This window comes from Hippocampus bargibanti, linkage group LG05 (assembly GCF_051943395.1).
Source record: "Hippocampus bargibanti isolate YZ-2025 linkage group LG05, ASM5194339v1, whole genome shotgun sequence".
Lineage (NCBI taxonomy): Eukaryota > Metazoa > Chordata > Actinopteri > Syngnathiformes > Syngnathidae > Hippocampus > Hippocampus bargibanti.
Window position 1 is genome coordinate 1,387,526 of NC_142738.1, and position 142,723 is coordinate 1,530,248.

A 142,723-nucleotide genomic window follows, 5' to 3' on the forward strand; every position below is an offset into this window, starting at 1 on the left:
GCCAATCAGAAGCCTGTTTCGTGACGAGACGCTTTGAAAGTTGTACGCCCAACATAAAAGTTGTACACCCCGGGCCTCCGGGCAGACGTTATTTCAAACACTGGTAAACATATTCCTGTCACTCAAAAGTTGTTTTCATGCAGGAAGTCTTGAGAAAGCCCGCATAAAAATGACATCATTGCATGTGATTATTTTTTTATTTTTTTTGGTAAAGTACCACTGCGTCTTAACCAAATCGGACTGTTTTTTTTTTTTTAAGGGATGAGAGCCGCCACCGGTGATCCTTTAACAGCGGTTAAGTAGCAGAGCGTGGCGGTGCCAAAGCATCGCTTTGCTGCTGTGTAAGGATGAAAAAAATATTCAAGTTTCCCAAGAGGAAGACCTCATCAAATGATGCATCTGACAGCGCTTCCATCGTCACCACTATCAGTGACATAAGAGAAAATGAGATGGGCAAGTTTCACAAGGCTGCCTGGCAGGGTGACTTGGTCAGGCTGGAGCAACTTGTCAAAATCGTTGATATCGATCAAGTTGACAAGCAAAACAGGTCAGTGCTGTTACCGGTTGTCGCTCCAGATGTGTATGTGTTAAAGGACAACCGACGTCTCCGGACAAGTTGTGTCCATCATTTGTAAAATAGCTTCAAATGACTTGTACTGAGCGTATTTCCACCGCATATAGCTAGATTTTACCTTTTAAGACTCGCGCTGAATATCCCGGAAGTCTTGTTTTTGAGTTGGTGACGAGTCCGTATGTGACGTCACTGAAGAAACGCCCCTGACCGAAAAAAAGGACACATTGTAGCAGTCCTTCCATCACGTCAATATATTTTGCTGTACTAGTTTGGTCTGAAAACGTCATGTTGCACCAAAAAGAGCCAGGAGAGGGCGACCAAGCTCCTTGTAAGGAATTTATCAGCCTGTGGAAACGGTTGGACGCCATTTTCTGCCTCTTTTTGGGTGATACATTTTCCCCCCAATGTTGCCTCAAAATGGCACAGAATAAATTCTTTAATCGATTGCAAACATGAAGCCATTGTTTTGATTCTCCAGCAATGCAAGACGTATTGGCGTGACGTCACGAACTGGGGGCGGGACTTTCTGAAAATGCCCAATTTGCAGCTCAATTTTTTGTAAGTGATATCACATAGCTATATTTTACCTTTTAAGACTCGCGCTGAATATTCCGGAAGTCTTGTTTTTGAGTTGCTGACGAGTCCGTATGTGACGTCACTAAAGGACCGCCCCTGACCGTAAAAAAAAGAGGCATTGTAGCGGTCCTTCCATCACGACTGCTGTATCGTAATCTCCCTGTCGTGTTATAGAACAGCGCTTCACCTTGCTTGTTCTCGTGGAAATGTCGATGTGGTGAAATTCCTCTTGGAGAAAAGAGCCCGGGTCAATTTGTGTGACAATCAAAACAAATCTGCTTTATTTAAGGTAAGCTTGGACATCTACACACTTGGAAACCATGTCGTTTTTTTTTTTTTTTTTTTTTTTTTTGTCCTCCTGATCTATCGTCTGTTCTTTTTAAATCAGGCAGTACAAGAACAGCATGAACTTTGCGCCCACCTTCTCCTGGAAAACAACGCCGACCCCAACCTGGTGGACACAGACGGTAACGCGCCTTTACATCTGGCCTCTTGCATCCCGTTGTTGTCCACCGTCATCTTGCTGGTGAAGAACGGCGCTGATATCAACATCACAAATCGGGTGATTAGCTACGACTTGTCAACTCGCCGAACGGACGCGTACTTTGCGGTATTTGTGAGACCAATTTTCATCAGTGGCCCAACATATAAAATGTAAATTGCACATTACAATCAAACTCAGTTTTTGCTTTGTACAACAAATTAATGAATAACTAGTTTTCAAATTTGAAGTCCAAAAATAATGACTGTTGTGTAGTGATACCTTGGCTTACGAACTTAATTGGTTCCCAGACAGAATGTGTAAGGCGAAAAGTGTGTATCCCAAAAATTAATTTCCCATAGGAAACAATTAAAATGAGAATAATCCGTTCCCAGGTCCCCATAAAACATAATTTTCTACTAAATAAGCCTTAAAACTACACAAAATAGACCTTATTTTATGTATAATAAATGTGCTACGGTATTATAATTAAAGAAATAAACTGTACTGCATAATAAAGTCGTTTTATTTACCTTTGTGATGGTCATTGATGGCTTGTTGGAATGGAGTGGCCGCTTTCCTCAGCATGAAACACTTGATGAGGAACGTAACCTTCTTCCTTCACCATCTTGAGAGATGATCCCTACAGGTGCTTTCTCCGCGATAATTTTATCAGCAGTGAGGGGGGTGGGGTTTACAGACAGAGTGAAGCCGTCTTTAATGCTGAGGAAACCGACACTCCATTCTATCAAGCCATCAACGACCATCACAAACGTAAATAAAATGACTTGATTATACAGTAGTTTATTTCTTTAATTATAATCCCATAGCACATTTATTATGCATAAAATAAGATATATTTTGTGTTGTTTTAAGGCTTAGAAAATATGTTTTATGGGGTCCTGTGAACGAATTATTCTCATTTTAATGGTTTACGATGGGAAATTCATTTTTGGGATACACACTTTTCGCCTTACACACTCTGTTTGGGAACCAATTAAGTTCGTAAGCCAAGGTATCACTGTATATGGATCCTGGTAACTCAACGAAGGCTTGCAATTTTTTTTAATTGCGGTGCTTCAGATGAATACACGAAAGTTTGGTGTGCGGTGAAAAGTTCCTTTCGAAAGCTTTTTCTCCCTCCACTTGACTTTCATTCGCCCCCGTTGGTTGTTTCACGTAACAGGAATTCTGTTGGTATTTTCAGGAAGGCGTTTCACCCCTGACGGTGGCAGTCCAAGAGGACAATGTGAAAGAGGCAGAGTTTCTGTTGAAGAAAGGTGCCAATGTTAATATTTTGGACAGACATCGGAGGTTGGATAACAAAAACAGCGACACCTTTTTCTTTTGTTACATTTACAAGCGCCTCTCTTGTTAAGCCGCTTTGCTTGTTGTTGTCTTCCAACCCTCACAGGTCACCGTTAATGATGGCTGCGGCCAACGGATTTTTTGACATGGTGCGACTGCTCTTAAAGTTTCGAGCCTGTGTTGAATTGAAGGATAGTAAAGGATATTCGGCGAAGGACTATGCCGACATGGAATACCAAGATACGTAGGTTGAGCTTTTCTTGATTGTCTTCTGTGTTGAATTCGCCTTTTATTAGTCTTGCAGTAGAGAAATTTACATTTCACAGCAGCAAAGTGATGAAAGGAAAGAAAGAAGTAGAAAAACAATGTAGAGGACCTGCTGTAAAGGCAGCCGCTTGCCATTTTGAAGTCAAATCAACAAAAAAAGACTTAATAACAAATAATATGACACAACACTAAATTCGGCGAGCCCTTCTGATGTGCATGCCTTGACCACCAGGGGGCAGGACAATACAGCTTTGACCATTCCTCTCAATAACTCAAGTTGAATGCAGGGTAGTCATTTTTGTAATAGGATCACGAGTATACGCCTAGAATTGTCATTTTTGTCTCCCATTTTTGTCAGAGGATCAAGAATATACGCAAATAAGAATTGTCATTGTATGGAGAAATGTATACAGTGGACGCTGGATACTCTCAAGGCAATCCATTCTGGAATGAATGAGTATCTTTCCAACTCTTTCACTGCCAGAAAATGTGCAAAAATATGTCCACTCCAGTGCCAGGGTTTTTGTCATTATCATGCAAATTCAATTTTCAATTCAATGGAGCGTAAGAAACCTTAGACTCTCTTCTTTATTCCAAAAAAAAGTAAATTCGTAAGGTATATGGGTCTGGACTTATATGAGCTTGAAATGGAAAAGAAAAAACACATTGCCAGAGGCCACGGCCTGCGCTTTATCGACACCCAAGCATGAAAAAACAAAACCCGAACAAATTCGGGAATGGCGCTCTACGTCATATTTCCAATTCGCGAATACATTCATGAATGGCAGTGAATGAGTGAAGCAGTTTCCGCACCCGATTTTTTTAAGCAGTTCTAGATGATAGAGATGATCAATGTATCCTTATCACCAATGGATCAGGGACATCATGGTGAAATGTGCACGGCTGCTATCCGGCTAAATGTTGAAAATGAAAGCAAACATGAAGCTGTAGCATTCATTGACGAAAAGACATTGTTGCACATCTCCTGTCCCACGTAAATCCGCTTCAATTCCAAACCGCGACAGTTCCACATTCACATTGGCGCTCTGCGTAGACGCTCCTTTACAGGCCATTACAGGCGCAAAAAAAGCACCATCGCCCCAAAGCTGTCCAATGACGGCACCAACATTCCTCCCAAATCAAAAACAGTGCTGGCATATTCGTGCTGCCGAAGACGCGCAACACCTTCACAAATGGTCATGCTGACGTTTCCATTCCTCTTGATCGTCCTCTAGTTGTAGCGTCCTTCTCACGGAGCATACGAGGAAACACGCCACCATGACGCAGGTGCCACCAAGTCCAAGTCAAAAAAGGTCAAAATCCCTGGACCGCACCTCCAGCAGAGACGGTAAGACACTACTTTTGTCCCTCAAGGTCTGATGGGACTCCGACGAGGCGAAATGTAACCATTTTGAAATATATTTTTTTTTCGCTTCACTTTTGCAGCTGTCAATGTTGACCGGTTGAGTTCCGTCGGTACGCACAAAGAGGATCCAAAACGCAGAGAGGTAGGCCCTATTTTTAACAAATACAGTGATACCTCAGCTTGCAAACTTAATTGGTTGGTTTAAGGCGAAAAGTCAGTTTATTTCTTTCATTACAATACAATAGCAAATTTATTATACATAACATAAGGTCTATTTTGTGTACTTTTAAGACTTATTTAGTAGAAAATTATGTTTTAGGGGGACCTGTGAACGGATTATTCTCATTTGAATGGTTTCCTATGGGAAATTAATATTTGGAAGACACACTTTGCACCTTACACACACCAATTAAGTTCGTAAGCTGAGGTATCACTGTACTTCCGGGTTAAGTGAACACTGGCATGTGTGGCTGCCGTTGCTCACGGCTTACAAACTTAATTGGTTCCCAGAAAGTGTGTGTAAGGCGAAGATTGTTGTATGTGAAAGGTTCGTGAGCTGAAGCGTTCGTAAGCTGAGGTATCACTGTACCCATATGAATTTATAATAATAATAAAAAAATACATTTGATTTCTAAGCGCCTTTCAAAACTCTCAAGGTCACTTTACAGTGACAGGATTATTTTTTTCTGTGGGTGAGCAGCGGCACCCACACGCGCCAGCGTTCACTCAACCCGTAATAACTCAAATAGATAGAAAGCTAGCCAGCTAGCTAATAGTTAGCCAGACAGATAGCTAGCTCAGTAGATAGCTAATATGATTTTGTTTTATTGTATTGTATTGTATTGTATTGTATTGTATTGTATTTCTCCGTGAACCTCAGCATACATTTGTTTTCAATGCATTGGGTTCATCAAGACAGAAGACTTCCGGGTTGAGTGAACGCAGGCGTGAATGGCTACCGCTGCTCACCCTCACAAAAAAATCCAGTGACTGTAAAGTTTCCTTGAGTTTTGATAGGCGCTTAGAAATTTAATGTATTATTATTATTATTATTATTATTATTATTATTATTATTATTATAGACAGCTAGCTAGCTAATAGATAGACAACCAGATAGCCAGCTAGCTAGATAGATAATAGACAGAAAATAGATAGCTATCTAGGTAGACAGCTAGATAGCCAGATAGATAGCTAGAAAGCTAGCATACACATGATGTAATGAGAACCATTCAACTACATGTAACATCCAACTTACGACCGGCTGGACTTACGACCACCCCTACTTACGACCACGACCTCCAGACCCTTTACCCATTCTCATTTCAATGATGTTTTTTGTTTGTTTGTTTTTTTAACCAGAGTGACACCAGCCAACTTATCAAACTGTTGACCCAATTGGAAAAAGGAAAAAATGCAAAATTGGGTAAGTAAAGTAATCCGACTCCACAGTAATCTTGGCGATCATAAGACCATACAAGGTTGTCCTGAACATCTCTGCTTTTTTGATAGACGTGGAAGAAACTGGTTCAGGTGAGGTTCACTCATCTTGAATAAAAAAAATACCATGAGGGGGTTGGTGATATGACACCTTACCTTTTATTGCCATCAGACTGGGATAAAGCCAGCAACGCCAGTAAAAGAACTCTGACGGAAGGCTCCGTGATCTCCGAGGAACTCACAGAATATTCCACGTCCTCCATGGAGGTGAGGGAGATGGAGATGCAGCTAAGAACGTCGTCGCGCAGGAATATCTCCGAGACCGTACACACCCGCCCAAGATCCAAATCGCTTTCCAGGAAGATTCTTCCGGAGAGTGACAGTAAGTTTCAGTCTTAATTTAACTTTTTTACACTTGATTTATTATTATTATTATTTTACAATTGGAATTGAAAAGAATGACGTGGAGCGCCATTTCCAAATTTGTTTGAGTTTTGTTTTTTCTTGCGGGGGCGGGGGGTGCCGATAAAGCGCTGGTCAGACCTCTGGCAATGTTTTTCCCTCCCACGAGGGGGCAGCATTTGACTTCTTGTCCATGTTAATCCGTATGTATAAATTGTATTGAATTTTGTATATCCGCCCCCATTGCAAGCTCAGATAACTCCAAACCCATGTAACTTAGGAATTAACTCCTTTTTTTCATGAATTTATTCGGGAATTGAAAATGTGACATAGAGCGCCATTTCCGGATTTGTTCGGGTTTAGTTTTTTCATGCTTGGGTGCCGATAAAGAGCTGGCCAGACATCTGGCAATGTTTTTCCCTAGCATTTCCTTTTTCCATATTAGCGTTTTGTTCCATTTCCAGCTGTTATTAAAGGGCTATACAAACCAAAAACGTATGTGTTATATTATATTTTGGACAGCCGCCCCCATTTCAAGCTCAGATAACTCCAAACCCATATAACTTAGGAATTAACTCTTTTTTTTCTAATGAAAGAGAGAGTCTAAGCTCTGACGCTGAATTGAATGTTCATGTACTCCTAAAACTCAATATTCTGTGGGTCCTGCAATTTGAGTGAAAATGACAAAAACCCTGGCATTTTTGCACATTGTTTGGCAGTGAATGAGTTGAAAAGATACTCATTCATTCCAGAATCGATTGTCTTGAGAGTATCCAGCGTCCATTGTATAAATTTCTCCATACAGTGATAATTCTTGCATGCGTATATTCTATATCCTCTGACAAAAACGGGAAACATAAATGACAAAAAAAAGAGGCAGAAAATGGCGACCTCCAGTGGCCACCTCCGCTTCCACAGGCTGATAAATTCGTTATATAGAGCTTGGATGCCCTCTTCTGGCGGCTTTTGGGTGCAACACGGTTCTCAGACCACATGTACAGCAAAACGCATTGACGTGATTGAAGGACTGCTACAAAGTGTCTTTTTTCGATCAGGGGGCGGTCCTTTCATAACGTCACATACAGACTCATAACCAACTCAAAAACAAGACTTCCTGAATATTCAGAGTGAGTCTTATAACGTAAAATATAGCTATATGCGGTGGAATCTTATTAAAATACACCCAGGAGAAGTCATTTGAAGCCATTTTACAAATTATGGACACTTGTCCGGAGACGTCGGTTGTCCTTTAAGAAAAAACACAGACATTACTCATTTTATTTCAGGAAGGGGTGGTATAGTAGCCATTTTTTTTGGCTTTCCTATTAATTTCAATGCAGAAAAAATATTTCATATACATTTCGACTTTTTAGCGTCAACTGCACGAGTACAAACATTTTCGTTATGTTTTTTTTCTTCCTAATTTGCTCATATCCGCTGTTTCAGAATCCGATAATGACCAAGATGTGATATTTGTATCATGCTACAACCCCAAATCGCAAGATCGCCATCCTAAAAAATTGCCCGGGCCAGGTAAAAAAAAAAAAAAAAAAGACTCACGGTGAATATGTCAACAGGTTTACTTTCCAACTCCAATCTCGTTTCTTTTTGTAAGCCCTTTTTTTTCTCATCTCAGGTTCTCCCGTTACCTCAAGAACGTCAAATGACGTCAGAAGTTATTTGCAATCTGATAACGCAGCAAGCAAAACCCCAACAGGGCGAAATACGGAGGTAATCCTTATCATATTTTCAGTTTAAAAAAAAATGTATTCCTCGATTTTGGTGTCATGGGGCGAAGGGGGGTAGGGGGGGGGCGGCAATGACATCATTAAGATGATGTCACCGCTTTATATCAGTTCTCTAAAGTTGTTAGTGTCCCCTATCACTTAAAGCACATCACATCCTCTTACGTAGAAGTCTTGAAGGTTATGGCATATGCAAACCGGGAGGGTGTGTGGAGAAAAAAAAAAACAAACAAACCTGTAAATGTTACGCTGACTGTCTGTCATAAATCATACAAATGGGATTTATTATATGCGGAACCCGCCCATCTGTGTCAGAAGCCACTACATCCGCGTTCAACCTTGTGTGATTGATCAAGTTGTAATGTATTGAAAAGTCTGCTCTATTTATGCGCAGGAAAGGAGGGGGGGGGCGGCGGATATCGTATCATGTCGACTCCTAATCGTTGAGGGATTTTTTTTTTTTTTTTTTGGAGATCGACACCACCATTCAATGTTAATCTTAATTTCCGACCAAAGCAAGCAGTCGTGCTTCAATCTTCTATTGAAACAAAAAGATATTTAGCAATATCTTTTTGAGGGGAGCGCCACAAGAAGACCATGTTCTCATTTGGGTAATGGCCAATTTTCTTTCCAAACCTGGTTATAAACGCCAAATGTTGAGTAGCTTGACATATTGGTAGCCATGGTAACTGTTAAAGGTTAAGTAAACTGGTAATTACGACAGTGACCCCCCCATGGCTGAACTTGACAAACTCCTCTTGCGCTGGTCTTTTCAGGTGTCCAAAGAACCTGCTCCGTTTGTTTCAATGAAAAATCAGAGTATTAGCGACGTGGGTCGAAGAGGATCGGAAGGCCATGCAAGCGAGAAAACGGAGAGTTCGATGAGCCGCAAAGGCAGTTCATTGAGAGGCAAAGACATGCCAAGTCAAGCTGACGTCTCTTTGCATTCAAAGAAGCAACCAGCAAGGTATGCACAATTTTCCTTATTCACCGCCGTGTTTTCCGGCACCCCACGGGGACAACCGTTCGTTCACTTGCAACCATCTGACATATAGTTGCCATTTTCACATTTCACACACACACACAAAAATGGCCGACACACTAACAATGTAGTACACTGCTACCTTGACTTATGACTTTATCATTTATTTTTTTTCCATGCTCGTAACTCATTTTCAATCTTCCATGTAATCAGTTTTCGCCATTGAAAGGATTCCAAAGAGACCTTTTAATCCTTCGCAGCTCTCCAAAACACGCAATGATTTTATTTTGAAAAAAAAACAACTGTCAGGAAATGGTTTGAAATTTTGTTAACCAAGTGGAATTAACTCATTTGTTGATCTGTGCTTTGGGGGCCACCTGGTGCCCGCGCCCCAGCACATAGGTGACTCCTGACGTGGTTGGTGAGTAAATTGATCTGCTTGTTCAACTTTGAACCAAGATAGCAATTAGCAACATTGATTAGCGATGTTTCATCGTCGTTTTCTCTGCTTAAAGTAACCTCGATGTAGTGAACTAAAGAATGCATGACACCAATATTTTGTATTTATCACAACCTGGAAGTAAAACGTGTTGATGAGAAAATGTATATTATTTTGAATTAGTCGCTTAAAGTACAACTCATCAAATGACTGGAATTTTTTAATGATAGACACAAAAAAAATGAATTTTGTGTTTAAGCCAGTGGGACACAGCCGACCAGCTACAGTCAAACGTTGGTTTTTGAACGTCTCGATTCTCGACCAATTCGGTTTTCGACCAAAAATTTGTGTCGCATCAAAAAAATACATAGAAAATGATGAGGGGGAGGTTAAAAGTGAAATGATTTTAAAGGACAACCGACGCCACTTTTTTGTTTCCTAACTGACATCAGAAAAACGTTTTATTGAATGTAAAATACCCAAAACACGCAGGATGATATTTTTAGTCAAATGCAAAACACCAATCAAAATGACGTAAAGTAATAATAATAATAATAATAATCATACAATTCATTTATAAGCGCCTTTCAAAACTCTCAAGGTCACTTTACAGTCACAGGATACGTTTTTCTGCGGGTTGCATACTGTTAAAAAAATACAATTCTATGTACTTTATATACTTTATTGTTATGACGTGCTAGCCAACTGTGTCTCAATGGTCTAAAACCAGGAAATTGTGTTATGCGGTAGAGTTCAATGCATTATCGCTTATTGTAAGAAACACCAAGCTATGTGGTGTCATAGCCGCTGATCCTGCGAAACGATTCCATCGTAACCACGTCGCTAACCAAAAAAAGGCAAATCTAAAACTCAAGATTAAGTAAGGCTGTTCCGGTGTGGAGCATTTCCACATGATTACTTGACAGTACCTTCATTGATTTTTTGTTTTTGTGGAGGCTGAATTGTGCAAAAAAAAATCGAGCAGGTAACGTTACAAAAGATAAAACATGATATAGTACTAAGTCAAGGTACCACTGTACATACGACCAGTAACTGCTCCTAATAATTAGTCCTTTAGGTCTTGTCCTCATTTGGGTCACAGGTGAACTGGAGCGTAGTCTGTCTGACCGCAGGTGAGAGGTCACGCTGCACGCTGGATTGGGTCATCAAGTCACAAGGCGTATATCGACCAAAAATATCCATTCAATTACATATTCACAATTTGGAGCATGGTGTGTTCCCCTGCTATTTGCAGTTTAAGCCTAAATCATTGACTCCCCACCTTCAAAATACTTTCTGATAGATGGCCCCAAAACGGCGGCTTAGCACTAAATAGATGGACCAATATGGCGGAATAGCACTAAATAGATGGCCTGAAACGGTGGTATAGCACGAAATAGATGGCCCAAAAATCGCAGTATAGCACTAAATAGATGGCCCAGAAATGGCAGCATAGCACTAAATTGATGGCCCAAAACCGGTGGCATAGCACTAGATAGATGGCCCAAAAATGGCGACATAGCACTAAATAGATGGCCCCAAAACAGCGGCCTCGCACTAAATAGATGGCCCAAAAATGGGGGTATCACACTAAATAAATGGCCCAAAAACGGCGGTATAGCACTAGATAGATGGCCCAAAAATGGCGGCAAATGATGTGCAGAATCCACGCTGACGACAGCCCGTTCCAACTGAGGCAGACGTGCTAACGACTTGTGAAGGTTACTCGCTTGCGGAACTGGGCTCCAGCACACACGTGACCCAAATGTGGCCAAGCGCTCTCAAAGATGAATGGAAGAATCATAAAATACGAGTCAAATTAATCTGCCATTGGAGCAATAAAAAAAAGTTTCCCTGCCTGTCGTGGCTTTTAGTAATTGAAAGAACAGGGCAGCACGGCGATAGCGGTTGGCACGTCTGTCTTACGGTTCTGGGCTAGAATTTCTGTCCTTCCTTGTGTGTGGGAGGTCTCTGGATTCTGCCGATTCCTTCCCACATCGCAGAAACATACATTTGAAGACTGTAATGTGTTTATAGGTGTGGATGGTGTTTTGTCGATTTGTGCCCTTCAAATGACGGGGGCCCAATCGAGATCTCACCCAATGTCAGCTTGGATAGTCTCCAGGTCACCCACAACCCAAATGAGGACACGGGGTATAGAAAATGGATGGATGTGTTCTCATCAGATGATCAAATATATATATATATTTGTTTTCCAGATCCGGACAAAAAAAAATAAATATGCGCTCACAGAATTAATTTGCAGTTTTCTTCTTGGAGTAGGGCTTCAAGGATGCGTTAGAACGGATTTTGCAGTTTGACTTTTGATCGTGACGTTGACCTTGTGTTTTTGTAGCAAACCGTTGAGGTTATCGCCACTGCCAAGGCGGTTCTCCATTGCGGACAGACCCGAAGAGCAGACGGCGGAAAAGATCTCACAACTGGAAGTAGTTAGCAAGGCTCACCCCACCAGAGTCGTTCCGAGCAGCCGCGATCTCGTGAACGATGACACTTTAAGCGATGGGTCGGATGACGACGGAAGGTAGATATGCTGCACCCCCTCTGTGTTTATCACCTATATATATATCTATATCTATATGTACAGATAGATATTAAATGTATAAAGATGGATTCAACATATATAGAATATACTATATATACACACATTCTATATATATACTACACATAATATATTAATATATATTATAAAATACGTCTATTAAAATATATGTAATATATTATATATAAATATGTTTTTTATTATTGTATATTTATTAATATATCATATAAATTGCAGACATTGTGTTCAATTTTTGTATTTAAATGTATACTTTTGCATTATTTATTTTGCAATTAAAAAACATTAAAACAAACAAACAAAATAAATATGAAATATATTAAGTATATATTAATAATTAGATGTTAGTATTATTTATATATATTTAATATAAAACACATCTATTAAATATATATATATATATATTTTATTATTGTATATATATTAATATATGTATGTATTTTATATTAAATATATATAAATAATTAAATAATATTAACATCTAATTTATATATATAATATAAAATACATCTATTAATATAGATTTAATATAATATATTTATTTTTCTTATGGCATATTTATTCATATGTATGGATTTTGATGTAGATGTATTTTTTAAGTATATATAGATATATTAAATAATAACATCTATTTATTAATATATATTTAGGATATTATATATTTATTTTTTATTCTTGTATTATTGTATTATATCTTGTATTATTGTATTATATAGTGTATTATTATTATATATGTATATGTCTGCGATGTTTGTTTTCCTGTTCCTCATTGAGTAGCATTTTATAACATCAAAGTTGAGGTATTTTGAGTTTTGTTCGACTTTTGAGTCTTCTTATGAATCAACTGCTTTAATTGAACTCGCGAATTTGTTGACTTTTTGGGACGCTCAACTTTCACAGTGCAAGGGGCCGGAGGTCGTATTTATACTTGATGCCCCCTGAGGTCAAACCGACATCTGACAATAACTTTTCATTTCTTGACAACAGGTTGCAACCCAAACCGAAGGTGAAAAAGCAGATACCAAACCAAAGCAACCGGGTGTGTTTTTGCCGCCGTGAGTTTGAAAAAGTGACATTTCCTGCAGGTAAGTGCAAATTGATGCTAATGTTTTTTTTTTTTTTTTTTTTTTTTTTTGTATATTCAGCGCATCGACGACATGGAAATCTCTGAGGAGCTTGATGAGATTACGTCCTCATCAGATGGGACCCTAGAAGAAGGTGATCATGCCTCAGAACCTGAACTGGACATAATCCCAAAACAATGTTTTCAACTTTTTGAAGAGTATTCACAGTTGTCTTATTTTGACCAGATAACCAATTTCGGGTCAAGCTGGAGGACATTGTAGGCCAACAAAACAAGCATTCCATTCTGAAGCCAAAAGATCACCACGGCTGCGCAGTCAAAGTGACCAAATTAAAAGAAGAGAAGGCGCAATTAAAGACCAGAATGGAGGAGGTTAAAGATGACCATTGTGTCATGGAGCACAAACGCATGCAGATGGAAAGTGAACTTGCAAACCTCAGGTAAAAAAATAATTATATACATATACAGTGAGACCTCAGATTACAAACGCTTTAGCTAACAAACTTTTCGCTTTATGAATGTTAAATTCGCGAGAATATAATCTTGCCATACAAATTATTTTTCGCAAAACACACGGAGCGCCACAATGAGTGAGGTGTCGTTCGCGAACGAGCCGCTTCTTGGAGCTCCTAAAATGGCAGCCAGTCTTCAGTTAAAGCCGCACGTGATTGGGCAAGATCTGTAGTAGAGGAGGAAGGGGACACACGCAGCAATAAAGGGGGGGAGGGGTTACAGAAAAACACACACACGAGAGGGAGACGACAGAGCTTGAACCAAAAAAAAACAAAAGTGAAATGGTGAGAAAATGGATAGAAAACAGTGAAATTTGGACTCGTTTCAACTTTAGTGATAGTTCAAAGGAGAAGTGTAGACTGCAAGGTTAAAATATCCCATCAATCAGGCTCCACAAATAACCCGCTCAAGCCATCTATACAATTTAAAAAAAGCAAAAAAGCTATCCATTCCATCAAGCCATCAACAACCATCACAAATGTAAATAAAAAGACTTTATTACACTGTACAGTTTATTTTTTAAGTACAATACCATAGCACATTTATTATACATAAAATAAGGTATATTGTGTGTAGTTTTAAGGATTATTTAGTTGAAAATTATGTTTTATGGGCACCTGGGAACGGATTATTCTCATTTTAATGGTTTCCTATGGGAAATTAATTTTTGGGATACACACTTTTTGCCTTACACAGTCTCTGGGAACCAATTAAGTTCGTTAAGTTTTTTTTTTTTACATGCTCGCGATCTTTGAGCTGAACAGACCTTCCCCCCTTTCAAACAGATCTTCGTCGAAACAACAGCAGGAAGATTGCCTCAACACCATCAGGATGGCCCAACTCAACAATACCAAGGTAAAGAATGATTTGAAATTCAGACATCTTGATTGTCCGAAACGCCGTTTATCGGATTTGGAAACGATTTGACCTTTTTAACATTTGGTGCGCAACCCCCCCAGCTTGAAGAGGATCTCCGGCAGGCCCACGTACAGTTGTCTCAGGAACGTTGCACCAATGCGCAGTTGCAGCAAAAACTGAAGAGTCAAGACTGCAAGCAACAGACCATGGAAGAGGACTACAAGAGAACCAAACATAATGCGGTATTTTACGACCACCCATACTTACGAAAACAACCACCAGAAGACCCTTAAAAAATATAATAATAATAATAATAATTAATTCTATGCCTGGCACCGTAACGCTCAAGCAGCCGGCAACGTATTCTACAATTCTGGCCAGCCAGCATGTCACGCACTCGCACACAAATCTACTGCGTTACTACACAGTTTGGTATAAAATAGTCTTCAATAAATAGAAAACGTTGCTTAAAAACAACAGATTGACATCGTATACTATCTTGTCGTGTCAACGTCACGTCGGCCATTTTGAATGGATTTCGACTTACAACCGTTTGACTTACGACCGTTTTGTCGGAACGGAATGCTGTCATAACTTGGATATTACCTGCAAATGTCCCGTGGAAAATATATCAACCAATTTCATCTTTCAGGAGAGTCTGAGGTCGGAACTGGAGGTGGCCCAGGCGCACAGCAGCAACAAGCAAAGGGACCTCATTGAAGAAAACGAAGCCCTCAAGGAGCAAGTGGAAGAACTTCGCCAAGATCTCCGACTTAACAGCGACAACCAGGCTCAAAGCGTTTTGGAGTTTAACAACATCATTACGGGATTAAAATGTGAAGTGACCCTAGCCAACGCCCAACTGGACGGTCAGCGTCAAATTAACAGCGTACTGGAAGCCGATAATCAGGGCCTCGGTTCCCGCCTGGCCGAGACGGAGAAACTTTGTATGGAAAAGGAGAAAAGTCTCCTTCAAGAGAAGGAAGAACAGCAACGGATCAAAGACAAAGTTGCAAGTTAGTAGAACTCGCTTGCTTACCGGTGTATTTTTTTTCCCCCCTCACCTATCGTGACCTTTGACTTGACCTTTTCAAACCCGCAGTTGAGATTGCCAATCAACGAGAAGCCTTCAGTAAAGTCTCCCAGAAGCTTTCCAAAGCAAAGTCGCACAGCAACTGCATGGAGAACGAAGTCCATCGAGTGGGTATTCTCCTGACGGAGAAAAACGCCCAGATCGCCAGCCTGCAACGAGAAATCGACCAGATCAACGGTCACGTCAAAGAACTGGAATCGCTTCTGCAGAAAGAGAAGGAACTCGTCAACTGGACCGTGGCGCAACAAGAACATACGCAGGAGCACCTCAGCCAATCCCAAAGTAAAACCAAAATGCTTCTGCAAAAACTGGAGGAGTCCCAGAATCAGTGCGTGGCCAAAGAAATCGCCGTGTCAGACGCCCAAAAGTGTTTCACGGAAATTTTGACCAAGCTTCGCTCGGACTGTGAAGATCGAGTCCAACTCGTCCAGGATAGGAATCAGGATCTTTCCACCAAGGCCGCCGAACTTCGAGAACATATCCACCATTTGCAGGAGGAGAAAAATGAAAAAGAGGTACGTACGCTCAAATCATTTCAGACTTTTGCCCATGGCTGTTGAACTCAATGGTGTCTGAGTCGAGGCCCGGGGGCCAAATCTGGCCCGCCACATCATTTTATTCGGCCCGCCAATGCAAATCAACCGTGCTCATCTATCAGTCAAGCAAGCTAGCTAGCTAGCTAATCCTCTTTCTATTCAGCTAGTTGGCCAATTCCCTGACATCACATTTGTCAAAACCAAGGCCCTGGGGCCAAATCTGGCCTGCCACATCATCTTATTTGGCCTGCGAAAGCAAATCAAGTATGTTTATCTATCGAGTGAGCTAGCTAGCTAGCTCTTTCTATTCAACTAGTTGGCTAATCCCTTACAGTGTCAAAACCAAGGCCCAGCGTCCAAATCCGACCCGCCACATCATTTATTCAGCCCGCCAAAGCAAATCAACCGGGATCATCTATTGAGCAAGCTAGCTAGCAAGAAAGCTAGCTATCTCTCTTTCCATTCGCCTACCTGGCTAATCCCTTTACATACACACGTGTCAAAACAAAGGCCCAGGGGCCAAATCCGGCCCGCCACATCATTCTAGACGGCCCGCGAAAGCAAATCAAGCATGCTCATCTGTCGAGTGAGCTAGCTAACACGAATGCTAGCCACCATTGATTGATTGATTGATTGATTGATTGATTGATTTTGCCGATCCAGGCTAGCCTGAAGCAGTTGCAAGCCGATTTAGCGGAATCATCGATGAAGCTCTCCAAGTGCGAAGCCTCTCTCGAACTCCACGAGCGATATCACATCGAATCAGAGGACGAGAAAGCTCGACTCCACAAAGATGTGGAACGGGTTAAAAGAAAGGTACCAAAAATTAACACTCCTCTCATGTTTTTGTGTTTTTTTTTTTCCCTCGTCGTATTTTTTTATCATTTTTTCCCTCGTCATGTTTTTGTGTTGTGTTTTTCCCCCTCGTCGTATTTTTTTATCATTTTTTCCCTTGTCATGTTTTTTTTGTTTCCCCCGTCATGTTTGTATTTTTTTCCCTCGTCGTGTTTTTTTGTTATTTTTTTTTCCTCGTTGTGTTTTTTGTTATTCTTTTCCTCGTTGTATTTTTTTGTTTTTTTATCGTCATTTTTTGTATATTTTTTTCCCAGCATTTTTGTTTGCGTATTTTCTTCCCCCCATCATGTTTTTGTCTTGTTTTTTTTTCCTCTTGTTGTGTTTTTTTGTTATTTTTTTTACTCATGTTTTGTTTTGTTTTTTTTTTCCCGTCATGTTTTTGGATTTTTTTTTTCCGTCACTTTTGTTTGTGTATTCTTTCCCCTGTCATGTTTTTGTATTGTTTCTTCCCTTGTCATGTTTTTTTGTTGTTTTTTTTTCCCTCGTCATGTTTTTTTGTTTCCCCCCGTCATGTTTTTATATTTTTCCCCCCCATCATATTTTTGTGTTTTTTTTCCCCTCATCGTATTTTGCTATTTTTTCCTCATGTTTTTTTTTTTTTTTTTTCCCCTCATGTTTTTGTATTTTTTTTCCATCATTTTAGTTTGTCTATTTCCCCCACCCCGTCATTTCTGTGTTGTTCTTTTTTCCCGTTATTTTTGTTTGTGTATTTTTTCGTGTCATGTTTTACTGTTGTATTTTTTTCCCTCATAGTGTTTCTTTTTTTTCCCTGACATGTTTTTGTATTTCTTTTTCTCCCGTCATGTTTTTTTCCCCCCCATCATGTTTTTGTGTATTTTTTTCCTCCTGTCATGTTTTTGTTTTTTTTTTTCCCGGGCACCACACAAGTACACCCATTAAAAAAAAAAAAAAAAAAAACATTTTTCTGACCTGTCTTGCAGTTGGAAGAAAGGGAATCCCACTACAATCACGCTGAGAAACAAGTGTCCAGTTTCCGGAGTCGTCTGGATGAACGAGAGCAACAACTCAGCGTTGCCGCTCAGAAACACAAGGAGGCCATGTCTGATCTTTCCTCTGCCAAAATCTCCATCAAACAGCTGGAGGAGGTTGTCCACAGGTACTGGAAAGCAGTTGAACATTTTTGTTTGTCGAGTTGCTAGCAAAATACACCCCAAACACACATTTTAAAGCTTTCGATTCAGTTTCCATTCTAAAAAATAGAGAACCGCCCGGCCAATGTTTTGGAAAATTCTAAACATTTAAAGGACAACCGACAAGTTGTGTCCATAATTTGTAAAATGACTTCTACTGAGCGTATGTTACAAAGATTTCACCGCATATAGCTATATTTTACCTTTTAAGACTCACGATGAATATTCCGGAAGTCTTGTTTTTGAGTTGGTGATGAGTCCTCATGTTACGTCACTGAAGGAACGCCCTGACCGAAAAAAGGACACATTGTCGCAGTCCTTCCATCACGTCAATGCATTTTGCTGTACTTGTTTTGTCTGAAAACTTCGTGTTGCACCAAAAAGAGGCAGAAGAGGGCGACAAAGCTCCATGTAAGGAATTAATCAGCCCGTGGAAACGTGCTGATTAATTCCTTACACGGAGCTTTGTCGCCCTCTTCTGCCTCTTTTTGTTGCTACATTTCCTCGACCCCAGATACCTCAAATGGCACGGTATCTTCTTCTTTTCTTTACGGCTTTTCCCTTCAAGGGGTTGCCACAGCAAATCAGTGTCCTCCATCTTTAGAAGTTTGATCCGCATGTTTGTTTTGGCCAAGCTTTTACGTTGGATGCCCTTCCTGGCAACCCTCTGTATTTATCCGGGCTTGGGACCAGCACAAGAAGACGTATGTCCCTTTGTGACTACAGAACGAGCAACTCGCTCAGTAAAAGGCTGAAATAAAAAAAATATATTTTTTGATACACAAAATTCAAAAACTAAAAAAAAATAAAAAATTCCATTTTTGGCAAAATGAAGAAAAAAATCTGGGGTGCAGGGTCATCTTAAAAAAAACAGGCTTTTAGTTGCGCCTTTAAAAAAATAAGCTACTGCATCTCACCAGCATGTTTTTATTTGTTTATCTCCGTGAAGGCAACGGGCGCTACTGAAAGGTGCCAAGAGGAAATTGCGTGATCACCAAACAAGCGAAATCGAGCGAGACAAGGTTAGTCTCCCGTTCGGCCAATCGGCGAAAGCCGCGGCTCATCGATTTTCCTTTGCGAGCAGGCCAACGAGCTGCAGGCCGAGCTGAGGAGGCAAATCTCCTTCCGCAACCTTCTGGAGAAGAACAAGAAGCAGTTGGAGGACGAAGTGCACAGCCTGAGACGGCGAGTGGAGACCAATATGGTGGAGCACCGTCACGTAGAACAGTACCGGCGGGAAATCGAGGAGAAGGCCCGACAGGAAATCCAGAAAAAAATCCACGAGGTCAACCTCTTCTTGCAGGTTGGTGAAGAAACACTTTAAATGAGGCTTGCTGAATGTTGAGCGCATATGGCAACGCAGCCACAACGCTACACATGGTCCTTTGACAGCGATAAAAAAAATAGTTCTTGTACGATGCTGAGAGGAGCGGTTGCTCTCTGTGCTCCGGAAAATAAACATCCTACTTGTTCAATCTTTTTACTTGATGTTACTTCTGGGTTGAGGGAATGCTAGGGCGTGTGGCTGCCGCTGCTCACCCGCAGAAAAAAATATCCTGTGACTGTAAAGTGTCCATGAGTGTCCTTGTTTTGAAAGCGGCTTATAAATGAAATGTAATTATTATTATTATTATTATTATTATTATTATTATTATTATTATTATTATTATTATTATTATTATTATTATATGAGGCACATGGTCAGGTTTTGAAAAGATCTTTTCTTTTAGGCCCGCCTTAAAGTGCAGAAAACACAGTAATTTATTATTATTATTATTATTATTATTAGTAGTAGTAGTATTATTACATTTCATTTGTAAGCGCCTTTCAAAACTCAAGGTCACTTTACAGTCACTGGATCAGTTTCTCTGCGGGTGAGCAGCGGCAGCCACACGAGCCAGCGTTCACTCAACCCGGAATAACTCAAATAAATAAAAAGCTAGCTAGCTAATGGATAGCTAACAGATAGCTATCTAGGCCTTCACTCAACCCGGAAGTAACTCAGATAGAAAGCTTGCTAGCTAATGAACAGCTAATAGATAGCTAAGTAACTCGATAGAAAGCCAGCTAGCTAATCCATAGCTAACAGATAGCTAGCTAGGCCTTCACTCACTCCGGAAGTAACTCAGATAGACAGCTGCTAGCTAGCTAATAGATAGCTAAGTAACTCGGATAGAAAGCTAGTTAGCTAATCGATAGCTAACATAGCTAACTAGGCCTTCGCTCACCCCGGAAGTAACTCAGATAGAAAGCTAGCTAGCTAATAGATAGCTAAGTGACTCAAAAACACACCAAAAAATGGCCGAATGATGCCAAAAAGGAGGCCACGGCATGGTCATGTTGATGGATTGCCCTTTTTGCTCTCCCTTCCCAGTCGCAGGCGGCGACGCAGGAGGCCCAAGACCAGATCAAATCCACCACGGAAGTCAGCCTGCGCTCCAAAATCCAAGAACTGGAAGGCGAGCTGAAACGAGCGCGAAACATCCAGCACGACACCATCGCCCAGCGGGACGCCCTCCACAAAGAACTCAAGCGCTACCGCCAGATGCACCGAGAGGAGCAGTGGCTGCGCAAGTCCCTCAGCAACGACCTCAAAAGGTTACACGCCCGCTCGCCCGCCCGCTCGCTCGCCCGCTCGCCCCATTCCGTTGCAGGAAAAACACCCGCGCTCCTTTAGCGGCAGGCTCACAAAACATTGCTCTCTCTTTTTTGCTCGCTCCTCCTCTCTCTCTCAGTGTCAGTATCTCTCTCTTCTCTCTATCTCCTCCCTCTTTCTTTCTCTCTCCATCTTTCTCTTCCCCATTCTCTCTTTCTCTCTCGCTCTCTCTTTCTCTAACCCCTCTCCCTGTCTCTTTCTTTCTCTTCTCTCCTCTCTCTCTCACTCTCTTTCCATCTTTCTCTCGCCCATCTCTCTTTCTCTCTCTCTCAATTTCTTTCTCTCTTTTTCTCTCACTTTCTCTCTGTTCTTTCTCTCTCACCCCTTCTCTTTCTCTCTCTCTTTTTCTCTCTGTCTTTCTTTCTCTTTCAGTCGTTCCTCTCTCTCTTTCTATCTCTGTCGTCCATCTCTATTTCTCTTTCTCTTTCTCTCTCTCTCTCTCTTCCGCCATCTCTAACCCCTCTCTCTCTTTTTCTCTCTCTTTCAGTCTCCTCTCGCTTTTCCTCTCTCTCTCGGGTCGCCCATCTCTCATTTTCTCTCTCTCTCTCTCTCTCTCTCACTTTCTCTTTCTTTCCCTGTCTCTCTCTCTCACTGTCAGTTTCCTCTCTCTCTCCATCTCTCACTCTCTCTCTCTCTCTCTCTCTCTCTCTCTCTCTCTCTCTCTCTCTCTCTCTCTCTCTATATATATATATATATATATATATATATATATATATATATATATATATATATATATATATACGCACACACACACACACTTTATAGCAGAGGTTGCAAGTTCAAATCCCGCTCCGGCCTCCCTGTGTGGCGTTTGCATGTTCTCCCCTGGTGCCGCGTGGGTTTTCCGCGGGTACTCCAATGTCCTCCCACAGTCCCAAAAACATCCGCGGCAAGCTAATTGAACATTCCAAATTGTCACTAGGATGGTTGTTTGTCTCTGTGTGGCCCTGCGATTGACTGGCAACCGGTTCAGGGTGCCCTCCTCGCCTACTGCCCAAAGATGGCTGCCGCGATGTTAAGTGGAGTCAAATGTTTTTTTTTTTTTTTGGGTGTTTTGCAGGAGTAACAGTCGGCTGACAGAAGCCAATTCCAAATTGCTGAGCGAGCGCTGCAAATCACTGGTGTCTTCATCAGTCCCGGCGGGCGTCGCCCCTGCCGTGGCTTCGACCTCCGGCACGATGGCGGCACCGTATAGGATGCGCAACTCCAGAATCCTCAGCCCCGTGGCAGAAGGAACCAGCGGCAATGTGGAGGATTACCTCTCCAAGGTTCGTAAAGATGCTCATCGCCATTTTTTTCCCATGTTTTTTTTATTATTATTTTGTATTACAGTGATACCTTGGCTTACGTACTTAATTGGTTCAAAGTGTGTATCGTAAAAATTAATTTCCCATAGGAAACCATCAAAATGAGAATAATCCATTCCCAAGTCCCCATAAAACATCATTTTCTACTTTCTAAGCCTTAAAACTACACCAAATATACCTTATTTTTGGAATAATAAATGTGCTAGGGTATTATAATTAAATAAATAAACTGTACTATATAATAAAGTCGTTTTATTTACCTTTGTGATGGTCGTTGATGGCTTGATGGAATGGATAGCTTTTGGTATTAAGTGTTTCAAGGAGCTCTGGGTTATACATCTTGGAAGTTGTGATATTGCAACGGCAACAGATGCAAGCAGACACACTAGAAACATCATTAATAGCCGGCTTGTCTTTTCATTTCAAATTGAATTGATGGCTAGTGCGGGTTATTTGTGGAGCTTGATTGATGGGAATTTTAACCTTGCAGTCTACACTCTGCCTTTGAACTATCAAAGTTGAAACGAGTCCAAATGTCACTGTTTTGTATCCATTTTCTCACTCTCTCTCTGTCGTCTGCCTGTCTCTTTAATGTTTAAACCACCTCCCCTCACTGCTCGTTCTTGACCAATCACGTAGCTATAACCGAAGACTGGGGGCGGGGAATAGAGGCCAAAAAAATGTCAGCAGCCATTTTCTTTTTGGGAGAATGGCTTCACTCTCTTTCTGTCTGTAACCCCGCCCCCTCACTGCTGCGTTTTTGACCAATGACGTGGCTTTAACCGAAGACTGGGGGCGGGCAATAGAGGACCAAATACAAGTCGGCTGCCATTTTCCTGTTAGGAGAACGGGCTCGTTCGCGAACGACACATCGCTCATTATGGCAGCTCCGTGTGTATCCCGAAAAATAGTTTGTATGCCAAGGTAAAAATTTTATAAACCGAAAAATTCATAAGCCAATGGGTTCGTAAATCGAGGTGTCACTGTACTTTTCTTTATACTGTTATTTAATGACTCATGCATGGTGTTTCTTTTGAAACTATCAGCTGTGCCAAGTTTTGGAAAAGGTTAAGTCTTCTTCACATGTGTATGTATTCTTCCTGTTCTGCCTATTACACCAACACAGACATTAATTGGTCTTATTGGCCTTTTGTCCACATTTTTTTTTAATATGGAGACACATTCATATATTTTTTTCCACACAATTTACGCAAACACATCAAGTGTCCGACAGCCGTCTGTCAAAATAATGCCAATGACAAAGAATTAGCATGCGTTTTAGAGCAACGTGTTGAAATCGCTCCATTGAAAATTTTAAGATGCCTTTTTAAAATGACCGTATTTTTTGGAATATAATCAATCAATGACATATTTAAAAACATTGTTCCTACATAAGATACATTATTTTAGGCCCGCCTTAAAGTGCAGAAAACACTGTAATTTTTATTATTATTATTATTATTATTATTATTATTATTATTATTATTATTATTTGATTCGCCTTTATTAGTCTTGCAGTGGAGAAATATACAATTATTGAAACAAGGCTCCTTCTGCTCACAGTAATAGTTTATTGTCAAACTAAATTATTATTATTATTATTATTATTATTATTATTATTATTATTATTATTATTATTATTATTGGATTAGTCTTTATTAGTCTTGCAGTGGAGAAATATACAATTATTATTGAAACAAGGCTCCTTCTGCTCACAGTAATAGTTTATTGTCAAACTTGGATTCGCCTTTATTAGTCTTGCAGTGAAGAAATATACAATTATTATTATTGAAACAAGGCTCCTTCTGCTCACAGTAATAGTTTATTGTCAAACTAAATTATTATTATTATTATTATTATTATTTTTATTGGATTGGATTGGATTGGATTTGCCTTTATTAGTCTCACAGTGGAGAAATATACAATTATTATTGAAACAAGGCTCCTTCTGCTCACCGTAATAGTTTATTGTCAAACTAAATTATTATTATTATTTTTATTATTATTATTATTATTATTATTATTATTATTATTATTATTGGATTCGCCTTTATTAGTCTTGCAGTGAAGAAATATACAATTATTATTATTTAAACAAGGCTCCTTCTGCTCACCGTAATAGTTTATTGTCAAACTAAAAACAGACCACTGTCGTGTATTTTAAACGACCACATAGTTTTGTCTTAAAAATATTATTTTACCTTAAAATGTGTTATCGAACAAATCAAAAAACACATCAAAACTGCTCTTAACAGCAGATTTTAAGCTTAATTTTGACAGATGTTTGCTGTATCTCTGTTATACTGCCCCCGTGTGGCAGGCAAAGGTACATCAGGAGGAGTAGCCCGCTCACATTGAATGATGATGCACAAAATAAATTCCACGTAATTGTTTTTAACTGCATATTAATACAAAGTGCGATATTAAAGAGAGGCATTTCAAAATAAAATACAATTTAGAAACGACTCAGTCAATCACTTTTTCAATGATCAAACACAACGACAAAACACATTTCTTTTCAGAATGAAGTTTTCTGGTGAACAACAAATGATTTTGTCTCTGTTGTTTTTTTTTTTGTATGTTATTTAAGAAATCAAAGCAGAGTAAACCCCCCAGTGCCCTTCACTTCGATTCCCTGTATGTACCTTAGCTTCCATTTCACTGACAGAATATCACGCGGAAACCCATTAGGAAATGGACTTGATTGTTTGATTTGATTTGTTTTTCTTCTCCCCTTTCAGCGCTGAGCACCGAGATCGTAAGCAGCAGGCTGAAGGAAATCGATGATTCTGAGTCAAGGTGAGGACGCGCCCCCGCCATTGTTTTCCCCTGCACTTTAAAGGACAACCGACACCATTTGTTTGTTTCCTAACTCAGATCACAAAAACGTTTTATAGCACCTAAAATAGCCAAAACACGCAGGCTGATATTTTTAGTCAATAAAAATGAGTTAAAGTGTCCTAAAGTGACTTCAAAATGACGGTGAAATGGTGAGTTTCAAGAGGTCCCGCCCCCTTGTTTGTGATGTCACTATTGGTCACACACTGCCTTGCTCCAGAATCAAAACAATGGCTTCAGAGAGTTCAGATTCGGAGAAGATGCTTTCTTGTTACTCATCCAGTTATGAATATGATTCAAATAGTTCTGAAGAGGAATTCATAAATGTTTGCAATCCATTCAAGAAGTCCTTCTGGACTCCAATGTAGCGCCCATAAAATGCACAAGATGGCGCACAAGCTCCGTTGGAAATGGGCTGATTTGTCCGCTGGGAATTTGTGTACACTTACACCTTCTTAATGCGTGTGACCGCAATTGGCTGTGACACACAACGATTCACCATTGCGTTATTCATGTAGTTTTTCCTTCTAATTTCGCCATCAACAGTGTTTTCAGACAAAAAAAAAGTACCCAAAATGCATTGTGTGTCACTTTGTCGGTCACGGGCGTTCCCTCCGTGACATCACTTAGGGCAGTGGTCCCCAACCGTTTTTGCACCACGGACCGGTTTTAATGTCAGACAATATTTTCACGAACCGGCGGATAAATACAACAAAATAAGATGTTTGTTTTTTACTCATTTTGCTAGCTTACAGTGGGCTAATTTTAGCGGGATGTATCACGTGACATGCGTCAACAGTAAGTCATAGACGGATGTTATCTGGTTATTTTTCATTTTATGTAAATTATTTATTTTTGTGCGCGGCACCAAATGACCCGCGGACCGGTACCGCACCTTGTCCAGAGGTGTCGGTTGTCCTTTAAAGGACAACCGACGTCCCCCGACAAGTTGTGTCCATCATTTGTAAAATGGCTTCAAATGACTTCTACTGAGCGTATTTTACAAAGATTCCACCGCAGATAGCTATATTTTACCTTTTAAGACTTGCGCTGATTATTCCGGAAGTCTTGTTTTTGAATTGGTGACGAGTCTGTACGTGACGTCACTGAAAGAACGCCCCTGACCGAAAAAAGACATTGTAGCAGTCCTTCCATCACATCAATGTATTTTGCTGTACTTGTTTGTTCTGAAAACCGTGTGTTGCACCAAAAATCCGCCAGAAGAGGGCATCCAAGCTCCATATAAGGAATTTATCAGCCTGTGGAAACGTGCTGATTAATCCCTGACAGGAGGTTGGACGCCATTTTCTGCCTCTTTTTGGGTGATACATTTCCCCCCAATGTTGCCTCAAAATGGCAAGGAATAAATTCTTTAATCGATTGCAAACATGTATGCTTTCTTCTTCAGAACTATTTGAATCATATTCATAACTGGATGTGTAACAAGAAAGCATCTTATCCGAATCTGACGCCATTGTTTTGATTCTCCAGCAATGCAAGACGTCTTGGCGTGACGTCACGAACTGGGGGCGGGACTTACTGAAAATGTCCAATTCGCAGCTCAATTTTTTTTGCAGATTTTGGACACTTTACGTCATTTTTATTGGTGTTTTACATTTGACGAAAAATATCATACTGCGTGTTTTGGGTATTTTGGATGCTATAAAACGTTTTTCTGATGTCAGTTAAAAAACGTAACGTTGTTGTCCTTTAAAGCATTTGTGTCATGCGACTGACCTTCCCCCCTGCCTTTCCCAAAGCAGCATAAGCGATTCTTGATGTGCACATGGCCCGCATGCCCACCAGGATGGAGCCCCGGACCCTGTTACCAGAACCGACCAGCAGTGCTTCACCGGTCGGTCCTGAAGAAGAAGAAGAAGAAGAACAACGCCAGGAATGTCCCCGAGAAAAGACGTGATGGACAACGTCCGAAGCATCAGACTGAGAAAGCTGCACTTGAACTGATAGTGAGTGCTAGCTTAGCCGTTGCTTTTTTTTTTTTTTTTTTTTTGCATGAATAAATGCAAACAAGGGAGCATGGCCTTTTTTAGCCCAATATGGCTCTTATGATTTTGGTGCTACGATTACAAAAGACGGACAGCACCGACCTCATCTGTCATGTTTCCACCAAGATTACTATTTCCCCTTTCACGGAGAAAAAAAAGTACGCACATAATGCACATTGCACTTAAGCACTCGCAACATTAGCCACTTAACCCTTTGATTGCGATACGCTACTTGAACCGTTGCAAACAAAAACTAATTGAAATGACACGCGATCAAGTGACGCCGCCAAGCACAATCATAATTCGCACTTTTTTTTTTTTTTTTTAATGACCTCACTCTGCGACGTCCACCTAATTAAAACTCAACCTTTGTAATCTGGTCAGATTGCAAATGTAACTAAAGTGGCTAATTGGTGCGTCTACCGCATACTGTATCTTGTTTTGTAAAGTGATATTTTTTATAAGCAACGTACAGTCGAGATTTTTTTATATATAATCCTGTTTTGGGATTTTTTTTATCTGTTATTGCTGTTTTTTTTATTTGATGTATGTATCATTAATTATTTGATATGTGCCATCATAAGGGGAGATGTTTGTCTTGGTTTTAGTGTCATCATTTATTTTTTTAGGGAACAAGGGGATTGTTGATTTACTCTCATGTTGCTGCATTTATTTTGCCATTTACCACTTACATGTTTTGTCCTTTGTATATTTGTGCTTATATTATTTGATGTACATATCCTGTATTTTTAAATCATGGTGTAAATAGAGATATTTTGTAAATCCTGTCAATAAATGTGTGCAACACCCCAAACTGGAAGCAATTTGGTAGCCGTCGCTGCTAAATCGCCATTGTGTATAAGCAATACATGAGCACACACTGTTGACATTTTTGGAATTAAATAAGATATTTGATTCCTCTCAGGTTATATGTTTTGGTTTTATCTGCTAAAGAGATGTTGTTTTTGTTGTTTGTTTTTGATCAGGGTCATTTATAGATGATAATAATAATACATTACATTTTACGTGCCTTTCAAAGCTCTCAAAGACACTTTACAGTCACAGAATCATAGGTACTATAATAAATCAAATACAATCACAAAATAGAATACAATAAATAAAATACAATTATAAAAAAAAACGAGAAAGAGATACACAGTAAATGCCATTTTAAATAGGTGGCTTTTCAGATGGGATTTGAAGGCGGGAACAGAATCCATGTTACCAATCAGTGGAGCAGCTGCAGGGAGTAGTCCTCTGCTCCCCCCAACCTGAGAGAAGGGACCTATCATAGCAGAATCCGGCACCGCCATGTCTGGACAGTAGGGATATATATATATATATATATAGGGCCTAAACTACCAGTAAGACTTTATTTTGCTGACGAAGTTTCTTGGATAAGAAGCGAAACGTCCGGCACCTTCAAATAAGTACAGATGACGGCCGAAGAAACTTTTTCATCAATATCATAACATTATAAAAATGTGATTTATTTCTGAATAATTAGCCATTCAGTAAAAAAAATCAATTTGGGATAAAAGTGTGACTGACATCATATATTAGTAGCTTTTCATTTCATGAAATTAAATCCACAACAATATAAAAAAACAATCTGAGGGGTCTCAGCATTTAGCTTTCAGTTCCTTTTTTAAATATTCCGATGAACAAAAAAAAATGTTTCTCGTTGCTGTTTAGGGGAAATAGTTGTCAATAAAGTTGCTAAATCTAGCAAATAAAAAAAAAGGTGCTCCGTTGCCGGAAATGCTCGAAATTGGTGAAGTTCGCAGTATTGTACTTTGGTGTTTGTTGATGTAGACTTCAAAATAAAGTCTTAGACGACGACTTAAGGTTTCATTAGCGTTTACTTTGAAATAAAGAATCAGGGCGGTTTCCTTTTTTGTGAATCAATATGAAAGACTCCCCGCCCCGTGTGACGTTTTCCGGACTCAGCTTATTGAAAGTGGATTTGTTCATCGTAACGCATTCTTCGCCCTTTCTTGCAAAAACAAAACTTTGCTAATTTATGGCTTTTGCAATCGAAACTCTTATATCAATGGAGTCCGAGTGGCGCACTAACCGCCCGGTACCACTGACACTCTACATTTAGTCGGTAAGTTACTTCTTTTTTCTCTCCACATAATATTCCGGTTACATGACGAATATAACGTGAATGCTGTCGTGTGGGAAGCAACTCCAACCTGGCCTTAACAAATATTTAGTGGGCATTCCAGGTCACTGAGAAGTTAAAATCCTTAGCAGACAAGGTCAAACACAGCTTGCTACCATTAGCCAACGAGGCTAACCAAAGACACGAGACGACGATTCACAGTTCTTAAAAAAAAAAAAAAAAAAAAACAATGTCGCTGTGATTTATTTCAACTCGAGAAGAAAATCAACACGATCGGCAAAAGTCGTCTTTTCCCTTTTCCAATTCGTGTGAGACGTTTCACGTAATAAATGTAGTGAAGTGACAAACAGTCTATAATAATTCATCCCACATGTTCTAATACCATATTAAAGTGCATTTAAATAGCTTTCTAATGACTGCTAGATTATTGTTCTATGACAAATAATAAGGAAATAATGGAATTTTTAATGTTCGAAATATGAGGGGGTTTTCTGCCTGTAATTACACAGTTAAAGGAAAATCTGTGACCGAGTTCTTTATTACAGTTTAAACTATCATAACTTTCTTAATTTTTTTTGTCAGATCTTAACGAGTAAGGTAGCATTTGAAAGCTTTTGAAATTCTAAACATGAACAGAAAACACTAGAAAATATTAAAAATATAAATGAGCAAATATCACGATCGAATGCAGGCAGATTTTCGTCAGAAATGAAAAATGGCTGTCACTGAATACTAGGAAAGAAAATTGCGAGCTCTAGAAATGTATATGCTAAAGCATCTTTTTTATTGAAACCTGGCAGTTATGGAGAGAAATATATATTCTACCACTTCTATGAGTTATAAAAATACAACTTACTCACCTTTATAAGCTGTAAAAAAAGAGTGTAAAACCTGTTTTTTTTTGCATTTTAGACACTTTAAGTTTAAGTTTGCAGATTTTGGACACTTTAAGTCATTTTTATTGGTGTTTTGTATTTGACTAAAAATGTCAGCCTGCCTGTTTTGGGTATTTGAGATGCTATAAAACGTTTTTCTGATGTCAGTTAGGAAACAAAAAAGTGATGTCGGTTGTCCTTTAAGCGTTTCCCCAACGGCGACGAAGGAACGATAAAACCACGTCGATGGAAGTCCAACATCAAGTGTCTTTTTAGGAAGTTTAACACTAAACGCACATAATTGCATTAAATGTTTTGGTTCGATGTGAAAAGTCAAAACTGCTATGAGATAATTACAGTGATACCTTGGCTAATGCACTTAATTAGTTCGCAGAAAGTGTATGTAAGGTGAAAGGTGTGTATTCCAAACATTCATTTCCCATAGGAAATCATTTAAACGAGAATAATCCGTACCCAGGTACCCATAAAACATAATTTTCAACAAAAAAAAGCCTTAAAACTACACAAAATGTACCTTATTTTTGTATAATAAATGCTCTATTGTATTGTAATTAAAGAAATAAACTGTACTGTAGAATAAAGTTGTTTTATTTACCTTTGTGATGGTTGCTTGATGGACTGGATAGCTTTTTGCATAAAGTGTGTCAAGGAGCTCTGGGTTGTACATCTCGGAAGTTGTGATATTGCAGTCTACACTCTACGTTTGAACTATCAATAAAGTTGAAACGACTCAAAATTTCACTGCGTTTTCTATCCATTTTCTCAGCTTTCACTTTTGATTTTTTTCACTTTTATTTATTTTTTGTTTCAAGCTGTGTCGTCTGCCTTTCCTGTGTCTCTAACTCCTCCCCTGCCGCGTGTGTCCCCTCCCTCCTCTACCACCGATCTTGACCAATCACGTGCGGCTTTAACCAAAGACTGGGGGCGGGGAATAGCGGAAAAATAAGTCTCGCGAACGACACTTCACTCATTGTGGCGCTCCGTGTGTTTCCCGAAGAATAGTTCGTATGCCGAGATTATATTCTCGCGAATTTAACGTTCGTACGGCGAAAGGTTTGTTAGCTAAAGCGTTCGTAAACCGAAGTATCACTGAACTGGATTATTGACCACACAGATGTGTCGAGCAATTAAATTAAAATTTTAAAGTTTAAATTAAATTTAAATACATTAAATACATTTAAATGAGAGTAAAAATACATAGATTAATAAATAAAAATCATAAATAATAATAAATGAATAAAATAAATTAAATTAATTTAAAAATACATTTAAACATTTAATTAAATACAATTAAATTTAACAAAATTAAAAAGATATTAAAAATAAAAACAATCATAAAAAATACATCAAATTAAAAAATACATTACAAAATCTACCTATCTACCTACCTGCCTACCTACCTAGCTGGCTACTTAGCCTGCTACCTAGCTGGCTTCCTAGCTGGCTACCTAGTTACCCAGCTGGCTACCGAGCTCGCGAGCTATCTATTTGCTAACTCGCTAGCTATCAATTTGCTCTCTCGCTAGCTATCTATTTGCTATCTGTTTGCTATCTATTTGCTATCTTTTGGCTATCCATTTGCTCTCTTTTGGCTATCTATTAACTGGCTAGCTAGTTGAGCCAAAGATAGTGACTGTGGGCACCAGGTAGCAAGCACCTCCATCTACAACATTAGTAGCCTGTTCTAAAAAAAAGTCACAAATGTTAGTCAACAATCTTAACTATCTATTAGCTAGCTAGCTATTCGCTATCTATTAGCTAGCTAGATTTCTATCTATTTGAGTTACTTCCGGGTGACGCGTATGGCTGCTGCTGCTCACCCACAGAAAAACTTAATCCTGTGACTGTAAAGTGACCTTGAGAGTTTTGAAAGGCGCTTAGAAATGAAACATATTATTATTATTATTATTATTATTATTATGTGGAATTTCCTGAATCCCGATGTGTCTTTGCAGTGTCTCAATTGATATAGACATAATAATAATTATAATAATACATTTCATTTCTAAGCGCCTTTTAAAACTCTCATGGTCACTTTACAATCACAGGATAAGTTTTTCTGTGGGTGAGCAGCGACAGCCACATGCGCCAGCGTTCACTCAACCTGGAAGTAACTCGGATAGAAAGCTAGCTAATAGATAGCTAACAGCTAGCTAACTATGCCTTCACTCAACCCGAAGTAACTCAGATAGAAAACTAGCTAGCTAATACACAGCTAATGGATAGCTATGTAACTCGGATAGAAAACTAGCTCGCTTTTAGATATTTATCATTTTATTTAGAAAGCTTTTTTTCATTTATTGTATGTGCGCCTTACCACAACGAACGAACACGCTGTCCTCGTGGTGTCTCGACATTCATTGAAAAATATTTTCCCTTCAGGGTGCATCACAGTCGCTAGGGTGCGGCTAACCGGCGTATTTAAAAGCAGTCCGACCCGCCCGAGTGGATCCTTTTTGAGAGGCAACGGCGAAGCCATGAAGTTCGAGGCGAGGAGGTACGCCACGGAGCCGGCCAACAACGGCGCGGGCGAGCCCGCCTGCCCCGATCCGACTTCGGCGCTTAAAGCCAAAGTCACCAAGCAGAGTTCCAGGGAGAGCCTGCAGCGCAAAAACACAGAGTGCGAAGTGTACGACGACGGAACCAATACCTTTTTCTGGTGAGTGTTTGCAGCAAATTAATTGTTGACAGAACGACACTTTGATGGCTTATTTTTTATCAAATTCACCAAACAAAAGACCTCATTCACATCGAAATAAGCATAATCTCGAATAACGTACATTGATACCTCGGTTTACGAACTTTTCGGTATACAAATATTAAATTTATGAAAATTTTACCTTGGCATACAAACTATTTTTTGGGATACACACGGAGCTGCCACAATGAGTGATTGGATTGGATTGGATTTGCCTTTATTAGTCTCGCAGTGGAGAAATTTACATTTCACAGCAGCAAAGTGATGAAAGGAATGAAAGTAGAAAAACAAAATACATGAGCTGCTGGAAAGGCAGCCACTCTCGCGGCGCCGTCTTGAAGTTAAAATAACAAAAAAAAACTAAATAACAAATAACATAGAGACAATATGACAAAACAAAGACACAGAGAGACATTCATTCTTCAGTACTTGCTGTACCCTCTTTGTGATGATATGAAGCAGTTCTAGATGAAAGAGGAGAGGGTCAAAGCATCCTTTTCAGCAATGGATCAGGGACATCATGGTGGAATGTGCACGTCGCTACAAGCTAAATGTTGAAAGCAAACACGCATGCTGTAGCATCCATTGACAAAAAGAGATTGTCTCACATCTCTCTCTCACATAAAATCTGCTTCAATTCCAAGCCGCGACAGTTCCACATACGCATCGGCGCTCCTTTCTTCTTATCGCGGGTTCCTCAAGTCATGCATCCACCCAGCCGCAGACTGTCCAACAGCACCGACCTTTCCGCTAAACAAAGCGGGGCTGTGAAGATGCTGCCCATTACAGGCGCAAAAAAAGCACAATGGCCCCTTTGGTGTCCAGCGATGGCAGTCGAATGGCTCCGACATTCCTCCCATTCAAAAACAGTACTGGCATATTCATGCTGCCGAAAGTAGTTTGAAGGCTTAGAAAATTAGAACGTAGAAAATTACATTTTATGGGGACCTGGGAACGGATTATTCTCATTTTAATGGTTTCTTATGAGAAATTCTTTTTTGGGATATACACTTTTCGCCTTACACACTCTTTCTGGGAAGCAATGAAGTTCGTAAGCCAAGGTATCACTGTATTATTATTATTATTCCTACTCCAGTCAGAGTTTGTTAAGCAGAAGCGCCTGTCACCAATGTCATGAATCAACGTGTTCACTTCCTTGCAAGTTATTTTAACACCCCACACACACACACACACACACACACACACACACACACACGGCCCGTCTTTCTACCGTAACACTCCCCGCTTTGACTTTTGACAGGCGGGCCCACACCGTCACGGTTCTGTTCATCCTGACGTGCGCCCTGGTGTACGTCACGCTCCTCGAGGAGACGCCGCAAGACACGGCCTTCAATACCAAGAGGTTAGTGGGTACTTCTCCTCTTATCCGAGCGGAAACGTAGCTTTTGATTCACTCTCGGGGACGAATGGCGACCGTTCTTTGCAAGATTTTATTTTCCCCCCGTGTCGATGACGACTGGCTGGCCAGATAAAGACGTTTCTTCTTCCTGGAAGTGGACGTAAACAAGCGCCCGCAGAGCCTTAGCGTTACTAAACTTTGATACGTAATCCCGTTCCCGGTGAACCTACGCAGCCTGTGGATTCCTATCCCGTCACGGCATGCTTTAACCAGTGGCTGCTAATCTCACACACGATGTCCAAGCACAACCGACACCTCCGGACAAGTTGTGTCCATAATTTGTAAAACGTCTTCAAATGACTTTTACTGACAAAGATTCCACCGCATATAGCTATATTTTACCTTTTAAGACTCGTGCAGAATATTCCGGAAGTCTTGTTTTTGAGTTGGTGACGAGTCCTCACCCTACGTCACTGAAGGAACACACCTGACCGAAAAAAGGACACATTGTAGCAGTCCTTCCATCACGTCAATGTATTTTGTGGTACTTGTTTGGTCTGAAAACTTTGTTTTGCACCAAAAATAGGCAGAATAGGGCGACAAAGCTCCATGTAAGGAATTAATCAGATGATTAATTCCATACACGGCTTTGTTGCCATTTTCTGCCTTTTTTTGTGTGTGACATTTCCCACCCCTGATGCCTCAAAATGACATGGAATAAATTCTTGAATCGATTGCAAACATGTATGCTTTCCTCTTCAGAACTATTTGAATCGTATTCATAACTGGATGAGTAACAAGAAAGCATCTTCTCCGAATCTCTTAAGCCATTGTTTTGATTCTGGAGCAGGGCAGTTTGTGAAGGAGTATCCTGGCGAATCTACCCAATTCCGAGCTCATTTTGTGGCAGTTTTGGGACATTTTAACTCATTTTTCTTGGTGTTTTGCATTTGACTAAAAATATCAGCCTGCATGTTTTGGCTATTTTAGATGCTATAAAACGTTTTTCTGATTTCATTGAAACAAACAATTGGTGTCGGTTGTCCTTTCAATTGCCGTTTTAGAATATTTTTCTTTTGAAAATTGCCATTTTAGAATTAAAAAATAAAAATTAAAATCGCCATTAAAAAAATAAAAAATCAGTGTTTTAGATTTTTTTTTAACTGCCAATTTAGTTTTTTTATTTATTTATTGAAATCGCTATTTTAGAAAATATTTAAAAATTCGAGAATGGCGCTCCACGACACACTTTTCAATTCCTGAATACATTCGGGAATGGTAGCAAATGAGTTAAAAAGGCGTCTGTCAATCGATTATTAATTTGCCTCTTAGTTCAAACGTCATTTTCTCATTTTATTATATTTGTCTCCAGGGGGATTGTGGCCAGCATCCTGGTTTTCCTTTGTTTTGGGGTCACACAAGCAAAAGACGGACCCTTCACTCGACCCCATCCAGGTAAGGACAAAGCGCTGCTCGTATTGTTCGGACCTGACAAAAAAATAATAATAGTTTGAGGCTAAAATATCCCATTTCTGATGTTTGCTAATATCTTTACACATTTGATTTCTAAGCGCCTTTCAAAACTCTCAGCGTTCACTCAACCCCAAAAGTAAGTCAAATGGATAGAAAGCTAGCTAGCTAATGGATAGCAAATAAATAGTAAATAGCTAACCAGATAGCCAACAGCTAGCCAGTTTACAGCCAGTCAGCTAGACAACTCATAGCAAACTAGTTAGCTAATAGATAGCAAATAAATAGTTAATAGATAGCCAGAGAGCTAACAGCTAGCCATCTAGACAGTTTACAGCCAGTCAGCTAGACAGCTAGCTAATTTATAGCAAATAAATAGCGAATCGATAGCCAGATAGCCAACAGCTTCCATCTTCCAGCCAGCTAGACAGCTAATAGCTTGACCTTGAGAGTTTTGAAAGGCGCTTATAAATGAAATGCATTATTATTATTATTATTATTATTACAATGGGGAAATTTTCAAAAATAAATAAAGTAGTAGAACGGAAAGGGATTTAAAAACGGTTAGGAGCTGCTATAGAGGCAGCCGCACAGGGTGCGCTTTTCCCGTCCTCATCTGGTCTTGTTCATTCCTTTTTTTTTATTTTGTCAAAGCCACTGACAGAATTTCTCAATACGCCTTTCACAACGCGTGCCGCTTTTCGACGTGTATCGGCATGTACGAGGACGCTTGAATGTAGCCAAACGCGTTTCCTTTTTTCGAGCGCCGACATTCTTATCGCCGACAACTCCTGCCGCTCCAGCGAGAAATGAAGGAAGGAAGGAAGGATGATAAGTAGCGATGGCGCACAGGGCCCAAAGACGGAAGGTTAATCTTCTTGGCTTTCCATTTCCCGCCTGCTTCTTTTCTACGGATGAAAAAAAGACGGGTCAACCTCGTTTGTTTTTCAAGGAAAATAAAGAAAAAAGAATAGCCAGATGTTTTTTTTTTTTTTTTTTTTGAAGAGAACCAAACCTGTATCTCCCGTTGGATCAGTGCGATGAACACAATTGTTTGCATTTGCCCCAAACGCCTACAATAACTGGGTCAACAGTTAAAGGACAACCGACACCATTTTTTTTGTTTTCTAACCGGCATCGGAAATATGTTTTATAGCATCTAAAATACCCAAAACGCCCACAGACTGATATTTTTAAGTCAAAAGCAAAACACCAATAAAAATGACTTCAAGGACAAGCGACGTCTCCGGACAAGTTGTGTCCATAATTTGTAAAATGGCTTCAAATGACTTGTACTGAGCGTATTTTAATAAGATTCCACCGCATATAGCTATATTTTACCTTTTAAGACTCACGCTGAATATTCCGGAAGTCTTGTTTTTGTGTTGGTGACGAGTCCGTACGTGACGTCACTAAAGGAATGCCCCTAAATGCGCTCAGTAGAAGTCATTTGAAGTGATTTGACAAATTATGGACGCAACTTGTCCGGAGGTGTCGGTTGTCTTTTAAAAAAAAACAAGATAAAAAGCGTTGGTTCTTTTTTTTATTCCACCATGTTTGTTTGCAGCTCATAAATAAGGTTATTAAAATATTTTAGCCCCCCCCCCCTAACATCTCCTTCATCGCCGGTTCCAACTGCTGATTTTTTGGGTGTCTCTCTACAGCTTATTGGCGCTTCTGGCTCTGTGTGACTGTCGTCTATGAGCTCTTCCTCATTTTCATCCTCTTTCAGGTGAGCATGAAAAAAAAAACAAATATTTGGGTCGAGCCTGAAGTGGTTTCAAGTCATCCCTCTCACTTCTTTTGTGTGTTTGTGTGTGTAGGTAAACTACAGTTCGCTAATATTCCACCGCGATTGTTACTTTGTTACTGAAGCGAGCACACTCTGTACTCGCAGTCGTATATTTTTTCGTGAAGTACGTCATGGTTTTTGGTGGGATTTACCAAGCTATGCAGTTTATGATGACGTATTACACGTTTCCCTCCATGTGATGATGTCGGTTGTTTAGAATTCCAAAAGCATTCGAATGTTTCCTTACTCGTTAAGGTCTGCCAAAGATTAAGAAAGTTATTATAGTTTAAACTGTAATAAAGAACTCAATCACAGATTTTGATTGTTTTAACTATGTAATTACAGGCAGAAAATCCCCTCGTATTTCGAAAATGAAAAATTCCATTATTTACTCATTATTTGTCATAGAACAAGAATCTATACATCATTTGAAAGCTATTTAAATGCACTTTAACATGGTATTAAAACATAGAACACAGAGGAGAAATCTGCATTTCACAGTAGTAAAGTTATGAAAGGAAAGAAGTAGAAAAATGGAATACAAGAGCCGCTGTAAAGGCAGCCATTATCGCGGCGCCATCTTGAAGTCAAAACAACAACAAAAAACTAACAAAACAAAATCAAGTGAGATATAAATAGAAATGCATCACATTTGCTCCCATTTTTCTTGATCTGATTTAAAAAAAACGTTTGTCTATGTACGCCAAACGCTTACCAAATTTTTAGACAATTAATCGCAGTTTTTGGAAATTAACACATCCGTGTATGCAATTTCACATGTTTTCACATTAAACCGCTAGAGGGTGCTATTGGCCTGTATAAACACCTTCCACTTTCGCGGTAACTGGCCGAACTATGACGGCGACGACGTAGAAGAAGAAGAAGAATCGCCATAGAAAACGAATCGTCGCGTGTTCTCCCCCCGAATATGTTAAAAAAATGACACCGGGGATTATTTATTTTAAATCGAATCGATGATTGAGGCGTAAGGCGGATGATTTGGTGAATTTGTTAGTATGTTCTTCATGCTATTTTTATTTTAATTTGGCAAAGATTTGCACATTGAATGAATGAGTGTCTTAACTTGTATGCCTTACAATAGGCATGTGACAAAAAAAAATCAATAATAATTCATCACACATTTTCTAATACCATATTAAATTGCATTTAAATAGCTTTCAAATAATGTATAGATTCTTGTTCTATGACAATAAGGAAATAATGAAATGTTTAATGTTCGAAATATGAGGGGGTTTTCTGCCTGTAATTACACAGTTAAAACAATGAAAATCTGTGACTGAACATGGTCACTATTGTAGTTATTTAAGTTATTAATTGGAATGATTTAGCGATCGTTTAGTTGAATTTATACGACATCATCTGTATTCTTCAGTATTTGATGTCTAAAGCGAAATATAAGCGACAGATTAGCAAATATCAACGATCGAATTCAGGCAGCTTTTCGTCAGAATTCAAAAATGGCTGTCACTGAATAGTACTAGGAAAGAAAATTGCGAGCTCGAGAAATATATATGCTAATGCTTCTTTTTGCTTGAAACTTGGCCGTTATGGAGAAAAATATATATTCTACCACCTCTATGAGTGAGAGAAATACAACTTACTCACCTTTATAAACTGTAGTGTTAGCAAAAAAGAGCGTAAACTTCAATCCATTTTTTGGAGAGAAACATGTAATCCCACCAAAAACCATTCCCTACTTCACAAAAATGCAATGATATACGACTGCGAGAACAGAGAATATCACTCACTGTAGCGTACCTACATATAAATTAAGAATCACAATTTTGTCGGAAGACTCCCGATTTTGACCACAATACTCACTTTATCAAGCAAACTATTGACACAATACAGACAGTTCATTTGTAAGGTGAAATAAAATAAAATGTAAAAAAAACTACACATTGATACTAATTGAAGGTATAAATTAACAATGAAAGCATTTGTTTGTGTTTTATTTACTTGTAATTTCCACTTTAGTAACGCTCACATTATTTTAACAAGCACCACAGAGTTGCGAGTACGAAAATGTTCCTAATTTTGATTTCTGAAACATAACATGTATGGAAGAGTCGGGAAAGAGCTTTTATTGCGTAGTCTTGTCGACCAGTTGAATGCATTGTGATTTGTTTTAAAAAATGGCCATAAAAATCTTACATTTGTTTTTTTCTTCAGCTCAAATTATTTGATGTCCAACAATGCAAAAATGTCGTTTTTATCTAGACGGTGCATGACGGGCGACAGTTCATGAAATACATCGACCCCAAACTGGGCGTGCCCCTTCCCGAGCGAGACTATGGAGGAAACTGCCTCATCTACGATGCAGGCAACACCGCTGACCCTTGGCACAATCTCTGGGTAATAAAACTCTATTGTTTAATGGTTGCGTCATTTCTATTGTTGTTATATTCCATTATTCTACTCGTGGCAAACGTATATATTTATTTACTGCACCTAAAGGTATTCCATGTTCTCAAAAGCCAACGGTGCGGCTCCTATTGTGCGTAGTATTTTAAATGCTCTGTCTTGTAACGGCTGCAGCGTGTATGAAAGCTCGATTTAATTAAAGTTTTATTAGAATGGTTTTATCCCGTGACTGTAAAGTGTCCTTGAGAGTTTTAAAAGTCACTTAGAAATAAATTATTATTATTATTATTATGCTATGATTGTATTATTTTATTTCATTATTGTAGTATTGTTTTAGAGTAGAGTTTTGAAAGTCGCTTAAAAATAAATTATTATTATTATTTATTTGTAATTATTATTCTTATTTATTTTATTTTATTGTATTTTTATTATTATTATTATGTTTATTATTACTTTATTACTGTACTTTATTGTATTACTTTATTATATGATTTTTTTTATTTTATTATTTATTTGTAATTATTATTCTTATTTATTTTAGTTTTATTATTAGTATATTTATTATATTATTAATATTATTTGATTTTATGATTGTATTATTTTATTTTATTATTGTATTATTGTATCACTTTATGAATTATTATATGATTTTATTATTTTATTAATTTGTGATTGTGTGATTGTAGTATTTTATTATTTTATTTTGTTGTAGTATTGTTTTAGAGTGGCGTTTTGAAAGTCGCTCAGAAATAAAATGTTATTATTTGTAATTATTATTATTTTTATTATTATTATTGATTATATTATTAGTTTATTTTATGATCAGAAGTGAACATTTGTGAGCAGCAGTACGGCTTCATGCCAAAAAAAGAGTACGACAGATGCAGTGTTTGCTTTAAGAATGTGATTGTATTATTTTATTTTATTATTGTATTACTTGATTACTTTATTTTATGATTTTGTGATTGTAGTATTTTATTATTGTATTATTTTACATTAAGCTTCATTACACAGAGTGTAATGCATTTTGGATATTATTTATGCCCCCTCCCCATTTTACCTTTCCTCCCAACAGGACAAGATGGACGGCTTTGTCCCAGCTCACTTCCTGGGCTGGTATATCAAGGTAAACCTGAACCTCAGCGAGTCCAGATTGCACTGTTAACCCCTCCCCCTACGAGTGGAATCCTGCCAACTACTTTTTCCACCCCTCCCCCTCTCCCCCCTCAGACGCTGATGATTCGCGACTGGTGGATGTGCATGATCATCAGCGTCATGTTTGAGTTCCTGGAGTACAGCCTGGAGCACCAGCTGCCCAACTTTTCCGAATGCTGGTGGGATCACGTATGTGCATTGGCGGGGGGGGGGCATATTCAAATGCTAAATATGTAAATATGATCCATTTTTCTATCCCCCAAGTGGATCATGGACGTGTTGCTGTGCAACGGTTTGGGCATCTACTGCGGCATGAAGACGCTGGCCTGGTTGTCCATGAAGCCCTATCAGTGGCAGGGCCTGTGGAACATTCCCACTTACAAGTAAGATGGTGGTCGGGGCTCTTTTCCTTGAAGCCAGACTATTTTTGGGGGCGCTTTTCAGGGGCAAGATCAAGCGAATCGCCTTCCAGTTCACGCCGTACAGTTGGGTGAAATTCGAGTGGAAGCCAGCTTCCAACCTTCGCCGCTGGCTCGCCGTGTTGGGCATCATATTCATGGTAAGCGGCCATTTTGAGTGGACAGGAACAAAATGGCGCGTCAAGCGAGAATTGGACATTTTGTCATTTATGTTTCGTGTCATTGGATAAGGTTGCTGGAGTCAACTCTTCACTGCCAGAATGAATTCCCAAAATTTGAAATGTTTTCAAAAAGTGACCATTTTCAATTTAAAAACAAAATCTAAATGGCTGATTTTCAAAATAAATTATTTTCTAAAATGGCGATTTTTAGATAAAAGAAGTGCCTTTTTAACTCATTCGCTGCCATTCCCGATGAAAAATATATATAAAATGGGAATTTTCAATTTAAAAAAAAATCTTAAAATGGCGATTTTCAATTTAAAAATAAAATCTAAAAGGCTGATTTTCAAAATAAATTCTTTTCTAAAATGGCAATTTTTTTTTTCAGATTAAAAAATCTAAAAAGTCGTTTTTTTTTTTTTTTGTTTTTTTTTTTTTTTTTTTTTTAGATTAAAAAATCTAAAATGGCGATTATTATTATTATTTTTTTTTTTCAGATTAAAACATCTAAAATGGCGATTATTTTTATTTTTCTTCAGATTAAAAAATCTAAAATGTGTTTTTTTTGTTTTTTGTTTTTTTTTCAGATTAAAAAATCTAAAATGGGGATTTTTTATTTTATTTTATTTTTTTTTCAGATTAAAAAATCTAAAATGTCGTTTTTTTTTGTTGTTTTTTTTTAGATTAAAAAAATCTAAAATGGCGATTATTTTTTTTTTTTTTCAGATTAAAAAATCTAAAATGGCGATTATTATTTTTTTTCAGATTAAAAAATCTAAAATGGCAATTTTTTTTTTTTTTTATTTTTTTTTTTAAGATTAAAAAATCTAAAATGGTGATTTTCATTGTTCTTTAAATGCTGATTTTTAATGTTTTAAAAAATCCAAAATGGCGATTTTCAATAAAAAAAATCTGAAATGGTGATTCTCAAAATAAATTATCTAAATTATCTTCTAAAATGGTGATTTTCATATTAAAAAAAATGTAAAATGGCAATTTTCCCCCCACAAAATTGTAAAATGACGATTTTTAATTTTAAAACCAATCTAGCAGGCTGATTTTATAAATTGTTTTTCTGTCGTCAGTTAGGAAACCCAAAAAAATGATGTCGGTTGTCCTTTAAATGATGTGGCGGTCCAGATCTGGCCCCCGGGCCTTAACATGGACACCGCGGTGTGTTTTGTAGTTCCTGCTGGCCGAGTTGAACACCTTCTACTTGAAATTTGTGCTGTGGATGCCGCCGGAACATTACCTGGTGCTGCTGCGATTGGTGTTTTTCGTCAACGTCGGGGGCGTGGCCATGAGGGAGATCTACGACTTCATGGACCACCCGTGAGTCGCCGTCGCTCGTCGCCGCCGTTGGACTCCGCCCCCTTGGTGACTATCCCCCCGCCCCTTTTTTCTTTCTCACCGTCAGGAAGTTCCACAAGAAGCTGGGCCAGCAGGCGTGGCTCGTGGCGGCCATCACCGTCACGGAGTTCCTGATCGTGCTCAAGTACGACCCCAACACCATCATGCTGCCCATCCCCTTCTTCATCACGCAATGTTGGATCCTCGGCCTCCTCGTCATCCTCGTCTGGACGCTGTGGCGCTTCTTCATTCGGTAACTCTCACACCATTTCAACAAGTGACATTAGCTGGCTAGCTAGCTAGTTGAGCCAAAGATAGTGACTGTGGGCTCCAGGTAGCAAGTACCTCCAACTACAACATTAGTAGCCTGTTCGAAAAAACAAAAGTCCATGTCAACAATCATAGCTATCTATTAGCGAGCTAGCTTTTTATTTATTTGAGTTACTTCCGGGGTGAGTGAAGGCCTAGCTAGCTATCTGTTATCTATCTATTAGCTAGCTAGCTAGCTTTTTATTTATTTTTAATTACTTCTGGGTTGAGTGAAGGCCTAGCTAGCTATCTTCCACATTGTGTGAAGGCCTAGCTAGCTATCTGTTAGCCAACTATTAGCTATCTAGCTTTCTATCCGAGTTACTTAGCTATCTATTAGCTGTCTATTAGCTAGCTAGCTGTCTATCTGAGTTACTTCCGGGTTGAGTGAAGGCCTAGCTAGCTATCTGTTAGCTATCTATTAGCTAGCTAGCTAGCTTTCTATCCAAGTTAGCTAGCTATCTATTAGCTGTCTATTAGCTAGCGAGCTGTCTATCTCAGTTACTTTCGGGTTGAGTGAAGGCCTAGCTAGCTATCTGTTAGCTATCTATTAGCTAGCTAGGTTTTTATTTATTTAAGTTATACCGGGTTGAATGAAGGCCCAACTAGCTATCTATTAGCTAGCTAGCTTTCTATCCAAGTTACTTAGCTATCTATTAGCTTTCTCTTAGCTAGCTAGCTTTCTATCTGAGTTACTTCCGGGTTGAGTGAAGGCCTAGCAAGCTATCTGTTAGCTATCTATTAGCTAGCTAGCTTTTTATTTGTTAGAGTAATTCCGGGTGGAGTGGAGGCCCAGCTAGCTATCTGTTAGCTATCTATTAGCTAGCTAGCTTTCTACCTGTGTTACTTAGCTATCTATTAGCTGTCTATTAGCTAGCGAGCTATCTATCTCAGTTACTTCCGGGTTGAGTGAAGGCCTAGCTAGCTATCTGTTAGTTATCTATTAGCTTATCCTGTGACTGTCAAGTGACCTTGAGAGTTTTGAAAGGCGCTTAGAAATGAAATGTATTATGATTAAATGAAAAAAAGTTGGCATTTTTGTGTTGTTTTTTTTTTTTTCCCTCCACGCAGTGACATCACACTCCGCTACAAGGAGACGCGGCGGCGTAAGCAGGAGGACTGCGGCGAGCGTCCCCTTGGCAACGGCGCCCCTTGGGGCCGCAGCAAACTCAACGGCGGCTCCGACGTCCTCCGCCACAGGAAGTCGTGAGGTCGCCGAAAACGGACGCAAAGACAAGACGCCGACTCCGCCCAGGAGAAGCGCGCCGGCCATTTTGATTGTGAGTCAGGAGTCACACGTGGAGCGTTTTGTTATTTCTACGCAACATTTTGGGATGTCGACGGGGGAGGAAAGACACCAAACAGAAGACAAGTCGGCATTTGCTACTCATGCATCACTTTGAACCGCAGTGCTCCAAATGCTTACTTAGAAAGCATGGAGACGGCGCAGCATTTATTTTATTTATTTTGTTTATTTTTATTGTAGATTATTTTTAATGTTATTTTTTTCATTGTCTTTTGTTTAGATTTTTTTTTATTTGTTTTGTTGTTTATTTTTATTTTTTACATTTTCTTTTGTTGTGTTTTCTTTAATATTTTTATTCTATTTGTTCGTTTATTTAATGATGTATTTTATTTTGTTCTCTTGTTTTATTTTATGATTTAAAATTTGTTTTCTTTTTCTTTGTAATTTAATTTTCTTTGGATTTCTGTTTTTTTTTTGTTTGTTTTATTTTATTTCATCTATTGTTTTGTTTTCTTTTTTCTCGTTTTATTTAATTTGTCTTTTTAATTTTCTTTTGTTTTCCTTTAATATTGTTTTTTATTTTATTTGTTAATTTATTTGATTTTGTTCTTGTTTTATTTCATTATTTAAAATTTGTTTTCTTTTTTTCCTTGTTTTATTTTATTTTTGTTTTTTTGGTAATTTAATTTTCTTTGGATTTCTGTTTTTTTTTATTTTGTTTTATTGTTTGTTTTATTTTATTTTTTATTTTATTTTGTTTATTATTGTTTTTTTTTGTTTTTAGTTTTCTTTTTTCTTGTTTTATTTTAGTTGTTTTCTTAATTTTCTTTTCTTTTTTTTGTCATTTAATTTTCTTTGGATTTTGTTTTTCTTATTTTATTGTTTGTTTTATTTTTTTTATTTTCTTTTGTTGTTTTTTTTCTTTTGTTTAGTTTCCTTTTCTCTTATTTTATTTTAGTTGTTTTCTTAATTTTCTTTTCTTTTGTTTGTTTTTTGTCATTCAATTTTCTTTGGATTTCTTTTTTTTTTATTTTAATTTTATTGTTTGTTTTATTGTCTTTTTTTATTTTCTTTTGTTTCTTAGTTTTTTTTATTTTGTTTAGTTTCCTTTTCTCTTGTTTTATTTAAATTGTTTTCTTCATTTTATTTTGTTTTATTTTCTTGTTTTTTTAATTTGTTTTTTATTTTATTTATTTTACATTATTTATTTTATTGTTTAATTTCTTTTGTTTTATTTTGTTTGATTATTATTTTTTTACATGTATTTTTTTATTCTATTTTCTTGTCTTTTTTTGCCTGCGTCGTAAGTAAAATATAATATTTCCAAACGATGTTTGAGTCAAGGCACATTTTGTGTCGTGGGACCTGTTGCGACTTTTGCGAGTCGTGTCAAAGGTCGTCACCCACTGAACACTTTGAAAAGGTCAAATTTGCTTCATCGAAGGTCACTTGTATTTTTATTTTCACTTTTTTTTTTTAAGGGTTAAAGTACCGCTGGCTCATTTCTCTCACGTTTTTTTCACCAATGTAAAACGAGCCACTGACAACTAGTATGGGCTCATTCTCATTGGATGATGATGATGATTATTATTATTTAAAGCTCCGCTGCATTACAATGTTTCTAATAAGTTTTATGCATCATCTTTCATTGAAGATTCATATATTTGACAGTTATTTTTGGGTATTTGGACTGATATAATTGGTCCTGCATCATCATCATCTGAGCCTGAAGGACCGAAATGAAGTTCCTCATATCACACTAGCTCACGGTTGTTCTTCTTGGTGGCTCATTTTACATTTGGAGAATTTCACGGCACACCACCAAAGAAAAAGAAAAATAGTCCCAATGATCGTTTGGTGAAAAAAGAATCAATACTTGACACTCGCTGATGCTAGACAGGTAACGTTCAACTTACGACCGCCCGTACTTACGACCACGACCTAGCAGCTAGCAGGCCACAGCAATCGACCATGTGATGGCACCGGGGGGAGGGGGGTGTTTGCAAGTCATTCAGCCTCTGAGTCTCTTCAACATTTTGAATGGAGTTCGCCTTACGACCGTTTGGACTTACAACCTAGCAGGCCATCTCAATCAACCATGTGATGGCACCGGGGGGAGGAGGGTGTTTGCAAGTCATTTAGCCTCTGAGTCTCTTTTCAACATTTTGAATGGAGTTCGACTTACGACCATTTCAACTTAAGCCCGTTTTGACTTACAATCATTTGGTGGGAACGGAACTCGGTCGTAAGTTGGCTGTTACCTATGTATTTTTTTATTTTATCTGACGTTATCAATCCAGTTGACGCCTCTTAAGTCCTTCAATCGCATTTCAGGGTCGACATTCAAAAGTCGTCAAAAATAAAAAGGAAGTAGAGGAGGCTGTAAAAAACTGCTGATGGCCATGTAAGGCTAGTTTGCATTGTATATTTTAGGCTCAAATATAGACGTTGAATACTCGGTTGTTAGGTTAGGAAGTCAAAAACAAAGACAATCGCGCTCTGCCCTTGTGGAAGCTTGCTTTAAACATACAACCGGGGGAAAAAAAGACTGAAAAATGTCGTGGTTGTTGTTTTTTTTTTTCTCCCCCGATGTTGGCTTGTTTCAGTTTTGGAAAGTCCTTGCTAAGCTAATGGAAGTGTAAATGCTTCATGATTATATTTGGTGGGGGGTCTTTTGGAACCATTGTGCTGAGGTATTGCTTGTTGGGTTAGCGAGCATATTGGGCGGTGACGTCGTTTTGGCTTCACAAGTGCTCAACTTGGATCACAAACGTGTCCTGTTACTTGAATTCATTTTTCATGTCTGCTTCGTTCAAAAATCCAAAAAAAAAGAAGCTCAGAGAGCTTTCATTGCTGAAGCCATAAAACAAATTATTTCAAGCAGCGACTCGTTGCACCTTATTTAACTGCATTTTATTTTGATTTTTCTTGAGCGTTTACATTCCATATCAATGAGTCTTATGCTGTTTATTTTCAGTCATGACAAAATTTGCAATACTCTTTTACTATTAAAAAAAAACATCGAAATGCTGTCTGGAGGGTTGTCATTTAACGACCATGTATAGTAAGGCGTTTTTGACCTGAAAAAAAAAGAACCATGTATAGTAAGGCATTTTTAGCCGAAAAAAAAACGACCATGTATAGTAAGGCGTTTTTCGCCGAAAAAAAACGACCATGTATAGTAAGGCGTTTTTAGCCGAAAAGAAAAACGACCATGTATAGTAAGGCATTTTTAGCCGAAAAAAACGACCATGTATAGTAAGGCGTTTTTAGCCGAAAAGAAAAACGACCATGTATAGTAAGGCATTTTTAGCCGAAAAAACACGCCCATGTATAGTAAGGCGTTTTCAGCCGAAAAAAAAACACCATGTATAGTATGGCGTTTTTAGCCGAAAAAACGACCATGTATAGTAAGGCGTTTTCAGCCGAAAAAAAACGACCATGTATAGTAAGGCGTTTTTGAGCCTAAAAAAACGACCATGTTTAGTAAGACGTTTTTAGCCAAAAAAACGACCATGTATAGTAAGGCGTTTTTAGCCGAAAAGAAAAACGACCATGTATAGAAAGGCGTTTTTAGCCGAAAAGAAAAACGATCATGTATAGAAAGGAGTTTTTAGCCGAAAAGAAAAACAAACATGTATAGTAAGGCGTTTTTAGCCATAAAAAAGACCATGTATAGTAAGGCGTTTTTGAGCCGAAAAAAAAGACCATGTATAGTAAGGCGTTTTTAGCCGAAAAAAAACGACCATGTATAGTAAGGCGTTTTTAGCCGAAAAAAAACGACCATGTATAGTAAGGCGTTTTTAGCCGAAAAGAAAAACGACCATGTATAGTAAGACGTTTTTGAGCCGAAAAAAACGACCATGTATATATAGTAAGGCGTTTTTGAGCCGAAAAAAACGCCTTACTATACATGGTCGTTTTTTTCGGCTCAAAAACGCCTTACTATACATGGTCGTTTTTTTCGACGAAAAACGCCTTACTATACATGGTCGTTTTTTTCGGCTCAAAAACGCCTTACTATACATGGTCGTTTTTTTCGACGAAAAACGCCTTACTAAACATGGTCGTTTTTTTCGGCTCAAAAACGCCTTACTATACATGGTCGTTTTTTTCGGCTCAAAAACGCCTTACTAAACATGGTCGTTTTTTTCGGCTCAAAAACACCTTACTATACATGGTCGTTTTTTTCGACGAAAAACGCCTTACTAAACATGGTCGTTTTTTTCGGCTCAAAAACGCCTTACTATACATGGTCGTTTTTTTCGGCGAAAAACGCCTTACTATACATGGTGGTTTTTTTCGGCTCAAAAACGCCTTACTATACATGGTCGTTTTTTTTCGGCTAAAAACGCCTTACTATACATGGTCGTTTTTTTCGGCTCAAAAACGCCTTACTAAACATGGTCGTTTTTTTCGGCTCAAAAACACCTTACTAAACATGGTCGTTTTTTTCGGCGAAAAATGCCTTACTATACATGGTCGTTTTTTCGGGCTTAAAACGCCTTACTATACATGGTCGTTTTTTTCGACGAAAAACGCCTTACTAAACATGGTCGTTTTTTTCGGCTCAAAAACGCCTTACTATACATGGTCGTTTTTTTCGGCGAAAAATGCCTTACTATACATGGTCGTTTTTTTCGGCTCAAAAACGCCTTACTATACATGGTCGTTTTTTTGGGCTTAAAAACACCTTACTATACATGGTCGTTTTTTTCGGCTCAAAAACACCTTACTATACATGGTCGTTTTTTTCGGCTCAAAAACGCCTTACTATACATGGTCGTTTTTTTCGACGAAAAACGCCTTACTAAACATGGTCGTTTTTTTCGGCTCAAAAACACCTTACTATACATGGTCGTTTTTTTTCGGCTCAAAAACGCCTTACTATACATGGTCGTTTTTTTCGACGAAAAACGCCTTACTAAACATGGTCGTTTTTTTCGGCGAAAAATGCCTTACTATACATGGTGGTTTTTTTCGGGCTTAAAACGCCTTACTATACATGGTCGTTTTTTTCGGCTCAAAAACGCCTTACTATACATGGTCGTTTTTTTTGGCTAAAAACGCCTTACTAAACATGGTCGGTTTTTTCGGCTCAAAAACGCCTTACTATACATGGTGGTTTTTTTCGGCGAAAAACGCCTTACTATACATGGTGGTTTTTTTCGGCGAAAAACGCCTTACTATACATGGTGGTTTTTTCGGCTCAAAAACGCCTTACTATACATGGTCGTTTTTTTCGGCTCAAAAACGCCTTACTATACATGGTCGTTTTTTTCGACGAAAAACGCCTTACTAAACATGGTCGTTTTTTTCGGCTCAAAAACACCTTACTAAACATGGTCGTTTTTTTCGGCTCAAAAACACCTTACTATACATGGTCGTTTTTTTCGGCTCAAAAACGCCTTACTATACATGGTCGTTTTTTTCGACGAAAAACGCCTTACTAAACATGGTCGTTTTTTTCGGCGAAAAATGCCTTACTATACATGGTGGTTTTTTTCGGGCTTAAAACGCCTTACTATACATGGTCGTTTTTTTCGGCTCAAAAACACCTTACTATACATGGTCGTTTTTTTCGGCTCAAAAACGCCTTACTATACATGGTCGTTTTTTTCGACGAAAAACGCCTTACTAAACATGGTCGTTTTTTTCGGCTCAAAAACACCTTACTAAACATGGTCGTTTTTTTCGGGCTTAAAACGCCTTACTATACATGGTCGTTTTTTTCGACGAAAAACGCCTTACTAAACATGGTCGTTTTTTTCGGCTCAAAAACACCTTACTATACATGGTCGTTTTTTTCGGCTCAAAAACACCTTACTATACATGGTCGTTTTTTCGGGCTTAAAACGGCTTACTATACATGGTCGTTTTTTTCGGCTCAAAAACGCCTTACTATACATGGTCGTTTTTTTCGGCTCAAAAACGCCTTACTATACATGGTCGTTTTTTTCGGCGAAAAATGCCTTACTATACATGGTGGTTTTTTTCGGGCTTAAAACGCCTTACTATACATGGTCGTTTTTTTCGGCTCAAAAACACCTTACTATACATGGTCGTTTTTTTTTCGACGAAAAACGCCTTACTAAACATGGTGGTTTTTTTCGACGAAAAACGCCTTACTAAACATGGTCGTTTTTTTCGGCTCAAAAACACCTTACTAAACATGGTCGTTTTTTTCGGGCTTATAACGCCTTACTATACATGGTCGTTTTTTTCGACGAAAAACGCCTTACTAAACATGGTCGTTTTTTTCGGCTCAAAAACACCTTACTATACATGGTCGTTTTTTTCGGCTCAAAAACACCTTACTATACATGGTCGTTTTTTCGGGCTTAAAACGCCTTACTATACATGGTCGTTTTTTTCGGCTCAAAAACGCCTTACTATACATGGTCGTTTTTTTCGGCTCAAAAATGCCTTACTATACATGGTCGTTTTTTTCGGCTCAAAAACGCCTTACTATACATGGTCGTTTTTTTCGGCTCAAAAACGCCTTACTATACATGGTCGTTTTTTTCGACGAAAAACGCCTTACTATACATGGTCGTTTTTTTCGGCTCAAAAACGCCTTACTATACATGGTCGTTTTTTTCGACGAAAAACGCCTTACTAAACATGGTCGTTTTTTTCGGCGAAAAATGCCTTACTATACATGGTGGTTTTTTTCGGGCTTAAAACGCCTTACTATACATGGTCGTTTTTTCAGCTCAAAAACGCCTTACTATACATGGTCGTTTTTTTTTCGACGAAAAACGCCTTACTAAACATGGTCGTTTTTTTCGGCTCAAAAACGCCTTACTATACATGGTCGTTTTTTTTCGGCTCAAAAACACCTTACTATACATGGTCGTTTTTTCGGGCTTAAAACGCCTTACTATACATGGTCGTTTTTTTCGGCTCAAAAACACCTTACTATACATGGTCGTTTTTTTCGGCGAAAAACACCTTACTAAACATGGTCGTTATTTTCGGCGAAAAACGCCTTACTGTACATGGTCGTTTTTTTCGGCTCAAAAACGCCTTACTATACATGGTCGTTTTTTTCGGCGAAAAACGCCTTACTATACATGGTCGTTTTTTTTGGCTAAAAACGCCTTACTAAACATGGTGGTTTTTTTCGGCGAAAAACGCCTTACTATACATGGTGGTTTTTTTCGGCGAAAAACGCCTTACTATACATGGTGGTTTTTTCGGCTCAAAAACGCCTTACTATACATGGTCGTTTTTTTCGGCTCAAAAACGCCTTACTATACATGGTCGTTTTTTTCGGCTCAAAAACGCCTTACTATACATGGTCGTTTTTTTCGACGAAAAACGCCTTACTATACATGGTCGTTTTTTTCGGCTCAAAAACGCCTTACTATACATGGTCGTTTTTTTCGGCGAAAAATGCCTTACTATACATGGTGGTTTTTTTCGGGCTTAAAACGCCTTACTATACATGGTCGTTTTTTTCGACGAAAAACGCCTTACTAAACATGGTCGTTTTTTTCGGCTCAAAAACGCCTTACTATACATGGTGGTTTTTTTCGGCGAAAAACGCCTTACTATACATGGTGGTTTTTTTCGGCGAAAAACGCCTTACTATACATGGTGGTTTTTTCGGCTCAAAAACGCCTTACTATACATGGTCGTTTTTTTCGGCTCAAAAACGCCTTACTATACATGGTCGTTTTTTTCGGCTCAAAAACGCCTTACTATACATGGTCGTTTTTTTCGACGAAAAACGCCTTACTATACATGGTCGTTTTTTTCGGCTCAAAAACGCCTTACTATACATGGTCGTTTTTTTCGACGAAAAACGCCTTACTAAACATGGTCGTTTTTTTCGGCTCAAAAACGCCTTACTATACATGGTCGTTTTTTTCGGCTCAAAAACGCCTTACTATACATGGTCGTTTTTTTCGACGAAAAACGCCTTACTATACATGGTCGTTTTTTTCGGCTCAAAAACGCCTTACTATACATGGTCGTTTTTTTCGACGAAAAACGCCTTACTAAACATGGTCGTTTTTTTCGGCTCAAAAACGCCTTACTATACATGGTCGTTTTTTCGGGATTAAAACGCCTTACTATACATGGTCGTTTTTTTCGGCTCAAAAACACCTTACTATACATGGTCGTTTTTTTCGGCGAAAAACACCTTACTAAACATGGTCGTTATTTTCGGCGAAAAACGCCTTACTATACATGGTCGTTTTTTTCGGCTCAAAAACGCCTTACTATACATGGTCGTTTTTTTCGACGAAAAACGCCTTACTATACATGGTCGTTTTTTTCGGCTCAAAAACGCCTTACTATACATGGTCGTTTTTTTCGACGAAAAACGGCTTACTAAACATGGTCGTTTTTTTTCGGCGAAAAATGCCTTACTATACATGGTGGTTTTTTTCGGGCTTAAAACGCCTTACTATACATGGTCGCTTTTTCAGCTCAAAAACGCCTTACTATACATGGTCGTTTTTTTTCGACGAAAAACGCCTTACTAAACATGGTCGTTTTTTTCGGCTCAAAAACGCCTTACTATACATGGTGGTTTTTTTCGGCTCAAAAACACCTTACTATACATGGTCGTTTTTTCGGGCTTAAAACGCCTTACTATACATGGTCGTTTTTTTCGGCTCAAAAACACCTTACTATACATGGTCGTTTTTTTCGGCGAAAAACGCCTTACTATACATGGTCGTTTTTTTCGGCTCAAAAACACCTTACTATACATGGTCGTTTTTTCGGGATTAAAACGCCTTACTATACATGGTCGTTTTTTTCGGCTCAAAAACGCCTTACTATACATGGTCGTTTTTTTCGACGAAAAACGCCTTACTATACATGGTCGTTTTTTTCGGCTCAAAAACGCCTTACTATACATGGTCGTTTTTTTCGACGAAAAACGGCTTACTAAACATGGTCGTTTTTTTTCGGCGAAAAATGCCTTACTATACATGGTGGTTTTTTTCGGGCTTAAAACGCCTTACTATACAAGGTCGCTTTTTCAGCTCAAAAACGCCTTACTATACATGGTCGTTTTTTTTCGACGAAAAACGCCTTACTAAACATGGTCGTTTTTTTCGGCTCAAAAACGCCTTACTATACATGGTGGTTTTTTTTTTTTCAAAAACACCTTACTATACATGGTCGTTTTTTTTTTCGGGCTTAAAAACGCCTTACTATACATGGTCGTTTTTTTCGGCTCAAAAACACCTTACTATACATGGTCGTTTTTTTTTTTTGCGAAAAACGCCTTACTATACATGGTCGTTTTTTTTTCGGCTCAAAAACACCTTACTATACATGGTCGTTTTTTTTGGGATTAAAAACGCCTTACTATACATGGTCGTTTTTTTCGGCTCAAAAACACCTTACTATACATGGTCGTTTTTTTCGGCGAAAAACACCTTACTAAACATGGTCGTTATTTTCGGCGAAAAACGACCATGTATAGTAAGGCGTTTTTGAGCTGAAAAAACGACCATGTATAGTAAGGCGTTTTAAGCCCGAAAAAAACCACCATGTATAGTAAGGCATTTTTCACCTTACTAAACACGACGAAAAACGCCTTACTAAACATGGTCGTTTTTTTCGGCTCAAAAACGCCTTACTATACATGGTCGTTTTTTTCGGCTCAAAAACGCCTTACTAAACATGGTCGTTTTTTTCTACGAAAAACGCCTTACTAAACATGGTCGTTTTTTTCGGCTCAAAAACGCCTTACTATACATGGTCGTTTTTTTCGGCTCAAAAACGCCTTACTAAACATGGTCGTTTTTTTCAGCGAAAAACGCCTTCCTATACATGGTCGTTTTTTTTTTTTGCTAAAAACGCCTTACTATACATGGTCGTTTTTTTTTCGGCTCAAAAACGCCTTACTATACATGGTCGTTTTTTTTGGCTAAAAACGCCTTACTATACATGGTCGTTTTTTGCGGCGAAAAACGCCTTACTAAACATGGTCGTTTTTTTTCGGCGAAAAACGCCTTACTATACATGGTCGTTTTTTTTCGGCTAAAAACGCCTTACTATACATGGTGTTTTTTTTCGGGCTAAAAACGCCTTACTATACATGGTCATTTTTTGGACGAAAAACGCCTTACTATATATACATGGTCGTTTTGTCAGGCCTTTTTAGCCCGAAAAAACCACCATGCATAGTAAGGCGTTTTTGGGTCGTAAAAAATGATCATGTATAGTAAGCCGTTTTTAGCCCGAAAAAAAAAACGACCCTGTATAAAAGAGAGGAAAAAGCCTTGAAGCACTCACATATTTCCAAGCTATTTTAAAATGTTTATTTGCAAAGTTATTGTAAAAATATTGGGACAGGTGACTAATAGCAAAAACAATAAACACGTTTCCGCGTGAAAAGTCTGTCTGGTTTCAATTTCACTTTGGCGGATGTGAAATTCTTCGCACGAAGATCACCCAATCGGGCGTTTGCATAGACAAGTGAGAACATCGAATCTCAAAAATCTTCCAAAAAACAAAAGAAATGGCTTGAAAATGGCTGCCTGAGGTTTTGGCGCTGTCGAATAAAAGCACTTTGGTGTCATCGCAGTAAAAACAACAAAAACAAAAAGGCACTCTGAAAATTTGCATTTTACAAAAGCGATCAAAACAACAGTGTCATTCATGTATTAAACCAGCAAACCCGACATCTGCTTGAGTATTTGGAATTGATGAGTATTTATGAGTAGTACAGTGATACATTGGCTTACGAACTTAATTGGTTCCCAGACAGACTGTAAGGCGAAAAGTGTGTCTCCCAAAAATTAATTTCCCATCGCAAACCATTAAAATGAGAATAATCCGTTCCCAGGTACCCATAAAAAATAATTTTCTACTTTCTAATTTTCTTAAAACTACACAAAATATACCTTATTTTATGTATAATAAATGTGCTATGGTATTATAATTAAATAAATAAAATGCATTAAGTGTACAGATTGCTTGTGCAGGTTATTTGTGGATTAAAGTTCAAGCGTTTCATGATGGTGGTTGGTGACATTTGACTCAACACCGTGAATGAAAAAACGAAACAAAAAACGTAAAAAAAACAAGTGCAAACTAGTATCAACGCTACCACTCACAAAATTCTATTCCTCATATTCCTCTTTTTTTTTTAAACAAAAAGTGCTTGACCTCATTCAGGTCTTAATTTTGGAGCCTCTCACAGTTGACATGGCAGCAGCTGTACAGTGTACCTCGAGTTATATCAGGTTACCATGAATGAACTGAAATGAAGGTACAGGTAATATCCGACTTACGGCCGAGTTCCGTTCCGACCAAACGGTCGTAAGTCAAAATCCATTCAAAATGTTAAATAGAGACTCGGAGGCTAAACGGCTCGCAAACTCAGGTGCAATCACACGGTCGATTGCTGCGCGAGAGTGAGATGCTGGCTGGCTGGCCAAAATTGTACTACGCGTTGCCAGGCGTAGAATAAATAATTTAAAAATAGGGTCTAGAGGTTGTGGTCGTAAGTACGGGTGGTCGTAAGTCGAACTGGTCGTAAGTCGGATGTTACCTGTATCTGCACGCAGTATCAGTATACGTACTGATACTGCGTACAGATCTGGATACTTTCAGAGATAAAAAAAACGATATCGGTGATATCAAAACATACCGATACATCATGATATTAATAAAGCTAATCAATGACAATAATAATCACCAATGGGGTCGACAATCAATATTGTTTCATTTAAATCAATCATGTACAAAATTAAATTGTGACGTGACCACAAAAAAAAATCATTTAGACTGCAGCACAGTGATATTTTAGGGGTAGGACCAAAAAGGCCGTCGATGAGGAAGAAGAAAAGTGACAAAATGGCTGCCGATGAGGAAGAAGTGACAAAATGGCGGCGGATGAGGAAGAAGAAAAGTGACAAAATGGCCGCCGATGAGGAAGAAGAAAAGTAACAAAAAGGCCGCCGATGAGGAAGAAAAGTGACAAAATGGTGGCGGATGAGGAAGAAGAAAAGTGACAAAATGGCGGCGGATGAGAAAGAAGAAAAGTGACTAAATGGCCGCCGATGAAGAAGAAGAAAAGTAACAAAAAGGCCGCCGATGAGGAAGAAGAAAAGTGACAAAATGGCCGCCGATGAGGAAGAAGAAAAGTAACAAAAAGGCCGCCGATGAGGAAGAAGAAAAGTGACAAAATGGCCGCCGATGAGGAAGAAGAAAAGTGACAAAATGGCCGCCGATGAGGAAAAAGTGACAAAATGGCCGCCGATGAGGAAGAAGAAAAGTGACAAAATGGCCGCTGATGAGGAAGAAGAAAAGTGACAAAATGGCGGCGGATGAGAAAGAAGAAAAGTGACAAAACGGCCGCCGATGAGGAAGAAGAAAAGTGACAAAATGTCGGCGGGGCACCTTAAGCTCGCACCAGTTTGAAGCCCTGCCCGGTGTCCAGAACGGCGGGCGGGAACCAGTTGAGTTTGAGCCTCTTGAGGCAGCGCAGGAAGGCGCCGCAAGGCCACAGCAGGCTCAACCCGCCGCACCACAGCGCCAAGCGGACCAGCGGGTAGGCCACGCGGGGGAAGTACGCCCTCCAGTGGTCGCTGAGGTCGGCGGCGGTGGGCATGTGCGGCGCGTAGTCGCCCCAGCGGCGCGACACGCCGTAAACGGCCGGCGGCGCCCCGTCGCGGCGCCCCCACGGCAGCCCGCCGTCGCAGTTGTACGCCACCCAGTGCGATAGGAAATGGCCGCGCTGGCGGTCGGCGGGACGCGACGGGGCGGCGCCCTGCACGGCCACGTGGACGCCCTCCGCCCGTCGCGCCGCCTTGGCCGTGGCCGCCGAGTGGTCGCAGTCCAGCACCAGAATCAGGCGGGAGCGGAAGGCGCCGTTTTTCTCGCGCCACCAGTCCAACAGCTGATCCAGAGCCAGCGTGTCCCCCCCTGGCGAGGGAAAAAAAAGCACAACGGGGCGCGCTTGACTCGGAGTGACCTTTGACCTCGAGACAGCGCGCCGACGGGAGGTGACCGACCTGCCAGGGCCCAGTCGCCGTTGCGATGCGCGTGGCCGCTGTAGAAAAGCACGTAGGTGTCGTGGCGGGGGCCGTCGTCCGTGCGGAGCTCCATGAAGGCCTTGAGCTTGGCCCGCAGGGCCTGCAGCGTGACGCCGCCGGTGGAGTAGTCGCAGCCGAACACGTCGATGACGTGCTGGGCCAGGAAGCGCTGGATGTCGCTCAACATGGCCGTCGAGCGCGCGTGAAGCTGTTGCACCTGCTCGGGGGGCAGCAGGACCGGATGCCCGTCGGGACTGCAAAACGGGGGAAGGCATTGGGTGTGGGGAAAATGGAGGTGTGGGGGCGTGGCATACGCTAATTGGTTATTGTCGCCATTTTAGATTTTTTTTTTCAATTGAAAATCGCCATTTTATACTTTTGCTTTCTGAAAATTGCCATTTTATAGACAGGTAACATCCGACTTACGACCGAGTTCCGTTTCCACCCAATGGTCGTCATTATTATTATTATTTGACGGTATCACGTCGGCTGTTAATATCAGTCACCGATTTTTAAGGCAACAAAATCCACCAATCAGACATTGAGGAAGGCTTTTGGGCATTTTTCTCTTTTGGCAATTGGTGAAATGGAACATTTGAAATGTCAAAAGATTTCGAGGTACAGGTAACATGCGACTTACGACAGAGTTCCGTTTCGACCGAACGGTTGTAAGTTGAAATGGTCATAAGTCGAAATGGTCGTAAGTCAAAATCCATTCAAAATGTTGAATAAAGACTCGCAGGCAAATGACTCGCAAACTCTGGTGCCATCACACGGTCGATTGCTGTGCGAGTGTGTGACATGCTGGCTGGCCAAAATTGTCATACACGTTGCCGGCCTGCTAGCATGTTGCGGTGCCAAGCGTTGAATTAAAATTTAAAAAATAGGGTCTGGGGGTCGTGGTCGTAAGTACGGGTGGTCATAAGTCAAGCTGATCGTAAGTCGGATGTTACCTGTATATATATTTTTAAATTGCAAATGGGCATCTTGGAAAATTATTTTTTTTTAATATCACCATTTTAGAATTTTTTTTAAATTCAAAATCGCCATTTTAGAAACATTTTTGAAAATTACCATTTTAGACATTTTTTTTTCAAAATTGCCCTTTTAGAATTTTATTTTTGAAAATTGACTTTCTAAGAAACATTTTTCTGAATTACCATTTTATATTTTTTTACAAATTGAACATCACCATTTTATATTAGTTTTAATTGCAAATTGCCATTTTAGAATTTTATTTTTAAAAAATTGCCTTTTTAGAATTTTTTTTTCAAAATCATTTTTTAATTGAAAATCGGCATTTTAGAAAATTATTTTTTATCATCATTTTAGAATGTTTCTTTTTTATTTAAAATCGGCATTTTAGAAAAAAACTTTTTGAAAATACAGTAAAGTCTGGTTATATCGATATCGGATATATCGATAGTCCCGGTTATATCGATACTATTTCTATGCACGCACGGAGAAAATTACATGCAAACAGGGTCGGATATATCGATAGTCCCGGTTATATCGATATTTTTTCGGACTCCCTTGAATATCGATATAACGAGACTTTACTGTAACAATTTTTGATTTTTTTATTAAAATTTCCATTTGAAAATTTTATTTTTGAAAATTGCTTTTAGAAAACATATGTTAAATCACCATTTATATTTTTTTTTATTGAAAGTCATCAATTTTTTTTAAATAGCCGTTTTACATATTTTTTATTGAAAATCTGCATTTTATAAGAAACTGTTTGAAAATCACCTTTTTAGAATTTAAAAAAAATGCAAAATAGCCATTTTAGATTATTTTTAATCACCAATTTAGAATGTTTTTTTTTTATTTAAAATCGCTATTTTTGAAAAAAAAACTTTTATATTTTTTGATTGAATTTTAAAATTTTATTTTTGAAAATCACCATTTTAGATTTTTTTTGAAAATCACCATTTGACATATTTATTTTTGAAAATCGGCATTTTATAAAAATCTTTGAAAATCACCTTTTTAGCTTTTTTAAAAATGTAAAATAGCCATTTGACAAAAGAATTCTTAATCGAAAATCGGCTTTTTAGAATTTTTATTAATCACCACTTAATGTTTTAGAAAAAAAACTTTTTGAAAATCACAATTTTAGATTTTTTTAATTGAAAATTGCCATTTTAGAATTTTATTTTAGAAAATTGCCTTTTGAGATTTTATTTGTTGAAAATATCCATTTTATATTTTTTTAATTGAAAATCACCATTTTACATATTTTTTTTATTGAAAATTAGCATTCTAGAAAAACAATTTTAAAATCGCCATTTTAGATGTTTTTTTTGAAAATCGCTATTTTAATTTTTTTTCATTGAAAATCGCCATTTAATTTTTTATTTTTTTTTAAATCACCATTATATATATATTTTTTGAAAATCGCTTTTTTAGATTTTATTTGTTGAAAATATCCATTTTATATTTTTTTTTATTGAAAATCACCATTTTAGATTTTTTGGGGAAAATCACCATTTTACATATTTTTTATTGAAAATTAGCATTCTAGAAAAACAATTTTAAAATCGCCATTTTAGATTTTTTTTATCAGAATTGTAGATTTTGTAAAAATAGAAAATCGCCATTTTAGAAAATTATTTTTTTAATCGCCATTTTAGAATATTTATTTTGAAAATCGCCATTTTAATTTTTTTTTCATTGAAAATCGCCATATTAAAAAATATGTTTTTTTTTAATCACCATTTTATATATATTTTTTTGAAAATCGCCTTTGTAGATTTTATTTGTTGAAAATATCCATTTTATATTTTTTTAATTGAAAATCACCATTTTAGATTTTTTGGGGAAAATCACCATTTTACATATTTTTTATTGAAAATTAGCATTCTAGAAAAACAATTTTAAAATCACCATTTTAGAAAATTATTTTTCTAATCGCCATTTTAGAATGTTTATTTTGAAAATCGCTTTTTAATATTTTTTTTTCATTGAAAATCGCCATTTTAAAAAAAATTGTTTTTTTAAATCACCATTCCATAATATTTTTTTGGGGTGAAAATCGCCATTTTCATTTAAAAATAAAAATAATTGGACACTGCAATATTGTCTCCACCACGAAAAGTACCTGCAGTAGTTGGTAGGGACGACCACGGCGTAGCCCACGCACGTCCCCCCCAGGCTGCTTCCCAGCTCGTGGAACAGACCGTGAAAAAGCGATTCCAGGGGAAGAACCAGCAAGAAGGTGCTCAAGAAAATGCTGCTGGACGCCTGGATGGAACAAACCGTGAACAACTTCAAACGACTGGTTGGAATCACATGCGCCACTGGAGAAAGCTCCTTACCTGCCAGGACAAAGCGGCGAGGGCGACGGTGGACGCCAGCGTGAACCGCAGCAGGCGCTCGGAGATGACGCAAAAGTGTCTCATGCCCTTGGAGGCCATGATCTTCTCCAGGCGGGCGGCGCCGCCGCCACCCTGGTTCAGGCAAACCCTTTGGCAGTCGCCCAGCTTGCTGTGAAAGCCCCACAGGCTGATGAAGAACACCAAATGGCAGACGGCCCAGAAGACGGCGCCGGCGGCCAACGCCGGGACGCTCAGATACCAGCGGTCCGAGCCGGCCAGCGCCCGCGCCGACAGAACCGCGAAGGCCACCTCCAGGAGAAGAAGAGGGAGCAGGGTGAGGCGCCGCCACGAGCCGCCTCGGGAAAGGAAAGGTTGCCAGCGCTCGGTGACGGAGAGGCCGCTGAAGTAGACGTCCAGCAGCGGCTCGCACACCAGCAGGCCGAAGAAACAACCCAGGGCGTACGGGTTGCTTCGGACTTGAAGGCTTTGGAGGAAAAAGTCGGATGAGACGGCGACGAAGATCGCCAGGTTGATCAACGCCAGCAGCGCTTTCATCCTGAGGGCCAAGGTGACGGCGCAGAGGGCGCCGGCCAGCGCCGTCACGCTCAAGGCTTCGGGGAGGAGCAGCGCCGCGCCGGCGGCGGCGAAACCCGTCAGCTGAAGCCGTTCGGCCGAGGTGACGAAGGCGGCCCGGTGTCTGGCGTAACCCAACATCCTCTCCAGAAGCGCCCACAGCGTCCTCAAGGACACGCTGGACAACAGCAGACCGTCGGCGACCCGCTCCTTCATGTTGCCCTCCAGTTCGGGGCTGTTGACGAAGCACAGGAGACCCAGCAGGAAGCCGAACCAAAGGTACAAGAGGCTGAGGCCGAGCCGCTGCGAGCCCACGTAGCAGTACAAGCCGCCGGCCAGCGCCAGGACCAGCAAAGCCAAAATGACGACCGCCAGCAAGGTGGACTCCGACATCTCCTCCCAGCGGACGAAGAGGCCCAGGCACAGCGCCACCAACAGGTTGAGGCCGGACATGTAGCCCAGGCAGCGGACCGACGAATACAAGCTCCCTTCCCCGTGAGCGCCTTCCAGTTGGGTCATTGCCGCCCGTAAGCAGCGGCTTACGCAGTACCGTAGAAAATGAGCCATTCCTAGCCGCGACGGACCGCCGAAAACAGACGTTTGGAGACGGCGTCACTTCTACATTGGGGACGTCGACGTCGCGGTACAACCGAGGGTTAGCTTCGTGGCTAACTTGGCCAAAGTGGCTAGCCCGGTTCAAGTTAGCATCTTCAACTCGGCGCGTAACAACGACGGCGTCCAAGTTAACAAATTGACATTCTTCGTCCCGCTGTGGATATCCGCCCAGGTATTGGATTTCAAGACTTTTAAAGAGAGCGAGACGTGCTGCCGTTTCGCGAAGAACATTTCAGTTCGGGAACTTTTGAAGCGTCGAAAGTTTTTCAAATCGCCATGATTGACGACTGAGCGTCGGCTATGGCGGCCGAGAGGCACCAAAAAGGTCTCGGGAGAAGCGGAAAATCACCCGACTATGACATGTCAAAAATGAAGACTGTAATAAAGCTCAAAGTATGGAAAATAACCCAAAATAATGTCTTCGTTTACTATATGACATGTGTGGTTTAAAAAAACACATTAAAGCGGCGTTTTATTTTGATGTTGAATGGCAAGGTAAATCGAACGAATAGCTTGCTTGAGGTAATGAATGGCTGTATTACAAACAAGTCAGTTCCTCGTCGACATTTAGGCATAAATTGGCGTGAAGACTGAATTAACCAAGAAGCTAGTTTAAACTTCATCAACAGAGTTGGGCGAAAATGCACTCATTCTTAAGAAAACGCCACCATTTAAAAATAGATACAGTATTCGACATTTTCTCGTAAAGGGAATCACGGCTCTTTTTAGAGAGCTGTTTCCTTTGGCTCCGTTGACTAAATAATTTGGCTCTTTCGGCTCCCAAATGGCTCTTCAGTTTTTAGTATTTTTTTTTGTTGTTGCTTAAATTAATTTACTACAAAAGCAATGTAAAATGATGTGCGAAACGAATTATAAATGCTAAAAATATACAATATATCTGTGTAAGCTCTCAGTTGTGCTCCATCAATGAAAAGGTTTCTTCAGCAGTCATCTGTTTTACAAAGTAGTACAGATGACGGCTGAAGAAACGTTTTCATCGATATACAATATATCATTTTTACATTTTATGTGGCTGTATTTATATTCCTGTGTTTGTGTGTCTTCTACCACGGATTTTGACCAATCACTGCGGCTTTAACCGAATGGGGGGCTTCTATAAGCGGCACCGTCTAAAGAGCCGGCTTCAGTCGTTTTACTTCAAAAGCCGTCGCAAAGAGCCGGTTCGTTCGCGAACGACATATCACAATGTAACTTTCACCTCAGATTCGACACGAAACTGTTGAATGTTGATAAAATATCTGGAAGAATTGGGGGATCTTCATCAATATAATTTATTTAAAATGTGTATAGTGGGGTTTTTTTTAGCAATGGTGCAGTGGTACTTTTGAACTTAAGCACATTATTAAACTGATATCACCTGATTTTTTTTAATCGCCGTTTTAGCTAGTTAGCATATTTCACGATCGAGTACACCACAATAAAACACGGGACACCTTCCTCTGACATTCATTTATAAAAGACACAACCATACAAGGAGCACACATTGTTCTGAACTGTTTAAAATGTTTGTTGATGGTATACAACCATGCAATTGTGTCTTGAGGGAAACACTGGAAGACTAATGCGCCTCTCCATCACAATCCCACTGACGGCAAGTGACGCTCTATTGAAACAAAAGCGATATGAATATGAATAATACGACATGAATCACCTTTTTTTGTTGAACCGTGACATGTGTTTGGGAAGGGAAAGGGATGGAGGGGGTCTCTAAAAGGCACCTCCGGACGTGCCGCTTTCTCATCTTGCTGGTCATCATCATAAGAAAATAGGTCAATTTGCAACGCCCTTTGGGGGGTCAGTGAGATAAAGTGCCAGTATGCCGTCCTTCACACGTACAAACCCAACAAAGCAGCATCTATTGCTTTGATTAAGAAAATAAAAATCACCTTTAGGCTTGTTTCTACGGAAGAGCATTCGGGCCAAGTTGAAATATATATTTTTTTAAATGTGGTATTATCCTGAGAAAAAAAGTCGCAAATGTGTGAGTTTCAACCTCGCAAATTTGCTAGATTTAAAATCACAAAATTGCTCGATTAAAAGTGACAAATTTGCTAGATTTAAAGTCACAAATATGCTCGATTCAAACTCACAAATTTGCTAGACTTAAAATCACAAATTTGCTAGATTTAAACTCGCAAATTTGTGCGAGTTTGAATCTAGCAAATTTGCAAGTTTGAATCGAGCAAATTTGCGAGTTTGAATCGAGCAAATTTGCGGGTTTGAATCTAACAAATATGTGAATTTAAATCAAGCAAATTTGTGACTTTAAATCTAGCAAATTTGCAAGTTTGAATCGAGCAAATTTGTGACTTTAAATCTGGCAAATTTGCGAGTTTGAATCTAACAAATTGGTTAATTTAAATCGAGCAAATTTGCGAGTTTGAATCAAGCAAATTTGTGACTTTAAATCTAGCAAATTTGAGAGTTTGAATCTTGCAAATTTGTGACTTCAAATCGAGCAACTTTGCGAGTTTGAATCTCGCAAATTTGTGACTATAAATCTAGCAAATTTGTGACTTCAAATCTATCAAATTTGCGAGTTTGAATCAAGCAAATCTGTGACTTAAAATCTCACAAATTTACGAGTTTGAGTTTAGCAAATTTATGACTTTTTTCTCAGATCTAAAAAAACCCCAACATATTTCAACCTGGCCCTAATGTTCTTCCGTATGTTTCAGAGGTTCAACTAGTGCAAACATCTTCAGTGATGGTGAATTTTCAGTCTTCAGTACAGTACATCCAATGTTTTTTTTTTTTTTTTACGCGATGGGGTGGGCAACCTTTTGATCACTCATTTGTTTTTGTTTTGAAATCATGTTGCTGGGTGGATGAAACACTCTCAGGTCGCGATTTACAGACCGGTATGCGCCAAATGGAAAGTTACTCTTTCTACCAATTGTATCGTTTCATCGCTTAAAAACAACTATTAGACAAGTAAAAAAAAAAACCATTACGATCTTTTAACTCATTCACTGCCAAACATTCAATGCAGCGTAAGAAACCTGAGACCACAGGTGTCAAAGTCAAGGCCCGGGGGCCAAATCTGGCCCTCTACACCATTGTGTTCGGCCCGCGAAAGCAAATAAAGCATGTCAAGTTCCATGATGCTTGCTCAAGTCCCAACCCAAATTTCAAATTGTTCCACGTAAACCACAGTAACAGTCATTATTTATGACTTCAAATTTGAAAACTATTCTCAATTTGTTGTGTGCTCTATATGTAATATGAGGAGTGGATGAAACCTTCTGATGGCTTCTCCAAATTCATAATGGCCCCAGAGAGGAAACTACAATGTGGACCGTGGCAAAAAATTACGTCGAGGGAAAAAAAAAAGGTTAATTCCTAATTGATATGGGTCTGGAATTACATGGGCTTGAAATGAGGGCGGCTGTCCGAAATACAATGCAATATTTAAAAAAAAAAAAACATTGCCAGAGGCCATGTCCAGCGCTTTATCGGCACCAGAAAAACCAAAACGAATTCGGGTTATGGTGCTCGAGGTCATATTTGAATTCCCAAATAAATTTGTTGATAATAAAAATAATAATACATTGTATTTTTAAGCGCCTTTCAACACTCTCAAGGTCACTTTACAGTCCCATGATGAAGTTTTTTTTTGTGGGTGAGCAGCGGCAGCCACACGCGCGAGCGTTCACTCAACCCGGAATAACTCAAATAGATAGAAGGCTAGCTAGCTAGCTAATAGGCATCTAATAAATAGTTAACGAGCTAGCTAATTAATAGTTAGCTAGCCAGCTAGATAAGTAATAGATAGCTCGCAAGATAGACAGCTAGCTAGCTAGTTAGCTAATAGACAGCAAATAGATAGCTAGCTCGCCAGCTGATAATTAAATCAACAAATACCGTTGATGGCAGTGAATGAGTTAAGCATTAGTACCTTGTGATACACTACGTCACAAATCGTAGAATACTCCAGTTAGATGATCGAAAATGCTACAAATACCACATTGTTGTTGTTAAGATGCATAAATTGTTTTAAATAATGCAACATTTTACAACATCAAACGTCTAAAAACATTTTTTTTGGGAAGCGAGCCCACTTGTTCAGTCTTTCCGATGCAATCATCAACCCTCACGCCGCTCAAGTTATTTGTTGTTTTTTTGTTGGTTTTTTTTTTTGGGGGGGGGGTCTCGTTAGCACACACACACACACACGCTATTCGTTAGCATGCTGACACCAGCGGGCCATGATGATATGGCGGATGTTAACAAGCAGGAAGTGTTGATATATTGGGGGGGTGGGGCTCACTTTCCAACTCTTAGAAAAAGTCTTTTTATCAAAATATACGTCGAGCGAGAGAAAAATAGTCATAATAATAATAATAATAATAATAATAATACATTTGATTTATAAGCGCCATTCAAAACTCTCAAGGTCACTTCACAGTCACAGGATATGTTTTTCGGTGGGTGAGCAGCGGCAGCCATACGTGCCAGCGTTCACTCAACCCGGAAGTAACTCACATAGATAGAAAGCTAGCTAGCTAATAGATAGCTAATAATAATAATACATTGTATTTAGAAGCGCCTTTCAAAACTCTCAAGATCACTTTACAGTCACAGGATATGTTTTTCGGTGGGTGAGCAGCGGCAGCCATACGTGCCAGCGTTCACTCAACCCGGAAGTAACCGAAATAGATAGAAAGCTAGCTAGCTAATAGATAGCTAATATTAATAATAATGATAATGATAATAATAAAAATAATACATTGTATTTATAAGCGCCTTTCAAAACTCTCAAGAACATAGCTAATAGATAACTAGCTAGATAGCTAGCCAGTTAGATAGCTATATCGCTAATAGATAGCAATTAGCTCGGGTGTAAACGTCTCTCTTTCGCACTGTGCAAGTCGTCTGGAGGAGGGGGGGGGGTGATGGGGTATGCAGCAGGTTTACGTTTGGCGGCGCAGAGAAGGGGGTCAAGGGGGTCAGTTCCGGTTTAGGTCTGGAGCAAGATGGGGTCCTCCAGCTCCTGGAAGCCGGGCAGCGAGCCGTTTTGGCTCTCCCCCGAATCCGAGTCGGGCAGCTCGGCGTCGGGCAGCTCGGCGAAGGCCCAAGCCAGCTGGTCGTCCTCAAAGTCGGATCGGGCCTGCGCCTCGCCGCCTTGGTCCTCGTCGGCCGGGTGGAAGTCCTGAGGGATGTAGAGCATCTCGGGGTAGTTGCGCGACACCAGGTCGCTGGTGGTGGCCAACGACACCTTGCGGAAGGCCATGAGGTGCATGTGGGAGTACTTGACGTACTTGTAGCGCTTGAAGCCCAGCGACTCCACCGCCACGCGCCAGCTGCGCATCATCAGGGCGCGGCGGCTCTGGTGCGAGGAGTCGGGCGTGACGATGAGCAGCAGGCCGTGAAGCTCCAGCAGCTCGTGGGCTTTCTTGCAGCAGATCCAACGCTGGTAAGGCGACGGGAAGTAGGAGAGGAGAAGGGAGAAGACCACCGCGTGGAAGAGGTGACCCGGCAGGGCGTCGATGGGGTTGTGCAGGTGGCGCAGGAAAGCCTCCACCGCCTCGCCCGTCAGCTGGAGGGGCCGCTGGAGTTGAAGGTTGAGGAAATCGCACTTGTACACGCTCTGGGAGAGGGAGAGGCACATAGATTTTCATTTTCGGACGCGTCGCTTCGTCGGAGGGGAAAACAAGTGGAACAACGCTTCAGTTGACAAACAAATAAATACAATAAAAATAAAAATACAAATACACCGCCATCTTCTCACCTCGACCGCAGGCACAATGTCGATGCCGACGGTGAGGAACTCGTCAAACTTCTTGAAAGGGTTAAAGCAGCTTCCCACATCCAGGAGGCGGATTTTCCCCATGCGATTACCTGGACTGCAACACAGAATCAGAATAATAATAATAACAACAACAACAATAATAATAACAACAACAACATGGAAAAAAAGGGAAATGCTGCCCCTTTCTGGAAAAGTAAAAACATTGCCAGAGGCCATGACCAGCGCTTGATCGGCATCCAAGCATTAAAAAAATCAAAACGCAAACAAATTTGGGAATGGTGCTCTGTCTTATTTTCAATCCTCGAATCAATTCATACCGACCTGGGAACGGATTATGGTCATTTTAATGGTTTCCTATGGGAAATTATTTTTTGGGATACACACTTTTCGCCTTACACACTCTGTCTGGAAACCAATTAAGTTCGTTACCGAAGGTATCACCGTACTTGAGTTTTTCAGTGACTACCCAAGAACCCATGCCACAGAAAACACCAATAGTAATGAAAAAAACGCACCCCTGTGACAAAGTTCAAACTTCTCTTACATTTGAATGGAAGAAGATGGCCGCCCACTACTCGCCGACGCTTCAGCCGGACCGGCGGAGAAAGAGGCACTTTTCTCATCCTTCTCCAACATTCTTTTCATGCCGCCGTCGCAGAAATACTCCTGGCAAACGCTGCACAAATGGCCGGGTGACATCCATGGATTATTCCACGTGAACAAAAGTTCTGTGGGCCAAGTGAAGTGACCTGCGGTGCTCCCAAATCGGTCTCAAGAGGAAATCTTACCTGTGGCACCAATCGATGCGACCCTCCTTTTCGCAGTTGACGGCCCAATGATTGTCGGCGAGGTTCTTCATGGCGACGGCGTATTCGCTCAACGTTTGCTCATCTTCGCAATGCTCGCGCCAGATCTTGTCAAAGTCGCCCACTGTGGGATCAGCGACGGGTTAGCATCAGAAAACAAGATCGGTGGCGAGGGATTCACGATGCTAAATTCGGGATCGTTTTCAAAGTCGGAAGCTGGCTATAGGAATGAACGGGAAATTTTGAGGAAGTGACGGAACTGACAGAACTTGAGAAAATTCCAAGATGGCTCTTATGGATTCATCATATACCAGATACAGTGATACCTCATCTTACGAGCGTTTTAGCTCACGAACGTTTCGCTCTACGAACATTAAATTCACGAGCATATAATCTTGGCATACAAACTAGTTTTCGGCGGACGAACCAAACCACACAGCGCCACACGGGACTAGTTTTCCACACCCACTTTCTTTGAGTGCACTCAGTGCAGATGTGGTTTGTTATCGAGACCAAAAAAGACCCAACCACAGGCTAGTGTTAAACCGATGAGGACACAAAAGAAAATTACGGTCGAGCAGAAGAAGATCATCGAGAAAAAAAAACCAACGTGGTGTGCGTTTGTGTAACTTAGCGTCCCAGTCCCATTATGCTAAGTTGACCATTGCTACGTGTGGCTAAGGGTGTTTCTGTGTTGTCTAAGCAACTGCCTCAGGCAATAGAAGAGGTTGATTAACTTCGGTTGATTTTGGATTGACGAAAAGCAGCTAGCAGGGGACATTGTGAGTGAAGGTATTATCGCCGAGAAAGCACGGCAACTTCACTCGGATATCATCAAGGAGAAGCCTGGAAGTTTGTCATCATCCATTGACAACTACCACCACAAAGGTAAATAAAACGACTTTATTGTATAGTACATTTTATTTCTTTCATTACAATACAATAGCACATTTATTATACATAAAATATGGTATATTTGGTGTAGTTTTAAGGTTTATTTCATAGAAATGTTTTTTTTTATGGGGAACTGCGAACGGATTATTCTCATTTTAATGGTTTCTTATGGTAAATACATGTTCGGCATGCAAACTTTTCACCTTCCACACACTTTCTGGGAACCAATTAAGTTCGTAGGCTGAGGTATGACTGTATTTCTCATTTCTTCGACGGGTATCTGCCCAGTTTAACTTCTGAGCTAATGTTTAGTCAAGCGATTAACATTTCGTTGAGTTACGTGAATGCCCCTGTCAACACTTTTCCTTGGCGGACGCATTTTTTTTAACTGATTCATGCATGAACGAGGAGGCCCACTGACTGGACTCGATGTAACCTGTTGCGGTCTTGACGGTCTTTCTTTCGGCGTCAAGTTACGCTTCAACACAAACGTTACCCTGTTGTGCGTTTATTTTTTTTTCGTTAGTGCTTTTTCGGCGGCCTCCATCGGTGCACGGGAGCCCACCGTAGTCGAACAGCCAACGCATTACACGCAAAAAAAAACATTGAAGTTATAGGAATTAATAAAATAATGCGTCGTTTTGGGAAGCTAACGTTCGTTTGGTTCGCCAAAAGCAGACGAGGAGGGCCTCACCTTCTCGGTATTTCCTACGGAGTTTTCTGTGGACGTTTTTCACCACCCCCGACAGCTTTTCTTGTTCATTTTGAACCGGGGACGCATCCGGAATGGGCAAGTAGAACAGAGCGCCATGTCTTTCTGTGTCCCCATCGTCAACGTCGTCACGGAGGTCCATCGCAACCGGTCGAGTGAGCTCGGCCGCTGGTGGCTTCTTCCTCTTCCTCTCCAACCCCCCCAGCCTCAATACAGCTGCTTTCCACCGGCGAGCCGGGTGTCACACGTGCCAAGAACAAGCAAGCCAATTGGCTGGTTGAGGGTCACATGCGCTGAGCAGTGACAGCGGGACGTCCAATCACAAGCCAGGAATCCATTGCTTCTCTAACGCTGCATTCAAGATACCTTGTAAAATCAAACATTTCAAACATTTCTCCCTTATCCGGTATAATTTACAAACAAAAATAAGCAGCTGTGTTCTACTAAACGTTATATAACGCTTTAAAAAGACACAAACAACCATAAATCTTATCAAACCCATTAACCAATATCAGTATTTGCGGGTATTACGTGTTGAACGGGATGGTGTGTCATTTTGGAACCTAGTTTAGACCAAATCACGTCAGAAAAAAAATGTTCATCTTTTCCAAAGTGCAAATCTGCCTTGATGAAGGACTACTCATTAATTTCTGAAGCAATTGTTTACACCCCCCCCCCCACACACACACACACAAACAATATTCTATCTACACATCAACCACAGACGAATTTGCATTGACTCCACCTCACAAGATGTTGATGTGAATTTCAATTTAATGAAAATCTCATAAAAAGTCAATTTCAGTGACCTTCCAAACACTGTCACCACACATCTGAAAATACACGAGTCCTTTACGCAGCACATATTGAGTTTTCATTGACATTTGATCATTTATACTCTTTAAATGTTTAGTGCGCTTACTGAGACTGTCATCTCAAACTGTTATTTCCTCATAATGGAGCGGGAAGTATCTTTTAGGGGTATATTTGTACAAAATGTTCCTTATAATAAGGCAATTTTTTAAATTAAATTTGACAGTGATTGAGATACGCAAATGTTACTAATTTAGAAAATATATGGTCGTTACAATTCAAAGCGAATTGCCTGAAATGACACATCAAGTCTCTTGCTTGAGAAAATCATTCCAATCGGATTTCTGCTTGGACATGAGTGAAAGACTTCCAATTTGTCAATTAGTGGCATTAAAAATAAAATCCAATGTAGCAAAAAACATGTAAATGTGGTATTGGAATTTAGCATTTAGCATGTTTTTTTTGTGCTGGTCCTGCTTGAGTCACGTGTAGCAGCATGCTAGTCTTGCAAAACTAGCAACAAAATCACAACAAATGCAGTCGAGATCCAACCACCCGAACCCTACAAGCTGGTGACATCAGCAAGACGATCTGGTCAGCCACTCAGGGGTTGACGCCCCCAAGGTTAACTCCCCCCCCCCCCCCCCCCCACAACAAAACTGGTCAATGCTGGTTTTGATCTTAGTTCTTTTTGCGCCTTCTATGGAATTTATCCAATCGAGTTGTCTTTAATGGGCCGTTTCTGTCCTCCTTGACACAAGAGCCAAAGCACAGAAATCAGGTAGAGGGCAAAACATGCAAGAAAGTCGGAATAATAAGCGGTGACTACAAACACGGCTAACAAGGTGACGTAGAACAAAATTTTGGAGACGGAGCGACAGGAAGTGGTCTCTGGCGTTGCGACGTCCGCGACGGTGCTTTCGGGTTCACTCTGTTGCTGCGACCGAGCTGCGTTTTCCGCTTGGGCGTCTTCGCGGGCGACCCGCAGACGGCCGAGACGTTCCTCATCCGCGGATTCGCTGATGGGCGGCAAGGGTGAGGAAAGCGGTTTGCTTGTGCTCAGAGAAGGTCTCTTGCTCAGGCCAAAACTTGCCTCGGGACCCTGGTCTTTGGTTTGGACTGCACGTAGGCAGTGCATATAGAGCTCCACCTCGTCATCGGAGTCGGACTCGGCCGAGGCGCTGTCGCCCTCGGGTTGCTCGGTAAAGACGGGAGCCGCGAGTTTGTCATCTGAAATTTCTTCAGTGGGATGTTTGACGACTGCCGGACGACTCATGGAAGAGTCCGTCATCTGGTTTTGATCAGATTCCGACCTGGTGACATCATCATCTTGGCTTTCTTCATCACCAGCCGGGATTTCCTGCTCTTCATTTCTTGGATCGACGGCTGGTGCTTTATGTAGTAACACTTCATATTCCCCATCTTCATCTCTGATCTCCTGCCTCCACATCTCAACCTCTTGTTTACCTTTCTGCATTCCCGCAACCGGTTCTTCAGTTTCTCCAACATCTTCACCCACATCTAAAATCATCTTCGAGTGTTCATTCTCGACATCTTCAGGGTCTGCGAGCCCCGGAGTTGCGATCTCAAGTGCTTCTTCCACGTCATCTGGTTTCACCATTGGTGGACAGTGCCTGATCTCCTCACTCTCCTCACTCTCCTCCTGGAACACCTTTACCATCTCTGCCACGCCAAAAATATCGCGATTGATTGTTTGTGAAATGTTAGCCGGATCTTCTAAGCATGGGACACCTTGTGAGTCATCGTTCCACGTCAGTTCTTTATCTTCTTGGAAACTGTGGCTCCCGTTAAAACACAGTGCCCCATGAGCTCCAAGAAAATTCGGAGATGTTCTCACGGTCGTGGAGTCTTGCGTCTCTGATTCGTCAGTGACTGCGTTGCCGAAAATCTTGGTGTGGTTTAAAGATCTTGAAGGTGAAATGCTCGTTGATCCTACCGCAGAGGATTGTAGATAAGAGCCATGAACATGATCCAAGAAGACTTCCCCATCTACACCATCATGAACGGGATCCGAGTGATTCTTGTCGATGTTTGTTTGATCCGAAAATGTGGTCGCGAAAGCGCAATCATGTGGATGGCAAGTGTCTTCGGGAACATTCAAATTGGCGTCGACGCACTCTTCCATTGAGTTCTGGACCATATTTTCATGAAGAAGTTTATAATTCTGTGTGTCGTCTGACTTGGTCATAGTCTCTCCCGTATCCGAGCAGTCTGCAGACACTAAAACTCCGCGAGCAGGCTCCGATGGACTCTGAAAAAGGTGAAAAAAGCGGGATGTCACTTTTGGGCTACACTAAAAGCGGCCGTGCAAAATTCAGCGCTCGAGAGCTCCTATCCAGTCCGGTTTTGGATGTCCGGCTCTTCCAAGACATATGGATTTGAAGAGTGAGACTCAGTGGCTCTTAAACTACGTTTGATCGAACCCTAGGGGTTCGGTGAGTCGGCCTCAGGGGTTCGGTGGATCCTCCGTCGCAGAGGTCCACCCCACAGTCTAGTCTGCAGTTAGTGGGCACAGTCATTGAGAAGGGTTTGGTGAACGAGCATACGAAACTGGTGGGGTTCGGTTCTTCCAACAAGATTAAGAACCACTGGGTTAGGATCACCATTGGGCTTCCGTAGAGCTTGCGGATGATCATTTGATTCAGGTGTGTTGGAAGAGCGGGACTGTTAAAAAAAGAGGCTGGATAAGGAGTCTCCGGGACCAGACCTTGGGCACCAACGGCCAAAAGATTCAGACATCGACAGACGTGTCAGTACCTGAATGATTTTTGAACCTCCCGATGGCGGAGTCACCTCGGTTTTCATCTCCATCAGGTTTATGTTGGTTTTAGTATCATTCCTGGCGGTGTCGTCTGGGCACTGTATCGTTGCGTTCTCAATCACGTCTTTCAAAATTGGTTCCCGGCTCGGCGTATTTTGCAATACAGACTCTTTTGTCTCGGACCTTTGGGCGCTCCCCAAATTGCCGTGGCTATCCATGATGTCGCGAAACGGATTCTGAAAAAGGGGACAAAAACGACCCAAGGTTTTTTTTTCAGTTTGACCCAGACAGTTCCCACCATTGGCCGACATGCGCATACCTGAATTTTGCGCGACACCCCTGCCCCAGATAGTAAACTCACGTCTTTGTGAATCGTGGTCACGTCGAAGGTTGTTTGAGACGAGAGTTTCCATTCCAAAGCATCGTCGGCACCGTTCCACCTGCCGTTTTCCGGAAGAGGAACATTCTGATCAGCATCCAAGCAACCTTGAATCGAGTTCTCCATCCCATGCTCCGGTTCATTATCTACGGATTTCATCGCGGACTCTGACGACTTCAGATCAGCCAGGTGATTTTTCTTCCCCATAATATTTTCTTGAAGTTTGCGACTGGTTGGGTGGTCTTTACACTCGGTTTGTTGCAGAGATGTCGGATCATTTTCCTCAATGCCGAGCGTCTGGTGGTATGGAGTCGCCGTGGTTTCCAAAGTGAAGCCGTTGCTTTGATTCGGGCAGCTTTCATTAGTCTCTTCTACCTCTGAGATAAAAGGATGGCAATGTTCAGTGGGTGGAGGCTCCTGGTTTGACACGTCTCTGCTTGCCTTGCCTCTGAATAAGAAAGTCAAACTGGCACCCTGGCATAGCTCCGGTTCATGACGCGCTTGTGTCTCATCTTGTGGATTTGGCATTTCCCTCAAAGTTGTTTCCACAATACCGCAAGGGTCTTCGAATATCGGTTTCTCTTCAGGGACATTTTCCCGATCCGACACTGAGATTTCAACTTTGACTTTGTCTTCAGGACGAATTGTATTTTTGAGCACGCCGTCTCTTTCGGCAAAGCAGTCCCTCAGGCGAGCCATCCGGGCCGCCTTTCGCTGATTTCTTCGGTTGGCGCTCCACTCATTCTCAGCCTGTAAATCAACGCGAGAAAGAATTAGGAATCAACATGTATTCTTTTTTTGATGCTTAACTCATTCACCGCCATTCCCAAATTTATTCGGGAATTGAAAATCGCATTTCTTCAAACCCCCAAATGTATCTAACACGCGTGCAAGCTAACGTAGCCATCCTCCATGTTATGAGTCGAACACAGCAAAATTCGTGCCCACTTAAGTCAAACAACGGGAAGGTAAAAATATGAAGGTACATGTGGTGCAAAACCTGCTAACTAGCTAGTTTTTCGTGCTAATTGCTAAGTGGTAGACATCAATGTACCTGTAAATGGTTCCTCTCTTCTTGCGACTGATGCGGCGCTTGGGCTACTTGCTCACTGGCATTTTTTTCTCCATATGGTGCGCTGTCTGTCGAGAATTAAAAAAAAAAAAGGTTTGGTGTATACTTTACATTTTCCCACATAAATGCAACAAATTTAGAGATGAAAGAAAATATAAAAGATGTACCTGGTGACAGGTTTTCTTGGCATAGTGTTTCTGAAGTATCATCCACAAAGTTTGGACTCTCAGGTCTAGAAGTGAAACACAAATCGAGTTTAGACGCAACTTGGGATTCAAGCGTCAAAATTGTTGCTTGCAAAAGTAGCAGTATCAGGTCTTGGGAAGCCATTTTGGTGGTAGCTGAGTCAGGCTACGCTCCGGGCAGGTACGCATTGGCGATCCCCAACCAATGCGCGGAGAAAAAAAACCTCGAGTGTGTGGTGTGATTGTCTGATAGGACAATTTAAAGTTTTGGTTCGGACTTTAGAAAGCATCATGGAATTTTGATTTGCTTTCGCGGGCCAAATGACATGAGATGGCGGGCCAGATTTGGCCCCCGGGCCTTGACTTGGACACCTGTGATCTATGCTAACAATGTATAGTGAAAGGCAGAATCAGAATCATCTTTATTGCCAAGTAAAGAGGCACTATACAGTTCCATTTGGGCTACTGTACTGTAAATGGCTTGGGGGAAGAGGCTGTTTAAATGTTTGCTGGATTTGGTGCGCATGGCTCGGTAGCGCCTGCCTGAGGGGAGTAGCTGGAAAAGGTGGTGGGCAGGGTGCGGAGGGTCCAGTAGGATTTTCCGCGCCCTAGTTTGGATTCTTGCAGAACAATAAAATTGCTCGTTCATCAGATGGTCGATGCAAAGTCTCAACTACTTCCGCCTGATTCTATCTACGCTAGTGACGTATCGTGGTAAAGCAGACCAATTTGTTTCCTCTTAGTGTATGTTGGCAATGCATAGACGCACTTTTGTGGAGCAACCGTGAGAGTGCCTCGTCGTACCTCAGAGTTTTCAGGCAGCTTTTCTTCTGTCCCGTCTGAGTCTGGGGTCTCTCCATGGGCTCCTTTGTCCTTTGGTGGCAGATGAGGACGTAGTTCCTGTGGTTGTTGTTAGCCCAGAAGGTTCCCACGGGCGTCTCGTAACGCAGACAAAAGTCAACTCGGGACCCCTGTTCTCGGAAAGGGGGTACTAAGGTGAGCTTAAAGGAGAAGCGGTCCGTGTGAGCATCGCCAGATTCGGGGAGGTACTCGGTCAGGAGATCAAAGTGGCTGGCCCAGCAGTCCAACGTGGTCCGCACGTAGACGGCTTTGTGGAAGGACATGTTGAGGACGCAGATCAACCCCTTGAGCGTGCTGGTTCCCGGGATCAACTCCACGGACTCCAACTCTATTTTCTGCTCCTGGACCCTAACCAGCAGATCCTCCGGAGACAACGGCGATTGGAAAGTCAGCGGAGACAGGCAGTAGTCCTCCGTAGACAGTCCCTGGTCATCCAGGCACTCCGTTCCCGGTGGATTGGAAACATCCCACAAATCAAACTCCTTCACTTGCACCAAACTTAGACCTTTGGCGTCCGCAAAGGACACCCTGCGGGAGGCGCAAGGCGGCAACTCGGGCTCAGAGTCCTCCTCGGAGAGCGAACTCCGTCGCCGAGGTAGAGGAGAGGATTTGGGCCTGATGCTGATCACCACCTCCCCGTCGTCCTCATCCACGTCCACGCCCGGCAAAAGGAGGCGACAGGCCCGGGACAGTCTGGTTTGTCCCTCGGAGTCCATGGGACCGCTGGCCTGGGGAGAGTGGACACGAAGGTGATCGAGACGCCGCCCCCACCACCCTTACTGTGTTTCTGTCAAGTGACATTCAACAAGCTCTGACTTAACAGATGGCGTCGAGTTACGCGTGACATTGGCGCTAGGGGGCAAACACTAAAAATAGGCGGGAAGGGAGTTCAAGTATGTGCGCTAGTTAAAAGCCAAGGCCCGGCCGGGAAAAACCATCCCGCCGACGCTGAGTCGGAGCGCTTGGTCGAGGGGCTCTCGCGACCTCGTGATCATCTCACGATTACCTTCTTATCGGTTTTAATCGAGATTGATTATATTCAGTATTTATTTTTACTACCTGTGTTGCGTCCTTCACTCGCAGCAGGTCCGCAGCGTACCGGCGCAAAGTGCTAATGAAGAAATTTCTTTCACCTATGAAGATTCAAAAGGACCTTATGATCTCATAGAGGGGAGCGGGGTATGCGGCTCTATGGTTAGCTCAAAGAGTAAAAATGTGATATAATCTCACTTTCCGTTTCATAATGGATGAAAGAGGAACTGAATTACGGTGGCGGCCGCGTGCAAACTTAAAAACATTTGTATCTCAAATCAGCGTTCCTCATTGAAATGAATGGAAATGCCAATAATCCGTTCCAACATTCACTTTGCCAGCCAGCCAGATAGCTAGCAAGCCAGCTATATAGCTAGCTAGCCAGAAAATAAATAGTAAATAGACAGCAAATAGCTAGCTCGCTTTTAGTCCTTTTCATCCAAACGTCAAGTAGAGTCTTGGAAATCCCGATGAAAACGAGGTCTTGATTGCTTTTACTATGAACGAACGTGTGGATTCATGATAATAATAACAATAATAATACATTTCATTTATAAGCGCCTTTCAAAACTCTCAAGGTCACTTTACAGTCGCTGGATCGTTTTTTCTATGCAGGTGAGCAGTGGCAGTCACTTGCGCTAGCATTCACTCAACCCAGAAGGAACTCAAATAGATAGAAAGCTAGCTAGCTAGCTAACAGATAGCTAACAGTTAGCTAACTAGCTAGATAGCCATATAGCTAATAAATAGTTAGCTACATAGCGAGCTAGCTAGCTAGAAGGCACACTTATTGTTTTAAAAGTGAAGACAAAATAACCTCATGAAATTGTTTTTGCTAGCTTCGGAGCTGTCCAACCTTTCTTAATGATGTCCATCTATTCTTAAAAAGTCCGTCTTGAAAATGGCTTTCACAGTCAATCTTCTTTCTTCTTTTCCTTTCCGCTTTTCCCTTCAAGGGGTCGCCACAGCAAATCAGTGTCTTCCATCTGTAGACGTTTGATCCGCATGTTTGTTTTGGCCAAACTTTTACGTCGGAGGCCCTTCCTGACACAACCCTCTGTATTTATCCGGACTTGTGACCGGCACAAGAAGACTTATGTCTCTTTGTGGCTACACCCGAAACTCCTCCCCATTCCAATTGACTTCCCGTTTAGTTGTTCAAACGACTAAACGGGCCTTTGATAACGAGTCTGACGGATGCTGTAAATGAGGACACGCACCAGATTAAACGGGTCCCGTCACAAAATACAAATATAAAGAAATGACACGTGTTTGTTTGTTGTGTATTTATACCCAATTACGTCTCCTGCGAGATTTATTTACAAGAGATGTAACAGCCAAGTCCTAAATAGATCGAAAGCGCCTGCTCATTAGCTCATTTCCCATAGCCCCCCCCCCCCCCCGCTTGTCGAAATTGTGGCCCCTCCCACTCAGGTAGCTTCATCTTCATCACATGCTCCTCGTCATCCTCACTCGGCAGCGCCGTCAACGCCGAGCACGGAGCTTCGCTTCACTGCAAACTCCAGAACGGTAAGTACGTTCGCTATGTACGATAATGCGCAAAAAATGGAACCCCTTTTAAGATCTGACCTATCAAAGAATAGTCAGAAAATTCTGATTTTGGGGGGGGGATCTGAGATATTAATTCACTCTCATGTCAAAATCCAAACCCCCCCCCCAAAAAAAAAAATTGTTCTGTCATGTTATTTATGAAATATTTTTTGTATCACATTTGATACAATAGGCCACCTATTTAAAATGGCATTTTTTGTGTAGCTTTAACTCTTGTTTCTATTTATAATTGTATTTTATTTATTATTGTATCTATGCTTGTATGTGACTGTAAAGCAGGGGTGTCAAAGTCATTTTTTGCCGCGGGCCACATTGTAGTTCTGGTTTCCTCTCGAGGGCCGTTATGAATTTGGGGAAGCCATTAGAATGTTTAAATCCCTTCAAATATTACAGAGAGCACACAGCAAATTAATGAATAACTCGTTTTCAAATCTGAAGTCAAGAATAATGACTTTTATTGTGGTAGACATCCAAAAATATGACATTTTGGCTCAGATTTTAGCAATCATCATGGAATTTAACAAGTTTGATTTGCTTTCGCGGGCCGAAAAAAATGATGTGGCGGGCCGGATTTGGCCCGCGGGCCTTGACTTTGACACCTGTGCTGTAAAGTGTCCTTGAGAGCTTTGAAAGGCGCTTGAAATAAAATTTATTATTATTATTATTATTTAAATTTTTATTATGATGATGCTGATTATTATTATTATTATTATTATTGATGAAAAGGTTTCTTCAATCTTCATCTGTACTTCTTTGAAGGTGTCGGACGTTTCACTTCTTATCCAAGGAGCTTCGTCAGCAAACTAAAGTCTTACTGGTAGTTTCGGCCCTATATATAGGATATATATGTATATTACGGATATATATAGGGCCGAAACTACCAGTAAGACTTTAGTTTGCTGACGAAGCTTCTTGGATAAGAAGCGAAACCTTTTGAAGAAACCTTTTCATCGATGGACCATTCCAGTACGACTGAGAGCTTACCCAGATGTATTTTTATTTTTATTCAAAAAATTCAAAAAAAATCAAAAAAATTAAAAAATTAAAAAATTAAAAATAAAAAAAATAAAAAATTAAAAAATAAAAAAATTTACATTCACAGTTAAACATTTAACCGTTTTAATGTTTTAACTTTTTAATTTTATTATTTGTTAATTGATAATTGTTAAAACGTTTATCTTTTATCTTTCATCATTATTATTATTATTATTATTATTATTATTATTATTATTATAGGCGCTTTTGGCAACTTTTTTTTCTGCAGCTTGACAGACATCAAATATCACCTCGAAAGCCACTTTCTGACTCCAGCAAAACGGTCCAGAAAATGCTGAATTATTGTGGAAATATTCAAAATGTGTTTGAAGGTGTAATTTCAGCGATTAATTCCATGAATAAAGACATCAAAATAGTGTCTGTTTGTATTTTAGGTAGCATGATGTAGATTGCAAGTGAAATGACCATTTAGGGGGAAATCTTGTTTTAAACCTGTAGTATCAAAATTGCTACAGACATTTTTATGCGATATAATTGTCATATGATTTTTTTTTGGATGATACTAGTTATCACCTGTTGTGATCGGGCTGGCGGCTTTCCTTGCCCACATCTTCCTGGCCATGATGACTCCTGGTCAGGTGACGGGGCCTCTGTCCATTAGCCACCTGCGCGCTCTGATGCAGCACAAGCAGAAGGCCATCATCCTCCAACAGGTACGCCAGCAGGCCTAATAAATAAATACATAAATACACATATTAATAAATACATAAATACATAAATAAATAAACACACAAATAAATACACGCATACATAAATACACAAATAAATAACTAAACACACAAACAAAAAATAAAAACACAAATAAGTAAACACACAAATAAATAGATAACTAAATGCATACGTAAATACACAAATACATAACTGAACACACAAACAAAAAAAAACACACAAATAAGTAAACACATAAATAAATAGATAAATAAATGCATACACAAATACACAAATAAATAACTAAACACACAAACAAAAAATAAAAACACAAATAAGTAAACACACAAATAAATAGATAAATAAATTCATACATAAATACACAAATAAATAACTGAACACACAAACAAAAAATAAAAACACAAATAAGTAAACACATAAATGAATAAATAAATGCATACATAAATACACAAATAAATAACTAAACACAAAAAATAAACACAAATAAGTAAACACAGAAAGAAAAATATAGATACATAAATGCATACATAGACACACACATAAATGACTAAACACACAAATAAGTAAACACACAAATAAATAAATGCATAAATACACAAATAAATAACTAAACACACAAACAAAAAATAAAAACACAAATAAGTAAACACACACAGAAAGAAATACATACATAAATGCATAGACACACACATAAATGACTAAACACACAAATAAGTAAACACACAAATAAATAAATAAATAAATAAATGCATACATAAATACACAAATAAATAACTAAACACAAAAAATAAACACAAATAAGTAAACACAGAAAGAAAAATATAGATACATAAATGCATACATAGACACACACATAAATGACTAAACACACAAATAAGTAAACACACAAATAAATAAATGCATAAATACACAAATAAATAACTAAACACACAAACAAAAAATAAAAACACAAATAAGTAAACACACACAGAAAGAAATACATACATAAATGCATAGACACACACATAAATGACTAAACACACAAATAAGTAAACACACAAATAAATAAATAGATAAATAAATGCATACATATTTACACAAATAAATAACTAAACACAAAAAATAAACACAAGTAAACACACAGAAAAAAATAGATACATAAATGCATAGACATACATAAATAACTAAACACACAAATAAGTAAACATACAAATACATAAATACATAATTAAATAAAAACACACAAATAAGTAAATACACAAAGAAATAAATGCATACATGCGTTGTAAAATACGCTCAGTAGAAGTCATTTGAGGCCATTTTACAAATGATGGACGCAACTTGGTTGTCCGGAGACGTCGGTTGTCCTTTAAAGTAAAACTTAAACATGCACAAGTTGCAAATGACATGCATCCATCTGCCAATTTTATTGTAATTATTCATAACTTAAGACAATTTGTCTCTGACGAATAACTCCATCTTGTTTGAGGCGTGAAAGGTTGACGAGGCGACTTTTGATGTCATCTCAGGCGGTGTGATTTTCTTCTTCCAGCATCATCTCAAAGAGTTTGACAAGAAACAGCAGCAGATCAACGTGCGTTTGCGACAGCGGCAGACGCTCCAACAAAGCAAAGACGTAAAAAAAGACTGCCATCCATTTCGGCAGATAGGCTAACGTTTTGTTTATTTTCTGACATGGCATCTTCGCTGTGTTTCGCAGTTCCTTCCACAGCAGCTGGTGCTCCAGCAGCTCCTGCACATCCACCAGCAGCTTCATCGACAGCAGTCAGCACGTCCACCCGCAGGTAAAAAAAGCTGCTGTGAATCGCCACTGACACATTCAGTTTCTTCTTTTTTTGTTTTTGTTTTTTACTGGCAATATAGTGCAGATAGTGGATGGTGGCACTTTTGTTTTCAATGGATTTGGAAAAATTGGGATTTTGACAAAAAAATGTTGAACAAATTCAGTGAAATATATTTATTTGTATTCATTAATTACATTATTTATTTGCATATATATATATATATATATATATATATATATATATATATATATATATATATATATATATATATATATATGTATATATACACATATATATGTATACATATATATATACATATATACACATACATTTATATACAGTAAAGTCTCGTTATATCGATATCGGATATATCGATAGTCCCGTTATATCGATATTTTTCGGACTCCCTTGAATATCGATATAACGAGACTTTACTGTATATACATACATACATATATACATACATATACAGTAAAGTCTCGTTATATCGATATTCAAGGGAGTCCGAAAAAATATCGATATAACCGGGACTATCGATATATCCGATATCGATATAACGAGACTTTACTGTATACATATATACATATATATACACATACATATATATACATACATATATATACACACAGATACATATATATACTATATATAATAAAAAATACAAATATATAATTTAATTAATCAATACAAATAAGTCAATTTCACTTGATTTTTAACAACTCTATTTATATATACATATGAATTGACTAAAAAATTAATGGAAATATCAAATTTAATTAATTAATACAAATAAATACATTTCACTGGATTTTTTATCAAAAATTATGACAAAAAACAATGATGAAAAAAATGATATCTATTATTTTTGTGTATCTCTCTCTCTCTCTACATACACACACATATATATATATATATATATATATATATATATATATATATATATATATATATATATATATATATATATATATATATATACATACACACACACATATATATATATATATATATATATACACACACATATATATATATATATATATACACACACACATATATATATATACACACACATATATATATATATATACACACACACACACACACACATATATATATATATATATATATATATATATATATATATATATATATATATATATATATATATATATATATATATATATATATATATATATATATATATATATATATATATATATATGTACCCATCCCAACATTCTGTATTTAATTCATGAGGAAAAGCTAAATGACGCTAACATTTATCGATTAGCCGTTGTCAGCTCAGTGGAATCAAAGGAGCTTTGGAAGGAGATGACAAAAAGAGCAGCAACTTCAGCAGCAGCGGCAGTAGAAGAAGAAGAAGAAGAAGAAGAAGAAGAAGAAGAAGAAGAAGAAGAAGAAGAACACACCGTCAAGCGCCATCGTGAAGACGCTGCGAAGAAGACGACGGATCGTGAGAGTCAAACGTAAGCGCTTCGGTCATGTTCTTATTTGAGCTATTTTATTTCATGTATTTTTTTTAACTCATTCACTGCCGTTCACAAATTTATTCGGGAAATGAAATTATGACACACAGCGCTATTTCCGCATTTGTTTGGATTTTGTTTTTTTCATGCTTGGGTGTCGGTAAAGCGCTAGCCATGGCCTCTGGCAATGTTTTTTTTTCTTTTCCACAAGGGGCCAGCATTTCCTTTTTTCTTTATGTTAGCGCTTTGTTACAGCTTCAGCTAAAGCACTATATCAAGCAATATGGATGGATATCTGCCCCCATTTCAAGCTCAGATAAGTCAAGACTCATATCACTTAGGAAAAAAAACACTTTTTTTATTCTGAAAGAAGAGCGACTAAGGTTTCTAACACTGCATTGAATGTTTATGTAGTCCTTAAAGGACAACCGACACCATTTTTTTTGTTTCCTAACTGACATCAGAAAAACGTTTTATAGCATCTCAAATATCCAAAACACGTAGGCTGATATTTTTAGTCAAATGCAAAACACCAATCAAAATGACGTAAAGTGTCCCAAAACTGCCACAAAATGAGGTCGGAAGTGGGCAGATTCAGGAAGTCCCGCCTCCTTTTTCGTGACATCACTATTGCTCACAAACTGCCTTGCTCCAGAATCCAAACAATGGCTTCAGATTCGGAAAAAGATGCTTTCTTTATCATTATCGTGTGCGCGTTTCAGGCACCTGCGCTGCGAGTCCAACCTGGACGCCAAAAGTGCAGCGCAGTGTCGAGTCCAGATGCAACTGGTTCAACAGCTGGAGTTTCAGGTGAGCCTATATTAGGTACACGTTCAGATTGTGCTTTCAAATGCACCACCATTTTTTTTTTTTTTTTGAAATTCCTTTAGCTACGCAAGGAACAAGAGCGCCTACGGGCGATGACGGCTCACCTTCAGTCGACGCCCGTCGCCGAATCCAATATGGCAACATGGACGCCACGTGGCGTGTCCTCCAACTCGCTTTGTCCGCAGGGAGAGGTAACGTCTTGCGTCTGTGGGGACAAAAGTTGTGCAACATTATTATTATTATTATTATTTTTGTTGTTGTTGTCAAATCATACATTTTTTTTTACTGTTATGATGGACATGATAGAAGTAAAGACTTGTACAAAGTAGTAGATAGAAAGCGAGCTAATAGAGAGCCAATAGATAGCTAGCTAGAGAGCTATTAAGCTAATAGATAGCCAGCTAGATAGCCAGCCAGCCAAACAGCTAATAGATAGCTATTAGATAGCCATTAGATAGCTAATAGATAGATAGATAGCTAGCTAGCTAGCCAGACAGCTAATAGGTACCAAATAGATAGCTAGCCAGCTAGATAGCCATCTAGATGATACTACTACTACTAATAATAATAATAATAATAATAATAATAAGAAGAAGAAGAAGAAGAAGAAGAAGAAGAAGAAGAAGAAGAAGAAGAAGAAACAAGAAGAAGAAGAAGAAAAACAAGAAGAACAAGAACAAGAAGAAGAAGAACAAGAAGAACAAGAACAAGAACAACAAGAACAGCAAGAACAAGAACAACAAGAAGAACAAGAACAAGAAGAACAAGAACAAGAAGAAGAAGAACAAGAAGAAGAACAAGAACAAGAAGAAGAACAACAAGAAGAACAAGAACAAGAAGAAGAAGAACAAGAAGAACAAGAACAAGAAGAAGAAGAACAAGAAGAACAAGAACAAGAACAACAAGAACAAGCAAGAACAAGAACAACAAGAAGAACAAGAACAAGAAGAACAAGAACAAGAAGAAGAAGAACAAGAAGAACAAGAACAAGAACAACAAGAACAGCAAGAACAAGACCAACAAGAAGAACAAGAACAAGAAAAACAAGAACAACAACAACAAGAAGAAGAACAAGAAGAAGAACAACAAGAACAACAAGAACAACAAGAACAAGAAGAAGAAGAAGAACAAGAACAAGAACAACAATAACAAGAAGAAGAAGAACAAGAACAAGAAGAAGAAGAACAACAAGAAGAAGAAGAAGAAGAAGAACAAACCACCGCAAACAGTTTGGCCGTGCGACAAACGGACTTCCTGTCGCGCGTCGGACATTTGTGTGAGAATGACATGAAAACAGGCCAATCCAATCCAATGGCTGCGTGGACTTTTGTTGACTTGCAGGCAAGGTCAGTGGCCGGCGAAGCGCCGCGGGCGAATCGTCGCCGATCGGCGGCCGCCGTCCGCAGCCCACCGGGGGGGACACTCGAGGCCGAGAGACGTCGCCATCATCGCTTGGCCTTCTCCAATGGTCAGACATTCTCTGATGGCTTTTCACATCGACACATTTGCAACTCATTCGCAAAGGTATTGGGGAATTCAAAAGATCACGTTGAGCGACAGTTTTATTTCTTCGTGCTTGGGTGCTGATAAAGCACCTTTCGTTTCCACAAAGGGGCAGCATTTCCACTTTTTGCATGTCAGCGCATAAAAATAAAAATAAAAATAAAAATAAAAATAAAAATAAAAATAAAAATAAAAAATAGAAAATGAAAATGAATCAAATACAACTAAAAATAAAACTAAAAATAAAAATAAAAATAAAAAAAATAAAAATAAAAATAAAAATGAATAAGAACAAGATAAAAATAAAAGTAAAAAAAAAAAAAAAAAGTAAAAGTACAAATACAAATAAAAAATTACAAATTACAAATTAAAAAGTAAAAAGTAAAAAATTAAAAAGTAAAAAATTAAAAATTAAAAATGTAAAAAGTAAAAAGTAAAAAATAAAAAATAAAAAATAAAAAATAAAAATGAAAATAAAAATGAAAATGAAAATGAAAATGAAAATAAATCAAATACAACTGAAAATAAAACTAAAAATGAAAATGAAAATGAAAACGAAAATAAAAATAAATAAAATAAAAATAAAAATGAATAAGAACAAGATAAAAAAAATAAAAATAAAAATAATATATTTAATATGTAAGCGCCTTTCAAAACTCTCAAGGACACTTTACAGTCACTGGATTTTTTTGTGCGGGTGAGCAGCGGCAGCCATTCGCGCCAACGTTCACGCTACCCGGAAGTAACACAGCAACAAAGTTATGAAAGTAGAAAAACAAAATACAGGAGCTGCTGGAAAGGCAGCCACTCTCGTGGCGCCATCTTGAAGTCAAAAAACAAATATGACAACACAAAGACACCGAGAGTCATTCATTCTTCAGCACTTGCTGTTCCCTCTCTGTGACATGAAGCACATCCGGATTAAAGAGGAGAGGATCAAAGCATCCTTTTCAGCAATGGATCAGGGACGTCATGGTGGAATGTGCACGTCTACTACAAACTAAATGTTGAATGCAAACACGAAGCTGTAGCATCCATTGACCAAAAGAGATTGTCTCACAACTCCTGCCCCACATAAATCCGCTTCAATTCCAAGCCGCGACAGTTCCACATACGCACCTGCGGTGCTCTGCGCCGACTCTAAAAGATTCCCACTAAATTGAATTTTCCACAAAAATGAGCAGATAAAAATATGTACGGGCATTTTCATTGGTTGGCTTATTCTACATGTCATTGGCTACGGAAATTTCCGATATCCAAAATTTAGTTGATTTTATGACAATGCAATGTGAACTCATTGACTGCCAGACGACATGCAAAAATGTGTCCATTCCAGTGCCAGGGTTTTTGTCATTTTCATTCAAATTCCAGGACCCACAGAATATAGAGTTCTACGACTGTTTTCAACTGGTTCCTCTCTTGCGGTAGAACAAGAACATGAGCTCTACAAGAACGCCGACATACGACCGCCTTTCACCTACGCAACCTTAATACGACAGGTGCAATCTGGTCTTCTCAAACGATAAATCTTCCGAGAAAAAAAAGAAACAGTTACTCATCTGTGACATTTTCCTTCGACAGGCTATCGTCGAATCGCCAAACGGGCAGCTAACGCTCAATGAGATCTACACTTGGTTCACGAGGACTTTTGCTTTTTTCCGCCGCAACGCCGCCACCTGGAAGGTAAAAAAAAAAAACACGTAATTACTGCTTGCACAAGATGACATTTTTGCTATCAAGATGATATTTGCTATCTATTAGCTGGCTAGCTAGCTATCTCACTGGCGAGATAGCTATCCATTAGCTGGCTAGCTAGCTATCTAACTGGCGAGATAGCTATCCATTAGCTGGCTAGCTAGCTATCTAACTGGCGAGATAGCTATCCATTAGCTGGCTAGCTAGCTATTTAACTGGCCAGATAGCTATCCATTAGCTGGCTAGCTATCTATCTAACTGGCGAGATAGCTATCAATTAGCTGGCTAGCTAGCTATTTAACTGGCCAGATAGCTATCCATTAGCTGGATAGCTAGCTATTTAACTGGCCAGATAGCTATCCTAGCTATCTAACTGGCGAGATATCTATCTATCTATCTATCTATCTATCTATCCATTAATTATCTATTAGTTAGCTAGCTAACTTTCTATCTCTATTTGAGTTCTAGTCCAGGTTGAGTGAATGTTGGTTCGTGTTGCTATCTATTAGCTATCTACCTAGCTATTAGTCATCTATTAGCTAGCTAGCTAACTTTCTACCCATTTGAGGTATTCCGGGTTGAGTGAACCCTGGCTCGTGTTGCTATGTATTAGCTATCTAGCTAGCTAGTTATCAATTTGCTATCTATTATCTATCTAGCTAGCTGATTTTCTATCTATTTGAGTTTTTCTGGGTTGAGTGAACACTGGCGCGTAAGGCTGCCGCTGCTCACCCAAAGAAAAACGTATCCTGGGACTGTAATATTTTTTTCCGCGGGTGAGCAGCGGCAACAATAATAATAATACAATGTAAGAGACCTCCGACTCTCTTCTTTAATCTGAAAAAAAAAAGTTAATTCCTAAATTATAGTGGTCTGGAGTTATCTGAGCTTGAAATGGGGTCAGATGTACAAAATACAATAAATATTGGTTTATGCAGCTGAAGGTGGAACAAAGCGCTCACATGGAAAAAAGGGAAATGCTGCCCCCTTGTAGAAGTGAAAAAACACTGCCAGACGTCTGGCCAGCGCTTTATCGGCAGCCAAGCATGAAAAAAACAAAACCCAAAACAATTCAGAAATGGCGCTCATATTTTTAATTCCCGGATAAATTCATGAATAGCAGTAAATGAGTTAATGAGAGAAAAATATTCAAAATGATTGTTTTTTTTATTTTTCTATTACAAAAAAATAAAATACATTTGAACCCGTATGTGTACACTTTGATATCTTCTGCCTTTTAATACAATCAATAAAACTGAAAATTTCCAGAAAAGAATACTATACTGTATCACATTTAACCCAGCTGACTTTCTAATTTCATTTTTCCCTCCAAAATTATTTGTCATATTGTTGTCAGAACGCCGTACGCCACAACTTGAGCCTTCACAGATGCTTCGTGCGCGTGGAGAACCCCAAAGGCGCCGTTTGGACGGTGGACGAAGCCGAATACCAGCGACGGCGATCGCAAAAGATCACCGGGTAACTTTAGACCGACGGACACGCGGGCGTAATCATAGAGTCGCTTTAAAGGACAACCGACACTATTTCTTGTTTCCGAACTGACATCACAAAAACGTTTTATAGCATCTAAAATAGCCTAAACAAGGCAGGCTGATTTTTTTAGTCAAATGCAAAACACCAATAAAAATGACGTAAAGTGTCCAAAATCCGCAAAAAAAAATGAACCCGGAAGTGGCCAGTTTCAGAAGGTCCCGCCCCTTTGTTCGTGGCGTCACCCCAAGACGTTTTGCCTAGCTGGAGAATCAAAATACTGGCTTCAGATTTGGAGAAGATGCTTTCCAGTTATGAATATGATTCAAATAGTTCTGAAGAGGAAAGCATACATGTTTGCAATCGATTAAAGAATTATATGTGCCATTTTGAGGCAACATTGGGAGAAAATCTCTCACCCCCAAAAAAAAGAGGCACAAAATGGCGACCTCCAGTGGCCACCTCCGCTTCCACAGGCTGATAAATTCCTTATATGGAGCTTGGACGCCCTCTGCTGGCGGCTTTTGGGTGCAACACGGTTATCAGACCAAACATGTACAGCAAAATACATTGACGTGATGGAAGGACTGCTACAATGTGTCTTTTTTCGGTCAGGGGCGTTCCTTTAGTGACGTCACATACGGACTCGTCACCAACTCAAAAACAAGACTTCCGGAATATTCAGAGCGAGTCTTAAAACGTAAAATATAGCTGTATGCGGTGGAATCTTATTAAAATACGCTCAGTAGAAGTCATTTGAAGCCATTTTACAAATTATGGACACAACTTGTCCGGAGACGTCGGTTGACCTTTAAAGGACAACCGACACTATTTTTTTGTTTCCTAACTGATATCAGAAAAACGTATGATAGCATCTAAAATAGCCAAAACACGCAGGCTGATATTTTGAGTCAAATGCAAAAACAACAATAAAAATGACGTAAAGTGTCCCAAAACTACTTCAAATTAAAACCGGAAGTGGCCAGTTTCAGAAGGTCCCGCCCCCTTGTTGGTGACATCACGCCAGGACGTTTTGCCTTGCAATTTGACTTTTCATGATGAAATGGTTCTCTCACAGGAGTCCGTTATTGATGAGGAGCGTCCATTTTGGATCGGTTTCGAACACCCACCTCACAGGTAAGGAGGGTTGACTTTCAACAGGAAGTCGTTAAAAAAATATTTTGAGCCGCTATTTTGTTCCTTAGATGGCAATTGCAGAAACGGCGGCAGCGCCGGGAAATGATTCGGTGGAATAACAGTCAGCCTTTTTTTGCCAAATTTCACCAACTCAAATTTTATATATACAGGTAACATCCGACTTACGACTGAGTTCCATTCTGACTAAATGGTCGTATGTCAAAATCAATTGAAAAGGTTTAATAGACACTTGGAGGCCAAATGACTGGCAAACTCTGGTGCCATCACGCGGTCGATTGTTGTGCGAGCGTGAGATGCCGGCTGGCTGGCCAAAATTGTCCTACACGTTGCTAGCGTGTTGCGGTGCCAGGCGTAGAATTACTGCGCCGCTTGAGTGGAGTTCTATCTATTTGCTATCTATTTGCAATACATTTGCTATTTGCTATCTGGCTAGCTACCTAGCTGGCTAGCTATTTGTTATTTAGCTAGCTACCTCTTTGCTATCTAGCTATCTATTAGCTAGCAACCTAGCTGGCTATTTATTAGATATCTGTCTAGCTGGGTAGCTATGTAGCTGGCTATCTATTAGCTATATATTTGCTATCTGTCTAGCTACCTAGCTAGCTAGCTATTTGGTATCCATTTTCTATCTAATAGCTAGCTACCTAACTGGCAATATATTTGCTATCTATTAGCTAGCTACCTAGCTGGATATCTATTAGCTATCTGTCTAGATAGCTAGCTATGTAGCTGGCTATTTATTAACTATATGGTTGTCTAGCTACTTAACTAACTGTCTAGCTGGCTATCTATTAGCTATCTATTCACTTTCTATTAGCTATCTGTCTAGCTACCTAGCTAGCTATCTATTTGCTACCCATTTTCTATCTATTAGCTAGTTACCTAGATGGCTATCTATTTGCTATCTGTCTAGCTAGCTAGCTAGCTATGTAGCTGGCTATTTATTAACTATATGGCTGTCTAGCCACAGTAGCTATATATATTTTTTTTGTGTGTGTGTGTGTTTTTCTGACAGCTCTCACTTGAACACGTCATCCGCTCACCGCCGAGAACCTGTGACGGAGAACAAAATGGCGGCGAACAAAATGGCGGACCGCCAACAGTTAGTCAACAATGGCGACTTGTTGTGACTCCATTTTTGACGACTAAACACTGGATGTGAAATATACTCGACATTATGTAATCATTTTCGATAGTGATAATCTATGTATTTTTTTTAATACATTTTCTTTATCCTTACAAGGTTAGCAGGTGTGCTGTAGCCTATCCCAGCTGACTTTGACCTGATGTGGGGTACACCCTGGACTGCTTCGCAGTTTCTTGTTTCAACCTATTATAATAATTGCGCACAATGTCTCTCTTTATCTCCTGAATAAAACATTAACATCAATGCATTATTGACCGAGTACATTTTTTTAAAAATTCACATATAGCGTGTCATGATACATATGCGGAACTGCCGCAGCTTGGAATTGAAGCGGATTTATGTAGGACAGGAGATGTGAGACAGGCTCTTTTCATCAATGGATGCTTCAGCAAAAAAAAAAAAAAAAGATTATGGTTTAGCTACCTATTTGCTATCTATTAGCTATCTGGCTGGCTAGCTGGCGGTCAATGTATTTATTAGCTATTAACTGGCTATTAGCTGTTGGCTAGCTGTTAGCTAGTGGTTATTAGCTGACTATTAGCTAACTATTAGCTGGATATTGGCTGTTGGCTAGCTATTAGCTGGCTAGCTTTCTATCTGTTTGAGTTACTTCTCGGTTGAGTGAACACTGGCGCGTGTGGCTGCCGCTGCTCACCCACAGAAAAATTCATCCTGTGACTGTAAAGTGACCTTGAGAGTTTTGAAAGGCGCTTAGAAATCAAATGTATTATTATTATTATAATTATTACAGCTTCGTGTTTGCTTTCAAAATTTAGCTTGTAGCAGACGTGAACATTCCACCATGACCGTCCCTGATCCACTGGTGAAAAGGTTGTGCTTAAAATTGAAGGGCTGTGTCTTATCATAATAATAATAATAATAATAATAATAGCCAATAGCTATCTATTTGCTAGCTATTGGGTATCTATTCACAAGCTATTAGCTATCTGTTGGCTAGCTATTAGCTATCTGTTGTCTAGCTATTAGCTATGTGGCTAACCCAGTCTGATCAAGATTTTAGGAATACATTTGCTGTCCATTAGCTATCTGGCTGGCTAGATGGCTATCTAGCTAGCTATCTTGCTGGCTACCTAGCTGGCTACTCAGCTAGCTATCTAGCTGGCTACCCAGCCAGCTACCTATTTGCTGTCTATTAGCTATCTGGCTAGCTATCTATCTATTGGCTAGTTATTAGCTAACTAGTTAGCTTTCTATCTATTTGAGTTATTCCGAGTTTGAGTGAACGTTGGCACGTGTGAGTTGTGAAAGGCGCTTATAAATGACATGTATTATTATTATTATTATTCTTATTATTAATACTTTCTGTTAAAGTTTGCCCGGTTCCGACGCATCATCGCGGCTTGCTAAGAACACCTAAGAAAGCGTCAAATTGGACGTTTGAGGCATCGGCGGCGCGCCGTCGTCTCATCCGAGCAGAAAAATGAGAACAAAGGCGCCATGTTGTGACTAATGTCAGTAATTGTCTGCGCTGATGACAAGTTAGCTTGAGTGTTACTCCCGCCCCCCCTCGGCTGCCTTTCAGGTGATTGGCTGTCACTGCCATGACACTCTCCCGCCACTTGAGTTGAGTTTACCCAGAAGACAACCTCAACGCTTTTTTGTGCGTGTGCGGCTTTCATCTGACAAGTGTGTCTTTTGAATACGTACTTTGGAAAGTATCACTATCAAGCGTCCTCTTCTCATGGAGATGTGAGAATAATAATAATAATAATAATAATAATAATAATGAAGAAAATGAAGATGAAGATGAGGCTGTCACATGTCACATGTCCAATCACCTGTTATAAGATACTTGATATTTTTTTTATATATACAGTTGAAAAAAAAAAATATATGAAAAAAATATTTTTTTTTCAACTACAAATTGTTTTTTCAACCCCAAAAAATATAGAGATTTTTGTTTTTTTTTCAACCCCCAAAAAATACACGCATATATATATATATATTTTTTTTTTTATTGAAATTAGTACAATAATAGTTTTTTTTTTATAAACATCAAATGTTTTTTCAACAACAAAAAAATTGTTTTTCAACCAAAAAGATATAGAGAGATTTTTTTCAAGCCCAAAAAACAAAAAAATATATACACATATGCATATATTTTTTAATTGAAAATAAAACAAATACGACAATAAAAAAATCTATTATTTACATTAAATTTTTTTTCAACCAAAAAAAAAATATCTATATCTATTTATATCTATATATATTTATATTATTTTGTTTGAAAATAAAACAAATACTATTACTACTACTAAAAATGTGGGTTTTTTTTTCAATCCCCAAAAAAATTACACAAAAATATTTTTAATTAATTAAAAAACAAATACTAAAATAAAAAATCTATTAAATACATATATTTTTTGTTTTTTAACCAAAAAATACATATACACATTTTTCTCTTCAATGAAATAGTCTAATAAAAAAAATGTTAAATTTTTCTTCAATAAAAAAATTATGATAAACATATATTTGGTTATTTTTTTTCAATTTAGAAAATATGTATATTCCTATATATCTTTGTGTTTAATTTTTTTTTTCAAACGAAAAAAATACATATACCCATATATATATATATATATATATATATATATATATACAGTAAAGGAGCACTAAAACAACGTGTAGCATCGCGTAAGTGACAAATGAACATACCTCTCTTGTGGGCAATTTCGCACACGTCTAATTGAGGTAAGCGCAATTATGCTTCTTTTTGTTGGAACCTTCATCAGCGGCGAGGCTTGGTGGCCTTTTTTTTCCCTTCTTGATGAATCTCTCCCTGGAGGACTGAACAAAGCTTTTGTGATGAACAAAAAGGCAATGGAACACTTTCAAGTGCCGCAAACAAACACGGGAGAGTCCGCTTAGGGTTAATCCAACAATTACGCTGCCCATTTGATGTCATTTGACAGCTTTTTAAGAACACGCGATCAACTTTTTGCTTGTTCGCTCAAGAAGATGAGCTGCGCAGTGGAGCAGCGTATTTACCAGTGGTGGGCCGTGCATATCGCCCCTGGGCCTCCAAAAATAATATTGATAAATAATAATAATAATAATAATAATAGTAGTAATAATATACTAATAGTAATAATATAGTAATACATAGTAATAATAATATAGTAATAAATAATAATATAGTAATAAATAATAATAATAATAATAATAATAATAATACATTACATTTCAAAGCGCCTTTCAAAACTCTCAAGGTCACTTTACAATCACAGGATGAGTTTTTTTTCTGTGGGTGAGCAGCGGCAGCCACACGCGCCAGCGTTCACTCAACCCGGAAGTAACTCAAATAGATAGAAAGCTAGCTAGCTAGCGAATGGATAGCTAATAAATAATGATTAATTTCATTTATAAGCACCTCACAAAACACTCAAGGTAACTTTACAATCACAGGATGAGTTTTTTTTCTGTGGGTGAGCAGAGGCAGCCACACGTGCCAGCGGTCACTCAACCTGGAAGTAAGTCAAATGGATAGAAAGCTAGCTAGCTAAGAGATAGCTAGTAATAATAATAATAATAATAATAATAATAATAATAATTTACATTTCATTTACAAGTCTCTTTACATCATAGTGACAAAATGATCGCAAAATGATCATCATAACTAAAAAAAAAAGTGTATTTCAAATTCAAGGTTCTGATATTAGCTACCCTTTAGCAGAGTTAGCGCATCTTTACATTTGTTCATGTAACTTTGATGGCTAACATGAGGGATATCTCTATTGTATTTGCTTTCAAAAAGGAGTCCAGGTAACATCCGACTCACGACCGGCTCGACTTACGACCACCAGACCCTATTTTTTAAATTTTAATTATACGCCCGGCATCGCAACACGCTAGCAGGCCCGCGCTAGCAACACATATAAAAATTTTGGCCAGCCAGAATGTCACACTCTCGCACAGCAATCGACCGCGTGATGGGAGGAGTTTGCCAGTCATTTAGCCTGCATTTTGAATGGATTTCGACTTACGACCATTTTGACTTACGACCGTTGGGTCGAAACGGAACTCGGTCGTAAGTCGGATGTTACCTGTATATACTTCCAAGAAGGGTTTTCAATGAAAAAAAAAAGTCTTATTTTTATCATCTATTTTATTGCAAATGGAACAAAGCATCCGTTTTTGTACATGAAGCGCCATTTAATGAGTCTGACCCGCATAAGAAGGTCCCTCCTTGTTTGTTACGGTAGAGCAAAGTGTCTTGTTGTAATATCGCGCCAAAAGACAAGAATCAGGGCGACACCGAGTCTGTCACCCCCAGCCCCCCTTGAATCTCTTTACGTGTTTGTCTTAGAACATAAAAGAAAACTGCCGACATCTTCAAGATGGCTGGCGTTTTTTTATTCTTTAAAAAGGACGTCAAGCGAGATGACAAGCAGAGAGTAAACAGCCAAAAATAAAACAGCAAGCAATGAAAAAAAATACAAAAATGATTGTCAATCTGTCTGCAGGGGGGAGGGAGCTAAGGGGTGCGTGCGTTTAAGACAACTGTTTTCCAGGTTGAGTGAAGGCCTAGCTAGCTATCTGGTAGCTATCTATTAGCTAGCTAGCTTTCTAGTCGAGTTACTTAGCTATCGAATTAGCTGTCTATTAGCTAGCTTTCTATCTGAGTTACTTCCGGGTTGAGTGAAGGCCTAGCTAGCTATCTGTTAGCTATCTATTAGCTAGATAGCTATCTGGAAGCTATATATTAGCTCGTTAGCTTTCTAGCCGAGTTACTTAGCTATCGAATTAGCTGTCTATTAGCTAGTTAGCTTTCTATCTGAGTTACTTCCGGATTGAGTGAAGACCTAGCTAGCTATCTGTTAGCTATCTATTAGCTAGCTAGCTTTCTAGCCGAGTTACTTAGCTATCGAATTAGATGTCTATTAGCTAGCTACCTTTCTATCTGAGTTACTTCAGGTTGAGTGAAGACTTAGCTAGCTAACTGGTAGCTATCTATTAGCTAGCCAGCTTTCTAGCCGAGTTACTTAGCTATCGAATTAGCTGTCTATTAGCTAGCTAGCTTTCTATCTGAGTTACTTCCGGGTTGAGTGAAGACCTAGCTCGCTAACTGGTAGCTATCTATTAGCTAGCTAGCTTTCTAGCCGAGTTACTTAGCTATCAAATTAGAATTGGAAAAAATAGATAAATTAAAATAGATAAAAAAATTGAAAAATAAAAATAAAGATACAAATAAAAATAAAAATAACAAATATAAAATTAATAAATTATAGTTTCTGTATATTAAATATATTAAAGGACTTTTTTTAATCATTGAGCTTCAATTTTAATGAATATTTTCTCATGAAAAAGAAATGGCTACCTTGGATTAAGGCAACAATAAAAACGTTGATAAATTTGCCTTTGTTTCTTCTTCTTCTTTTTTTTTAGACTAAGCATCAATGACAAAAAAATGACCCGACACGGAGCGCTTTTGTTTTTAACCGTCATAACTTTTCATAAAAAGGGGGAGAAAAAAATAAAATAATCCTTTCAAGTAAGCGACATTTTCATTCATCATGTGTCTTATTTGTATTCTTGGCCGCATGTAAATCGGATTCTTGTAAGACCCTCAATCAAAGCGAGCTTTACGTGTAAGCGTGTGAAGTGGCATCAATCGGGTGGGGTGGAAGTGCTGCTTGGAAATATTCAGAATAACACTTAATAGTCAGTCAGTCTGTCAGATGCGCGGCCATCTTGCGGGTAAAGAAAACCAAAATAAACTTGGAAAAAGGGCGCATCAAAGCTGACGTGAAGTGAGGGGAATCGCTTCGAAACCGACGCATACGTTGACGCTTTTGTGGCTTCACAGGGAAGGAGTAAAAAAAAATATATATAATAAGAATAATAAAGTCAACATGGAAATATCACTAATGAGGGGCGGATATGACATGAGTGCGTGTATGAAATATGGATGGAATGACAACCGCCACCGCCGCCATCACCCCTCCCTGTCATGAGCAGAAAATGGCAGCAATTACGACTCGTTATAAACGGCATGAAAGGTAAACTACGGGGAATTGCGTCAGTGCGGGTCAGCTGTAGATATTGACGTTGATTCAGGCTTTATGAACAATGCGTCGAGATTTGGCGTATTTGCCGGTTTAAAGGACAACGACGCCTCCGGAAAAGTTGTGTTCATAATTTGTAAAATGGCTTCAAATGACTTCTACTGAGCGTATTTAACAAAGATTCCACCGCATATTAAAGCTATATTTTACCTTTTAAGACTCGCGCTGAATATTCAGGAAGTTTTGAGTTGGTGACGAGTCCTCACCCTACGTCACTGAAGGAACGCCCCTGACTGAAAAAAAATACACATTGTAGCAGTCCTTGCAGCAGTCACGTCAATGCATGTTGCGGTACTTTGTTTGGTCTGAAAACTTTATGTTGATGGCGAAATTAGAAGGAAAACAACATAAATAACACAATGGTGAATCGTTGCACCGAGCAACTATTTGATATTCCAAAAATTCCATAAAATAAAAATTCCAAGGAAAAAACATCCAATATCCAATCCAATTTCCAATGGAGCTTTGTCGCCATCGTCAGCCTTTTTTGGGTGCTACATTTCCCCCCCAGATACCTCAAAATGACACGGAAGGACTTCTTTAATCGATTGCAAACATTGATGCTTTGCTCTTCAGAACTATTTGAATCATATTATATACAGTAAAGTCTCGTTATATCGATATCGGATATATCGATAGTCCCGGTTATATCGATACTATTTCTATGCACGCACGGAGAAAATTACATGCAAACAGGGTCGGATATATCGATAGTCCTGGTTATATCGATATTTTTTCGGACTCCCTTGAATATCGATATAACGAGACTTTACTGTATATATATATATATATACACACACAGTATACAGAGTGTATACACACACAGTATATAGTACGGTATACAGAGTATACTGTGTGTATATATATATATATATATATATATATATATATATATATATATATATATATATATATATATATATATATATATATATATATATATATATATATAAGCCCAAATATATACAGTAACTAACTTAAAAAAAACAGAACAAGCAAGAAAATCAACATAAGCCAAAATAATGACAACATTTACATACTGGTTGCTGATAATAAGCGACCTTTAACCTAATAATAAAAAATAATAATTTGACTTTGACTCACTTTAAATGATGCAAGATAACAGTACATTTTGGTCAACCCCAACATCAAAAATGTCTTAATGAGACGTCAATACTGAGTCCAATTATTTGACTTGGCCGGTGTACCGAAACTCAATGGATTGTGCGGCGTTTTCACTTCCCGAATGCTTAAGTGCAACGTGCTTTGCTTGTCCTTGATTGACGTCGTCCATCTTAAAAGTCGCTATGTACACATTTAAACCGCCGCCAGAGTTCTCTCTTTTCAATTTCCAAGAAGCCAGATCATTTCTACCTCAACGCGGAGTCATTCTCAGACCTCGTGGTTCTTCTTCAGGACCTCCAAGTACTGCTGTTTGGCTCTGCTAACAGGATCCAGGTCCACCCTCGTCGCAGAACCCACCGGAGACATGCGAGCCAAGGAGACGTCAAGTTCCACTGAGGCTAAGGAGGCAAAAAATAAAAAAATAAATAATAATAATAATAATCAGAAAAATTGGACGTGTGACGAAAAATACGCCGTCGTCGGGTGTTTGTTCTTCTGGCACCTTTGTTGAGTTCCCTGGAGATGCTTCTGTCCAACTGACGCTGCATCTGAAGGAAACATCAATGGAGAAACGTTTTGGTCTGGCAGGAGGTCGGTAAGTATCCAGCGTTCGATCTTATGTGGAGATGACGGCACCAAGATGATGTCACTTTGGTTTTGGGACTTCCAAATGTTCACTGAGGCACGCGTACGATACGTCAAGGCACCGTATGGTGTGCCGCATATTATTGTCACGTAATCATAGAGAATCGACAGAATAGACGTGATCATATTTAAAGGACAACCGACGTCGAGAGTTGTGTCCATAATTTGTAAAATGGCTTCAAATGACTTCTACTGAGCGTATTGTAAAAAGATTCCAACACATATAGCTATATTTTACGTTTTAAATATATTCCGGAAGTCTTGTTTTTGAGTTGGTGACGAGTCCTCACGTTACGTCACTGAAGGAACGCCCCCTGACCGACAAAAGGACACATTGTAGCAGTCCTTCCATCACATCAATGCATTTTGCGTTACTTGTTTGGTCTGAAAACGTCGTGTTGCACCAAAAAGAGGCAGAAGAGGGCGACCAAGCTCCATGGAAGGAATTTATCAGCCTGTGGAAACAGGCTGATTAATTCCTCACATGGAGCTTGGTCGCCATTTTCTGCCTATTTTTTGGTGATCCATTTCCCGCCAATGTTGCCTCAAAATGGCACAGAATAAATTCTTTAATCAATTGCAAACATTTATGCTTTCCTCTTCAGAACTATTTGAATCATATTCATAACTGGATTTGTAACAAAAAAGCATATTCTCCGAATCTGAAGCCATTGTTTTGATTCTCCAGCAAGGCAAGACGTCTTGGCATGACGTCACGAACTGGGGGCGGGACTTTCTGAAAATGCCCAATTGGCAACTCAATTTTTTGCACATTTTTGACACTACGTCATTTTTATTGGTGTTTTGCATTTGACTAAAAATATCATACTGCGTGTTTTGGGTATTTCTTTTAGTTTTGGGCATTATTTTAGTTTTAGTTTTGGGTATTATTGGGAATTCGTGGAAAAAAAAATATCATTCACATTAGTCTGGCGCTAATGTGCCATTTTGCAGATGAAACAAATGTAATTACCATGATCAGGTAGTCCTCCACGCTACTGCTTTGTCCTTCAGCCACGTGGCCAAGAAGCCGAGGGCCAACTGTCCTGGGTGGGCCTCCCACAGGGACCAAAAGCCCAGACGGTGACGGTCCAGTGGGGGCCATGAAAGACCCACTTCGCTCGTTGACCAACCTGGAACTGGCTTCCGTGAGCTGATGGTTCGTCCTGTAGACGTAAATCAATCCAAAGTGAACTACGTTATTTGGTTATTATTATTATTATTTTTATTTTTAACTTTCGGACCGTTTGAGATCGGCGGAGAGAGATTTGCGCAACTTCTGCTCCTCTCTGTAGAGTTCTTTGAAGCGTTCCAGTTCGATGTGCGCGGACTCTCTTTGGCTGAAGGTGTCGTGTTGAAAGGCACGGGCCCGGTTCAGTTCGCTCTCGAGTTCTTGGATCTTCAAGCGGAGGCTGGCCTCGTTGGCCGCTTGGATCTGGTCCTGCGCCTCCTGGGTTGCCGCTTGAGTCTAGGAGGAAAAAAAAAATAATAATAATAATGAGCAGCGTATTTGGAACTGTCGCGGCTTGGAATTGAAGCGGATTTACGTGGGACAGGAGAATCTCTTTTCGTCAATGGATGCAACAGCTTTGTGTTGGCTTTCAACTAGCTTGTAGCAGACGTGCACATTTCACCATGACGTCCATGATCCACTGGTGAAAAGGACGCTTTGACCTTCCCATTTCATCTCGAGCTGCTTCATAAAACAAAGATCTAGCTAGCTAGCTGGCTATCCAGCTGACTATCTAATTGCTATGTATTGGATGTCTGGCTAGCTATCCATCTAGCTGGCTGGCTAGCTGTTAGTAATCTGTTGGCTAGCGAGTTAGCTTTCTATCTATTTGAGTTATTCCGGGTTGAGTGAACGCTGGCGCGTGTGGCTGCCACTGCTCACCATACAGAAAAACATATCCTGTGACTGGAAAGTGACCTTGAGAGTTTTGAAAGGTGCTTATAAATGAAATGTATTGTTATTATTATGATTATGATTATTATTTTTATTAAGAGGGTGCAGAAAGTGCTTAAGATTGAATGACTGTCTTTGTTTTGTCATATTATTTTGTTCTTTTGACTTTAAGATAGCGCCTCCTTTAAAGCAGCTCCTGTATTTTGTTTTTCTACTTCTTCCCTTCCTTTCCTCTTACTTTCGTCATTTTGCTGCTGCTGAAATGTCAATTTCTCCACTGCGAGACTAATAAAGGCTAATCCAATCCAATCCAATTTGATATTTTGTACTTCACCTGCAGGAAAAGGTTGACTTCCTGTAGTTTATGATGTATTTCCTGTCGGGCTTTCTCCTCCACCTCTCGCCGATATTGCTCCATCTGCCTCTGCTCGACCTCGGAGGCCTCCACTCTGCGTTTGAGGTTGAGCACCTCCTCCTCCAACAGCCTTCTCTCCGACAGGCTGCCGTGGAACGCTTCCCTCTCCAGCTCTCTCTGTCGGATGTGCCACAAAGCGTTTAAAAAAAACAACAACAACAACACACATACTGTGTAAGCGACGCAAGTTCAAATGACAGCGAGGAATCAGAAGGATGAACCTTTGCTCTTCTTCCATCAAAAGCTCCATCGGCCAAGCTGGCTCGTCCCAAGTCCGCTTTTCGACCGCTTAGCGGAGAAGCAAAATCACCTGTGCCGTCATTGCGCATGTTCTCCAGCGACCTTTTTGCAGTTTTAAATAGAGACCGCAACCTGAAATTATATTTTGGGGAAAAAATAAGTAAATAACACAATAGTGTGAATTACAACGGGATGTTTATAACTCAATTCCACTGTATTAATAGAGCATTTCCAAACACACAAGGCTGCATGCAAAGTATTATAGAGAAGCAATAAAATAAATCAGTCACAAAGATAGTAGAAAGGTAATTAAATTATAAAATATATTTTCTAATTATCTATCTATCTATCTATACATATAAATTAGAATCTCTGGCAGTCTTTATTTACAGTCTAGCTGGCTATATATTAGCTATTTAGCTAGGTATTAGCTATATACTGGCTAGCTATCTAGCCGGCTAGCTATTAGCTATATAGTGGCTAGCTTTCTATATATTTGAGTTACTTCCGGGTTGAGTGAACGCTGGCGCATGTGGCTGTCGCTGCTCACCCACAGAAAAACTTATCCTGTGACTGTAAAGTGACCTTGAGAGTTTTGAAAGGCGCTTAGAAATGAAATGCAATACAGTATTATTATTATTATATTTTGTAAATAATTAATTGAAATTAGAATCTCTGGCATTTGTGTCTCACTTCCATTTTTTTAATTGTACATCAGTTTGAATATGATGCGTGAATCTAGATGGCTAGTTAGCTAGCCATCTAACTATCCATCCATTTATATGGCTAGCTTGCTAGCCAGGAAGCTAGCCTGGTAGTTAGCCAGATAGCTAGCCATCTATTCATCTATCCATCCATCGAGATGGCTAGCTAGCTAGCCATCTAGCTAGCTATAAAAAAACTAATTGTTATGAAACAAATTGAGACTGAAAATTTGTCTGACCAAACAATCAGTTTCAAAGGTGAAGTGTGTTATGAACGGCCTTTCCTTTATGAACAAAAAAATATATAATAAATTCTAATTTAATCAAAATTGGGACGATCCGATGCCTCAAGATAATGACTAATGTAGCCCGTGTCGGTCCCGTGTGAGACTCACCTGTAGATTTCCTTTTGAAGACCTGTGTTTCTCTCCATCTCTTGTTCCAATCGACAGTCGAGAGCCTTCTTCTGCTCCACGAATTTCTTGGCTTTCTTCTTCTCCGTTTCCACCTTAAAGGACAACCGACACCATTTTTGTGTTTCCTAACTGACATCAGAAAAACGTTTTACAGCATCTAAAATACCCAAAACACACAGGCTGATATTTTTAGTCAAATGCAAAACACCAATCAAAATGACTCAAAGTGTCCCAAAACTACTTCAAAATGATATCGGAGATGTCGAATTTCAGAAGGTCCCGCCCCCTTTTTCGTGACGTCACGCCAGGATACTCCTTCACAAACTGCCTTGCTCCAGAATCAAAACAATGGCTTCAGAGAGTTCAGATTAAAGAAGTCCTTCCGTATCAATTCGAGCCATCTGGACTCCAATATAGCGCCCAGAAAATGCACAAGATGGCGCACAAGCTCTGTTAGAAATGGGCTGTTTTGACCGCTGGGAATTTGTGCCAACTTACACCTTCTTTATGCGTGTTACCGCAATTGGCTGAGACACACAACGATTGACCATCGCGTTATTGATGTAGTTTTCCTTCTAATTTCCCCATCAACACGGTGTTTTCAGACGAAAAAAAGTACCGAAAATGCATTGTGTGTCGCTTTCTCGGTCAGGGGTGTTCCCTCCGTGACGTCACTAAGGGCATCGTCAGCAACTCGAAAACAAGACTTCATGAGTATTCAGTGAGAGTCTTAAAACATAAAATATCGCTATATGCGGTGGAATCTTTGTCAAATACGCTCAGTAGAAGTCATTTGAAGTGAGTTTACAAATTATGGACGCAACTTGTCCGGAGACCTCGGTTGTCCTTTAACACACACCATCAACAACAACAACAACAACAAAAATGGAAGACTACAGGAGTGTTTGCCATTACACCGTTACGGTGCTCGGAGTCATGATCGCACTATACCTGGCTGCTGAGTTCTCCTTTTTCCTTTTCAAGCTCCGCAAGACGAAGTCCTAACTTGGAACGGCTTTTGAGTTCCTCCTCCCACATGGCTTGAGAGTCGTGGGCGCTGTTTGACAACACGCTTTGCTTCTGCACCTGAACACGTTGAGAAAAAAAAACGTATATATAAGCAGTGTATGAATCTCATGACAAAAAGTGAGAGGAGACCAGGGCAGACAACCCTGAAATGTTGCCTGCCCAGCCATAAAGTTGCCTGCCCTATTTTTCACAACTTGAAATACAATAAGGCGACTAATCGCAAAAAAATAAAAACATTGTTGCAAAGTATTAATGTTTTTTTTTTATTAAGGATGAACCTACCACAAATGCTCCCTTGCTTAAAGGACAACCAACACCATTTTTTTTGTTTCCTAACTGACATCAGAAAAACGTTTTATAGCATCTAAAACATGCAGGCTGATATTTTTAGTTAAAGGACAACCGACGTCTCTGGACAAGTTGTGTCCATAATTTGTAAAATGGCCTCAAATGACTTCTGCTGAGCGTATTTTAATAAGATATCACCGCATATAGCTATATTTTAACTTTTAAGACTCGCGCTGAATATTCAGGAAGTCTTGTTTTTGAGTTGGTGACGAGTCCGTACGTGACGTCACTGAAGGAACGCCCCTGCCCGAAAAAAGGACACATTGTAGCAGTCCTTCCATCACGTCAATATATTTTGCTGTACTTGTTTGGTCTGAAATCATCATGTTGCACCAAAAAGAGCCAGAAGAGGGCGACCAAGCTCCATGTAAGGAATTTATCAGCCTGTGGAAACGGGCTGACTAATTCCCTACATGGCTTTGTCGCCATTTTCTGCCTCCCTTGGGTGCGACCCTGATCCCTCAAAATGACACGGAATGAATTTTTTAATCGATTGCAAACATGTATGCTTTCCTCTTCAGAACTATTTGAATCATATTCATAACTGGATGTGGAACAAGAAAGCATATTCTCCGAATCTGAAGCCATTGTTTTGATTCTCCAGCAATGCAAGACGTCTTGGCGTGACGTCACGAAATGGGGGCGGGACTTTCTGAATATGCCCAATTCGCAGCTCAGTTTTTTTTTGCAGATTTTGGACACCTTAAGTCATTTTTATTGGTGTTTTGCATTTGAATAAAAATATCATACTGCGTGTTTTGGGTATTTTAGATGCTATAAAACGTTTTTCTGATGTCAGTTAGGAAACAAAAAAGTGACGTCGGTTGTCCTTTAAGGTGCGCCTTATATTGTATATTGAAAACGTCTGTAAATACACCTTCATTGGGGGTGCGCCTTATACACCAGTGTGCCTGAAAATACGGTAAATATAGCGCTAACCTCTTTACTGAGTTGGTCCTCTAATGTCATCTTACTGCTTTGTAGGTTGCTGACCAAATCCTCCAAATGATCTCTGACCTACGGAGGAAAAGAACAAATCTTACCGTTTAAATATGAAGGTTTTATTTTTTTATTCAAATAAAGAAACAAATGGCTGATTTGAATATTTAACTAATTCACTGCCAGACGATGTCCAAAAATGTGCCCACTCCACTGCCAGGTTTTTATCATTTTCATTCAAATTACAGGACCCAAAGAATATTGAGTTTTAGGACTACATAAACATACAGTGCAGCATCGTAAGAAACCTTAGACTCTGTTTTCATCAGGAAAAAAAAAACATTGATAGAATGATATGGGTTTGGAGTTATATGAGTTTGAAATGAGGGCGGCTGTCCAAAATACAATGCAATACATACATAATGGTCTATTATAGTGCTTTAACAATAGCTGAAGCTGTAACAAAGCGCTAACAAGGGAAAAAGGGAAATGTTGCCGTCTCGTGGAAGGGAAAAAACATTGCCAGAGGTGTGACCAGCGCTTTATTGGCACCCCCAAGCAAGAAAAACAAAAACCCGAACAAATTCGGGAATGGCGATCTACGTCATATTTTCAATTCCCGAATATATTCGGGAATGGCAGTGAATGAGTCAAAGAGTTACCGAGGACACCGGATAGATTGGAACGTGCATCATGCAACTCGAAAAAGAGAAGTTGAAGACCCACAGAAGTCAAAAAGGAAAAGAATCAGTTTGGTCAGCGAGAAGAAAAAAAAAAACTCCCCCAATAAACAGGTTACGACGATTGATTATTTTCATGGTGTGAAGTGAACGTATTGAAACAACCCCAACGTCAAAGACAAACTCAATCAAATTGAAAACCAACCAACCATTTGTCCATTTGCACTGTCAGATCGCTGGGAACAAAATGGAACGCGCTTCAATACGTCAATCAAGAGAGTACAAGAAACGTCGTCGTGTACGCTAACATTCGCGGCGGCAAAATGAGTGTTGCACTTACCCTGGCCTCTTCCCGACAACCTTTCTGAAGCGCTTCGATTTTGTTCGCCTGTTGCTTTGCGGCGGCTTCCAGCTTGACATTCTCAATCTCCAGCCTATGGGCACCAAATAAATAAATAAATAAATAAACATGTAAGTAAATACATAAATAAATATGTAAATAAATCAGTACATAAATACATAAATAAACAAACAACCAAATAAATAAATAAACAAGTAAATACATAAGTAAGTGAAGTAGTAAATAAAAAAATAAAAATAAAAATATAAATAAATAGAAAAATAAACAAACAATAACATAAATAAATAAACAAGTAAATACATAAGTGAAGTAGTAAATAAAAACAAATCTAAATAAATAAATGAATACATAAGTAAATACATAAATACGTAAATAAGTAAATAAATAAAAAAATAAATAAATAAACAAGTAAATAAACATAAGTAAGTGAAGTAGTAAATTAAAAAAATAATAATAAAAATAAAAATAGATAAAAATAAACATAAATAAATAGATAAACAAACAACAAAATTAATAAACAAGTAAATAAATAAGTGAAGTAGCAAGTAAATAAACAAATAATTAATTAAATAATTAAATAAGAAAATACATAAGTACATAAATAAGTAAATACATAAATAAATACGTAAGTAAATACATAAATAAATAAGCACATAAATAAAAATAAATAAACAATAAAAAAGTAAGTGAAGTAGTAAATAAAACGTAATAATATGTAAATAAATAAGTACACAAATAAATAAATAAGTAAGTAAGTAAATACATAAATAAATAAATCCGTAAATAAATAAGTACATGAATGAATGAATAAATAAATGCATAATGAGTCTCATCTGCATTTACCTTTGCACAGCCTCTTCCAGTTGTTTGACTGCTGCGTTGGAGGCGGCAGCGGCAGACAGCGCCTCCTGCTGTTTCTGAGCGGCGACGCAGAGTTCTTGCTCTCTTTCGTCCAGGCGACATCTCAGATCGCTGGCGCGTTTCTCACTTTGAATGCAGTGCGATTCTCGCTCAATCATCTGCGTGAGAGAAAAAGATCGGCAATGTTTCAAATACATTGAAAATAAAAATAATGAAGCACTCCAAATGAGGCGATGAGTGAGGGAAAAAGTCAATCGGCGATGACCTTCTCTTTGAGACTGTCCATGTTGTTGACGAGCCTTGTCTTTTCTTCTTCCAAGTCGTTACGATAGCGGGTGTTGATCTCCAAAGAGGCTTCGCACATCGACAGCTTCTTTAAGGAGTCTGCTAACTCCTGCTGCAGCTGTCTCTGACTTGCCTATGCCATGAAAATAAAAACAAAGAAGAAATAAATGAAGGAATAAATAGACGGATCGATAGACAGATTGATTGACAGGTCGATCGACAGGCCGATTGACAGACAGGTCGATGGATCAACCGACAGAACGATCCATCATCCGAAAGATCAATCCACCGACAGATTTATCGACCGACAGATCGATCGATCGAACGACCGACCCACAGATCAACCGACAGTTCGACTGACCGATCCACAGAGCGACCGTCCGATCTACAGACTGACAGATTGACAGACCGACCGATCCATAGACTGACAGACCGACCGACCCACAGATCAACCGACAGTTCGACCGTCCGATCCACAGACCGACAGATTGACAGACCGACCGATCCACAGACTGACAGACCGACCGATCCACAGACCGACTGATCCAGACCGACCGCTTGACAGATTGACCGACAGATCGACTGATCAATCGACCGACAGATTGATCGACCAACCGACAGACCGAGCGACCGACCCACTGACCGAGCGACCGATTCACAGACCAACAGAACGACCTATCCACAGAGCGACCAATCCACAGACTGACCGATTGATAGATCGACCGACCAATCAACAGATTGACCGAGTGATCGACGGACCCATGAACAGATTGACCGATTGATCGATCGACTGATCAACCGACCGACCGACAGGCCGATTCATACCTACCTAGCTACCCCGCCACCCCAACCACCATTAAATTCGGCAGTCATGATGGCGAAGCGTTTCCGGGTGTGCTCTTACCTCTCTTTCATTTTTCTCTTCCTGTAATTGGCGGTTTTGTTCTCGTAGCTCAGCAGCTTTTGCAGCCAGGTCTTGATTCCGATCCTGCGCGAGTTGGACTCTGTCTTCACAATCGGCGCGAAGCTTGGATAAAATGTCACTGAAAGACTTTTGGGCGTCTGTCACGGCATTTTCTTTGGCGACACCCTTGTTTTGAGCTTCCTCCAGCTGCTGCCGTAGCAACATGGCTTCACTTTGCACTTGGGCTAAGCGCTCCTGCGTAGCCTCTTGGCGCGCTGCGGCCCTAGTGACCAGCTCCTTTTCGGCCCGCAGTGCGTCCTCGAGTTCTTTGACGCGCGTGGCTATTTGGTCGCTCTCGCGCTGCATCGTGTTCAGCAGGAGGTTTTTCTCAGTCAGCTGAAGCATGGCCCGATGGGCCTCGTTCTCCATTCCGTTGGCGTGCGCCTCTGCTTTGGACAACTTCTGGGAAAGGCTGCTGACTGCTTCGTGCTGACTGGAGGCCTCACCTGCACAGATAGGTCAACCCACACATTACAACAATATATACAGGTAACATCCGACTTACGACCGAATTCCGTTCCGACCTAACGGTCGTAAGTCGAAATGGTCGTAAGTCGAAATACATTCAAAATGTTAAATAGAGACTCTGAGCCTAAATGACTTGCAAACTTAATTAAAATGTTCAAAATAGGGTCTGGAGGTCGTGGTCGTAAGTATGGGTGGTCGTAAGTCAGATGTTACCTTTATTAAAATACACTACTTAAACGCAGTGTAAATGTGAACGTATTTGGTAGAAAAATAAAATAAAATAAAAAATTTGATAGAAAAGGATAGGAATTGTAGCGTCTACATGCAGATGCCTTTAAGAGGCGGGGCCCGGCGGTGTGTGATGTCGAGGCGAAACCTGAACTGGTAAAAAAAAAATATTTTTTGTCATGATAGCGTCCATGCTACTCACTGGAGAGTCTGTCCTTCAGACGCCGGTGTTCCTCCTTCTCCTGGAGCAGCGCTATCTCGGCGTCCGACCGGGCCGCCATGGAACGCTCGGCCTCCCGCAGCGCCGCGGTCAAGCGAGCGCGGACCGATTCCAACTCCACCGCCTGGGTCTCTCGGCTTTGACGCTCGTTCTCCAGGCGAGTGGCAGTGACGGTCAACTCTGACTTCATGGCGGCCGTCCGGTTATTGAAATCCAAGGCGGTTTGGTTCATGGTATCACTGTTGGCTTTGAGAGCTTGCCTGGCCTCTTCCAGTTGTTCTTTGAGGGCTTTATTCTCCTCCTGGAGGTCTCTCTGTTTGATGCTGCTGCTGGCCTGGGAATTCTCCAGGTCTGTTCTCAGGGTACTCAGTTGCTCGTGAAATATGGAAATCTGTTGGAGCAGCTCACGTTCCCTATCGCTGGCTTCCGTGAGTTGTGACAAGGCCTATTCATGTTGAAAATACACCGGTGCAATTACATTAGTCGTACAAATGTCATCTTTTCCTTTCCCAAAATTATGATTGACTTTTTTTTCTCCCGAAAAACAAAAAAAAAGGGGTAAATATGAAATTTGGAGGCCCACGAGGAAGCCTTAAAATATTTTATCAGCGTGTCGTGTGTTGTATTTCCAGTTGCACTGTTAGATTTTGTACTCATTTGCAAACAAAAGATGAATGAATTAATAATTCAGGATACATGATGTACTGTATACAACACCGTAAACACGTTGAATGATCTATGTAGTGATTTAGCTATCCAGCGATCGAGTTATGTAGCTAGCAATCTCGCTAGTTAGCGATCTAGTCAAAGAGAACAGGGGCTTTAACAAAAAATAAAACATAAAAAATAAAAAATAATAATAAATACACTACACCTCCCACACATTATAAAAATATATATTAAAAGACATTACTTGAATGCAGTGCAAATGTTAGCGATCGAGCTAGCTAGCAATTTAGCTAGCTAGTGATGAATCGAGTGATCTAACTAGCTAGCTAGTGATGAATCGAGTGATCTAACTAGCGAGCCAATGATCTATCTAGTGATCTAGCGATCTAGCTATGTAGCTAGCAATCTAATTAGTTAGCGATCTAGTTAAGAGAACAGGGGCTTTTACAAAAAATATAAAATAAAAATAAAATAATAAATACACTATACCTCCCACACATACAAATATATATTAAAAGACATTACTTGAACGCAGTGTAAATGTTAGCGATCGAGCTATCTAGCAATCTAGCTAGCTAGTGATCTATCGAGCGATCTAACTAGCGATCTAGCTATTTAGTTATCTACCTATTTAGTGATCTAGCTAGATAGCGATCTATTTAGCATCTATTCATCCATCAATCTATAGATATATGTACATTCTGTCTAAATAATTATAGCGAATACAGTAAAGTCTCGTTATATCGATAGTACTGCTTATTACGATACTATTTCTATGAACGCAAGGAGAAAATTTACATGCCGCAGGATCGGATATATCGATAGTCCGGTTATATAGATATTTTTTCCGACTCCCGAGAATATCGATATATTTTAAAAAAATGGATGTGAGTCGCAATTTTTTTGATTTAAAAACTTATTTTAATAATTGATTTTTGGACCAACTGGCTTAAATTTGAACTGTGAAATAAGTCCACGACTATCCTCAACTGACTCTTATTCTGTAATATCGCAACAATGGCTCACGATGGGCGGTCAAATGTACCTGGTGACTTTTGCTGATGTTTCTTTTGTTCTCTTCCTCAATCTCTTGCTGCTTGCGCACATGACTGTTAAGTAGATTCTCCAGCACTGTGCGAGCGCTGCGTTCTTGAGCCAACAACGTTTGGATCTGATTGTTCTCTTCCTCTAGCTGGAGTGATAAATGAAAATAAACAAACAAATAAATCGAGTCGTCTGTGTAATGGCCTCCACGAGACGCCGATGCGCAGCGTCTGATGGGGACAACCACACACGTTGTACCTGTTTCTTGTTGTTTATGAGTATTCGCATCTCCAACTCCAAGTTCCGAAGATCCAGCTCCACCTTTTGTCTCTCCTGAACCTCGACCTGCCGCTGCTCCTCCGTCCTCCTCAGCTTATCTCCGGTAGTGTTATACATCATGGTGGCATTACGTCCGTTTTCTTGCTCCTGTTTGAGCTGAAATCTGCAACCACGAAACAAAAATGATGATTAAATAAATATAGCACATGCAACGTCCGAGTTAGGACCGGGTACCCTTCCGTCAAAACGGTCGTAAGTCAAACGGTCGTAAGTCGAAATCCATTCAAAATGGCCATTGTGACGTTTACATGACAGGATAGTATACGATGTCAGTCTGTACAGTTCATTTATAAATTTTATAACTTTTGGTGTCATTTTTATCATTCATATGATCGCTTTTTATTACTGTATAACTGTACTTGTAATGTATACAAAACTGTTTACTGTACAGTTCATTTATAAATGTGATACTTACCCTGCTCTCCCTGCTAACGCCCAGAAGAGGTCACCCGACACACAGGCTCGGAAAAAAGCATGTACAGTACTACATGAGATGTTGCCGAGACGGTATCTGCACTGTATAACTACTGTATTGAGTGTAGCAAGTAGATTGCTGTGCGAGTGTGTGACATGGCGGCTGGCCAAAATTGTAGTGCGCGCTGCGGTGTCAGGCGTAGAATAATAAATAAAATAAAATAAAATAAAATAAAATAAAATAAAATAAAATAAAATAAAATAAAATAAAATAAAATAAAATAAAGGGTCTGGCGGTCGTGGTCGTAAGTACAGGTAGTCATAACTCGCGCCGGTCGTAACTCTGATGTTACCTGTATATATGAAGAGAATAAAGCGGTTCTTACTTGAGGTTGGTGACTTCCGTTTGTAAGTCCAACTGAGTGCGCTCCAAAGCCGATTTAACATCTTTCACATCATCCAGAGAGCGTCGTAGCTGCGCCTTCTCAGTTTCCAGGAGGCTCATTTTGTCGGCAAAGAAGCTGTGACGGCTTTTGGCCTTCTGGATGGAGCGTTCGTATTTGTGGAAGATGTTCTGGAGCTTGACCATACTCCTGGAGTCTGAGGAATAAAGAATAGGAGGTTATTGTGTACGTGGAGATCTGATTAGTTAGGTTTCTTAAAAAAAAAAAAAAAAAAAAAAAACAAACGCACCCGTCACAAGTGAATCCAGGTTCTGAATGAAGAGGGAACTACAACGATGACCCGAAGAGCGAAAGTCGGAATCATCCGTGGTCACGTCGGATGATGAATTGAGCTCGTCAATATCTTCCGACATTTCGATTTGTTCTGAAAGCTGAATCGATGCAGAAATAAATGTCATCGTAATCAATATACAGGATTGAACTTCAAATTTAGGGAAAAAAAGGCACACAAATTAAGTTACCTGTTTTTTTATTTGCTCTCTGGTTTTATGCCTGTTGCCAAGAGAGAGAGCAAAAAAATGACAGTGGTAAGGAATGAACAATTTCAAAATAGTGATACCTTGGCTTACGAACGTAATTGGTTCCCAGACAGAGGGTGTAAGGCAAAAAGTGTGTATCCCAAAAAATACTTTCCCATAGGAAAGCATTAAAATGAGAATAATCCGTTCCCAGATCCCCATAAAACATAATTTTCTCCTTTCTAATTTTCTAAGCCTTATAAAACTACACAAAATATACCTTATTTTATGTTTAATAAATGTGCTATGGGATTATAATTAAAGAAATAAACTGTACTATATAATAAAGTCGTTTTATTTACCTTTGTGATGGTCGTTGATGGCTTGATGGAATGGATAGCTTTTGGTATTAAGTGTTTCAAGGAGCTCTGGGTGATACATCTTGGAAGTTGTGATATTGCAACGGCAACAGATGCAAGCAGACACACTAGAAACATCATTAATAGCTGGTTCCCTTGCTTGTCTTTTCATTTCAAATTGAACTGATGGCTAGTGCGGATTATTTGTGGAGCCTGATTGATGGGAATTTTAACCTTGCAGTCGACACATCACTCATTGTGGCAGCTCAGGGTGTATCCCGAAAAATAGTTCGTATGCCAAGGTAAAATTTTCATAAACTTATTGTTCGTAAACCGAAATGTTCGTACGCTAAGGGGTTCGTAAACCGAGGTATCATTGAAAAATGCATGTCATGAGGCACAATGGAGACCTTGTTTCATCATCCGACACGTCACTTAAAGTGCTGTCGTCCAACAACGAGAGCTCTCTGTTGTCACTCTGCGGGCTTCCGGATACGTGGGCCTTCTCTACATTTTGTTCTGTGGGTTTACTGACGCCGAGGGGCTGTTGTTTTGAGAGATGGGATTCCATCGGTGCACTGCTCGTGATAGGGAGAAAACAAAAACAAAAATAAAAAAGACGAGAAATTGAAATTGAAAGAAAGATAAAACAAGTGCAATAAAGCACACATTGTACCTGTCACAGGTTAGAGGCTTCCGTGTTTGTTGGGAGTCTTCGGCTTGACTCGACATCTCGGGCTTGTCAACAGCGTTTTCATCTGAGCCAATGAAGGTGCTGGAATTTGTCACTGGAACCGCAGCCTTGGGGGTCTTTTTGATAGACTACACAAAATAAACCCACAAAAAACACTAAACAAGGCATTTCGGAATTATCTATGCAGAAAATTAACATTTTCCCACATTTTCATCATGACATGAACACCCATTTTCATGATAGTGATACCTTGGCTTACGAACTTAATTGGTTCCCAGACAGAGTGTGTAAGGGGAAAAGTGTGTATTCCAAAAATTAATTTCCCACAGGAAACTATTAAAATGAGAATAATCCGGGTCCGGATAAAACATAATTTTCGACTTTCTAATTATTCTAAGCCTTAAAACTACACAAACTATACCTTATTTTATGTATAATAAATGTACTATGGTATTATAATTAAAGAAATAAACTGCACTGTATAATAAAGTCGTTTTATTTATCTTTGTGATGGTCGTTGATGGCTTGGTGGAATGGAGTGGCCGGTTTCATCATTAAACACTTGATGAGGAACGTAGCCGTAGCCGACGACTGGGGGCAGGGAATAGAGGACCAAAACAAGCATGCAGCCATTTTCTTTTAGGATAACAGGCTCGTTCACGATGGACACATCACTCATTGTGGCAGCTTCGCGTGTATCCCGAAAAATAGTTTGTATGCCAAGGTAAAATTTTCATAAATTTAACGTTCGGAAACCAAAGAGTTTGTAAGTCAAGGGGTTCGTAAACCGAGGTATCACTGTATGGAGAAAAAAAGGCCAGTTCCAGTTTTAAATTTCTGAATTCTGTCAATTTTTTAGCTTTTTTTTAGCTATTTTAGCTTCCTGGCCCAAAAATATGAAGGAATGTGTGGTGTGGATGTCACCGCGGAGCCATTTCTCACCTCTTCTTTCCGCTCGTCATGTTGCAATTGGCTTCTTTTGTCATCGGCCGCTTCGGAAACTTCAGAGGAGCCGCAGGACAGACAGTTTTTACACGTATAACACGCACGCAAGTACAACAACAACAAAAAAATAGGTTTGTGTGAATTTTCACCTTCACTGTCCGCTTCCTGAAGATGCCGATTGGCCGCAGCTTGTGATGAATCCAAATTGTTTTGTCCCCAATCTAAAAAGTAGAACATGGCAAAATAAAATAAAATTGTAGGTCATGTGATTTGAATGGAAAAGTGTAGAAATAAGAAGAGAAAAATGATTTACTGTCACTCTCTTGAACGATCGCCTTCTTGGAACGAGGCTGAGGGTGAGGGGCTGCGCTGAAACTCCTCGGGGGAGCGACGGGTGCTTTTGGTGACTTATCCGTCTCCTTAATGGAGGATTGTGGGAAATCTTCGGGTGTCGGGGGAGTCTCTGTGCCTCCGAGCAGGCTTTTCTTACTGATATTACTTGACGTATCCCAGTCTGATGCATCTGTAAAAAAATGAAAAATAAATACATAAAAAACAGCAAAGTGGCATTTAAAAATGGCACAGTTCGCTATAAATAAAGTTGAATCATTTTGACGCGGGGTCTTCATCATTCTGACCTTCAGCATAGTCAAAATCTCCCAACCCGAGTTCCTCCATCAAGTCTGGCAAAGAATCCAAGAATGAAAAAATGGATTGATTCCAAAGTATAGAAGGAATATGGCGTCACTCACCCGTTTTTTCCTTGCTTTTTCCTTCACATTTACTCAAAAGCAGTCCCCATTTGCTTTCTTCGCTCTGGTCATGTGAAAAGCACACATGACTATCACATACATACATAGAAATAATAATAATAATAATAATAATAATAATAATAATAATAGTGTAATAACAATAATAATAATAATACTGTCATTCTGGTGATGAGCCTTTGTTACTACTACCACAACAACAATAATAACAATAATAATAATAATAATAATAATAATAATAATAATAATAATAATAATAATAATAATAATAATAATAATAATAATAATAAAAATGTCATTCTGGTGATGAGCATTTACTATGACTACTACTACTTCTACTACTAATAATAACAACACTGTAATATAGCTAAACGCCGTGGAAGGACTGCTACAATGTGTCCTTTTTTCGGTCAGGGGGCGTTCCTTCAGTGAGGTAGGGTGAGGACTCATCACCAACTCAAAAACAAGACTTCCGGAATATTCAGCGCGAGTCTTAAAATGTAAAATATAGCTATATGCCGTGGAATCTTTGTAAAATACGCTCAGTAGAAGTCCTTTGATGAAGACATTTTACAAATTATGGACACAACTTGTCCGGAGACGTCGGTTGTCCTTTAAATTGCAGCTGACAATATTCGATATCGACTGCCCACTTGATATCTTTTGGTAAAAAGCAGAACGATGGTATAATGGAATAATGGAATGGAATGGAATAATAATAATAATAATAATAATAATAATAATAATAATAATAATAATAATAATGTCATTCTGGTGATGAGTCTTTACTACTACTACTACGACTTTGACTACTACTGCTGCTGCTACTACTACTACTACTACTACTACTACTACTACTACTAATAATAATAATAATAATAAAAATACTGTCATTCTGGTGATGAGCCTTTACCTCTTTTCGCGCCGAATCCTCTTTTTGAACATTTCTGGTGTCGTTACTCTCAGCAACAAATGAAACAGCACCCAGACCTCCTAAGTGACAGAATTAATTTGAATCATGTTGCATGGAGATTAAAAATATATATTATTATCATTATTATTATACCTTTATCTATTGACTCAGAAAAAAAGTGTAAACAGTTCTGTGACAACATTTGAGGGGTCAGCTGTAAGTGAATAAAAGCATCTTAACTCATTCACCGTCATTCCCGAATCTATTCTGCAATTGAAAAGAATGATGTGCAGCGCCATTCCCAAATTTGTTTGGGTTTTGTTTTTGCTTGTTGCGTTTGAAGCGTCGGTCAGACCTCTGGCAATGTTTTTCCCTCCCAGGAGGGGGCAGCGTTTGCCTTTTGTACAGCCACTCCCATTTCAAGTTCATATAACTCCAGACCCGTATAATTTAGGAATTAACTATTTTTTTTTCCCTGATGAAAGAACAGAGTCTAAGGTTTCAAACGCTGTATTGAATGTTTACCGATCCATGCGCACCAAATCCAGCAGACATTTAAACAGCTTCTTCCCCCAAGCCATTAACTCTTTGAACTCTTTCAACAGTAGCCAAAATGGAACTGTATAGTGCCACTTAGCAGTTTTTTTTTTTTTTTTTTTTGACAACGATACTAGTGCAGCGTGTTCTACCGGAAACAAATTCCTTGTGTGTTCTACATACTTGGCAATAAAGATGATTCTGATTCTGATTCTGATTCTGATTATGTAGTCCTAAAAGTCAATATTCTGTGCGTCCTGCAATTTTAGTCAAAATGACAAAAACCCTGGCACTGGAGTGGACACCTTTATATAAGCACATCGCCTGGCAGTGAATGAGTTAATTGTGTTCTGTCAAGATGATCCAATTCAGACTATGAAACTTTCATGAACAAATAAAACAGTAAAATGAGAAACTGCGTATTTCCAATATGATGGATGGACTGGATGACATTGACGTTCAAGGCAATATGTCATGCAAATGAGCTGGCAGTTCATGAAAATACTCGAGTAGGAAATTTGAAGCATTTCGATGCCGCGTTTCATTTTGGTGACTCAGCATCCTGGGTAATTTTCACACAAACATTTAAAGGACAACCGACGTCACTTTTTTGTTTCCTAACTGTTTCCTAAAATACCCAAAACACGCAGTATGATATTTTTAGTCAAATGCAAAACACCAATAAAAATTACATAGTGTCTAAAAAGTACTTCAATTTGAAACCGGAAGTGGCCAGTTTCAGAAGGTCCCGCCCCCATGTTCGTGGTGTCACGGCAAGACGTCTTGCCTTGCTCTAGAATCAAAACAATGGCTTCAGATTGGGAGAATATGCTTTCTTGTTACTCGTCCAGTTATGAATATGATTCAAATAGTTCTGAAGAAGAAAGCATACATGTTTGCAATCGATTAAAGAATTTATTCCGTGTAATTTTGAGGCATCAGGGGTGGGAAATGTCGCACCCAAAAAAGGCAGAACATGGCGACAAAGCCGTGTAAGGAATTAATCAGCCCGTTTCCACAGTCTGATAAATTCCTCCCATGGAGCTTGGTCGCCCTCTTCTGCCTTTTTTTGGTGCTACACAAAGTTTTCAGACCAAACAAAGTACAGCAAAATGCATTGACGTGATGGAAGGACTGCTACAATGTGTCCTTTTTTCGGTCAGGGGCGTTCCTTCAGTGACGTCACGTGAGGACTCGTCACCAACTCAAAAACAAGACTTCCGGAATATTCAGTGCAAGTCTTAAAATGTAAAATATAGCTTTAATATGCGGTGGAATCTTTGTAAAATACGCTCAGTAGAAGTCCTTTGATGAAGACATTTTACAAATTATGGACACAACTTGTCCGGAGACGTCGGTTGTCCTTTAAATTGCAGCTGACAATATTCGATATCGACTCCCCACTTGATATCTTTTGGTAAAAAGCAGAACGATGGTTTGAGGAGCGAAAATAGCCATTCATGAACCGTGCACGTATGCCGCATGCATTCTGGGAAAAGTGTTTATGAGTCGATGGGTCAAGTATCGTGCACAGTTAACATGCAACTGACCAAAATTAAAAAACAAAAACGATCACGGTGACCGTTCACATTTCCTACCAACTCTGAGGTTGTTTCTTTGCCTGCCTTTACTCCACCAAGGCTCGGGCATCCACCCGCTTCCTGCCCCTCTTAAAAATGAGGAATTATATAACAAGTCTACGAAAAAAAAAATACAAAATAAAACGCCACAGGTTGTTACACAGAACACCAAGTGTAACTGGAAAACCGGTTTCTTACACAGTGATACCTCATCTTACGAACTTAATTGGTTCCCAGAAAGTGTGAAAGACGAAAAGTGTGTCTTCCAAACATTAATTTCTCATAGGAAACCATTAAAAATGAGAATAATCCGTTTCCAGGTCCCCATAAAACATAATTTTCTACTAAATAAGCCTTAAAACTACACAAAATATACCTTGCTTTCTGTATAATAAATGTGCTATTGTATTGTAATTAAAGAAATACACTGTACTGTATATAATAAAGTTGTTTTATGTACCTTATTAATGGTTGTTATAGTTGCCTCTTTATGATATCTGAGTGAAGTTGCCGTGCTTTCTCGGCGATAATACCCTCACACACTGTCCCCTGCTAGCTGCTTTTCGTTAATACAAATACACAGAAGTTTTTCAACCTCTTCTATTGCCTGACACCGATTGCTAAGATAACACAGAAACACCCTTAGCCACACGTAGCAACGGTCGACTTAGCATATTGGTACTGGGACGCTAAGTCACACAAACGCACACCTCGTTGGTGTTTTTCGATGATCTCCTTCTTCTGCATGACCGTAATTTTCTTTTTTTGTCCTCTTTGGTCTAACACTAGCCTGTGGATGGGTCTTTTTCGGTCCCAAAAAAGCAAAAGCTTCCACCCCATAACAAACCATGTCTGCACTGAGTGCACTCAGAGAAAGTGGGTGTGGAAAAGTAGTCCGGGAGCCACGATGGCGCTGTTCGGCCGTGTGGTTTGGTGTTCTTCCGCCAAAAACTAGTCAGCCAGCCATTGTGGCGCTCCGTGTGTTTCCCGAAAACTAGTTCGTATGCCAAGATTATATTCTCGCAAATTTAATGTTCGTAAGGCGGAAAGTTCGTGAGCTAAAGCGTTCGTAAGCCGAGGTGTCACTGTATATGAATTAAAAATACAAAAATGTAAGAAAATAAAAGTTAATGACAGCTTACCATCGTCGATCTTCTCTGCAACAGTCTTCTGTGCTTCTACGGTTTGTTGATCTTCACGTGGCAATTTTTGGCCTTCATGCTAGTCATTAAAAAGTAATAAATAAATCTATATTTTTTTTGTTTTGAGTCTGACATAAAAAGCTGAAAGAACATTTATACCAACATACCTCAGAATCACAAGAGTCCCGGTCTTCCTCTTCTTCCACGTCGTGACACGACTCCGAACAAATACCTGAGATTTTCAAAATAAAAGCATTTATTCAAAGAATAGAAATCCCAATTGTCTCCCACAGTCCATAAATATCCATGATAAACCGAACATCCATATCTGTCCTGCAACTCTCTGATTTTCTGTCTTTCTCTTTGCTTCCTACCTTGGCAATTCCCTTTTCCAGCATCCTTCTATCGCTACGACCTCTGCCACGACCTCTAATGTCCAAAGCATCTCAATCTGGCCTCCCTAGATTGTCTGTCTCCAAACCTTCCAGTCAGTGTGAACATTGTCTTCTTCTCTAAGTCAGCTGGGAGAAGGTAAAGGAACATCTCAGAAAATGTCGTAAACTGCCACCTGGTGGCCAATGCATGTACAGCACAAAGAGCCACACAATGAATGGAAGAAGTGCACAAATTATTTAGATTTTTACACATTTTGCTTTTTTTTTAATATAGTACAATACTGTAGAGTGTAATCTTAATTTTGTTATTAAAATTGAGGGTGTTTTGAATTATGAATGTGGTCACTCGGCAAAGTATCAGAAACTTGTAAGTCCAATTAACCAATGCAGTACAGTGATACCTCGGTTTACGAACTTTTCGGTTTACAAACGTTACATTTATGAAAATTTTACCTTGGCATACAAACTTTTTTTCGGGATACACACAGACCTGCCACAATGAGTGATGTGTCGTTTGCGAACAAGCCCGTTCTATTTACAAGAAAATGGTGGCAGACTATTTTGTCTTCTATTCCCCGCCCCGTCTTCGGTTAAAGCCGCGTGATTGGTCAAGAACGCAGCAGTGAGGGGGGGGGGGGGGGTTAAACATTAAATAGACAAGCAGAAAACAGTGAGCGAGTTTCAACTTTGATAGTTCAAAGGCAGAGACTGCAAGGTTAAAATATCCCATCAATCAAGCGCCACAAATAACCCGCACAAGCCATCTATCTGTCCACTTGATGCAAAAAGCTATCAACCCAGCTAAAAAGAACACAGTTGATGAGGAACTAGGTAAAATTATCGCAGAGAAAGCACCTCCAAGGGATCATTCCTCAAGATGGTGAAAGAAGGCTACGTTCCTCATCAAGTGTTTTATGCTGACAAAACCGGCCACTCCATTCCATCAAGCCATCAACGACCATCACAAAGGTCAATAAAACGACTTTATTATTCAGTACAGTTTATTTCTTTAAGTATAATACCACAGCACATTTATTATACGTAAAATAAGGTATCTTTTGTGTAGTTTTAAGGCTTATTTAGAAGAACATTATGTCTTATGGGGACCTGGGAACGGATTATTCTCATTTCAATGGTTTCCTATGGGAAATTAATTTTTGGGATACACACTTTTCGCCTTACCCACTCTGTCTGGGAACCAATTAAGTTCGTAAGCCAAGGTATCACTGTATTTATTTATTTTTGTTGTTGTGGTTTTGACTTCAAGATGGTGCCACGAGAATGGCTGCCTTTACAGCAGCTCCTGTATTTTGTTTTTCTACTTCTTCCTTTCCTCTTCCTTTCATCACTTTCCTGCTATGAAATGTACATTTCTCCACCGCAAGACTAATAAAGGCTAATCCAATCCAAATCCTCAATTTATGGAAATAGTTATTCGCCGACGACAGAAATAAGGGGACACCTGGACTGCTCTTACCGCTTTTAGCGTCTTTGGAAACATCCCCTTTTTCAGGGACGTCTGTCGTACCATCCAGGGGGCTTCGTTTTTCTTCAAGTTGATCATCTGAAATGTCGTCGTCCTCCTCCATGTCCTCTTCTTCTTCTTCTTCCTCATCATCGTCGTCGTCATCTTCTTCGTCATCGCCCGGATCTTCGTGACTAGCGTCGTTCTCATCTTCCTCTTTCTGTATACAAATATGAGCTAATGTGAGATTTTCATTGGTGGGAGTGGAATGTGAGGGTTTTCAAAATAAAAGCAGAGTTACCGCAAACATAAGAGTCAACAGGTAGAAGATTCAAAAACCCAAAATACAAGCAACTTCATTTGTAAATCGATGAGAAGGTTTCTTCAGCCGTCATCTGTACTTCTGTGAAGGTGTCGGACGTTTCGCTTCTTATCCAAGAGGCTTCGTCAGCGAACGAAATTTTTTGCTGGTAGTTTTGGCCCTATATATATCTATACATGCTTCTTGTCCAGACGTGGCGGTGCCGGACTCTGCTATGATCGGTCCCTGCTCTCACGTTGGGGGGAGCAGAGGACTACTCCCTTGCCCCATTTGCTCTGGGATTACCTCATCAGCATAACTAAGCCTATGTTGCCTAAGAAGTCTATTGTACGAACGATCCAAATTAAACCTAACCCCACCATGACGATTTACTGAAGGGTTTTGCTGTTTTATGAAAATAGCTTTCTTTTACTCCCCTTTCAAACCATCTATTTTCTTTCGCTAAGATTTTTACACAGATCCATTTGTAAATACAAATATAGATGTAGACAGACGACTACCCGCTACGAAAACTACGCGTGGCACCTTCGCCGTATCTTCTGATGGATCCCTACCTCGTCGGGTGAGTCCAAATCAACATCGTCAATGTCGGTGTGAGGTAACGGTTCGGAAAACACGTTTCCATCCTGGTGAACGTCAACAACATCAACTTTGCTGGACACTTCTTCTTCACTTCTCGTGGTGTTTTCGTTGAGGGTTTCTGGGCGGCCATTTTGATTGGGATCAACCGACCGCTCCTCAGATGAGGAATCCCAATCAGATTCTGCTTTTGATGGTCTGTACTTGTAACGGGGAGAGGTAGGTGGTGCTATTTCGTCAAATGGCAATTGCGGGTCATGGGTTCTTCTTGGTTGTAAGGTAGTAACCCCTGGTGATGGACCCTCGGCGTTTTTTGGACAGGTAGTCCTCTTTGTGATGTCACGGGGTTCTTCACACCCGTCTGTTTCGTCGTCTAAGGAGGAGCCCCATGACGATCTGCGTTTTTCAGTTTTGGAAATGTCCGCTTCGCCATCCTCCTTTGTATCTTCTGCCGGCGCATTTCTTTGACTTTTTCGAAGATCATCGCGAAGGTTCGTTTGGGTACGATCATCACGGTTGCAATCGTCACGCTCTTTTGACACCTCATCCGTCGTCTTCATCCCGCTGGGGTTCAAAACAGTCTTTTGATTCGACGGCAACATGAGTTCGTCATCCTCGTCGGAATATTTCGATTCCACTCTAACGGCGGACACCACCAGATCCTGGTCCACGTCCAACGACCGAAGCATCTTAGAACGCGACGTTCCAGATGATCGTGAAGGATTATCCGGAATCACGCCGGAGCTACTTGAACTACGTTTGCGTGGAGCTTTCCCGCTATCAAGATCACCTTGCGCAAGGGGGGTAGATTGCGGGTCTTCTGAAGAAGATTTTGACTGGACAGAAGCTCTATCACAGTCATCTTCACTGCCCTCCTCCTCACTTTCCTCATTATCTTCATCTTCATCCTCTTGTTCTTCTTCATCTTCTTCCTCCGAGCTATCATCTTCCGATTTCTGGCCTTGCGATTCGGAACTTGACTGACTTCCTGACAGTTGCTCTATCGTATCACGGTTTCTCTCGAAAGGTTCCGACAGATGTTTGGCTTGTTGAAATATTAAGAAGGAAAAGAAGGAGAGGAAGGGCATGAAAGGAAAGTAACAGAATCATAAAGACAAATATGTACCTTGGAGTAGATTAGGAGAGGGGTAGAGGTCATCTGGGAGGCTTTGGGAAGGAAAGGAGCAGGTGAAGGGGGGGCGCTATTGTCACTGTCAGACTCAGAAGCGCTCATGGATTTGTGGAGAACTGCAAAGGCTATGAACGTTAGGAATTACCAGCCACACCGAATCGACTACGGGGAGGATTGCGCGCGGAAAATAGTCGGCGAGTACCTTTTCCTCTTTTCGATTCCAGCATTTTCCGGAGGTTCATTTTTGGCGGAGTCTGAAAGGAAATGTGAAAAAAAAGAAGCCCGTTAAAAAAATTAAAAGGATACAGGAAGTTACATGAAATTAACATTTTAGATTTTTTTTTAATTGCCATTTTAGATTATTTTTATATTTAAAATAACCATTTAAAAAAAAGAGAAAATTACCATTTTAGAAAAAAAAGAGGAAATCACCATTTTAGATTTTTTTTTGGGGGGGGAAATTGCCATTATAGATTTTTTTAATTGAAAACCACAATTTTAGATTTTTTTAATTGCTATTTTAGATTATTTTGACGTTAAAAATCGCCATTTAAAAAAAAGAGAAATTTACCATTTTAGAGAAAAAAGAGAAAATCACTATTTTAGTTTTTTTTGGGGGGGGAATTGCGATTATAGATTTTTTTACATTGAAAACCACCATTTTATAAATTGTTTTAATTGCCATTTTACTTTTTTTTAATTGAAAACCGTCATTTCAGAAAATATTTTTTTGAAAATTGCCATTTTACGTTTTCTTAATGGAAAATCGCCATTTTAGAAAATATATTTTCTTTAATTGCCATTTTACTTTTTTAAATTGAAAACTGCCATTTTAGAAAATATTTTTTTTGAAAATATTATTTTGAAAATTGTCATTTTAGATTATATTTTTACATTGAAAATTGCCATTTTACTTTTTTTTAAATGGAAAATAACCATTTTAGAAAATATATATTTTTTTAATTGCCATTTTCCTTTTTTTAATTTAAAAAAAATCACCTTTTGAGAATTTTGTTTTTGGAAATTGCTATTTTAGATTCTTTTTATTTTGAAATTGAAAATCACCATTTTAGACAAAAAAGACAAAATTACCATTTCAGAAAAAAAATGAGAAAATCACCATTTAAGATTTTAATTTTAATTGAAAAACGCCATTTTAAAAAATCAGTTTTGTGTAAACTACCCATTTTCCTTTTTTTTAGTTGAAAATCACCATTTTAGGAAATTGGGGTGTCTCATTCAGTCAATTAGTCCAACATTAATTTGCTGCTCCAAATTGAGCCTCTAGATGGCAGCACTTAACATTCGGAAATAGCAGTGAATGAGTTAAACATTGATTGAAAAACACTTGACGGACCTTCTCAACACTGAGCGATTCGCAGTCGTCATCGGAGGAAGCCCATTCGTCGACGACGCCTTTTTTTGACGCTCTAAAAAAATAATAATAAATAAAATCACAGAAAAGAGTTGGAAGGCAATAACGTTTGTACTTTTCCTGCGGCGTAAAGGAACCGAAGCTCACCTGCTGAGTGACTCCGCTTGAGAATTCTCCTCCATGTCTGAAACGATGCAGAGATGTTTTTTTAAATATATACTGTATTGTTTTTTTTAACTCTTCTTCTTACCCTTTGGCTTTTCCCTTCAAGGGGTCGCCAAAGCAAATCAGTGTCCTCCATCTTTAGAGGTTTGATCTGCATGTTTGTTTCGGCCAAGCTTTTACATTGGATGCCCTTCCTGACACAAACCTCTGTATTTATCCGGGCTTGGGACCGGCACAAGAAGACTTATGTCCCTTTGTGGCTACAGAACAAGCCACTCGCTCAGTATTGTTTTTTTTAACTGATGCAGTTAAAAAAACAGACTCAAAAATGCCATTTTAAAGGACAACCGACGTCACTTTTTTGTTTGTTAACTGACATCGGAAAAATGTTTTATAGCATCTAAAATACCCAAAACACGCAGTATGTTATTTTTAGTCAAATGCAAAACACCAATAAAAATGACTTAAAGTGTCCAAAATCTGCCAAAAAAAAATGAACCTGGAAGTGGCCAGTTTCAGAAGGTCCCGCCCCCTTGTTCATCACATCACCCCAAGAAGAAGAAGAAGAAGAAGAAGAAGAAGAAGAATCTTTCTTTGTCCCACAATGGCGAATTTTGCAATCTACAGATCGGAGTTGACTAACTCATTTCACGATTCTCGTATAAACTATTCACCGTTTTTGTCGGTGGCCGGTCCTCTCGCAGGGAAACCCGTTGCAGTGACTCGGGATGCTTTGCCCAACTCAGATTTCAACTTTTTGCTTGGACCAGGATGAGACAAAGAGGCTGCTTGGTTCCTTTGGGCACCGTGCTCACTAATGAGAATGGCGCAGCTGCAACAGAGTCAAGAGACCCGTGATTGACAGGAAGCTAGCATGCGTCTTTTTGACATTTAAAGGACAACCGACACCATTTTTTAGTTTCCTAACTGATATCAGAAAAACTTTTATAGCATCTAAAATAGCCAAAACACGCAGGCTGATATTTTTAGTCAAATGCAAAAGGCCAATAAAAATGACTTCAAGTGTCCCAAAACTGCCGCAAAATGAGCTCGAAACTGGGCTGATTCAGAAAGTCCCGCCCCCTTGTTCGTGACGTCACGCCAGGATACTCTTTCACAAACTGCCTTGCTCCAGAATCAAAACAATGGCTTCAGATTCGGAGAAGATGCTTTCTTGTTACTCATCCAGTTATGAATATGATTCAAATAGTTCTGAAGTGGAAAGCATAAATGTTTGAAATCGATTAAAGAATTCCTTCCGAATCAGTCCTTCCGTCGGTTGTCCTTTAAAGTACAACCGACACCATTTTTTTGTTTCCTAAATGACCTCAGAAAAACGTTTTATAGCATCTAAAATATCCAAAACATGCAGTATGATATTTTTTGTCAAATGCAAAACATCAATAAAAATGACTTAAAGTGTCTAAAAATTACTTCAATTTGAAACCAGAAATGGCCAGTTCCAGAAAGTCCCGCCCCCTTGTTCGCGACGTCACGCCATGACGTCTTGCCTTGCAGGAGAATCAAAACAATGGCTTCAGATTCAGAGAAGATGCTTTCTTATTACTCATCCAGTTATGAATATGATTCAAATAGTTTTGAAGAGGAAAGCATAAATGTTTGCAATCGATTCAAGAAGTCCTTCCGTATCAATTCGAGCCGTCCGGACTCCAATGTCGCGCCCAGAAAATGCACAAGATGGCGCACAAGCTCCGTTGGAAATTTGTCTGCTGGGAATTTGTGTCAACTAGTATCAAATAGTAGTCTTGGTGCAACACACAACGATTCACTATCACGTTATTTATGTTTTTTCCATCTAATTTCGCAATCAACACGGATCAACACGCAAAGTACCCAAAATGCATTGTGTGTCGCTTTCTCGGTCAGGGGCGTTCCTTCAGTGACGTCACGTCAGGCATCAACTCGAAAACAAGAATTCCTGAATATTCAGCGCGAGTCTTAAAACGTAACTAGATGCCGTGTAATCATTGTAAAATACGCTCAGTAGAAGTCACTTGAAGGCATTTCACAAATTATGAACACAACTTGTCCGGAGATGTCGGCTGTCCTTTTAGCGGACGTTGGCACTTTTACCGCCTGTTCTTCAGAAACTTACGGATGGTGGCCTTCAATCACCGCGTAATCCTCGGCTGAGTGTCCTTTGTTATCCTTCAGAGTAACATCGGCATGAAACCGCAAGAGAAGTCGCATCATGCTGACGTGACCATTGCCGGCAGCTATCATCAACGCCGACCTGTCGTTTTGACATTTATGAAGCTTCGTTAGGATGATTTAAATACAGTAAAGTCTCGTTATATGGATATCGGTTATATCGATAGTACTGCTTATTACGATACTATTTCTATGAAAGCAAGGAGAAAATTTACATGCCGCAGGATCGGATATATCGATAGTCCTGTTATAGCGATATTTTTTCAGACTCCCGAGAATATCGCTATAACGAGACTTTACTGTACTGTACGTTTCGTGAGTCATTATTCGGCACCGACCTTTCATCTCGATCCAAAATATTGACGTCGGCACGTTTCTTCAACAGAATCTCGGCCACGTCGATGTGATCCTCTTGGACGGCCACCGTCAGGGGAGAAATGCCCTCCTAAAAATTAAATGTCATACAATATTGATCAATAACATTATCATTTCTAATTTATAATCTTATACAATGATACCTCGGCTTACGAACGCTTTAGCTAACGAACATTTCGCTTTACGAACATTAAATTCGCGAGAATATAGTCTTGGCATACAAACTACTTTTCGGCGGACGAAACAAATGACACAGCGCCACGGTGGCTGGCGGACTACTTTTCCACACCGCCTCTCTGAGTGCAGATGCGGTTTGTTATCGTGTGGAGTACTTTTTCTGCCTGCTCTATAATTAAGTTTTTAACCGGTTTATGCGATGAAATGGTTAAAAAGTTGTTTTCTAGACTTTGAACGGATTAAGATTTTTTACATTGATTTTAATGGAAAGTGCTGTTTCGGTTTTTGAACAAATCGGTTTTCGAGCAGGTTTCTGAAACGGATTAGGGTCGAAAATCGACGTGTCACTCTATTATTATCACACTTCAAGACACGAATAGTGAATCAGTATTCCACCGTACAGGAAGTACGTATCAGATCGGCCACAAAGCCTGCTGTTTTTTTTTTTTTTCTTCTTTTTCCTAGCCTAGCGTCCACAAACGCGACGCAAATCCAACAATAATGACACTTGCCTTATTCTGGACGTTGATGTCAGCGTCATGATCTACGAGGGCGTGAACGGTGGAGACGGACGAGAAGCTTGAAGCTAAATGTAAAGCCGAGTTTCCGTCTGTGTCCACCAGGTTAGGATCAGCGTGATTTTCCAACAGAATATTAGCACACAGTTCATATTGGCCTTGCACTGCCTGATAAAATGAACGAGAATTGACACGATTGTGAAAATTGTTGCTGGTGGTCAAAAAAATGTCACCGGGCTGACAGTTACCTTCATTAAAGCCGATCTATTTTGATTGTCGCATAAATTGAGCTTGGCTTTTTGCTCCACGAGAAATCGCACCACCTCAGCGTTCCCGCAGGCACAAGCGAGGTGAAGGGCTGTTCTGGAAGACAAAAGACAATATATTAGATGGATTTACTGTAAATTTATAGCGGTTTAGTGCTGATGCTGTTAGGTTAAAAGAGGAGCTTGAAAAATGGATATTTTCACGGCATGCACACAAACAATTGGCTCTCTTAAAGGACAACCGACACCGGCGGACAAGTTGTGTCCATAATTTATAAAATGGCTTTAAATGACTTCTACTGAGCGTATTTTAATAAGATTCCACCGCATATAGCTACATTTTACGTTTTAAGACTCACGCTGAATATTCAGGAAGTCTTGTTTTTGAGTTGGTGACAAGTCTGTACGTGACGTCACTGAAGGATCGCCCCTGACCGAAAAAAAAAAGACGCATTGTAGCGGTCCTTCCATCACGTCAATGTATTTTGCTGTATTTGTTTGGTCTGAAAACCTTGTGTTGCACCCAAAAGCCGCCAGAAAAGGGCAACCAAGCTCCATATAAAGAATTTATCAGCCTGTGGAAACGGAGGTGGCCACCATTTTGTGCCTCTTTTTTTTGGGTGAGACAGTTCCCCCCAATGTTGCCTCAAAATGACACGGAATAAATTATTTAATCGATTGCAAACATGTATGCTTTCCTCTTCAGAACTATTTGAATCATATGCATAACTGGATGAGTAACAAGAAAGCATCTTTTTCCAAATCTGAACTCTCTGAAGCCATTGTTTTGATTCTGGAGCGAGGCAGTTTGTGAAGGATTATCCTTTTGGTGCAATAGGAAGTTTTCACACCAAACAAGTACAGCAAAAAACATTGACGTGATGGAAGGACTGCTACAATGTGTCCTTTTTTCGGTCAGGGGCGTTCCTTCAGTGACATCACGTACGGACTCCTTACCAACTCAAAAACAAGACTTCCGGAATATTCAGCGTGAGTCTTAAAAGGTAAAATATAACTACATGCGGTGGAATCTTTGTCAAATACGCTCAGTAGAAGTCATTTGAAGCCATTTTACAAATTATGGACACAACTTGCCCGGAGACGTCGGTTGTCCTTTAAGTCATTCGGGAGAATGTGCTCAAATACAGAATTTGTGGTTGATCATTAACCTTGGCTGGATATTCTGAAATGTAGTTGAACAAAATAAATCGGAGCCTTTACCGACCTGTTGTGCTTGTCGAGCTGATTGATATCGTTGCTATTGACGAGATGCTCCAGCTTGGCCACATCCCCGCGCCAGGCAGCCTTATGAAACTTGCCCAGGTCCTTCTCTTTCACCTCGTAGCCCAAACAGAGCGCGTCGCCCCGGGACGGGGACTGTTTCTTCTTGGAGAAACTGAACAATTTCTTCATGCTGGAAGCTTCGCCGCCGCTGTTTGTCTGCGACTTGAATCGGAGCGAAGGAGATCACAACTCGCGTCTCTCATGCCAGACAAATAACTGAGACGTCCAAAGAGGATTAACCTCGGGAACCGTCGTTGGAGTTCGACATGGATTTTGCAAAATATGGACACGTCGAGTCATGTCGCGCAACTTTACCGCTCATGGAGGCTCATCATTGTTTTTATATGAATGGAACGAGACGAGGAGACCGCCACAAGTGGCGATTCAGCATAAGAGCGTTGACGTTTTTGCGCATGCGCGGACTCCCTCTTTCTTCTTCTACCCTGGCTTTTTTTTTTGACAGACTGTATCTAGCAATTTTGTACTACAGCGCCACCCTCAGTTCCGGAACGAAATAATTCAATCCGTGAGGAAATAGCCGTATGCTTCTGATTGAAGCATTTATTTACTTTCTTATCGTTCAACGTTTTTTCGACATGATAAAAAGTACACCCAATAATAATAATCATCATCATCATCATCATCATCATCATCATAATCATAATATTTTCATTTCGGCTTTTCCCTTCAAGGGGACGCCACAGCGAATTAGTGTCCTCTATCTTCAGAGGTTTGATTCGCATGTTTGTTTTGGCCAATAATAATAATTAAAATAATAATAACAATAATAACAATAATAATAATACAAATAATAATAAGAACTAGAAGATGAAAAATAATAATAATAATAATAATTGTGATGATTATAATACTAATTTTAATAATAATAATAATACATTTAATTTACAAGCGCCTTTCAAAACACCCAATCACACTTTACAATAAAAAAACAATGGAACAATAAACACCAGAACAATAAAACCATAAATAAAATTATAAATAATGAAAGAGCAGATTAAGTATAGTTCACAATTTAGCAAAAACGTCACAAAAATCTGTTCCACAAGTTAAAATAATAAATTATACTAACCTACCAAAAAGAACAATATGATAGTATCACAAGATGAACCTCACGATAAGTCCATTATCGTGATATGGTAGGGAGGTCGGCAATACGAAAAAGCTCATGTACAAATGAAATATCAGTTATTTTTGAAAAATCGGTCTCATTTTATCAAATGAGATAATTTGTTGCATGAGATTATCTACAACACTTTGTATGGAGATGTGTTTTTTTTTAAAATAAAGTTTGTTTGAAGATATCATCCTCAGCACCGTATTATTCCCAGATTTGCTCTCATCAATCATGTGACTGAACTGTATTCCATTGTATGTGTGATATCCCCAGCTAAAAGCTACATTCTGTGAGCACAAAGAGCCACAATGACCACCCGTAGTGGATCGTAAAGTGGAGTGTGAAGCTTTGTAATTAACGAATAAATGAATGGTGGGAGAAGCCCAAGGCTTCCTGGGGTCTGTCTGGGAACTGACTGATCATGTTTGACTACATGCAATTAGTTTCCTCAAAAGAAAAAAAATCCTCACATGAGTGCAAAGACAACTCATTTAGCACTGATTGTCTTGAAATAGCAAATACACCTCTGTTGTACCACACAGAAGCCAAATTCCAGGATACCAAAATAACTTCATTAAAGTTCATGCAAATATATATGTTACCGTGAGCACTTGAACTGATATGACAGGTGGAAAACACACCCGCAGCAAGATATTTTCATCATAAATTGTAGAATGTAACTGCTGTTCATGCAGGTACAGTGATACCTCGGCTTACGAACGCTTTAGCTAATGAACTTTTCGCCTTACGAACGTTAAATTGGCGAGAATATCAAAGAGGCAACCTGGAAGTTCGTCATTCATTGATGATTTCAAGGCTAGCCAAGGATGGTTCGAGAACTTTAAGTGTCGTACAGGGATTCATAGTGTCATTCGTCATGGTGAGGCAGCCAGTTCTAACGATAAAGCTACCGAAGCTTACAAGGAATCACCCCTCAAGATGGTGGAAGAAGAAGGCTACGTTCCTCATCAAGTGTTTAATGCTGATGAAACTGGCCACTCCATTCCATCAAGCCATCAACGACCATCACAAAGGTCAATAAAACAACTTTATTATATAGTAGTTCATTTCTTTAATTACAATACCATAGCACATTTATTACACATAAAATGAGGTATATTTTGTGTAGTTTTAAGGCTTAGACAATTAGAAAGTAGAAAATTATGTTTTATGGGGACCTGGGAATGTATTATTCTCATCTTAATGGTTACCTATGGGAAATTAATTTTTGGGATACACACTTTTCGCCTTAAACACTCTGTCTGGGAACCAATTAAGTTCGTAAGCCAAGGTATCACTGTGTATGATGTTGTCAACTAAGTAACAAATCAAATGTTTGACAGTGTATGTATGTAAATGAGACATACGCAACCGCGTTATTGCCTACAATTGGTAAGCGGGCGACGCTCTTGGCCGACCTGGCCCCCTGCCACCCTTTACTTCCTCTCATTATCTGCTCTTTGTGCCTATATTTTGTGTAGTTTTAAGGATTATTTAGGTGAAAATTATGTTTTATGGGGACCTGGGAACAGATTATTCTCATTTTCATGATTTCCTATGGGAAATTAATATTTGGGATACGCACTTTTCGCCTTACACACGCTTTCTGGGAATTAATTAAATTCGTAAGCCAAGGTATCACGGTATTTTTCTTTCTTTGATTATATCCTGCCTCCAAGGACAAGGATCCAGAGTTCATTGTTGCCGCAAAGATCTATACTTACAGAAGCGCTCATATATAATTTGGCAGAGTGGGTCATTACCTGAGGAAACAGAAGCTAACTCATTGAGGAAACCACTTTAGTTGGGTGTGTCCAAGTAGATTGTCCGGCTTAAAAGGCCACATGCAGTTTTTACAAGGATCAAATGACCGTCAGTCCTGCTGCCGAAAAGCCTCGCGGTGTTACCCTGCGGACTTTTGACATCAAAAGGCAAGGTTGGTTCAGGTCAGTCATGGATGTGTGCGTCTCTCTATTGGGGTGCTTCCATTCGGAAAGAGCCAACTAAAAAGAAAAACGACAACACAAGGAGGCGTAAAAGCAACGCTAAGATGTTCCAGCAACAAATGTGAAGAAACATCTGCTACTAAGTTGTTCCTTTTGTGTGTCATGCAGACGGACAATTATGGGCGGGGTGGTGGTGGAACAGAATACGTTCATTTGGAGTTTTTTGGGGTGTTTACTTGAGACCTTGACTTCAAATGTCTATAATTAGCACTTTGACATTTCACACATGTTAGCTTTAAAGGACAACCGACGTCTCCGGAAAAGTTGTGTCCATAATTTGTAAAATGGCTTCAAATGACCTCTACTGAGCGTATTTTACAAAGATTCCACCGCATATAGCGATATTTTACCTTTCAAGACTCGCGCTGAATATTCTGGAAGTCTTGTTTTTGAGTTGGTGACGAGTCCGTACGTGACGTCACTGAAGAAACGCCCCTGAGCGAAAAAAAGGACACATTGTAGCAGTCCTTCCATCACGTCAATGCATTTTGCTGTACTTGCTTGGTCTGAAAACTTCCTGTTGCACCAAAAAGAGCCAGAAGAGGGTGACCAAGCTCCATGGAAGGAATTTATCAGCCTGTGGAAACGGGCTGATTAATTCCTTACACGGAGCTTTGTCGCCATTTTCTGCCTCTTTTTTTAGTGCTACATTTTCCCCCCTTATTGCCTCAAAATAGCACAGAATAAATTCTTTAATCGATTGCAAACGTGTATGCTTTCCTCTTCAGAACTACAGTAAAGTCTCGTTATATCGATATCGGATATATCGATAGTCCCGGTTATATCGATACTATTTCTATGCACGCACGGAGAAAATTACATGCAAACAGGGTCGGATATATCGATAGTCCCGGTTATATCGATATTTTTTCGGACTCCCTTGAATATCGATATAACGAGACTTTACTGTATTTGAATCATATTCATAACTGGATGTGTAACAAGAAAGCATATTCTCTGAATATGAAGCCATTGTTTTGATTCTCCAGCAATGGAAGACGTCACGAAGCAGGGGCGGGACTTTCTGAAAATGCCCAATTCCATTTTTTTGCAAATTTTGGACATTTTAAGTCATTTTTATTGGTGTTTTGCATTTGACTAAAAATATCATACTGCGTGTTTTGGGTATTTGAGATGCTATAAAACGTTTTTCTGGTGTCAGTTAAAAAACAAAAAAGTGACGTCGGTTGTCCTTTAAGTAAAACTTCCATCTGCACCTGTAAATCATATTATGTGCTTTTCCCTTGACATCAACGGTAACAATGACACTAACACTAAAGAGGATTAAACTCATAATGGTGAGTAGTTTTACTTTATTTGAATGTTATTGTGCCGATGAACGTTTTACATTTGAGTTACTTCCGGGTGAAGTGAAAGCTGGCGCGTCTGGCTGTCGCGGCTCTTCAGCAGAAAAAAAATATAGTGAGTTTTTAAATACGCTTATAAATGAAATTTATTGTTGTTATTATTATTATTATGTTATGTATTATCAGACGAATAATTTTCAATGTCGCGCAGTTTGGGTTTGCCACACTAGGCCACCAGGCATCGCCATTGCACCACAAATGTCGCAGCAACTCGAGCGTTTTGCGGTCAGACAGGCAAACGTCCAACGAAATGACCTTGATTTGATCATGTCCACATAAAGAACCATGAGATCGTGGATTAGAATGACCAAAAAATGACAATATTTAATCTTTTTTTAAACCAAGTCAGAGTTAATCTCAACTCGTTTCAGTTGAATGTCGAGCTTTTTTGAATTACACTCAAAGCGAGTTCACTTCTGAGATGCTAACATATTAGCAGACTGAATTGAAAACATGTTTTTAACCAAATGATACGTCATATTGCGTGAAATACACGCGAACAAAATGTCGTTTCGAACTCTTTGACTGAGGTTGCTGTTTGGTTGTACGCCGCTAGGGGACGCTAAGTGCCAACCAAAACAAAAGGAAGGCGTTGGCCGTCACTTTTTGTTTTTCTTTGCACGACAGCACCTGAAAGTTAGTACAAAGGCGAAACTGCCCGCGGGGTTATGAAACTTGGTTTGGATTCAATTGATGATTCATAAATTCATTAAAGTTGTCATTAAATCCCAGCCCACGCGAGTCTGTTCCCACAAGCATTTGGCAAACGTTCGCTGTGGTTATAATGCAACTCTACTATTACTACTACTACTGCAATAAAACACTTCAAACTCAAAGCGGGTACAAGGTGTGACGAGAAACCTCAGTAAAATCACAGTACAGTATTGTATGCATTGTGTAGCTTCAACCGGTTGTTTACGTTCAGGTTGCAGCTGAACGTAAGGTAGGAAAATCAAAAACGACAAGACGAGGTCTGACTTTGCAGGAGTGGAGTGAAGCGAAGCCTGCGGGGGTAGTGGTGTATTGTTGTGATATGGGAAATGCCGATTCATCTAAAAATCTATACTTTTATTGATGCCATTTGTATTTTGTTGATATCGTAATGTCGCAAATGACGTGATAACGATCTGTAAAGCACATGATGACGTTTTGGCACTCTTGCTGGCGGTGGCGGTGAAGTTAAGAAGTACAAATACAGTAGTTTGGTACTGGACTGGTACTAAAATGCATTTTCGGAGATCTGTACTTTACTCAAGTATTGTTCTTTTTTTCTTTACATTCATGGGATGTTGTGGTCTGCTTTTGTTGTCAATCCTCAAAATGTACTCCTTTGATGCTCTATTGTGATTGATTGGTTGATTGATTGATTCATTGATTGGTTTATTGTTGATTGGTTTATTGTTGATTGGTTTATTGTTGATTGGTTGATTGGTTTATTGTTGATTGATTGGTTGTTTGATTGATTGGTTGATTGTTGAACATAAACTAACGAGCAATAGTTTAAAGAACAATAGATTTGGAGAAGCAAGATATTCGTCATCCACGCCATTGTGCGTGTATTTGTGTGTGTGTGTGTGTGTGTGTGTGTGCGTACTCGCGCGTGTGTTTTGACATACATATCTGTTCTGTTACGTAAATGCATATGTGCATACTTTTTGCTGCTGTCTCCTATATGCCTGAAAAGCAGTGTTCCAATGAGATTTACTGTAATGTATACAGCCCCACCCTTCAAAAAAAAAAAAAACATCTGTTTTGAAAGGCGCTTTTAAATATAATTTAATATTATTATTCAAATAAAAATTAGCATATTAATTGTCACTCAAACTGCTCTTTGAATTTTTGGTAAAAAAAACATCGAGAAATGATTTTCATATTCAATGATAACTAGCATGAAATTTGGTTATTACAGTTTGGCTTATGCCAAAATAGTTTGTCACAATTATGCGTATTAAATTTCATTTTAGTTTTTGTTGTTAGTTCCTGGTTTATGTCATGGAAAGTTTCCCAACTGTAACTTCCCGGACTTTTACAACCCAATCGAGTATATTTGGTCAACTTTTAATGCCAGCAGAGAAAGTTGAGAGTCAAAATAATGAAACGCTTTTCCGTGTTTTTTTTGTGTGACATCTTTGTTTGGTTGTAGTCGGTGAAAAAAGTGCTTGGCGATTGGGAAACATGACGCGTAGGCAGCGCGTAAACACGCGGGTGTGTGTGCCGTGGGGGGTAGCGGAAAGTGGGGTTGTACGTATGTGAGTGTGTGTGTGTTTTGGAGGTAGAAGGGGAGGGTTGGACTTGTAGCAGCCAATCACGACGTCGTCCGAGGTGTCGGTTCTGACTGACGGCTTGACTGGAGGTTATATACTCGGAGTTTTACTAGCACGGTACATTTAAACCCAAGTGCTCAGCGTGGAAAATCACACACACGAGGAATCCGCATTGGAAATCTTCCGCTTATTTTTCTTATTGTTTTCCCAATCGGTGTATTTTTGTGCCAAATGGGGGACATGTCTCACGCCCAGCTATCAAACATCGCCATGGAGAAACTAGTAGCCCGGAGGACCTTCCCCTTCCACAAACGAACCGGCGTGTGTCGGAACCTTTTTGGACCGGTGGACCACGACGAGCTAAATCAGGAGATGAACGTCAAACTTCGGGAGATTTCCGAGCGAGACCGGCAGCGGTGGAACTTTAATTTCGAGGCAAACACTCCCCTGGATGGGGACTACGAATGGGTGGAGGTCTCCTCGGATAGTACTCCAGCTTTCTACCGGGGCTCGACCCAGCTCGGCGTCCCCGCGACGCCCGTCAAGCAGCACCCGGACGCGTTACAACGTCTGGTCGTCCCCGAGGGGAGCGACGTAGCGACGGTCGAACTCAACCAGGAGAACCGCGCGGATAAGCTCAACTCCCGGAGGTTGGCCCACAAGCGGGGCCCTTGTGGCGGACAGAAGAGGCCGACCGCGGCCCCCGTGGATAATAATACGCACATTACAGGTAATTCGGGGCAACATTCGGATTAAATAGCGATTAAATGACACTATCGGGCTAAATTTCGAATTTAAGAACGTCGCCTTCAATATTTTGCTTTGTTTTAGATTTCTTCGTGAAGCGAAAAAGGGCCGCGGAGAGAAAGTGTGTGGAGCTGAGCCATCACGCCAAGTCCCCCATTCCTATGGAGCAAACGCCGAGGAAAAGAATCCGTTGAAGGTACACTTCTAAAAATGACATTTTAATAACTATCGTTTACTGGTTAAGCATTTGAATTAAATTTAAAGTGTTTTTGTGCATTCCAAGTGAGCTATATCGGTTTATTATTCAGGATTGTTTGTTTCTGGTTTTCTCTCTTTCACTGCCCAGCCTGGATTATGTTGTCCTTATTATCATCAGTCGTTTTTGTTGTTAAAAATCATTTTCAGACTTTTAAAAATATGAGCGCTGAAGGTTTTATTTTGAAGATTGTTTTTTTTTTTACCGATTAATCGAATTTTCATCGTGTTTACCATCTCATTATTATCCCTCGTTTTAAGGCGTAGCCGATCGTTGTCTGTTTTATCTTGAAAATCACATCTATTTCCAATTATTGGGATATCGATTTCAGTTGGCAAACATTTTGTAGTATTGCATCACTATTGTTATCTACACCAGTCGACGTTATCACTTTTGCTTTACTTTGAAAATCATTATCGCATAATGGTTGTGGGGGTGAAAACGCTTGGTTATTTCAACGGTTTTATTTTAAAACTTACAATGTGCTGTGATTGGTGGTATTGGGGTTGTTTCTTGAGGTTTGAAATAATCACATTTTCTACAATACGGTCGAGTTTCTAATTCTTGTTTGTTTTCTTCGCCGTATTTTGAAAGGATTTAAAACGTCCAAAAAAAGCGAAGTGTGTGGGGGGAGGGGTGAGCGTCAAGGGGAGGGAGGGGCAGGGCGGAGCGATCGTAAGGTAGAGTGGGGGGAGGGGGATGGCGTCACGCGCTGTGGCGGGAAAAAAAGGCTCCGCCTACTTTGCTTATGTTGCATCCTTTGCCAGGAAGACGCTCGCTTCGGTTGTTGTGTTTCTCCATTTTGTTCGTCGAAGGAAAACTCACCATTTCTTTTTTTCCATTCCCCACCCCCCGCCCTCCTTCTCAGGTAGATTTTTGCACTACTGCTTGCGCGGGCATGTTGGACGGAGGAAGGAAAGAAAAAGGAAGAAGGGGTAACTGGACTTTTGCCCGGCGGATCCCCACATACCACCCACCCCCTCCCCGCCTTGGTCCGGTGGAACAGAGCTGACCAGACACGGGACATCCAGCGCCGCCCTCTCAGGATCGAACTTTGTCGGTGTGGGGATTGATAGTTTTTTTTTCTATCCAGTACAAATGTAGCATTCATTGTTGCTGCCACTCGACAGTGTTAACAGTGTTTTCACATCTGTGCAATCCGTAAGAATTAAAAAAAGACTCTAAATTGTCGACACTGGCCAAAAGTGTACAGCTTTATATAGACGTCAGCATATAATTGAATAATTTGTCGTTGGGTTATATCTTCTATGTATATTTTTTAAAAAACTATTTTAACTTATAATTTATTTATGTTTCTTTTTTTATACATGTAAAGTGAATTCTTGATTTAGCCTGATGGCGTATGTTTATTTTATTTTATTTTTTCTATTGGTGTATTTGCAATCATGTAGCTTGTAGCGTACACTAGCTGTCTTTGTGTCTCTGAGCCATTTTTTTCTTGTTTAAAAAATGTTTGTTCTCCATGCAAATGCTATCGAGCAAAAAAAAAAAAGTGAGAATAAAATGTTTTTTTTTATTAAGTCAACTGCATATCTTGTCACTGTTCTTTCCTAATCAAAGTGAACATTTTACACAATACTATTCAAATAAAACTTTTTTACATGTTAAAATAGATAATACGTACATTGATTAGCCTATCGCTATGTTCTTGGTAGTGTCACAAAATTCCAATATTCCCGCCAACTGTGCAGAATAGAGTTGTCTATACATATACCATTGTATTAAAAAATAAAAATATACATATAAATCTGTAAATACAATATTTTTTAAGGTAGCAGTGGGCAAACCTGTTTTTTAATGTGACTCTTCTCGATTTATTTATCTAGATATCTGGCTAGCTAGCTATTTGCTATCTATTTATTTTACTTCATGTTACTTCCGGGTTGAGTGAACGCTGGCGCGTGTGGCTGCCACTGCTCACCCGCAGAAAAAATATCCTGTGACCGTAAAGTGTCCTTGAGAGTTTTGAAAGGCGCTTATAAATGAAATGTATTATTATTATTATTATTATTATCTAGCTCCCTGGACGGCTATCAAGCTAGCTATCTATTGGCTATTTAGCTATCTAGCTGCCTGGCTAGCTATCTATCTGGCTAGCTATTAGCTATCTATTGGCTGGCTAGCTAGCTTTCTATCTATTTGAGTTACTTCTGGTTTGAGTGAACGCTGGCGCGTGTGGCTGCCGCTGCTCACCCACAGAAAAAAACTAGTGTAGTCATGCCAAAACAAAAAAAAGGTTGAAGTGAGGTCTTTCAGAAAAAAATAGAGTTCAGGATGATAATAATAATAATACATTTCATTTATAAGTGCCTTTCAAAACTCTCAAGGACACTTTACAGTCACAGGATATTTTTTCTGCGGGTGATCAGCGGCAGCCACACGCGCCAGCGTTCATTCAACCCGGAAGTAACTAATAACTAGCTAGATAGCAAGCTAGGTAGATAGCTAATAGATAGTAACACGAGCCAGCGTGATAGTACAGCAAGTAGCGTGTACTAAGAGTTTGTTGAGTGTGGCAGTGGGAAGGGGTAGGGGGGGCAGGGCTGACTTACACGACATCCACAGAGGGGACTCAGGTGCAGCCTTATATACCTTGTGCAGAGCGGGGGTGTTTTTTTTTTATTTTAAAGGGGTCTGTATTGAGACTTGAGCAGCATGGCAGCTGTGGGATATAGGCTGGGATTTAAAGGCCCTTTGGCCCTCTATAGAAGCAGCAGCTGCCTTTGGATCCCCGCATTGTCCGCAACCGAGAGACTCCCCCCCACATGCAGTCGCACTCGACGAGCCCCCTAAAAGACCCACTCAACACACACACACACACACACACACACACACACATGGGCTCTGTTTACTCCAATGTGGATACACCGGGCGTGGAGACCACCTGCCAGAGCTGGAAAAGAGGAAAAAGCTCAAGTCTTTGTAAATTGGGCTCTTCGATTGACACGTAGCATTCAGCGGGTCATACTTGTAAGTTTACACTAAAATGAAAGAAGCCAAATGCACAGCGAGGGCAAGATGCGCCCGTCAACATCAAGTGTGACGCCGTAGCTTCCATTGAGCTCTTTTTTTTAATTCAACGAAATATCTCATAAATCAAGATGTCAAATTGTAAACAAATCACTATGAGTCATCAGTATCCACTTAAAATAATTGCCTTCCTGTTTCTCGCAGAAAATATTAGCTGTCTAGCTGGCTCGCTAGCTATCTAGCTAGCTATCGTTTAGCTGGATAGCTATCTAGCTAGCTAGGTAGCTATCTATTAGCGACTGTATTCTGTGACTGTAAAGTGACCTTGAGAGTTTTGATAGGAGCTTATAAATGAAATGTATTATGATTACTGTATCCATTAGCTAGCTAGCTAGCTAGGTAGCTATCTATTAGCGACTGTATCCTGTGACTGTAAAGTGACCTTGAGAGTTTTGATAGGTGCTTATAAATTAAATGTATTATGATTACTGTATCCATTAGCTAGCTAGCTAGCTAGGTAGCTATCTATTAGCGACTGTATCCTGTGACTGTAAAGTGACCTTGAGAGTTTTGAAAGGCGCTTATAAATTAAATGTATTATTATTATTATCATCTATTTGCTGGCTAATGGCTATCTTTTTGCTGGCTAATAGCTATCTATTCTCTGGCTCTTCGCTACCTATTAGCTATATATTCGCCTCACTATTAGCTGTCTATTTACAAGCTAATAGCTATCTATTCACTAGTTATTAGCTATCTATTCGCTAGCTAGCTAGCTAGCTTGCCATCTATTTGAGTTACTCCGGGGTTGAGTGAATGCTGGTGCGTGTGGCTGCCGCTGCTCACCCACGGAAAAAAAACTTAAACTGTGACTGTAAAGTGACCTTGAGAGTTTTGAAAGGCGCTTATAAATGAAATGTATTATTATTATTATTCTGTTTGTTTTGTTTACACGATCTTTAGGGGTGTTCATTGTTTGGTCTGCCATTTTGTTTCACGTCTCTAGTACTAAAAGCTATCTATTCACTGTCTATTAGCTATCTATTCACGAGCTATTAGCATTCAATTCGCTAGCTAATAGTTATCTATTCACTAGCTAATAGCTACCGATTCGCTAGCTATTAGCTATCTATTCACTAAATAATATAAATTGCTGGCTAATGGCTATATGTTCACTGGCTAATAACTATCTATTCGCTAGCTAATAGCTACCTAGTCGCTAGCTATTAGCTATCTATTTGCTAGCTATTAGCTATCTATTCGCTATCTATTCACTAACTAATAGCTATCTATTCGCTAGCTATTAGCTATCTATTCGCTAGCTAGCTTGCTATCTATTTGACTTACTTGCGGGTTGAGTGAACGCTGGCGCACGCGTGTGGCTGCCGCTACTCATCCACAAAAAAGCTTATCCTGCGACTGTAAATTGACCTTGAGAGTTTTGAAAGGCGCTTATAAATGAAATGTATTATTATTATTATTATTGTTATTATTAATATTAAGAATGAGGAGTGACATGCTGTTTTACTACATGCAGATAAACAAACATCTTGTTGACCTTGTAGGTCATTTTTGTTTGTTTGTTGTTGTTTTTTCAACATGACTCATCTCAGAGGCAGCTTCCTCTTCGGCGACATCTTCTTTTAAGTGGCGTTTATTGACATATTTCCATGCACGCATGCCCGCCCGCATTATGTTAATCACCCAAAACGCGTCGGCCATTGCTCCAATGGCTTTGACTGTGTGACATGATAAAAATGGAGACTTTTGATGGCAAAGCTGACTTTGTCGGCTCTATGCAAGCCATAAGCCGCCGGGGCTTGTTCTGATTTCCAACACA

At 39.6% G+C, this 142,723-nt stretch overlaps 8 protein-coding genes across 16 annotated transcripts; 4 read left to right on the forward strand and 4 right to left on the reverse strand.

Moving 5' to 3' along the window:
• Positions 1 to 347: 347 nt before the first annotated feature.
• On the forward strand, positions 348 to 26,964 carry LOC148897403 (ankyrin repeat domain-containing protein 26-like). Its single transcript, XM_088995930.1, has 29 exons — positions 348 to 547; positions 1,325 to 1,439; positions 1,539 to 1,712; positions 2,839 to 2,945; positions 3,046 to 3,183; positions 4,442 to 4,554; positions 4,653 to 4,714; positions 5,932 to 5,995; positions 6,082 to 6,102; positions 6,182 to 6,391; positions 7,858 to 7,944; positions 8,048 to 8,142; positions 8,921 to 9,123; positions 11,934 to 12,119; positions 13,143 to 13,194; positions 13,301 to 13,373; positions 13,466 to 13,679; positions 14,538 to 14,607; positions 14,712 to 14,852; positions 15,263 to 15,626; positions 15,713 to 16,218; positions 16,903 to 17,055; positions 18,036 to 18,211; positions 19,195 to 19,267; positions 19,330 to 19,548; positions 20,620 to 20,843; positions 21,962 to 22,173; positions 24,950 to 25,007; positions 26,853 to 26,964. Exons 1-29 carry the CDS (start codon positions 348 to 350, stop codon positions 26,962 to 26,964), a joined length of 4,422 nt encoding a protein of 1,473 aa, XP_088852056.1.
• Positions 26,965 to 29,013: 2,049 nt separating this feature from the next.
• ptdss2 (phosphatidylserine synthase 2) lies at positions 29,014 to 44,889 on the forward strand. The gene is made up of 13 exons (XM_088995824.1): positions 29,014 to 29,162; positions 32,459 to 32,735; positions 34,036 to 34,137; positions 35,507 to 35,589; positions 37,269 to 37,336; positions 39,638 to 39,772; positions 40,857 to 40,907; positions 41,012 to 41,125; positions 41,201 to 41,319; positions 41,381 to 41,495; positions 42,703 to 42,848; positions 42,934 to 43,119; positions 44,247 to 44,889. Exons 2-13 carry the CDS (start codon positions 32,554 to 32,556, stop codon positions 44,383 to 44,385), a joined length of 1,440 nt encoding a protein of 479 aa, XP_088851950.1. The 5' UTR covers positions 29,014 to 29,162; positions 32,459 to 32,553; the 3' UTR covers positions 44,386 to 44,889.
• Positions 44,890 to 56,666: 11,777 nt separating this feature from the next.
• On the reverse strand, positions 56,667 to 62,027 carry LOC148897405 (transmembrane protein 168-like). The gene is made up of 4 exons (XM_088996842.1): positions 60,755 to 62,027; positions 60,538 to 60,680; positions 57,414 to 57,688; positions 56,667 to 57,324 (listed from the first exon to the last, which is right to left on the reverse strand). Exons 1-4 carry the CDS (start codon positions 61,892 to 61,894, stop codon positions 56,801 to 56,803), a joined length of 2,082 nt encoding a protein of 693 aa, XP_088852968.1. The 5' UTR covers positions 61,895 to 62,027; the 3' UTR covers positions 56,667 to 56,800.
• A 1,259-nt stretch (positions 62,028 to 63,286) lies between these two features.
• samtor (S-adenosylmethionine sensor upstream of mTORC1) lies at positions 63,287 to 70,527 on the reverse strand. Of its 2 annotated transcripts, XM_088996306.1 has the most exons (6): positions 70,110 to 70,527; positions 68,504 to 68,645; positions 68,260 to 68,391; positions 67,695 to 67,809; positions 67,225 to 67,553; positions 63,287 to 67,115 (listed from the first exon to the last, which is right to left on the reverse strand). In XM_088996306.1, the coding sequence occupies exons 1-6, from the start codon at positions 70,267 to 70,269 to the stop codon at positions 66,773 to 66,775; spliced, it is 1,221 nt and encodes a 406-aa protein (XP_088852432.1). In that variant the 5' UTR covers positions 70,270 to 70,527; the 3' UTR covers positions 63,287 to 66,772. The 2 variants fall into 2 exon arrangements, with proteins under 2 accessions (XP_088852432.1, XP_088852433.1); XM_088996307.1 differs by having other exon boundaries at positions 66,826 to 67,553; positions 70,110 to 70,522.
• Positions 70,528 to 70,885: 358 nt separating this feature from the next.
• Positions 70,886 to 84,870, reverse strand: ppp1r3ab (protein phosphatase 1, regulatory subunit 3Ab). 2 transcript variants are annotated; one of them, XM_088996305.1, is made up of 8 exons: positions 84,755 to 84,870; positions 80,393 to 80,546; positions 76,163 to 76,947; positions 75,341 to 75,405; positions 75,156 to 75,241; positions 74,084 to 74,851; positions 73,719 to 73,958; positions 70,886 to 73,212 (listed from the first exon to the last, which is right to left on the reverse strand). In XM_088996305.1, the coding sequence occupies exons 3-8, from the start codon at positions 76,933 to 76,935 to the stop codon at positions 71,650 to 71,652; spliced, it is 3,495 nt and encodes a 1,164-aa protein (XP_088852431.1). In that variant the 5' UTR covers positions 76,936 to 76,947; positions 80,393 to 80,546; positions 84,755 to 84,870; the 3' UTR covers positions 70,886 to 71,649. The 2 variants fall into 2 exon arrangements, with proteins under 2 accessions (XP_088852431.1, XP_088852430.1); XM_088996304.1 differs by having other exon boundaries at positions 74,042 to 74,851.
• On the forward strand, positions 78,057 to 90,890 carry LOC148897408 (forkhead box protein P1-like). The gene is made up of 12 exons (XM_088995931.1): positions 78,057 to 78,781; positions 80,386 to 80,532; positions 82,080 to 82,163; positions 82,248 to 82,332; positions 83,627 to 83,822; positions 84,545 to 84,632; positions 84,713 to 84,958; positions 85,830 to 86,118; positions 87,582 to 87,652; positions 87,735 to 87,836; positions 89,206 to 89,327; positions 90,418 to 90,890. Exons 2-12 carry the CDS (start codon positions 80,440 to 80,442, stop codon positions 90,488 to 90,490), a joined length of 1,449 nt encoding a protein of 482 aa, XP_088852057.1. The 5' UTR covers positions 78,057 to 78,781; positions 80,386 to 80,439; the 3' UTR covers positions 90,491 to 90,890.
• A 7,799-nt stretch (positions 90,891 to 98,689) lies between these two features.
• On the reverse strand, positions 98,690 to 130,525 carry aard (alanine and arginine rich domain containing protein). 6 transcript variants are annotated; one of them, XM_088996664.1, is made up of 42 exons: positions 130,059 to 130,525; positions 128,816 to 128,930; positions 128,562 to 128,735; positions 127,836 to 127,942; positions 127,442 to 127,579; positions 126,000 to 126,157; positions 125,308 to 125,344; positions 125,143 to 125,215; positions 123,988 to 124,039; positions 122,629 to 123,698; positions 121,765 to 121,972; positions 120,060 to 120,124; positions 119,893 to 119,971; positions 118,769 to 118,867; positions 116,634 to 116,713; positions 115,703 to 115,766; positions 115,589 to 115,633; positions 115,264 to 115,473; positions 115,100 to 115,171; positions 114,948 to 115,006; positions 113,988 to 114,133; positions 113,722 to 113,889; positions 112,956 to 112,986; positions 112,724 to 112,865; positions 112,417 to 112,630; positions 111,536 to 111,719; positions 111,279 to 111,425; positions 109,547 to 110,009; positions 108,589 to 109,094; positions 107,665 to 107,817; positions 107,382 to 107,557; positions 106,518 to 106,611; positions 106,387 to 106,413; positions 105,498 to 105,575; positions 104,133 to 104,267; positions 103,161 to 103,273; positions 102,043 to 102,193; positions 101,741 to 101,938; positions 100,745 to 100,968; positions 100,474 to 100,666; positions 99,358 to 99,403; positions 98,690 to 99,253 (listed from the first exon to the last, which is right to left on the reverse strand). In XM_088996664.1, the coding sequence occupies exons 1-42, from the start codon at positions 130,244 to 130,246 to the stop codon at positions 99,123 to 99,125; spliced, it is 6,813 nt and encodes a 2,270-aa protein (XP_088852790.1). In that variant the 5' UTR covers positions 130,247 to 130,525; the 3' UTR covers positions 98,690 to 99,122. The 6 variants fall into 6 exon arrangements, with proteins under 6 accessions (XP_088852790.1, XP_088852794.1, XP_088852793.1 ...); XM_088996668.1 differs by lacking the exon at positions 122,629 to 123,698 and adding an exon at positions 123,780 to 123,820 and having other exon boundaries at positions 130,059 to 130,524; XM_088996667.1 differs by lacking the exon at positions 122,629 to 123,698 and adding an exon at positions 123,780 to 123,901 and having other exon boundaries at positions 130,059 to 130,524.
• A 6,468-nt stretch (positions 130,526 to 136,993) lies between these two features.
• cdkn1cb (cyclin dependent kinase inhibitor 1Cb) lies at positions 136,994 to 139,438 on the forward strand. 2 transcript variants are annotated; one of them, XM_088996188.1, is made up of 3 exons: positions 136,994 to 137,619; positions 137,721 to 137,832; positions 138,761 to 139,438. In XM_088996188.1, exons 1-2 carry the CDS (start codon positions 137,121 to 137,123, stop codon positions 137,828 to 137,830), a joined length of 609 nt encoding a protein of 202 aa, XP_088852314.1. In that variant the 5' UTR covers positions 136,994 to 137,120; the 3' UTR covers positions 137,831 to 137,832; positions 138,761 to 139,438. The 2 variants fall into 2 exon arrangements, with proteins under 2 accessions (XP_088852314.1, XP_088852315.1); XM_088996189.1 differs by having other exon boundaries at positions 138,765 to 139,438.
• The last annotated feature ends 3,285 nt before the right edge of the window (positions 139,439 to 142,723 follow it).

Excerpts from the sequence above, each read along its gene's own strand:
- LOC148897405 (XM_088996842.1), bottom strand. The coding sequence starts at position 61,894 with ATGGCTCATTTTCTACGGTACTGCGTAAGCCGCTGCTTACGGGCGGCA. Across the intron at positions 60,681-60,754 it reads TCGCCGCTTTGTCCTGGCAG|GCGTCCAGCAGCATTTTCTT; the intron begins GTAAGGAGCTTT and ends TGTTCCATCCAG. Across the intron at positions 57,689-60,537 it reads GTCCCTACCAACTACTGCAG|TCCCGACGGGCATCCGGTCC; the intron begins GTACTTTTCGTG and ends CCCGTTTTGCAG.
- LOC148897403 (XM_088995930.1), top strand. The coding sequence starts at position 348 with ATGAAAAAAATATTCAAGTTTCCCAAGAGGAAGACCTCATCAAATGAT. Across the intron at positions 1,440-1,538 it reads ACAAATCTGCTTTATTTAAG|GCAGTACAAGAACAGCATGA; the intron begins GTAAGCTTGGAC and ends TTTTTAAATCAG. Across the intron at positions 14,853-15,262 it reads AGAGAACCAAACATAATGCG|GAGAGTCTGAGGTCGGAACT; the intron begins GTATTTTACGAC and ends TTCATCTTTCAG.
- samtor (XM_088996306.1), bottom strand. The coding sequence starts at position 70,269 with ATGGACCTCCGTGACGACGTTGACGATGGGGACACAGAAAGACATGGC. Across the intron at positions 68,392-68,503 it reads CGCATCGATTGGTGCCACAG|CGTTTGCCAGGAGTATTTCT; the intron begins GTAAGATTTCCT and ends CCATTTGTGCAG. Across the intron at positions 67,116-67,224 it reads CTGGGCTTCAAGCGCTACAA|GACTTCCACCCGGCCGACGA; the intron begins GTACGTCAAGTA and ends TACATCCCTCAG.
- aard (XM_088996664.1), bottom strand. The coding sequence starts at position 130,246 with ATGAAGAAATTGTTCAGTTTCTCCAAGAAGAAACAGTCCCCGTCCCGG. Across the intron at positions 115,007-115,099 it reads TCAGGAAGCGGACAGTGAAG|TTTCCGAAGCGGCCGATGAC; the intron begins GTGAAAATTCAC and ends GCTCCTCTGAAG. Across the intron at positions 112,987-113,721 it reads GTGTCGGATGATGAAACAAG|GCATAAAACCAGAGAGCAAA; the intron begins GTCTCCATTGTG and ends TCTTGGCAACAG.
- ppp1r3ab (XM_088996304.1), bottom strand. The coding sequence starts at position 76,935 with ATGGACTCCGAGGGACAAACCAGACTGTCCCGGGCCTGTCGCCTCCTT. Across the intron at positions 75,406-76,162 it reads AGCTGCCTGAAAACTCTGAG|ACCTGAGAGTCCAAACTTTG; the intron begins GTACGACGAGGC and ends TTTCACTTCTAG. Across the intron at positions 74,852-75,155 it reads AAGAGAGGAACCATTTACAG|GCTGAGAATGAGTGGAGCGC; the intron begins GTACATTGATGT and ends GTTGATTTACAG.
- ptdss2 (XM_088995824.1), top strand. The coding sequence starts at position 32,554 with ATGAAGTTCGAGGCGAGGAGGTACGCCACGGAGCCGGCCAACAACGGC. Across the intron at positions 37,337-39,637 it reads TCATTTTCATCCTCTTTCAG|ACGGTGCATGACGGGCGACA; the intron begins GTGAGCATGAAA and ends GTTTTTATCTAG. Across the intron at positions 43,120-44,246 it reads CTGTGGCGCTTCTTCATTCG|TGACATCACACTCCGCTACA; the intron begins GTAACTCTCACA and ends CCCTCCACGCAG.
- cdkn1cb (XM_088996188.1), top strand. The coding sequence starts at position 137,121 with ATGGGGGACATGTCTCACGCCCAGCTATCAAACATCGCCATGGAGAAA. Across the intron at positions 137,620-137,720 it reads TAATAATACGCACATTACAG|ATTTCTTCGTGAAGCGAAAA; the intron begins GTAATTCGGGGC and ends GCTTTGTTTTAG.
- LOC148897408 (XM_088995931.1), top strand. The coding sequence starts at position 80,440 with ATGATGACTCCTGGTCAGGTGACGGGGCCTCTGTCCATTAGCCACCTG. Across the intron at positions 80,533-82,079 it reads AGGCCATCATCCTCCAACAG|CATCATCTCAAAGAGTTTGA; the intron begins GTACGCCAGCAG and ends TTCTTCTTCCAG. Across the intron at positions 87,837-89,205 it reads GCAACGCCGCCACCTGGAAG|AACGCCGTACGCCACAACTT; the intron begins GTAAAAAAAAAA and ends TATTGTTGTCAG.